This window comes from Miscanthus floridulus, chromosome 18 (assembly GCF_019320115.1).
Source record: "Miscanthus floridulus cultivar M001 chromosome 18, ASM1932011v1, whole genome shotgun sequence".
NCBI lineage: Eukaryota > Viridiplantae > Streptophyta > Magnoliopsida > Poales > Poaceae > Miscanthus > Miscanthus floridulus.
In genome coordinates this window covers 1,966,494-2,110,672 of record NC_089597.1, presented here as the reverse complement: position 1 = coordinate 2,110,672, position 144,179 = coordinate 1,966,494, and the positions used below count along the sequence as shown (strand labels likewise).

At 42.3% G+C, this 144,179-nt stretch overlaps 4 protein-coding genes, 1 long non-coding RNA gene and 4 pseudogenes across 5 annotated transcripts; 3 read left to right on the top strand and 6 right to left on the bottom strand.

Moving 5' to 3' along the window:
* The first annotated feature begins 58,458 nt into the window (after nt 1–58,458).
* On the top strand, nt 58,459–59,783 carry LOC136521272 (protein FAR-RED IMPAIRED RESPONSE 1-like; annotated as a pseudogene).
* A 437-nt stretch (nt 59,784–60,220) lies between these two features.
* LOC136521270 (uncharacterized) lies at nt 60,221–71,086 on the bottom strand (annotated as a pseudogene).
* A 300-nt stretch (nt 71,087–71,386) lies between these two features.
* Nucleotides 71,387–93,222, bottom strand: LOC136520130 (cytochrome P450 709B2-like; annotated as a pseudogene).
* LOC136522860 (uncharacterized) lies at nt 75,370–75,778 on the top strand. Its single transcript, XR_010775993.1, has 3 exons — nt 75,370–75,438; nt 75,547–75,610; nt 75,687–75,778. It is a non-coding gene; the product is annotated as an uncharacterized lncRNA (long non-coding RNA).
* A 1,731-nt stretch (nt 93,223–94,953) lies between the features above and the next one.
* Nucleotides 94,954–95,379, bottom strand: LOC136521267 (cytochrome P450 709B3-like). Its single transcript, XM_066514970.1, has 2 exons — nt 95,201–95,379; nt 94,954–95,113 (listed from the first exon to the last, which is right to left on the bottom strand). Exons 1-2 carry the CDS (start codon nt 95,377–95,379, stop codon nt 94,954–94,956), a joined length of 339 nt encoding a protein of 112 aa, XP_066371067.1.
* Nucleotides 95,380–121,260: 25,881 nt separating this feature from the next.
* On the bottom strand, nt 121,261–124,210 carry LOC136521520 (U-box domain-containing protein 35-like). The gene is made up of 4 exons (XM_066515268.1): nt 123,755–124,210; nt 123,008–123,688; nt 121,562–122,884; nt 121,261–121,425 (listed from the first exon to the last, which is right to left on the bottom strand). The coding sequence occupies exons 1-4, from the start codon at nt 124,028–124,030 to the stop codon at nt 121,336–121,338; spliced, it is 2,370 nt and encodes a 789-aa protein (XP_066371365.1). The 5' UTR covers nt 124,031–124,210; the 3' UTR covers nt 121,261–121,335.
* A 6,091-nt stretch (nt 124,211–130,301) lies between these two features.
* Nucleotides 130,302–130,913, top strand: LOC136521257 (uncharacterized). Its single transcript, XM_066514958.1, has one exon. The coding sequence runs from the start codon at nt 130,302–130,304 to the stop codon at nt 130,911–130,913; it is 612 nt and encodes a 203-aa protein (XP_066371055.1).
* Nucleotides 130,914–133,880: 2,967 nt separating this feature from the next.
* Nucleotides 133,881–135,614, bottom strand: LOC136521256 (uncharacterized; annotated as a pseudogene).
* An 86-nt stretch (nt 135,615–135,700) lies between these two features.
* LOC136521580 (uncharacterized) lies at nt 135,701–143,262 on the bottom strand. The gene is made up of 5 exons (XM_066515326.1): nt 142,700–143,262; nt 142,553–142,614; nt 142,359–142,477; nt 139,647–139,760; nt 135,701–139,436 (listed from the first exon to the last, which is right to left on the bottom strand). Exon 5 carries the CDS (start codon nt 138,906–138,908, stop codon nt 137,148–137,150), a length of 1,761 nt encoding a protein of 586 aa, XP_066371423.1. The 5' UTR covers nt 138,909–139,436; nt 139,647–139,760; nt 142,359–142,477; nt 142,553–142,614; nt 142,700–143,262; the 3' UTR covers nt 135,701–137,147.
* Between the last annotated feature and the right edge of the window lie 917 nt (nt 143,263–144,179).

Here is a 144,179-nt window from a genome sequence, read left to right as displayed (position 1 = left end):
ATGTGTTTGGAAAGACTAATATTCAATTTGGTTTCTTGGATTGTGATGCGGACTACACAATGATTGCAGTTCACCTAGAATGGAATTTGATTTTTTTGTTCAGGAGGATAGAACAATCATCGCATATGACATGGACCATAGAAAAGTTCATATCATCACTGCCCTTGTCATTAGGTATGGTAGACGTAGGGTCCTAATAGAGGACATGAGCAGACCATACTATCTTCCTTATGTTCCCTTGTTCTCGAATTTATTAGGAGAGCCAATGTATCTCTCTATCACGACATGTTTAAATGGACCAATGCTGTTTGATTATCTATGGACATGTTAATTTCCTCTAGGATGGATGTTGTCATTATTGCAGCTAAACTAGTGTGCCATCTTTGTTGTGTTTGCAAATTGGATTATTTCTCTAGTGCGAGGAGTACGGTGGTGTGACAGCTCCCATCGCCATTTCATACGATGATTCACCGTTAGTTTTAGATAACCTAGAGGCTATTTCATACGCAGATAGGAGGAAGAAGTTAAGGACCATGAGACAATGAAGAAGGAAGAAGCGCTGTAGTAGAATACTTATATTAAATTAGTTTCCTATTCACTTTCACAATAGAAAAATCAAAAGCTAACTAATTCACTCTCACATGTAAAGAGTGAATTAGTTTCCTATTCCAATTGCCTTTTTGAACAAAATAATTTCATAGCAAATCCTACAGTCCTCGCAGCAAAACAGATTCCTTTCTTCCCATCCTTTTGGAATGCCTCAGTCATCGCCTACGCATGGATGATCGCCGTGCACCTGTGCCAGCGGCAGCAACCACTTGTTGTGCCATGATGTCATTTTGTGGATCATGTTCATGGCCGCCTCGCGGCATAGTCGACACCCCTTGTTGCTTAGCTGCCTAATCATTGGTCTACCGCCGCCACCCGCTGCCGCCACCCATGATTCTTCCTCACTCTCAACCCGTCTTATGTACCACCTAGTAGTGTCATCATCGCCAGCATCACCATTGTGCCTATAGAGGAATATGATGACCAGATAGGCCACCATATTGTGTCCACCATCGGTGGCACGGGCGAGATCATTGAGTAATGGCCGGGGGCTATGGTTTCCCATGAATATGGTTTGTATCCCGGTGAGGAAGTAAGCCCTCTAGGTTGCCTACTTGGGTTAGGCTAGCAAGGAGGACAAAGTAGTTGACGTGGTCATTCGACTACCTCCCACATCTCAGCCGATCCAGTGCCATGCATTGGCCGATGCTGGGGTCATCGTAGATGCGGTACATGGATGAATAGGTCGCCTGTAGGCTATGGAGGTTGTCCATGGGCCGCTCTGAGGTCACAGCGAGGTGACCAGCGATCTCAATTTGCACCTTGATAGGGAGCGCTATTAGCTTTGCCATGATTGCCAGCGTGGATGGAGCTAGGCGTGTGGACGGCGGTGAGCCAGAGGGCTAGAGAGGTAGAGCGGCGTGACGTACATTGATTGCGAAGGAGTTGAGGTGATGAACTTGTTTTTCAGTTATTTAAAGAGTATCGTCAGGCCACGCAGTGCACTGTGCCACCTGATCTTGGACATCAAACGCGATCTCGATGGCGTAGCCCACAACATCGCTATTTGGTATGACTTGTTCTTTGTCGCAGAACCGACCAATTTATAAGAGTACAAGTATAATGGCAGCCCGCAAGCGGTCGCACTGTCATACTTGAACCCATATAAACCCGGTAGTCCGTTGAGTACCACGACGGGTCTCGATAAACGATTTACAACAACCAAGATCGTACAGGATTCAACATACATGCCACATATTACATAAAGTTCACAGATACATTTCATCATCAGAGTATGAATAAAAGTTATTACAAACCGAGTTTGATAGATAAAGCGGAAGCAAATCAGTTCAAAAATAAAATTTCCAACATAGTTTAATACAGTGCCAGGTAGGATCACGGTCCACAAAAGCAAGGATAGGAATTAATAAAGAAGCCTGCCCAAGGCTTACTCCTCATCCATGGCAGGATAGAAGCAACTCGTGCAATAACCGTGATACACAGTGCCATCTACAACAATGGGAAATAAAACCCTAAGTACGAGAAGGTACTCAGCTAGACTTACCCATCATGAACCAGAAATAAAATGACTCCAAGGATTATGTAAGGCTGTATAAGTGGACGTAACTTGACAACATTTTGCATAAAAGCAATTAATGTAGTTGGACCATTATGATGCCTTTATCAAGTTAATTATAACTATCCATTTCTAGATTAGCAACTATCCCGTGCCAAACATGTGGTATATCATTTAGAAGCATACAATAGTAACCATAGCAGGTATTGTAATTCCATATTCATTCGAACCATCATGTTTCATAACACAGTTACTATGATGTTGGGACTAGCCAAGTTTCTCACTATCCGGGAGAGATGGTGATTCGAATCGATTTCAACCAGCTGGGAATTTATTCCTAACACAAACCTAGGTCTACCAGCCATGATAGCCTTAGGTCACCTTTGGTACAACTCAGGTACACATTTTGTGGGTCTGTACCGCGCCGCACAATCTAGAACACTAGATGCCAAGATGCTCAGGCCAAGCCTGCCCTTGGGCTCAGTCTGATCGTTCCCCGGAAGGAGCGCACAACAAAACGGGTCTCGGCCTGAGTTGAATTACTCGGCTTCACGGTCGGAACGAGTTATCCGGCCAGCTAAGTGAGAGGCATGCGTTTAATATTGTCAGAAGCACCAACAACGGTACGGTCCTTAATCGACACAGATGGGGATAGATCCACACCCAAGACCTCCATGTCTTGTTGCTTCTCTATCGACTTCCCGTCCGGTCTCGATTTTCTTTTACCCCATGGTTCTGTTCCACGATAGCAAATATAGCCAACCGTGCTCCGGTATCCACCTATATCTCATAGGTGACAGGACATCACCCGACTTCTACCGGTCTAAGCATGGCTAAGCACATATTCGATCCTGGACCTATACCGGTTAAAGGTGTAATATCTGGACAAGGAATGTACATGCACCAAGTGGTTCCATTCAACTCTTATAACCTAATGCATCAATCATAAGTACTTAAGTAAACATTTGTAAAATACTGGGAGACTTAGAATGCTCTGGGGCTTGCCTCATAGAAAGGAAGTAGGGCGGTGGTCAGGACACTCCGGAAGCTCTTCAGGATTCTGCTCCACGCCTTCGGGAGCTACGGTTTGCGGATTCTCCTGCTGGTCCCCTTCCTCTGCTTCTTCGAATTCCAGCAACGTTATCTCCTCCTCTGATCCTAGATGCATAAATATGGCATAAGTGTTACGAATGCATATATGTTAACAAGTGCATCATGTTTATTGAGTAGGTGCATATCTCTTCTCGATTATTTAATTATCTACTTCCACAATGCATCGATTATACCACAAAACAATAGCTACTTGTTTCACTCATAACTGGAGTTCTACTAATCCAAATCTAGTGATCCGAGACTTTCTGGAAAGCTTATCAAATTCTCTACAACTTTGTTATTAACCATTTTTATAGTACACATCATTTTCAACATGCAACTCATCAAACTCCTGAATCTGTCCGGAAACTATTCAATATGCAAAACAAAGTAACAATACTTCTACTTCATGTAATCAGTCAAAATTTGACAACATAACATCTACCAACAGTTTAAGCATACCAAAAACATTTAAGATAATATAATGGTGAAGCCCAAACTATTTATTTAAATGCCTTTATTATTTTACTGAGATATTTAGGTTAAATAATAAACATATAACAGATTTACTTCATAATTTCTCAAAAATTTACAGTGCCTTCCTAATGCTATCAAAGGACTACTATAAAAATTTCATGTCATTTTGCCAAGTAGAACAGCCTATACAAAAATGACAAGGCAGCAATGCTTGAAATAGCATAATTAGAAAACCCTATTGAAAAGTGTCAAGCAACAGATTTCCTATTTTTCTTAGCATCCATATACTACTAGGATACCCTCCAACAAATTTCATGAGTATTGGATTCCTAAATAATTTATAAAAATTTACACAAGGATCTCCTAATCATAAAAGAAAAATCTATAACTACAAATCTACACATGCACTCATCTTCAAATTTTTACTAGAGCTCATATATGCTAAGACTAGCTTACCACAAAAATTTCATAATTTTTGGAGCAGAGGAACTCTAGATATAAAATAAACAAATTTGAATGCATTCAAAAGCATATTTCAAATCTCTATTTGAATCTCCAAAAATTTCTACTGTAAATGTCAAGAACATATTTTTCCTAAATACTACACTTCCTAAGGAACACTAACAAATTTATTTTACAATTTTTGAAGCTACCAAACTGAAGATACAAAAATTACAAAACATATGAAATCTGCATTCAAAATGAACTAGCTTTACTACATGGAGTCGCTGACCGGTGGGACCCGTTGGTCAGCAGGGCCCGCCTGTTAGTGAAACCAAAATAGAGCCGGTGGCGCTGAGCAAGCTCGCACGGCCATGGCTCGTCGACGGCGAGTTCACCGGTAGTGACATCATCACCCAGTAACCTACTCGACCTAGCGCATCTATCGCACCACTTGGCCGGCCCTATAGTCGATGCCAGTGACGACGGCGGCGGCCATGGCGGATCGGCGAGGTGGGACAACGGCGGTATGCCGGTGGAGGCCACGATGAAGCACCAAAAGGTGCAGATGAGCTTCCATGGGCTCAGGCGAACCTAACGCACATGGTTGCACGGCCGACGGTGGAGGGAGGTGCCCCAGCCACTATGACGGGCGTGACGGGGATGCTCCGGCGAGCTAGCGCACGGCGCTATTGCTTACCAAGTGCGGTCAGCGAGCATGGGTGGAGGCAGTGGGTTGCTGGGGAGCTGGTGGTGCTGCTGCAGTGATGAATGGACGGCTCATCGCGAGCCTGCGCAGGCTATGGCAATGGCGGTGCTGCGGGAGCTCGGTGGCGTTGCCTGGTTCCGCAGCGAGAGCAAGGGAGGGCGCTAGAGAGGGAGAGAGCTGGCGTGAGTGAGTGGAAATGGAGCGGGCACACGCGGGGTGATAATGGCCGGCTCAGGCCTGGCGCTGCCCGGCAGATTAGAGCAGCAGCGACGCGTGGCCTTCATCGTGTCCACGCAGCATTCACGTTCTGGCACCGGTCGGCCACCGAGCGCTGGTTCAGTTTGTCAGTCATCCACGAAGTCGAGCCTGACAGCGGGTTTTGCAATCGAAATAACTCCCTACATAAAGCGATTCAGTGAATTCTTTCAGAACAAAAGTTGTAGTCCTAAGTACCATCTCCAAATGTTGTTCAATGATCTTGTGCTAATTCGCAACATAAACTGAGTTATATCGTACCAAAGGTCGGGCTGACAGCACTGTCAGGGCATGACTTAGAACAAAAACGGCTAAGTGTTGCAAATGTTGAATTTTCTGATTTTTGTGATCCAATTTCACACATGCTAGGAGCTGAATCAGTTAGTGACCCAAAAATAAAAGTTGTTCCTTATGTTAAATACTACAACTTTGCTTTAGTGATCTCCTCCATGCAAGGTTTCTAACACCTAGTTCAAACTTGATCAAACAAGCTACATTCAAAGGATGGTACATACTTGAACTATGACATAATGACCTAATTAGCCCTAGTCATAAATACCAAAGTTGTTCATGATGATATACTAAACATGTTTAAGCTATTTGCAAGGTCACACAATCATCTACATGTTTACACTCATGATCATATGCACATACACATGGAAACATGAAATAATAAGAATGTTGCATATGTTTCAATCAAATGTTTCAAGTGTCAAAGCTTATATATGAATGCTTTATGATCATGCTCATGCTATGCAAGTCAAGTTATGCAAGGCTAACACCCGAGGTGTTACAGCCCCTCCCCCTTATAAAAATCTCGTCCTGAGATTTGCAAGACCTACCATTCTTGGAAAAAGGTGGGATAAACTTCTCATAGATAATCTTCTCTTTCCCACGTAGCATCTTGTTCACTGTGATTGTTCCACACCACCTTATAGAACTTAATAATCTTACTCCGTGTTACCCTCTCCATCTCCTCTAATACTCGAATTGGCTTTTCTTCATAGGTCAAATCCGATTGAAGCTGCATGTTGGTGGGTGCAATAGCTTCTTTAGGTACTCGAAGACATTTCTTCAACTAAGAAACATGGAACACATCAAAGATTGCACTCATTTCTGGTGGAAGCTGTAACTTATACGCAACATTTCCTTTTCGTTCCAAAATTTTGTATGGCCCTACATATCTTGGTGAAAGCTTCTTTTTCATCCCAAATCTCTTCACACCTTTCATGGGTGATATTCTCAAGTATACATAGTCACCCACTTCAAAAGTTAGTGGTCTTCTTCTGTTGGCATAACTCTTTTGTCTTGATTGAACTGCCTTCATATGTTGTTGGATGATACGTACTTGCTCTTCGGCTTCATTGACAAAATCAATACCAAAGTATCTCCTTTCACTGGGCTTAATCCAATTCAATGGAGTTTTACATTTTCTGCCATACAAGGCTTCAAATGGAGCCATTTTGATACTCGCTTGATAACTGTTGTTATAGGAGAATTCAGCTAAAGATAACCATTTCTCCCATGAACCCTTTGAAGATATAACACAAGCTCTAAGTAAATCTTCTAGGATTTGGTTCACTCGCTCTATCTGTCCTGAAGTTTGTGGATGGTATGCTGAACTTCTGATTAGCTTGGTTCCCAAAGCCTGGTGTAAGTGCTCCCAGAAACGAGCTATGAACTATGGTCCTCGATCTGAGATTATAGTCCTGGGTACTCCATGCAGTCTCACGATTTGGGAAACATATATCTCAGTGTATTTTCCAACTATATACCATGTGTTTACGGGTATAAAGTGTGCTGACTTGGTGAGATGATCAACAATAACCCATATTGAATCGTGACCTTGTGGCATCATTGGAAGGCCTGTGATAAAGTCCATGCTGATTTCCTCCCATTTCCATCCTAGAATAGGCAATGGCTGAAGTAATCCAGCAGTTTTCATATGGACAGCTTTTACTCTACTACAGTTATCACACCTAGCAACATAGGCTGCGATCTCTTTCTTCATCTTAGTCCACCAAAAATGGGTTTTCAAATCTTGGTACATCTTACTACTACCCGGATGGATAGACAATTTGGATGAGTGAGCTTCATCTAAAATTTGATTCCTTAGCTCACGGTCTTTTGGTACCACAAGTCGGTCCTCAAACCATAATACACCTCTTTCGTCCAATCTAAAATGTTTGGTTTCTTGCTCTTGCATTTTTCTCTTGATGTGACTTATTCCTACATCGGTCTGCTGTAGCTCTATGATTTTGCTCTCAAGTGAACAACTGACCGTGATATTGTGTAGTACAGCAGGATGTAACAAGTTGAATCCATCTTCCAATAATGCTTCCACAGTGTTGCAATGAGACTTCTGACTAAGTGCATCGGCTACTACATTAGCTTTACCCGGATGGTAATGCACTTCTAAATTGTAGTCCTTAATCAATTCCAACTATCTTCGTTGTCTCATGTTCAGCTCTGGTTGGGTAAAGATATACTTGAGACTTTTGTGGTCAGTATATATATGACATACATTGCCTAACAAGTAATGTCTCCATATCTTTAATGCATGAACAATAGCTACAAGTTCCAAATCGTGTGTAGGGTAGTTGACTTCATGTTTTCTCAATTGCCAAGAAGCATACGCAATAACCCTTCCTTCTTGCATAAGCACACATCCCAAACCTATTCCCGATGCATCACAAAATACATCAAAAGGCTTTTCAATGTCTAGTTGTGCTAACACAGGTGCTGTAGTCAACAAAGTTCTAAGGGTGTGAAAAGCTACTTCACATTTTGGTGTCCAATTGTACTTCTCATCCTTCTAAAGTAGTCTGGTCATAGGCTTAGCTATCTTTGAGAAATCTGGAATAAAACGACGATAATATCCTGCTAACCCTAGAAAACTCCGAACTTCATGAACCAAAGTTGGGGCTTTCCAATCCATGACCTCTTGTACTTTTGATGGGTCTATAGAGATTCCATCTCTTGATAAAATGTGACCTAAGAAAGGTACTTTGCTCAACCAAAATTCACATTTGCTAAACTTGGCATATAGCTTATGCTCCCTCAATCTAGATAGGATAATCCTCAGATGCTCTTCATGATCTGACTCATTTTCTGAATAAATCAATATATCATCAATAAACACGACCACAAACTTATCGAGTTCGGGCATGAATACCGAGTTCATCAGGTACATGAAGTAGGCTGGAGCATTTGTTAGTCCAAAAGACATAACCAAAGACTCGTATAAGCCGTACCTAGTAGAGAAAGCAGTTTTAGGTATATCCTTCGGTCTGATCTTTATCTGATGGTAACCTGATCTTAAGTCAATTTTGGAGAATACCTTTGCCTTCGCTAGCTGATCGAACAAGATGTCGATGCGGGGCAATGGATATTTGTTCTTGATGGTCACAACATTGAGTGGTCTATAATCTACACACATTCTCAATGACTTGTCCTTCTTTTTCACAAATAAGGCTGGACACCCCCATGGAGATGAGCTAGGTTGGATAAGACCCTTGTCCAATAGATCTTGCAATTGAACCTTAAGTTCTGCTAACTCATTGGGTGGCATTCTGTAGGGCCTTCTTGATATGGGTGCCGTACCCGGCACTAACTCGATCTTAAATTCCACGTCCCTATCTGGTGGTAGACCTGGTAATTCTTCTAGAAATACATCCAGAAACTCACAAACCACTAGGATATCACAAAGTGTGGTGGTTTGGATAGCACAAGCTAAATGTTGGGGTTTGAAATCGTGGGAGAGTGGTACTAGAAAAGCATTCCCTCCCATGGGTTCTCTTAACATAATAGTGCAGGTGCTAGTGTCAATAAGAACACCATGATCCTTCATCCAATTCATGCCTAAGATTACACTTATCGATAACTCGGGCAATATTATCAAATTTGTTGTGTACTCCCTTGTATGGAGATGAGTACATTTTTGACTATCTTTTTGGTAGTAACAGTTCCCCCTGCTAAACTTATATTATAATCCCCTTTTCTTACTTCAGTTATTTCTTGATCATGTCTAGATGCAAATGCTTAACTCATAAATGAATGAGAAGCTCCTGAATCAAATAAAACAACAGCGGGATGCTTGTTGACGAGAAACATACCAGTCGTGACAACTTCTCCGGTGGGCACTTCTTCAACAGCTGTATAATGCACGTGTCCCTGACGTGCCCTGGCATTCGCCTGCCTCTGATTGTTCTAATTTGGGTTGCCATTCTTCTTGGGGTGGGGGCATTCCTTGGACCAATGACCCAGTTGGTTGCAGTTGAAACATGGTTGATTACTTCTAAATCCGGTGGAGCTGTCCTGACTACCATTTCCTTTTGGTAAGGCAATAGTGAATGCCTTACGGAATGGTTTCTGTGGCCTATTATTCTGAGCTTTAGGTGGTGGAGGCCTAAACTTGGGTGTAGGTGGACGGAATTGTGGCCTAGTTGTGATAGGCGCTTTTGACTGGAAAGATCCGGATGCACCGGCCTCATATGCCCTCTTGCGACCCTTAGCAACTACATGCATGTTGTTGTGGTTTTCTTGGGTCAAGGCATCACTAATAAACTCATTGTATGTGGCACACCTAGAATTGGCCATGGTCTTCATAAGTTTGGTACCCAGACCTCGCTTGAAACTCTCTATCTTTTTCTCTTCAGTATCCACGAAACTTGGAGCATATCTAGACAAGTTGTTGAATGCGTGCATATATTCAGTGAGTTACTTTGTTCCTTGAGTGAGCCTCATAAATTTGGCCGCTTTCATGCACATTAGGCCCGGGGGAATATGATGTCCCCTAAAAGCCAGCTTGAACTGTTCCCAGGTAACTCGCGCATTAGTAGGCAAAGACGACAGGAAATGTGTCCACCAGATCCCTGATGGTCCTTGCAACTGATAAGAAGCATACTCAGCTTTCAGATGCTCTGTGACCCTCAACAGACGAAATTTCTACTCAATGGTATTTAGCCACTCGTCAGCCTGCAGTGGTTCCTTAGCCACCTTGAAGATTGGAGGCTTCGTGTCCAGAAACTCCTTGAATGTACTGTGCTAATTTGGCTTAGCCCCTGGTTGATGTGGGTGGCCCCGAGCAGTGTTTTGCGTGATGAGGCGCAAAGCTTCCTCCGTTGTCCTTTGGCTCCCCAGGAACTAGGTAAAGAACTCCTGAGTAGACGGTGGCAGTGGAGGTGGCAAGTCATCATGGTTGCCATCCTGGCTGCCACCAGCTCCAGCACGGATGCGCATCATCTGCGAAGTTGCAACAATAAGCGATTATTGGTTGATGTCAAGAGATTGCAGATGAATTATGTACTCATGCCAAACTAAAATTACTAGAGAAAATTCTCAAAATCACAATAAAAACAGAGGCATAATAATTCATTCTCGCAACATGACATCCCCAATTTGACCACTTATCATGCTCATAACGCATGCAAATTTAAATCATGATTACCGACAAAGGACTGGAATTGCATTGATGTTCAACCAAACGTGCGATTAATCAACATTACATGATAGTCGGTTTACTAATGCCAAATTCAAACTATAGGTCCATTACATGAATAAAGGTGATACATTAGACCTTCCACTAAGTACTAAGCGATCTAATCCTCATCATGATCACTATCGAGGTCAGACGTAGAATCATCCCCTTCTTTGGGCTCCACTTCTTCTTCAGGCTCCACTTCTTCTTCTTCCTCGTCCTCTTCTAGATCCATCTCAGCGGCTCTAGGTGGAACATAAGGGTGGAGCTGATTGTTCAGCAGATGAACCTCCTCATGTAGGTTATCGTTGTATTCTTCCGCATTGGCCAGCTGCTGCCCCAGCTCAAACTATCGAGCTCTCAGAACATCTTCCCTGGACCAGGCTACATTCCTCTAGTGAGTTAACCGAGCCATCTCTACATTGAGCCTCTCAATCTCGGCGTCATGCTCCCTCTAAAGCTGACGTTAGTCTTCACGAGCATGACCAAGAGCACCAGATACATGTCTGAGACTACCTTCTACTCCATCTAACATTCTCATCACTGCGAACATGGCGCTCATGGAAGGGTTATCATTGTTCTGCCCTTCTGCTGCACCAATCTCCAAAGATCTTCCTCTTGCCTGCTACCATGAGTCAGTGGAGGGGTTGCCCCTCGGAAAGACTCCAACCAAAGCGGCTGCCAGCTCCTGAGGAAAACGATCCATGATATCCCTTAGGATCCCAAAGGCTGCCCTGCCAGCTGCTTCTTTAGCAAACCTGCCAGTTGACTCATAACACCAACCTGTCCACTCAGAATTGTCACCTTAGGGACGAACAACGGCCTCCACAGTAACTAAGAGACCTTCTCCCAACTGCTCATTCGCCCAGAAGTAGCGGGGTTCCATTCCATCAGGATAGCCTACATAGCTGAGCACTCTCCACAAGAGTGTAGGCATCCCAAACTCTCCAAGAAACGTGTGACGTTGATGGGTACGTGGAGCAAGCTGATGGCTGGGAGCTCTGCCCCTAGTGGACTTGCGAGCGGTCTGCTTTATGCGTGCCATATGCACCATCAACATGTACCACTTGGTGAGACAATGCCATAATGGATAAGAGTTATATAACTGAGTAAGAATTTTATGAGGGGAGGAACAATGTAGTTATGTGAATGGTAATTATCATGATGGATGCTCGTTCCGTACGTCCTCACAAACTTAGAATTTTTTTTTCTACGGTAGACACGGTGGCATACATTCGTTCTCTCATATATAGCATAACTAGTCGAGCTACATGTTTCGTTGTTAGTGTACCTGCATAAAATTCCATTTTAGCCCTAAACCCATAATGAATTATGCAGAATGTAATTGTAAATACTTCCATATATGTATACCCACACATATACTTCTGTATCAATCTACCCGACAATAATTTAAACCCACAATTAAATACGTACCATATACACATGCAAGCATGCATACATAGCCATACCAAAGCTAACTCTTCCCTGACCGCACGCTCACCTCTTGCGGTCATACACTCATCATCTTACCTTGGCGTAGAGGCATTTGATCCATACATTACCACTCAAGTGAATGGCATCCATACAATAGCACGTCGTATGGACGACGAAGTAAAAACCCCCATGTTAGTACTTAAATAGCCACCTAATAGTCCTTAAATTGGGCATAAGAAAGGTGATCATTGGCACACTTTAGATTTCAAATACCTATTATATAACTATTAGTTGCTAGAGAAGGGTTTTTGGAAAACAAAAACTTTTGTTTTAAATACACTTGTGACAATTAACATTGAATCTTGCTCTGATGCCAGCTATCGCAGAACCGACCAATTTATCCATTTCTAGATTAGCAACTATCCTATGCCAAACATAAGGTATATCATTTAGAAGCATACAATAGTAACCATAGCAGGTATTGTAATTCTATATTCATTCGAACCATCATGTTTCATAACATAGTTACTACGATGTTGGGACTAGCCAAGTTTCTCACTATCCAGGAGAGACGACGATTTGAATCAATTTCAACCAGCTAGGAATTTATTCCTAACACAAACCCAGGTCTACTAGCCACGATAGCCTTAGGTCACCTTTGGTACAACTCAGGTACACATTTCATGGGTCCGTACCGCGCTGCACAATCTAGAACACCAGATGCCAGGATGCTCAGGCCAAGCCTGCCCTTGGGCTCAGTCTAATCGTTCCTCGGAAGGAGTGCACAACAGAACGGGTCCTGGCCTGAGTTGAATTACTCGGCTTCGCAGTCGGAACGAGTTATCCGGCCGGCTAAGTGAGAGGCATGCTTTCAATCTTGTCAGAAGCGCCAACAATGGTACGATCCTTAATCGACACAGACGGGGATAGATCCACACCCAAGACCTCCATGTCTTGTTGCTTCTCTATCAACTTCCCATCTGGTCTCGATTTTCTTTTACCCCATGGTTCTGTTCCACAATAGCAAATATAGCCAACCGTGCTTCGGTATCCACCTATATCTCGCAGGTGATAGGACATCACCCGACTTCTACCGGTCTAAGCATGGCTAAGCACATATTCGATCCTGGACCTATACCGGTTAAAGGTGTAATATCTAGACAAGGAATGTACATGCGCCAAGTGGTTCCATTCAACTCTTATAAACTAATGCATCAATCATAAGTACTTAAGTAAACATTTGTAAAATACTGGGAGACTTAGAATGCTTTGGGGCTTGCCTCATAGAAAGGAAGTAGGGCGGTGGTCAGGACACTCCGGAAGCTCTTCAGGATTCTGCTCCACGCCTTCGGGAGCTGCGGTTTGCGGATTCTCCTGCTGGTCCCCTTCCTCTGAATTCCAGCAACATTATCTCCTCCTCCAATCCTAGATGCATGAATATGGCATAAGTATTACGAATGCATATATGTTAACAAGTGCATCATGTTTATTGAGTAGGTGCATATCTCTTCTCGATTATTTAATTATCTACTTCCACAATGCATCGATTATACCACAAAATAGTAGCTACTTGTTTCACTCATAACTGGAGTTCTATTAATCCAAATCTAGTGATCCTAGACTTTCTGGAAAGCTTATCAAATTCTCTACAACTTTGTTATTAACCATTTTTACAGTACACATCATTTTCAACATGCAACTCATCAAACTCCCAAATCTGTCCGGAAACTATTCAATATGCAAAACAAAGTAACAATACTTCTACTTCATGTAATCAGTCAAAATTTGACAACATAACATCTACCAACAGTTTAAGCATACCAAAAGCATTTAAGATAATATAATGGTGAAGCCCAAACTATTTATTTAAATGCTTTTATTATTTTACTAAGATATTTAGGTTAAATAATAAACATATACCATATGTACTTCATAATTTCTTAAAAATTTACAGTGCCTTCCTAATTCTATCAAAGGACTACTATAAAAATTTCATGTCATTTTGCCAAGTAGAACATCCTATACAAAAATGACAAGGCAACAATGCTTGAAATAGCATAATTAGAAAACCCTATTGAAAAGTGTCAAGCAGTAGATTTCATATTTTTCTTAGCATCCATATACTACTAGGATACCCTCCAACAAATTTCATGAGTATTGGATTCCTAAATAATTTATAAAAATTTACACAAGGATCTCCTAATCATAAAAGAAAAATCTATAACTACAAATCTAAACATGCACTCATCTTCAAATTTTTACCAGAGCTCATATATGCTAAGACTAGCTTACCACAAAAATTTCATAATTTTTGGAGCACAGGAACTCTAGATATAAAATAAACAAATTTTAATGCATTCAAAAGCACATTTCAAATCTCTATTTAAATCTCCAAAAATTTCTACTGTAAATGTCAAGAACATATTTTTCCTAAATACTACACTTCCTAAGAAACACTAACAAATTTATTTCACAATTTTTGAAGCTACCAAACTGAAGATACAAAAATTACAAAACATATGAAATCTGCATTCAAAATGAACTAGCTTTACTACATGGAGTCGCTGACCGGTGGGACCCGCTGGTCAGTAGGGCCCGCCTGTCAGTGAAACCAAAACAGAGCCGGCGACGCTGAGCAAGCTCGCGCGGCCATGGCTCATCGACGGCGAGTCCGCCGGTGGTGACGTCATCACCCAGTAACCTACTCGACCTAGCACATCTATCGCACCACTTGGCCGGCCCTATAGTCGACACCAGTGACGACGGCGGCGGCCATGGCGGATCGGCAAGGTGGGACAATGGTGGTACACCCGTGGAGGCCATGGCGAAGCACCAAAAGGCATGGACGAGCTTCCATGGGCTCAGGCGAACCTAACGCACACGGTTGCACGGCCGACGGTGGAGGGAGGTGCCCCAGCCACTATGACGGGCGCGGCGGGGATGCTCCGGTGAGCTAGCGCACGGCGCTGTTGCTTACCAAGTGTGGTCAGTGAGCGTGGGTGGAGGCAGTGGGTTGCTAGGGAGCTGGTGGTGCTGCTGCGGTGATGAATGGACGGCTTGTCGCGAGCCTGCGCAGGCTATGGTGACGGCGGTGCTACAGGAGCTCGGCGGCGTTGTCTGGTTCTGTGGTGAGAGCAAGGGAGGGCGCTATAGAGGGAGAGAGCTAGCGTGAGTGAGTGGAAATGGAGCGGGTGCACGCGGGGTGATAATGGCCGGCTCAGGCCTGGCGCTGCTCGGCGGATCAGAGCAGCGGCGACATGCGGCCTTCATCGCATCCACGCGGCGTTCGTGTTCTGGCACTAGTCGGCCATCGAGCGCTGGTTCAGTTCATCAGTCATCCACAAAGCCGAGCCTAACAGCGGGTTTTGCAATCGAAATAACTCCCTACACAAAGCGATTCAGTGAATTCTTTTAGAACAAAAGTTGTAGTCCTAAGTACCATCTCCCAATGTTGTTCAATGATCTCGTGCTAATTCGCAACATAAACTGAGTTATATCGTACCAAAGGTCAGGCTGACAGCACTGTCAGGGCATGACTTAGAACAAAAATGGCTGTGTTGCAAATGTTGAATTTTCTGATTTTTGTGATCCAATTTCACACATGCTAGGAGCTGAATCAGTTAGTGACCCAAAAATAAAACTTGTTCCTTATGTCAAATACTACAACTTTGCTTTAGTGATCTCCTCCATGCAAGGTTTCTAACACCTAGTTCAAACTTGGTCAAACAAGCTACATTCAAAGGATGGTACATACTTGAACTATGACATAATGACCTAATTAGCCCTAGTCATAAATACCAAAGTTGTTCATGATGATATACTAAACATGTTTAAGCTATTTGCAAGGTCACACAATCATCTACATGTTTACACTCATGATCATATGCACATACACATGGAAACATGAAATAATAAGAATGTTGCATATGTTTCAATCAAATGTTTCAAGTGTCAAAGCTTATATATGAATGCTTTATGATCATGCTCATGCTATGCAAGTAAAGTTATGCAAGGCTAACACCCGAGGTGTTACATTCTTAGTGTGAATCGCACTCCTAATTTATGACCATTGTGGTGGTTGCTTTTCCAATGTTTTTGAACACATTGGGTACGCTGGCAGGCCAAGCGACGTGAAATACACGCCTCCTGGCAGGCCAACCTTCTTTCAAATTTTTAAGTTACGTAGTTCCTATGACCAATTGAAACTAACTATATTTTTAATTAACACAGCAGACCGAGCGCCTCCTAGGAAAGGGCCCCTACAATAGGACTGCAGAAGGCCCAACGGAGGTCATCCGCATCCCGCTGAAACTAGTCTTGTTGGATTTTATTTTATGTACTAATTTTTTAGTGTAGAATATGTATGTTTTATTTACATGAAATATGAAATGTTCTTAACTTATGTATATTTTAGGATCTTCCTTATCTTTGTTGCGATGTTTATTTTGTGTGATGGGGAAGCGGGATTCTACGACCGGTAGTGTGATGGTAGCCCCCGAGCATCATGCAATATTCAATCATGCAATAAGAGTGAAGAAGTACCAGAAGTGTGTGCACTGTCAACCAAGATGGACATACTGTTGAATTGGCTCAAACAATGAGACAATTACAAGAAAGATCATGAGGCCATTCAAGATGCATTCAATGCTCAAAACTTATGTGGGGAATATTTAGGGGTTGAATTCCCTTAATATCAAGAAGATGTAAACATCATCATCAACAACTCTGCTCTACAACAATAGAGATAAGGATGGAATCAACAACAATGGTCAACTTACCAAGGTAAGTATCTAGATAATTATTCTTCTAATCCTAAGCAACCATCCTTGAGAGAGTGGATCTTAGAACAAGCTAGGATTAACGAGAATATTTCTAAAAAGCTTACTTCTAATGACAAGGTCCTAGAAAACATAAACACTAAAATAGATAATGTTTCTTCTGCCATACAAGACCAACTTAGCTATAATAAAAAGATAGAATCTCAATTAGCCTAGTTGGCTATTGCTCTACCTTTTGCCACTAACCTTGAGAAGGTTAATGCCATAACCACAAGAGGTGGCAAGTCTACCCGTGATCCGCCATATCATACAAGGACAGGTAAGACACCAGTGGTAGTGCAGGAAGAGGAGAAGAAGGACGATGAAGAAAATGGGCCACAAGAGCAAGAGTTACAACAAGATTTTCATGACACGACCCTCCTACCATTTCCATCCAGAAATTGAAAAGCCAAAATGGATGAGCAGTTTGGTGCCTACCTACGCGAAGTATCAACATTTCGTTGCTAGATGCCATACAGGTGCCTACCTATGCGAAGTATCTCTGAGATATCCTCAACAATAAGAGACCACTGCCCTCCACTGAGGTGATCAAGTTAATGGAGGAGTGTAGTGCGGCCATCCTAAACAACACACCTGTCAAGAAGGATCCAGGATGTCCCACTATCGATTGTTCGATCGAGAGCTAGAACTTTGAGAATGTGTTATGTGATCTTGGAGCAACCATCAGTGTCATGCCCAAGAAGGTCTTTGACAAGCTCAATTATTCAACACTCATACCAACATCAATGTGTTTGCAACTAGCTGACCAATTGGTCCGCTACCCTGCAGGAATTGCTGAGAATATTTCAATAAAAATACAAAATTTCTTTGTTCCTATAGATTTTGTGGTACTTAACATGCAGGAGGATATCAAGACACCACTCATTCTTGGGAGACCCTTCCTGAGCACTACAAATGCGCACATTGATGTCGGAGCCGGAGAGATCAAATTCCATATTAACGAAAAGGAAGAGCGGTTTGCTTTCAAGCCAAGACCGGAACAATGCTCCAATTTGGAGTGTCTTGAGAAGCAAGTATCAAGGTCTTCATCTCCGGGACCGAAGAATACACTTGAAGAATAAACCCGAGTGGAGAAGTCCGGTTCGGTGGACTTAAAATTTTGAATCCTCACCGGGAGGTAACTCGGTAGTTATCCATATTTACTTTTCGCATTATATTTTTACTTCAGCATATTTACTTCTTACAACTTGCATTGGAAAAATGAAATAAACAATTCTCATCATGGCATACTAAAAATTCAAGCCCCATGTAAATAATTTTTATGAAGCGTAAAAACCCTGTAAGAAATAATTTACTATGGAGGCGTAAAAATAAAAAATACCATCATTCATCTTCTCATATTTCATAGTTTCACAAAAGTAACTTTACATTGCATTTTTATACATGTATACGGTAGAAATATAGGCACTGGGACCCATAGACACCTAGGGCCCACCACCATCACCTCCATAACCACCATACATCACTTCCATCACCTCCTTTCCTACTTATTTTCACTCTACACCTTCTAGAGCACATTCCCACCGAAAGGAGCACTTCACTTACTTAACCACAAAGCAAATGATCCATCAGGAAATGGAGAGGCCATTTGCCCACCTTGTGGGGCTGGCCAGCCCCACCACTAGGTCGGGTGGCCTCCCCCTCTCCCCTCTATAAACCCCACTCCTTCCTTGTTGCTCTCAGCCTCCAACACAACACAAAATCATCTCCTAAGCTCAAAATTTCAGTTCAAAATTTCGTAGTTGAATTTCCTTTGGTAGTAGTGTTGGAGAAAGAAAGAGTGAGAAAATTTGAGTGAGAAAGTAGTGCTAAAATATTGAGAAAGAGAGGAAGAGGTGCTGCTGAAATTTAAGCAAGAAAAATAGAGTTTAACAGTGTTAGTGCTGTCCAAATCAAGAGAGGCAATTAAAAAGAATTAGAGTGGAAGACATGTCAAAATCTTGATTAGAATATTCACTAGGCAATCTTGGATGACTAACCTCTAGATGACTGACTTTTGGAACTATTAACCACTAACATTTTTATTTTTCTAATCTCGTTCCACGAGTTGTGTTATTTTTATCTATTTTGTAGGAAAATGAGCAAGATCGCCGGCAAGCTCAAGCGGGCGATATCATTCCGTTCAACAAGAAGTTCTTCATCCTGAGCAAGCACCAACATGGAGGTTGATCCTCCGTCTCCCGCTGTTGGAGCACTGTACTAATTAGCCCCCATGGAGAGGAACGTTCTTCTACAAGAAAAGAAGCTCTAGCTCCAGGATGATAGGGAGAAGAACATCTACAAGAAGCTGAAGGACCAGGATTTCATCCTTACCCCTGCCTTTGATCCAGCCCTACTTTAGTCCATAGGTATGGACTTCGAATTCGAACTTTATTTTCAAGGCCATAGGATGAGAGGATGCATGGGAAATAGATGAGTCAGGGTGCAAGCTTTTGACTATTGAATTTTTATGCACTTTACAAACCACTGACTCGAAAGTCTCATTTAGGTTCTTTGGGAAATAATTTTCTTTTCCCTAGAAGAACTTTTGTGAGCTTCTAGGATTCCCTGCTCAGTGCACAATTGATATAGACTCAGCTATACAAGACTTTGATAGGAATAAGTTTTGGAGGGAGATATCGAAAGAAATTGTTTGCTACCGCCCTCGCACCAATGACATTCACCACCCTACTTTGCGGTTCATGCACAAATGGCTAGGATTTTCTCTTTTTCCTAGAAATGATTTCTGCACAGTAAGAAATGATGAACTTAAACTACTCTATGCTATAGTTAAAAGAAAGAAGGTCTCACCTATAAAAATCATGATGGCACAATGGGCAGAAATTCCTAGACTTAAGGGAGATGTTGGGTGCACTTCTTTGGTCACCCGCATAGCTAGAAATTTGGGTTTACTAGCAAACGCTTCTATTACATACATTGATAGTCCCTGATGGATTATTGATTATGGCTATTTTAATCATACAGACATGTTAAAAATGGGCAAGGATGGAAAATAGTCATGATGTATATGGACTACATAAATGAATTTCATTTACTAGACCAGAACCTTGGTCTATATGTGGTAGATTTGTTTGTCTTTGATTTGCAAAAAATAGAGCAAGCACCTCATAGGAGTGCCTCTGCAAGGATCACTCACAACCCACAACCTCGGTACCATGGAGATGACCCCATTCTAGAAGGCCCTGCCTTCACCGGCTACTACATAGGATTTGATCAAGCAGAACCTTCTTAGGTGCACCATCCTCAGCATGCAGGTGGGGACTAGTCAGGATCTTCGCATATGCACCAACCTGAGCATGCTGGGTGGGAGCAGCCTTCTCCGCATCATTTAGAGAGTTCCTAGCAATAGGGCCCAAGTGGGCAATGGTAGGATGACAATTTTGACTACTACCAGTAGCAGTCTTACGAGGAGGTCTCCAGTGGCCACTAGGGAGGACACATGTCCTTCTCTGCCCATGGCTACCATGACCATCCCACAGGTTATCATGAGCAGCAAATGGAGTACTCTCATTTTGACACCAGGCTCACCAACATCTAGGAGAACCAGCAAGGGATCTGGAACACTCTTCACCAACATTCCCAGTGGCAAGAAGAAGCAGGACAATGCCTCATCACCATCCAGCAACAACAGCAACAGGAGAATGAGAACTAGAACTACTTGTTTGGCCATCTCCACATTGAACACCCGCCTCGATGAAGGACCATAGCAACACCTAGCTTGGGGGAGGAGCCCCCATTTACCTAAGGTAAGTTTTCTTTCTAATATTTTATTTAGTTTATTTAATTTTTGAATTTGTATTAGTTCAAAAAAGAGAAAATGCAAAACTAAGAAAACAAAATAAAAATTTGCTTGTCTTTTTTATATATATTACTATGGTATGATCTAAAAAAATGATGGAAACCAAATAAAAAGACTGTGTATATAGTTTGCTTAAGGTGTGCTTTAGTTTGTTTTTAAGAGTCAATAAATAAATAGAACTTGAAGATGATCTCACATGAGTTTTGGATATGACTATTTTGACATAAGAATTTGCTCTAAACTTGAAACTCGTGGGTAGCATATGCTTGATCTAAGTCTAGGTAATTGACAGATATGATATGAGAAGGTCTGAGCTACTATTTATCTTATTCCAAGTGATACTAAATTCTGGAGATTTCTTTTGAAAAACATAAAAAATCACAAGATGAGATCCTATATGACAAAGCTTGAATTCCTACCAAAGCCAAACATGTTTATCTTGGCTAGGAAAACTTCCACTTATATGCTACCTGTTTTGCATTGAGTTTAGTCAAGCTTTGTTGATGCCTTATGAGAGGTTTGTCATACTCTTAAAATCAAGATCACGTACACACCACCCATATATGCACTACTACACTGGGGGTTGGCGCAAAAACATGCCATCCATCTAGATCCACCCAAAAATGTTTTACTCCTACATTAGGAGAAAACACCAAAAATGCTTCGTAGGTTTCCACCAAATAAATGCCCCAAGTTCTTGTTACTATCTCTCAAAAGTTTGCTATAGAAAAGAGGCATGGGCTATGCAAAAGATATTTATAAAAAAAAGAGAAGAAGAAAGAAGAATTGAAAAAAAATGGACAAGTGTCCAAAGTATTAAAACAATGGGTACTTAGATGTCCGCCTAAAAAAAGGATGAATAAGATACCCATGTTTTCTTGCAATTGTTTCCTAGTTTAAAATGAGAGATACATTTTCAAGGAGCATAGTAGAATTAGGCTAACCATCATATATATCCACCATATTCCACACACATGCACATCTTGATTTGATTGTATGACTTAACTCTCTTTGGATCCGAGGTTTGACTTTACAATATATGTATTGCAAGTATGCTCTTTCATGCATTTACCCTTCCTATGAGCTCCACATAAGCATTAGTTATAGGAGAAGAAAAGGCATAACATCATTCATTGCCTTGGTGAGGATCCACAAATACTACATATATGAGAGACTTGAGAGTGTCATACAAAGGAATCTCTGAGTTTTATTTTGAAAACTTATAAAAATTCTAGAACAATGGTTGAATAGAGGAACTTGAGACATAGTGCTTAACTTTATCGTTCTATCTTTCAATTGCTCAAGATCCAAGTAAGAGCTACAAAGCCCCATGGTTGAAAGTAATATGGGTAAGTTTGAAAGTTAGAACAATGAATTTTAATCCAGAGGAGAATTCTTGTTTGAACGTATGTGTACTTTTGAGGAGTTGTTTCAATGTTTTCAAAAATCCAAACTTTCTGATCCATTCCTAAGTTTGGCATTGCTCTGGGACGAGCAAAGGTTAAGCTTGGGGGAGTTTGATAACTGTAGTAACCATCCATCATAAACCATAAACTTAACTAGAATAAATGCATAAAAGGATCACCAATATAGACTTAGGGGTTTAAACTAACAATTTCCACAAGTTTTAGTGAATCTGTATTTTTGGCAGGGTTATTTCAGAAAACCATCAAGGAGGATCAAATCGTCGAATAAAATCATGCTTATCCACATGAAAATCAACTCTAGAAGGTTCCAGAAGACTCAAGAGGACTCCACACCGAAGCGGGGGCCAAGTCACTGCTAGGTGGGGCCGGCCGGCACCACCTAGAGGCCACCGGACCCTTGGGGGACCCACCTATTAGCCTCCTTCATATGTCCATTTCCCACCGCCTCCTAGGATGCATCTACGCCATCCTTTAAGTCGGTTTGATCCAAGGGCTCACGTTGGACGCTTCGGCCTATACAACCAGCCCATGCCCCCCTCCAAGGCACAATGCCATAAGTCAAGAGTAGACCAGAAATTAGGGTTTCTAGAGAGAAGAGAATAGAGCTCTAATTCTTCAAGTTTCTAGTATAGGCTAGCTAGCATGGTTCAAGTAGAGTTTGGGCTATCACTCAGGATTCTGGATCTGCCGTCTAGAGACTGGTATAGCCATTATATCTCTTTATTTATGACTTTGTGCTACTTCAATACTATGTTGTTATTTATTATGTTCTTAGTTTGCTCTAGTAATATGCTTAATATAGTTATGATTGATGATGAATATATGCATATGTTCGCAAAGCTCTTAGCTCAGTACTCGAGTGAGTTAAGTGGTTGACATTATGTGTCGATGCGAAAAGTGACCAACAAGTAAATATTTGTCGTTTTGCCATACGTTGTGATCGGATGTGGCCTAGCACTCAATGACATAGGGTTTATACTAGTTTAGGCAATGTGCCCTACGTCCAGTTTGAGTTGGTTGGTGACTTTATTCCTGAGCCTAGGTGCTCAAAGTTTGTAGTGGGGTTACAAACGAATGGGAATAAGATGGGGGGTGTTAGAGGTCTGGTCAGACTCTAGACTGAAGGGCCAAGAGTGATGGGAGCTCCTATATGCGCTAAGTATTGGAATGTATGCTCTATGTACCTTTAGAGTTCTAGAGTCATGGAGCTATTCAAGTGCTTAGAATGTCTAAAGCTAGCAGAGAGAGAGCCAAAATGATCATCCCCTATTGGGAGTGAGCGCATCCCCTTTTATAGGTGAAGGAGATGGTCTTACAAGTTGAGAGAGAGAGAGAGAAAGAGGGTGTTCCCTAGTCTTGTTGCCCACGCCATTGGGTACAAGACAGTTTGTCAGCGCCCACAATACTATTGATGCCCAAATGCATGTGACAGGCTCCATCGTGTTCTTCTGGTATGGCAAATGCTGGCGCCTACCACATTGTAGGACAAATGTCGGTGTCTACAACACTGTTTGTGTTTTGACATGTCTGGAAGGCTACAAAGCACCCTTCTAGCATGGCATGATAGTACTATTCTACAGGTGTGCAGGGTACAGTCCTCAGTATTACAGTTGACTTGAGTGCCTTACCTTATCTGCTCCACCTAATTTCTTGGGTCCTCACCGAGCAGGTGTCCCCAACTGGTTGTTCCTAGTTGGCTCTGACCACGCTGGTTGGAGAAGAGCCGTAAGCGAGGTTCGGTGTATTCCTAGTTAGAGAAGTGGGTCAGAGTCAGAAGCGAGCGTTGTCCCCTCCTTGGCTAGGCCTTTTGGTTAGAGAAGCGGGTCAAAGTCGGAAGCGAGCATCATCCCCTCCTTGACCAGGCCTTCTAGTCGGAGAAGCAGGTCAGAGTCGAAAGCGAGCGTCGTCCCCTCCTTGGCTAGGCCTTTTGGTCAGAGAAGTGGGTCGGAGTCAAAAGCGAGCATCATCCCCTCCTTGGCTAGGCCTTCTGGCTAGAGAAGCGGGTCGGAGTCAGAAGCGAGCGTCGTCCCCTCCTTGGCTAGGCCTTCCGGTCAGAGAAGCGGGTCAGAGTCGGAAGCGAGCATCGTCCCCTCCTTAGCTAGGCCTTTCAGTTGGAGACTAGATCGCTCTTCCGACCTGTTGTTAGGTATCTAGGCTGGCCTAGGAGTTACGCATCATTCATTATGCCATTTACTGGGCTAAGCTTTTGCTAGGAAGCGGGCCCATTAGGGACCCTAGGTTTATGAACCCGACATTATGTAAGCATGGTGCTTAGATACTGTTTGCCTACAGATGCATTCTGCACTTTGGGTCATGTGGTAGATCATGGATGTGACACTCCCGTTGAGTCCTTTATAGTCCACTCGCTGTTTGTAGAGCACGTAGAACATGATTGCAAAGGAAGACAAGCTCTGTTCTTAATCTTCCTTAGTAATGTTCCTTATGCATAGATCCAAAGTTAGTTATACTATAGATGAAAGTATATATATATACTTGGGTGTACAAAAGACTTAGTAGATAAGTAATGACTTAGGAATCTTTTGCTCTTAACGAATCTCCTGCTTAGCCTTACTACATTTTATGAGTATCTATTTCTATCTCTGGAATACCAATATTACCTTACACTTATCATTTATTTATCACTTGACTTACCCCTACCATAGCATGAGAGTGGTTTTATCTTAAGTATACATATTTGTCAATATCTCTATGCCAACACAACCCCATAGCTCCTCCCTATAGATAAAATATAAATAATGATACTCGGTATACTCCCGGGTGAAATGCTATAATGGTATATTATCTGTGCGCTTGCGGATACCATATATATATAGTTTACAAGTGTTCTCATAATTACCAACAACGCAATTCTGGCATCTTGTTAGGGATGACAACTTAGTTAAGAGTGATGCTAAGAAATGTCTACAGGTCCCCAACAAGAGGAACAGAGTGGGCATCCTCACAGACCATGTCTTGGTCCTCATACTCTTCACCTGACCACCCGCTCCTTGTGTAGCTACAAGTGTGTCTGCCACTCCTAGAACCACCTTATCTCGGATGCAGAGTACCATAAGGAGCTGCCCCAGATTATTGTTGGATTCTTCTATCGCGCCTGGAAAGGCAAACACCACTTCACCAGTGTCACCGGTGAACACCCCTCCTTGTCCTTCTTGCCCTTCCCCATTCAGGATATCATCATCTCATATTGCTGCAATGGCCTCATCCTCTTCTAGTGCGTTGGGTGTCGCTATGTTGCCTACAATCCTATGACTAATAAATGGTTGCTACTACCGGATAACCTCTATTCTTGTGGTGAGGCTCGCTTGGGGTTCGATCTGACAGTCTCCTCACACTTCCATGTGTTTGAATATGGAAAGATGAGGGAGGGAGAGTCTGTAGGTGTGAGCATATACTCATCTAAGAGTGCAGCTTGGATCTTTAAAGAACCTGAATGGGGCGATGGTATTATAGTATCCATCTATGCAAGAAGTGTGTTTCTTAATGGTTTTATGCACTAGCTCGAGTTCTCCTAGATCGTTGTTGTTGATATGGGTAGAAAGACATGGACAAAAATATAGTAGCCACATAGTGATGCAATCTCCATCCACGAAGCCTAGGGTCAGTTGTGTTTATGTACTGCTAATATTTACACTATGAACAATTTTTAATCTGGATCCTTGAAGACTATGGTAGTAATAAATGTACATTGAAGCATACAGTGACCATGCTAGAGATATTTGGACAGAACAATATTGAATTTGGTTGTGAGGTTTGTGATGTGGAGTACAGAGTGATTGCAGTTCACCTTGAATGGAATTTGATTTTCCTTGTTGGGGAGGATAGAACACTGCTTGCATATGACATGAACCACAGAAAAGTTCATGTCCTCCCTACATGGGTCATCCCTTGTCTTAGACCTACTTGGAGTCTATGTATCAATGGACCTCACTATCTTTTTTATATTCTCTTGTTCATGGAGTCATTAGTAGAGCAGTAAAGATGCATTTGCTATATTTTATTTGCTTAGGTAGGTAGTTGTTTTGATTCTATATATAGACCAATTTGGTCTTGGTAACTAAAGGAATGGTGTGTTGAATATCATTAATTTTGCTGCTTTGTGCAGGTGGTGGAGTCTGAGTGCTTTTAAATAATTTTCCAGCATTGGCTAAGGGAGAAGGAAGAGGGGTTCCATGGTGCATTGGCTACCAATCCGAAGGATGCACTAATTATATTCATTTTGCCTAGCAAGGAGTGCCACATAGGTGGAGCACAGCTACATCATTTCATTATGTAAGTCTCTGTAGAGATCAGTACCTTTAGTATGCAATCTGTGTACCGCTTGTGTTAGGATATCTATTGAGAAAGATGTTATGGTAAGCGCCCATTGTTATTGTAAGAACATGGTTTATGGATGTAATGATTATATCTATATGCTTTGTGTTCAGTAAGATATTAAGTGTTGTTATTGTTTTGTTATCACCACTGCCGTTGGTGGTGCAAACATCCAACACCATCGCTATACATATGATGTAGCAGGGATCAAAAGTGTATCACCATCGAATCGTTTAGTAACTCAACACTGACTAAACGATCATCAAAGGTGAATCATGGTGCAAGATGATGGTGACCATGACCTTTGTACTGATGGTTCATATGTTGAAGCATCGATGATGTTTACCTCTACACAGACGTCTCGGCCATCGAAGCGATAGTGAACCCACACCCTAGACAGTCAGGTCAAAGTACAAGGCGACAACTACACAGGCGCTTGATGTACCCATATGACGGTGATGATAGCCTCAACATAGGTGGATCATTTGCTAATGTGGCAGTGTTGAGATCCGACACTATCGGCTCCTAGCCGTCTGTGATGGCTTCGATAATCAATGTCTAGTGCATACTGCCAAGGCCAAAATTTGGCTATGATGGGGGGTTACAAACCGACCATGGTAGGTCTGAATGTAGTAGTGTAAAGTCACCAACTAGACCCATAGCTGTTGGGCCAGAGCCCCTGCATCCGAAGTCAGCACCTAAGTCTAGAGCACAGCCGGCCACGCCCGAGAGTAAAGGGAAGGCTCCAGACCCTCAGACCATGGACCGAAGCCCTAGGGTCCGAAGCTCACCAGAACCCTGCCTGGCTAGGGTTAGGTACTGGACCCTCACACTATGGTTTGGCCCCTACCAAGGCTGGGTATAGAGCTCCCTAGAGCCACCTCCTCACTTCCAACTTCTTCTCCTTTGTAAATGTGTCAACACCACCAAGTGTACATCACCATGTGCAAGTGTGTTAGCATTTTTCACAAACATTTTTCAAAAGGTTATCACTCTTTTCACCACACCACTCGATCCTTGCAAAGTTAGATCACTCAAGTGGCACTAGCTGACCGATATGCAAATAAGTTTGCCCCTCTTGATAGCATGGCCATCTATCCTATATCCACTCATGCACTTCTCTACACAACCTTTGACTGGTGAAATAAAATGCCCTCTAGGTTATACCTTTGCCTTGCGCATTCCATTGAATCTCCTCCAATGTTGTTGCTACACAAGCACCAACAACTATCACAAATGATATGATCCACTTCATATCATCATGTGACCTTATTGGATCATCGATCTTGACCACCGTTGCTCTTCACCGTTGCTTCGGTCCATCGGTGCCAAGTATTTCTCAAGCTTCCCCGCCATGTGGTTTATTGCTTCAAAGCCTCTACTTTCCCTTCACACTTGCAACTGGTCCATCAAGCCAAGACTCATCTTGATCTTCTCCACCTAGTCATATGACTCTATGTCATGTCTCATATGCAATGAGCTCCTTCATCACATGTGTGATCATCTAAAAAGCCAAGCCATTTCCATCTCCAAGGCATGTGTTGCTCAGACTAGTGTACCTATGGACTAATCACCTATGTATCTCACATAATCACATATTAGTCCACCTAGGTTGTCACTCAATTACTAAAACCAAACAAGGACCTTTTAGTCGGTGGTGAGGAACTAAGCTACTCCTACCGCTACTTCTGCTCTACATTTGATTTGAGTTTACCAAAATAGCATGGATGATCATTAACATAATAAAGAGCCTTAACCTATTAAATATCTGACAAAATTGATAATGTGCATTTAGGCACCAAAAGGCAAAGACCACTAAATCATGTGCCATCAGATTGTTGATGTGTGGCTAAGCCTGATTCCACAGGCTAAACTAACAAACTGAAGCAGAATGACATTGCAACACATTTAGCTAACAATACCTCCCATCTGAAGATCCTTGCCCTTAAGGATGAATGATGAAAAAATCTTCCTAATAAAAATTGCATCCCCATGTAACTTTAGAAGCAGGTAGGTTGAGCCACTCAACTAACCATTGGACTAATGATTCATTGTTACAAGGGACAAGACATCGTTCAAGAATCATAACTAGGGCCACTTTGAGGTTATCATGCTGGTTGATCATCAATCAGATAAAGGTCAGGGCATGGGACAAGACAAAGGTGTTGTTTTAGCTAGCTGACCAGGAATATAAGACATGGTGAAGTTGATATAGCCCTTTAGCAGTAGTATTTTGTAATTTGTATGCCACTTTGCTAATCTAGTCCAAATGCAGAAGGCATTGTAGTACTTGGAGTGGAGGTTTCAGTGTTTGTGAATGCTAAGTGAAGTGTGGCGATATGGTTGGAGCTTTAGGTAGACCATGTCGCAAGTGTTGAATTTTTTAGCTTGAAGCTTGATTCTGGATTATTGAGCTTTGTGGAGATTCTATTTGGTGAGTTGTTGATCCGGCTGCTTTTTATGTAGAATTTGATGAGCATGTCATATGGGCAGTCCGACATGACAACTTCAACCACCATAGAAGGAGGATAACTATAGAGTGTTTGAAATGGAGTCATGTTGAGTGATGTATGAAAGCATGTGTTGTACCACCAATCTGTCAAAGAGAACTAATAGAACAATTTGGTGGGTTGACAAAAACCCATGCATAGGCATTGATTGACTCTCTTAGCTTGACCATTTGATTGATGGGTGATAGCCACTGCTGAAATTTAGTTGGATCCTCATTGTTTTCAATATTGCTTGCCATAAATTACTAGTAAAGATCCTATATCGACCAGTGGTAATGGCAAGAGGAGATCCATGGAGCATGAAACATTAAAACATGAATGGCATAATCTACATTCAATGGATGTTATCGATGATTAAAGATTTGGACAGATGAGATGACCTTTTAGGCAATGTTTCTGGAGAAAATATTGGCACAAATTTAAATATGGAACATTGCATAAAGATTTGGAAAAAGTGGAGAAAGAAGGGGGATTAACATCGAGCTAAACCGACATGACTAGTCCTCAATCGGGCCAGGCTGGTGTTGACGGCGAAAAGTGACGTGCGCGCCAGCCTTGCCTCAGCACAGCAAGCAAGCCGGGAGAAGCCGTGTGGAGCAGATCCTAAGATCTCCCAAGACTTTGGAAACATAGGACCGGATGGTCGTGACCTGAGGCGTGCTAGTCAATTTGACCCTGTAATTGAGGAAAGATTGATTAGTAATTTATGGTGGAACATGCCGGTGTTGCTCCAAACAGTTCTAAATATGCAGCTAAATAGCCAATGAGATAAGGCTATCGACTAAAGAGTCGATATCCAATATGTTCATGATGCGGAATAAATAAAATAAGCAAGTTGGCTATTATCAGGTATTTAATTGTATAGATCTTTAACAGCCAATGATCATGAGAGCATGTAAAGATGTAACGAATAGGTATGGAAGCATTTGTATTAATTGAGGATCATACTAGCTTTTAACCAAGACAAAAAGAAGTACAAGCATATAAATAGCCACCGTATCCTCAATAAGCAAGGCATCGACTAAAATAGCTGATTCCATTGATTATGTTGTACAATATGCGAACATTCATCCATTGGATATAAATAAATCTATAAACTAACTAAACTCAATCTATTGTACCGCCAACAAATCAAATCAGCTGATGCAGTATTGACGGTAGGACCCTAGACCAGAGGCTAGCAATCTTTAGATCTGCTTATATTTCAATGGAGTCATGAAGGCACATTATACACGTGAAGGCTTAGGCGATCAGCTAAATAGCCGATGCAAACATAGTATGTAGTCAGAGGCTATGTTTGACCATAAGTGAACTAGTCAGTTGATAATTTCCGATCTATAGTGCTAACAGTGGGGGTCGACCAAATCGATGGCAGCCGTAATAGCAGTTCTAGACTAGATTTCATCAACTAACAAGCTTACTTAAGATCAAACATGCCTTAACCACATGCTATCTTTGATCAAGATTGAAATAAAATGACTAATCTAGCCAAAACCATCGTCAAACTGAGATCTAGGCGAGATAAAGCAACAAGACAACAGTTTGATAAGATATAAAGCCGATCCGTTTCAATCTTAATCGAGTAAAGGGTGATATTGTTACAAATAGTAAAAATATCAATTATAACAAGGTCCATAACTAGCAAATCTACTTAAACAGTAAGGAAACCCTACTAATCTTAATAGGTTTAACTGATAACTAATCCATTTCAAAATTTGTACGAGGTCGGTCGGACCGATGTAGCCTTACAAATTTTGATAAGAATCAATAAGTAACTTGTATCAGGAATTGTAAGAGGTTGGCCGGACCGACGCAGCCTTACGATTACTGATAAAAGTCGATAACTAACTTATACCAAAGCTTACAAGAGATCGGTCGGACCGATGCAGCCTTATAAACAAAAGTATAAGTCGTGACGGTACTCACAAACAAACTGGAGGTCAGACAAATCAATGCAGCCCTGCTTGCCCCAAGAACTCATCGAGATCTACTCTACTCCTACTCCTAGGGTTGGCGTAAGCCGAAAAAGTAAAGGTACGGGTTTGTGATTGATCGTAGAGATGTCTATTACAATAGTCAGGGTTCAATATTTATATCCGAGGCTTAACTACGAGTCCTAGTCGAACAACATCGGTTACAAATCTAAAAAAGAAGAGAAAACATCCTAAATTAAGATAACTTGGACTTCAATCTTTCCCTTCTATGAAGTCTGCTATGCCTTCCTACTTCTGATCACCGCCATCTTCCACCGGCAAAGCCCATTCTCGAGATGACAACATCATGAAATCCAGCCGATCCTAACAGTATTTTAGCTTAGCTAATTCTGCAGACATTTCGGCTTTCTTCAACAAATCTTGAAATCCAAGGGTCCCACATACTGATCCAAATTTTGGTGTTAATAGCCGGCCTCTCTCTTCCATGCATGCGCTTGGCTAGGCTGCACCCCCATGCTAAGCAGCCTGGCCGGCCAACCAAGCAGCTAGGCCAGCTGACCACATGCTAGTCACAAAGGCCAGCCAGGCCGGCTGGAAGCCGCGTGCTGCCCTATGGCCTGCTCTTGCCGCTGGATTGCCTTGGCCGATCGGCTGGCCATCCAAGCTAGCCTGCCTTGCTACACCCTGCTACGCCTCTTGTGATGGCCGCTGCCGAGCCGGCTTGGTCGGATGAGCAACTATGATGCCTTGGCGTTGCCTTCACTACTACAGAATGTTACTGTAGGGGCGGCTCTAGAGCCTCTGTAGGGGCGGCTGCGCCAGTCACCTAGGTATGGTCATTCATGTATTAGTGTATTAGCGAGCCCACTGGTGTCACATTTTATCTAACTACAAATTGGCTAGCCCATAGCCATTTAGTTTGACTATCACAACAACTAAGTTTGAACTTAAAGATTTCATCTCTAGGGAGTCTAAAATAACTAAACATTTGTATCCATGAGCACTTCAATTGGCTTCCAATCCATAAGATGTGCTACCTGGAAATCAAAATGAATATAAGATAAGTTAGTTTTTAGCAAAAACTCTAAAAAGAAATGTCATCTAAGTAGCAGTTAGCATTTGGTGTCAAATGAAGCTAAGTTCATATTCATCATAGCAAGAGTAGATTTGATGTTACTAGGAAGCAATAATTCAGTTTCACACCAACTCTCAAATTCTCATTAAACTTCACATAGTGAAGCACAAGCAGTAATAATTCAGTAATGCTCACATGACTGAATGTTCACAAAAATACATGTAAGAATGTTCACGGTTCTAAGAAAATGGAGATATGTACCTGTAGCTTGCCAGCTAAGATTGCAATCAGCGTTAGTAGCTTGTCATGATCTGCACATTTAAACCAAATTCAGAAATTAGGGTTTTGTGGGATTTTGATATGCATATTTAATTTAGTGACTATGCAAAAGGATGAACTAGATGAAACATCACAAGTCAATACTACATCAGACTCATTATGAGTAAGCTTAAAAAATTTGTCAAAGATTCAAAAAAGAAATGTCATCTATTTATCAGTAAGCTTTGAAACTAATTAAATAGTTCAAACAGACTGTGCAATGAAGCAAATAGAAAGATGTCAATGAAAATATGTAAAGAGCTTACTATCCTCAATAGAAAGATGACTACATATCTCCATTCAGCTATCACAAAAATAGGAGTATGTATAGTATCTCACCTTCTTCTAAGATTTTTGCTGCCTTTAGGAACCTTCTCATGTGACAATAGAGTCAGCACTGACATTGAAATTGAGTGTTTGCATCAAAGTCAAGACCAGCATGTTCAGGCTGGGTCAGAGCACTATCCTTCTCTCTTTCAGAAATTTAAATAGGCGTGAAATTTCAATGTTGCAATGACATTACAAATGCTAACAAATATCTAGACGAGTGTTCTTATAGGCATTTAATCAAACAATTCAAGTATAAATTTCAAAACAATAGTATTCCTGCATTGATTACAATACGTGGCTCAAGCAAGCAAGCGAAAAACTTTAGCATAGTTATGTTCCATGATTAGTAGCATGCACTGACCTCAATCGATAGGTGCAGAGGTTCAGCATCTGGCCATCCTTGCTTGACACCAGCATCTGCAGGAGCCTAAGGATCTCGACTCACCCTGTAGGAGAGATGAGATGATGTGGGGAGCCGAGGACTTACACAGCATGAGTGGACAGAGAAGGTGTACCTGATTATGCTCGTCGTCCTCGTTGCCCTCGCATCTGGCCGTCCTTTCTCAACACCGCCTAGCACGAGGGCTACGCGCTGCCGCCGGATCTACCGTGGGAGGCACCTCCTCCATGGTCGGATCCCCCACAACCTTTATGCCACCTGTTACCACCTCCTCCACGGCCAGGCATGCCGGATCTGCCACGCGCGAGGAGCCAACGAGGTGCTAGCCACCGGTCGCCGCCGCCCAGTAGATCCGGTAGACATAAGGAGCCCCAGGCCAGCAGCAGGCCCTGGGCACCCCGTGTTGCCACCGACCGCGTCCCCGGCACCCGCCCCAGCTGCTGCTCGTCGGGAGTGGAGCGCCGTCCCCTATCGCCGTCAGCACAGCACAGCCGAGGTCGGGGTCGGGGTCGGCCGTCGGGTGGGGCGGGGCATAGCCGCACGTTGAGCTTGCCTGGCGGATGAGGAGGAGGGCCATTGCATGTCGAGCCTAGCGGTCACACGGGTGGCGGCGCGGCTAGGGTTTCGGCTCCGCTCTAGGAGACTGGGACGGGGTCGACGCGAGAATGTGAGATGTGGATGCCTGGACGGGGTCACGGGCTCCTCATGGTCACAGGGGTCCTCACTTGGTTGTGCTGGGCTATGTAGAGTGGCTAGTGGGCTTTACGAGATTGAGATTAGTTAACAGTGGATCCGTGATGTCCAACCACGATGATATTTTAACTAGTCGTCGTACATTTAGCACTTATAAATAAATGGTCACAAATTACAGCATTCTACGATGATTTGTTAGAAGGTCACCTATGAACCGTCATGTATAAGGGTATTTCTCATAGTGGACTTTGGTGCGAGACTTCCCTTCGGCGCGCGTCCAAACCAGAACCACTCGCACACGGGATCTGCGCGGCTTCGAGTGAGGAAGGCGATTCTATACAACGCTGCTAGAGCCGACGTCTCTGCCTCGGGCCACGAGCCTTCCCCATCGTTTCACGAGACGATGAGGCTTCCATCTCAAGGCATCGGCAGGGGGTTTCTTGCAAAAAAATACATCACACATATGGAGGGAAGAGACACATTGTACATGCCCTTATGTATGGACCCAATGACAACGGGACTCGCATTTCCTTTTCCCACTAGCTCCATAAATGTACAAATCAGGTGGCGTTTGAGTATAACCACTAGGAAACAGAGAGCCATCTCCCATGGAGTGAAATGGAGATCGAGAGTCACAAATGAACATGGCGCACACATTGGCAGACATCCTTTGAAAATAGAATATCCAAATCTTTTCAATATTGTTAGCCAAAAGCATGCTACAGTTGCACATACCCTAAGTATGTGGTTCTTCTTCCTGTTTTGTGTTCAGAGAATAAGCTACTAGAGTGGAATAGCCTTGTAGCAAGGGTTGTGAACGTTACATTATATGATGAAAGGGATACATTCTTTTGGCTTTTGAAACCTAATGGTCCACTCATAGAAAATTCCATGTATCTGACACCTTGTCAACAAAGGGATTAATGTTGCTATGTATATTTGGCTTTGGAGTGTGAAGCTACCTCTGAAAATAAAGATTTTTCTATTGTTCCTTAAATGTGAGGGGAGTGGGCTTGTTTACCTTAACCAAATATAATTTACCAAGGAAAAAATTGGAACAGAAATAAATCTGGAGCCTTGTGTTGTAAGAATAAAACTTTGTAACTAGTTGTTCTCCCTCATACTAACTCTAAATGTGATGGTTTTTTTTTTCCTAAAATTTTTTAAAATCATGCTTCAGCATTTGACAAAATTTGAACCTTTCAAATTTGAAATTTTAAAAAATGACAAGTTCAAACCAAAATTTGAGACCCAAAATGATTTCAACATAAAAAGTGATGAATACCAAAGTTGTTCAACTCATTAATATATACAACTTTTGTTTTAGTCATCTTATCATTTAATAAAATTTGAACGTTTCAAATTTGAAATTTTGAAAAACGACAAGTTCGAACCAAAATTTGAGACCCAAATTGATTTCAACATAAAAAGTGATGAATACCAAAGTTGTTCAACTCATGATATCAGCAACTTTTATTTTGGTCATTTCTTCATTTGAAAAATTCTTATCACACACTATTCACTAATCTTACACATGTCTCATATAGTTTATAAAACCTTATGAGAGATGCGTCATATTTGTGAACAATGTCATTACCACTTTGTCATATGAAGAAATGACCAATACAAAAGTTGTAGATGTTGATAAGTTATTCAATTTTGGTATTTATCACTTTTTTAGCTGAAATCATTTGGGGTACCAAAATATTGTCTGAAGTTGCATTTTTTTGAAATTAAAAATTTAAATTGCTCAAACTTTTCATATGTATATATTGACAAAACCAACAAAATAAATTGATAGAGAATGATTTTAGAAAATTTTAGGAAAAAAATCATCAGATTTGGAGTTAGTACGACGAAGAAAAACTAGTTACAAAGTTGACCCATAGATTAAAAAAAGAAATCACACTGTTCACTATGATCATATAAGGATCATCTAGAACAGTGTGATTTCTCTTTTTAATCTGTAGGTAAACTTTGTAACTAGTTGTTCTCCCTCATACTAACTCTAAATGTGATGATTTTTTTTCTAAAAATTTCTAAAATCATGCTTCAGCATTTAAGTTTGATCAAACTTGGATGTGACAACGTTTTACACATTTTAAAATTTGAAATTTTACAAGTTCACACCAAATTTTGAAACCCTAAATAATTTCAAATGTAAAAGTGATGAATACAAAAGTTGTTCAACTCATCAAGATCTACAACTTTTATTTTGGTCATCTTGTCATTTGACAAAATTTGAACCTTTTAAATTTGAAATTTAAAAAAATGACAAGTTTGAACAAAAATTTGAGACCCAAAATGATTTCAACATAACAAGTGATGAATACCAAAGTTGTTCAACTCATTAATATCTACAACTTTTATTTTAGTCATCTTATCATTTGACAAAATTTGAACATTTCAAATTTGAAATTTTGAAAAACGACAAGTTCAAACCAAAATTTAAGACCCAAATTGATTTTAACATAAAAAGTGATGAATACCAAAGTTGTTCAACTCATGAATATCTGTAACTTTTATTTTGGCCATTTCTTCATTTGACAAATTCTTATCATACATTATTCACTAATCTTACACATGTCTCATATAGTTTATAAAACCTTATGAGAGATGTGTCACATTTGTGAACAATATCATTACCACTTTGTCATATGAAGAAATGACCAATACAAAAGTTGTAGATCTTGATAAGTTATTCAACTTTGGTATTTATCACTTTTTCAGCTGAAATGATTTGGGGTACCAAAATCTTGTCTGAAGTTGCATTTTTTTGACATTCAAAATTTAAATTGCTCAAACTTTTCATATGTATATATTGACAAAACCAACAAAATAAATTGATAGAGAATGATTTTAGAAAAATTTAGAAAAAAAATCATCAGATTTGGAGTTAGTATGAGAAAGAAAAACTAGTTACAAAGTTGACCCACAGATTAAAAAAAGAAAATCACACTGTTCACTATGATCATGTAAGGATCATCTAGAACAATGTAATTTCTCTTTTTAATCTGTAGGTAAACTTTGTAACTAGTTGTTCTTCCTCATACTAACTCCAAATGTGATGGTTTGTTTTTCTAAAAATTTCGAAAATCATGCTTCAGCATTTAAGTTTGATCAAACTTAGACGTGACAACGTTTTATACATTTTAAAATTTGAAATTTAAAATTTTACAAGTTCAAACCAAATTTTGAAACCCTAAATGATTTTAGATGTAAAAGTGATGAATATAAAAGTTGTTCAACTCATCAAGATCTACAACTTTTATTTTGGTCATCTTGTCATTTGATAAAATTTGAACCTTTCAAATTTGAAATTTAAAAAATTGACAAGTTCGAACCAAAATTTAAGACCCAAAATGATTTCAACATAACAAGTGATGAATACCAAAGTTGTTCAACTCATTAATATCTACAACTTTTATTTTAATCATCTTATCATTTGACAAAATTTGAAAGTTTCAAATTTAAAATTTTGAAAAATAACAAGTTCGAACCAAAATTTGAGACCCAAATTGATTTCAACATAAAAAGTGATGAACTCCAAAGTTGTTCAACTCATGAATATCTGTAACTTTTATTTTGGCCATTTCTTCATTTGACAAATTCTTATCATACATTATTCACTAATCTTACACATGTCTCATATAGTTTATAAAACCTTATGAGAGATGTGTCACATTTGTGAACAATATCATTACCACTTTGTCATATGAAGAAATGACCAATACAAAAGTTGTAGATCTTGATAAGTTATTCAACTTTGGTATTTATCACTTTTTCAGCTGAAATCATTTGGGGTACCAAAATCTTGTCTGAAGTTGTATTTTTTTGAAATTCAAATTTTAAATTGCTCAAACTTTTCATATGTATATATTGACAAAACCAACAAAATAAATTGATAGAGAATGATTTTAGAAAATTTTAGAAAAAAAATCATCAGATTTGGAGTTAGTATAAGAAAGAAAAACTAGTTACAAAGTTGACCCATAGATTAAAAAAAGAAATCACACTGTTCACTATGATCATGTAAGGATCATCTAGAACAGTGTGATTTCTCTTTTTAATCTGTAGGTAAACTTTGTAACTAGTTGTTCTCCCTCATACTAACTCCAAATGTGATGGTTTGTTTTTCTAAAAATTTCGAAAATCATGCTTCAGCATTTAAGTTTGATCAAACTTGGACGTGACAACGTTTTATACATTTTAAAATTTGAAATTTAAAATTTTACAAGTTCAAACCAAATTTTGAAACCCTAAATGATTTTAGATGTAAAAGTGATGAATATAAAAGTTGTTCAACTCATCAAGATCTACAACTTTTATTTTGGTCATCTTGTCATTTGATAAAATTTGAACCTTTCAAATTTGAAATTTAAAAAATTGACAAGTTCGAACCAAAATTTGAGACCCAAAATGATTTCAACATAACAAGTGATTAATACCAAAGTTGTTCAACTCATTAATATCTACAACTTTTATTTTAATCATCTTATCATTTGACAAAATTTGAACGTTTCAAATTTGAAATTTTGAAAAATGACAAGTTCAAACCAAAATTTGAGACCCAAAATGATTTCAACATAAAAAGTGATGAATACCAAAGTTGTTCAACTCATTAATATATACAACTTTTGTTTTAGTCATCTTATCATTTAACAAAATTTGAACGTTTCAAATTTGAAATTTTGAAAAACGACAAGTTCGAACCAAAATTTGAGACCCAAATTGATTTCAACATAAAAAGTGATGAACTCCAAAGTTGTTCAACTCATGAATATCTGTAACTTTTATTTTGGCCATTTCTTCATTTGACAAATTCTTATCATACATTATTCACTAATCTTACACATGTCTCATATAGTTTATAAAACCTTATGAGAGATGTGTCACATTTGTGAACAATATCATTACCACTTTGTCATATGAAGAAATGACCAATACAAAAGTTGTAGATCTTGATAAGTTATTCAACTTTGGTATTTATCACTTTTTCAGCTGAAATCATTTAGGGTACCAAAATCTTGTCTGAAGTTGCATTTTTTTGAAATTCAAAATTTAAATTGCTAAAACTTTTCATATGTATATATTGACATAACAAACTGATAGATCATGATTTTTAAAAGTTTTAAGAAAAAAATCATTAAATTTGAAGTTAGCATTAGGAAAAAAGACTAGTTACAAGTTTTAACTAGATATTAAAAAGAGAAATCAGTGTTCTTCAGCAATTTCAAAATTGAATTTCAAGCAATATTTTAAAGAATTAAATGATTTCAAATGAAAAAGTTGTAAATAGCAAAGTTTCATAACTTTTCGAGATCTACAACTTTTATTTTGGTTATTTCTCCATCCAAGGTCGTTTGAAAAAATTCAAATTGTAGTGCTTCATTTTTACTATTCGGCGTCTATTCCCATTTGTAGGGGCGGCTGATATAGAGCCACCCCTACAAATCAAATTATTTGTAGGGGCGACTGATAGCACCAGTAACCCCTACAAATAGATTTATAGATGTGGCTCGTTTGTGCACCATTTGTATGGGTGGCTCAATATAGAGCCGCCCCTAAAAAAAGGACGTGTTGCTACAAATCCTTTTTTTAGTAATGGGACACTGCACAACAAATTGTATATCTTGTTGTAACATACGGGTTCATCCAGACTTCCATCCTTCACACTATCTTTCGGTATATCGGTTACTCCACTACCCCGAGAATAAGAGTTATGGTCAATTTTACTAAGAGTAAGAGACAATGAATTTCATAAGAGTCTTAATTGGTTTATTATCAAATCGTGACCCGAACTCATGACCTTGTGCTTAACAACCTAGAATAGCGTGTGCCTAATCGACCGAACAACTTGCATCCTTTTGCTAGTATATTCATATAACTTATGAAAATAGGGCATAATTTGTGAACATAAAATTGTAGACACAAAACTTTCGGGTACAATTTGTTGAAACAAAGAGTTATGCCCAAAGTTTCTTAAAAAATTTGTTTGCACAAAATCAGCCACAAACAATTTTTGAATAAAAGTTATGGAAACATTTTTTAAAAATCAAGCATACTAAAATTTGATTGGATTTGAGACAAGGTAATAAATAGTGGCGGTAGCGGCCCATTGCCGCTACCGCTAAGAGGTAGCACTCTGAACTTTACAGCCTGCAACTCTACGGCTGCAATTCCAAATAGTGGGACGATATTGCGGGCCGCAATTGCACGTAGCAGGCCACAATAGCATGGAAACAAATAACCCTTGTGCATGTGGAGATGGTTCGAGTGACCATGAGGCCGATGATGTTGTTTTTTCTGACAATGACAATGAGTGACAGTATTGTGAACTATTTTATGGCTCATAAGTCATAGTATGTTTTTTGCAAACTCTTAATGCATGGGACACCATGTTTGTTTTCTTAATTTAAGTACGTGAGATATAAGTTCTTTAGGTGCAAATTTTTTTGGCCTCTCTTTAGGTGCAATTAAATGTCTATTTATACTCATTATTTTTTATATATGTACTTAAAATTATGTGAGATTATCATGAGTCGCTATAACTTGTCGTCCGCAATATAGCCCGCTTCCCGCAATCCGCTACCTCGAAGCTAATTCGCTACCAGCCCGCTACACGCTATTTATTACCTTGATTTGAGATGAGAAAGAGGAGATTTTTTTAGATCTACCACTAGGGGCTCAAGTCGTCGCTTGCTCGCTGGGGGACCAAACTCCCCCCACTAGGTCGACGTTGACCTAGACGGCCCATGGGCCGCCGAGGTCATGAAGCTACCGTCCTTTAAACTTGTCACCAAGCCCCCTACTCTCTGCTAAAAAAAAAGAAAAAAAGGATCTATCTACTTAGAAACCGGTTGTTTCGTGCCCAACAACTGGTTGTTGGGAAGCACCAAAACAACCGGATCTCCAAACAAATACAATCCGGTTGTTTTGGGTACATCAAACAACTGGATTTCTGAACCTCAGATCAAAATCTAATGGTCCAAATAAAATAACATAAAAATACTACCAAATAACAAAACTAATGGCAAAAATACTATACAGAAAACCCTAAAATATCACAATAATTAATATCAGTCACAATACAAAAAAATCAGCACGCGTGATACTTAAAATCTCTACTGCCAAACTAGAAACAAATTATACAAAAAAATTATATCAACAAAGATATAAAGTTACACCACTCTAACAACAAATTTATAGTGATCAAATGAATGTAAATATAGTTATATGACAATGCAACAATAATAAACAATATAAAGTTAGCACTACCTATGCTGCCAAATTGACTTATACTATCATATTGAATAGATCAAGAGAACTGCATGAAAAAACAAAAATAGTAATGAGGACAATAAAACATAGAGAACAAACCCAATCATATATCACTCATTGACTAGATGAACAAACCACACAACCACACCACTGCACGGGCACTTACTTGTGATGCTTGATCAAATTGAGGAACCACAGCTCATGAATCCTTTGGCCACAAACAGTGAAACAATGTATCCATCACCGAATCAAAAATTGAGTTGCTTGCAAAAACAGAAAAGAGAAATGTCAAATTCTTAAAAAAATCCAAATATTTCCTACGGTAGACAAATACAAAAACGAAATGAGCCAGATAATACACAGATGCAAAATAAATTCTAACAAAATAACAAAATCTGCAGAAACATATATTTCAAATAATTTCTATAGTAGCCAAATAACAAAAAAGAAATAGAACATATACTTCACAAATGCAAAATATATTCTACAAAAAAAGAGATAATCTACACAAACAAATATTTCAAATATTTTCTATGGTAGCCACATAACAAAACAGAAATAGGACATATACTACACAAATGAAAAAAAAAATTACAGCAACAAAATACTAAAACTACACTACGATTCTAAATAAATTACATTGAGTACTATTATGTAAAAATAGTAATGTTAACATATAACTGAACCTACACAGGAACACAAGCTTCCATCTAAGCGACTACACAATACACAAGACAGATAAAAGTAGCAGGGCTACACATTACAGTAGCTTACAAAGGCAAGCGATGATTACCTACGAAGAGGATTATGATGAGGACAGTGATTAGCCAATACGGGAAGATGACGCTGAGCACTATGCTGATGGTTATGCCGAGCATAAGCATGTGCTGGAAGAGCAGCGCGAGCTTGTAGTCAATGACGGGCGCCTCCTTGGTCGGGTGTGACACCTGGAGGAAATCTGCGGAAACATATATTTCAAATAATTTCTATAGTATCCAAATAACAAAAAAAGAAATAGGACAGATACTTCACAAATGCAAAATATATTCTACAAAAAAAGATAATCTACACAAACAAATATTTCAAAAATTTTCTATGGTAGCCAAAAAAAACAAAAGAGAAATAGGACATATACTTCACTAATGAAAAAAAATACAACAACAAAATACTAAAATTACGTTATGATTCTGAAAAAAAAATTACATTGAGTACTATTATGTAAAAATAGTAATGTTAACATATAACTGAACCTACAAATGACTGAAACTGTTAACGGATGGCAGCACAAACTAATTTCCTCTATTGCCTTGTTGAGTATGCATACAATTATAAATACCAAGTAAGAAACCACACTACTGCAACAATAACATCAACCCAATATACTCCAGAAACACCTGCAGTAAGATACTAACACATTGGGCAAAACTAAGAAACCAAACGCTTGACCATTCAGTTGCTAAGACCAAAAGACAGTTTCAATACAAATGGAACCAAAACAAAAGCAATTAAAATATTGACTAGATGAATATAATAGATTCAAACTAAAGAAAAATAATAATTTGGACAGTGAAACTTACATAAATTCACACTCCATATTAGGGAGCATGTAAGACAAACTGAATACAAGAAGACCTCTGATTCCTAATTTACATCAACCTATAAATATATTATTATGACATTATAAAACAGTAAACATCCATTATAACTCCAATCATAATTCACTGATTTGGTCTATAGACTAGAAATACAGATCACACAAGCACAACACTACACGCGCACTTACTTGTCAGGCTTCAACATCTCGAGGAAGCACAACAGGTACAGGCTGTGGCCACACTGGAACACCGATGTCTCTCTCAGCAAATCAAACATTGAGTCCCTGCCAACAATAGCAAAGGTGCCAAATGAAAAAGCCAAGAAAGGTGTACAGATGGCAGCAACAGGCAGAACCAAAGAAAAAACTAAGAATTCAAAAAAATGATACCTCAAAGATACTAATTGGATACTTGCACAGACACTTAATAAAAGAACTATTGCCATACTACTACTAGTAAATGACAAAATGATCATAAAAATTAAAAATAGTTTCTATGGAAGGAAAAAAAAGAATAGGACAGATACTAAAAAATGGAAAACAAGTTAAATCAAACAAAATATAAACCTACACATGGCTGAAAGCCAAATACTTATAGCAACAAAATACTATAATTACAATTCCATTTGAAAAAAATTACATTGAGTCCTAGGATGTAAAAATAGTAATATTAGCATATAAGTTAACCTACACATAGCTCAAACTGTTAAAGGATGCAACCCTAAACTCGTTTGCTCCATATCCTTGCCTAGTATACATACAAGTCTAACAACCAATATATGGAACACTACTACAAGGGTAGCATCAACCCAATCTAGTCCAAAAATGTCTGCAGTAAGACAACACAAGTGGGCAAAACTATGATGCCAAAAACTTGACCAATCAGTTGCTAAAAACACAATGGCAGATTCTGAACAAAGAGCTGACTGACCAAAAGGTCACATCAACCATATCAAACATCTTGTATAACAAAACCTCACAAAAGTTCACAGCTAACTGATTAACCTGATAACTGCCTGCAGGTCATCAACTACTACCTAAAATAACAAATTTAAATCAACATTTAAAAATAAAAGAAAAAAATGACAAGAGAGAGTAACTTATCTATATCATTATCAAAACTTCCAATCATCATCATTAGAATGACCATGGCCACCATCATTACAATCCACATGGGAAACATAAGCACAATCAGACTCAGAAAAAAATTACAACAAACTAATTAAAGATAGAATATTACCTAATAACCTGACCATGTTGATAAGACAGTAGATCACACAGACAAATATAAACATCACAACCTCATAAATAAGCAAACACAGAAAAAGATACAAAAAGAAAAAAACACTAATTTATATTACAAACACTCATTTATATTACAAACACTTAGATAATAAAGTTCCATACAAATTGTAGTTCCACAAACATAAATTGTTCAGTTATTACAAAAACAACTTGACACTTAAACAAAAGTTCCAGAAACATAATGCTGCTACTGATGACAACCAACTACTCCCCAATATCAGGAACCAACTGACGGCATTTCACAGTCTGATAGATATCTTCTTCTTCTGAACGAACCCTTATACTGAAAATACGATAGAACGACATTGTCTCACCAGCAACCTCAAAAGATCGTCCAGCCATCATATTTGCATCTGATTCTTTAACCACCTTTACATACACAGTACCATTCATTGGATCATATGTAAACTTGCAAGTAGGCAGAAAATCGCCACCACGATTCTGCTTAACAACCCGAGCCACTAATTTAGCTGGATTCTCACTGGTCAAACCCTTAGCAGCAATTAGCTGAGATTGCTCTCCAACAACTAGATCTAGATTATCAACAACAAACAAAGAAACAACTTCATCTTCTAGAGTAAATGGAACTGCAGCTTCAGGAGCAATTGAATTTTATTGAGAAACAACCTAGAAAAAAAAGATTAACATGATAAAGTCCAAAAAAGATTAACTTATCAATCAATCAGTGACAAATCAAAAAAAATAAATTAACAAAGATCAACAACCAAACAACTACATTTCTAGAATTTTTTTTAAAAAAGTACAAAGATAAAAAGAAAAGTACCTTGATCCTTACTGGAATATCCATGAAAGCTTTGCAAGAGTCATTCCTCTAGACAGTACTTTTCACTTGATACACATGAAGAGCACTACCACCAACTTGAATAATACGCTTGCTAAGTACTCGAGGAAGACGATCCCATTTAGCCAAAATATATACAACACCGTTATGATCATCAACACAGAATTTGCTCTCATTCACCATCATTCTCATAGTTACTGGCTTGTGCTCAATATGTTTCAAACCACGAGCAACACTAGACTCTGCATCACCACTAGGCATCGACCACCTAACTACAATCAAACTAGATTGCTCACCAACAGTCAATGACATACGCAGAAATAGCTCTGTTTTCCATGATACCTGACATCTAAAAAACAAAAGCATAAACTAATTAAGATCTATAACTATAATACAATAAAACAATAAAATTACCAATTATTACTATAAAACAACTTACTAAAATTAACACTAGAAAATATTAAAAGAGAAGAATATATAACTAAACTAGACTAACAGTCATAATAGACACAAAAATTAACACTATAAAATAATAAACCGCTGAAGGAGTAATACCGGTCAAAATCAACACAATGAGAGTAAATACACAACCACCAACCAGTTACAAACAAAGAAAGTGGACCAAACAGGCCATATAGGACTAACAAAGCCCAGGAAAAAAGCCCATAAAAGAAAAGAATAAGTCCCTCTACAACACCCAATCATTATCACATGCAACCAGACAGTTAGGACCTAACAACAATCAGACTACTAAAAAAGCCCAGAAAAAGAACCCATAAAAATAAACTAACCCATCCTATAAGGCCCAATAACTAACATTTACAATGAACATTTATCAGATAATAAAAAAACAAAAAAATTACACTACCACTGTTGATAGTAGTTAACAACCATTATAAACTATCAATATAACATGCATAAGGACATAAATATGATCACCAACCAAGGTCTAGGTGTCTAAACTAATAAATTCCATGAGTTTTGGTGAATCTATGATTTTTGCAAGGTTTATCCAGAAAACCATCAAGGTAGACCTAGATGTCAGAATTAATTACACTTATCCACTACAAAATGGACACTAGAAGGTTCTAGAAGACCCGAGAGGACTCCACACCATTGGCCCCACCTAGAGGCCACCTGGCCCCCTAGGGTCCCACCTGTCAGCCTCATCGTAATGTCGGTTATCCACGGCCTCCTAGGTTGCATCTACGTCATCCTTTAAGTCGGTTTGATACAAGGGCTCGCGTTGGACACTCTGGCCTATATATATCAGCCCCTACCACCCCCTTGAGGCATCAAGTCATTTGAGAAGACAAAAACCCTGATCATCCTTAGAGCTCCATCATATTCTAGGGCATAGCTAGTTAGGCTAGGTCTATTGGGAGGCAAGCAGGCTTTGCTTGGATTCTTGATCGTGTCAAGAGCGTGGTTTGGTATAATCTTTGTACCCCCTCTCTTTTGTATCTCCATTACTTTTATATGCTAGCTACAATTGTTATGACAATATCAGTATGCATCTCATTTATGTTCTTCATTATAATGTTCATCGTCTACTTTGATTATATGCTTAGTATAGTTGGATTATCATCATGTTCATGCATAAGTTCGTATAGCGCTCACTCTAAGATACCATGGGTGGGGTGGTCGACATTATGTAAGTGTGGTGCTTATACATTGTTTACCTACGAATACACCATATATTCTAGGTCATGTGGTAGATCACGGACATGACACTCCCGTTGAGTCCTTTGTAGTCCACTCCCCAATGTAGGTAGCACGTAGGATCTGATTACGAAGGAAGATAAGCTCTGTTCTTACTCTTCCCTAGTAATATCCCTTATGTGTAGTTATGAAGATGATCTTAGCCATGATTACTATGTGTAATTGCACTAATCAATGTATGCTTTGACTTGTAATTAAGAATGACATAGGAATTATTCCTCTAATATTCTACCTAACCATGCTAATGTCATAGAAAGGAGTACTCTGAGTGATTTATCATTATCATGGATCAATTAGAATACTCTCGGGTGAAGTGTTACAATGGTATATTATCTGTGCGCTTACAAATCCCTTTTTATTCATATCTATATATTCTTTCTAGTCACATAAGATGATAAAGAACTACTTAGTATCATTCTAGTAGTGATGCTAGGCAGCACCAACAAGCATCTCTGGCATCATCACTAGGGATGACAACCTCGTAAAGTAATGTTAGGAGATGTAGGTAATTAATAGGTGTCTATTAAAACAAGTGACAAGTTAATAAACACCAACAACCACTATATTGAAATTACATCATCAACCACATGACGAAGGAAAAAACTGTGAAATACTATACATCCAAATCATTATACTATCAACTAGATTATCATACTATCAACTAAAACATGACAAATAAAAATAAAAAATATTATAACATACCTTCCAGAAACTGTAGATGATATCCAACTGCAGAGTTTGAGTTCAAGGAAGAAAACTGTATGAAAGAAACAAAAATGTTAGAGCATTACTAAACCAATCTTAAGAAACAAAAAAGAAATACTTCAAGCATAAGTCTATAAAACACACTGGAAACCTAACACTCCTTACCCAAGAAAAAATAAAGAGAAAAACAAAAATACCCTATAGATCTCAGAATTATCTAAGAGCCTAGTTCAACACAGATGAAACAACAAAACAATAAAGGGCTATTTCTTTATAGCTTCAAATTTTAGGCACAACAACAGGCTGCTTTCTAGAAGAATATATGCCAACTTCAAGTCTTTGTGGCTTATCACAGAAATAAAGCAACATACAGGTTTATGACAATAGAATTACTCTTGAGGAAGCATCTAAACAAGCCTATTGAAAGGGTAGTTGGCATCAACATGGTAAATGATAACAAAGATACCACTAACTGGAAAACTAACACTCCTTATTTAACCAAAAAATTAAAAAGAATAACAAAAACAAAAAATAGGATCTAAAAACCATAGTGATCAAAGAAATACCTAAGAGTCCACTTCAAGAAAGATCAAAAAGCAAAACAAATGAGACTGACATAAACCAAGGAAAAATCAAATAGTGAATAAAAGAGATAGAAATGAACACAATATATAGTTAACTGGACTAACAGATTCTTAAACAGATAGTTTTGAGATCCATACAAACACAGGCATCTAAAGATATAGAGACTAAAAGAAAAGAAAACTTACATGAAGGATACAGAAATGGGTCGTAGACGCACAAAGAAGAGAATGGCAGGAAAATAGAAGAACATGACCCTAAGAGGAAGCCTAGTGCTTTATAAAGAAACAAAGAGCACTATAGAAGGAATATCTAAATTGGTCGGCCAAATAAATGGGAAACAAGGATAGAATTCCAAATGCTATGAGTAAATGGAGGACCACGAATTGAGAGAAAACCAGTGAGGGAGTACGACCAGTCGTAAACCACACGGTGAGAGTAAATGCACAACCACCAAGCAGTCACTGATAAGTAAATGGACCATACAGGCAAACATGACTCAAAAAGCCCAAAAAAGCCTAAGAAAACAAGACTCAAAAAGCCCAAAACAAAGCCCACAAAGATGAGAACTCCTTCTGCAAGGCCCAATCAATGTCATAAAGCACAAAAAATTTAGTAAATGCCCAACTCAAGATATGCATATCTAGAAAGCCCAGAAGAGAGAGCACTTTCATCGAGAAAAAACAAAAAGAAGGGGTGAAAGGTCCTAATGGCTAGAGGGGGGTGAAAAGCCTATTAAAAATTTCTACAACAACACTTAGCAAACTGGTTACACAATTATGAGGTGAAGCAAGTGTTGCGCTAGCCTGCTAAAAATGCAAGCCACCTACCCCAATTCTAGTTTATATAGTTTTTATCCACACAATGGCTATGTCACTATACTAAGTTAGTGCACTCTCAAAAGCTAACTAAAGAGACACACTAACCAAACTAACAAGCTCTCACAACTAGCTACACTAAAGAGCTTGACAACTAGTTTGCGGTAATGTAAAGAGAGTGAATAAGAGGGCTATACCACCGTGTTGAGGAAGGAGCCAATCAATCACAAGAATAAATACCAATGAAGACCAATCATCTCAGAATCAAATGATGACACAATGATTTTTTACCGAGGTTCACTTGCTTGTCGACAATCTAGTCCTCATTGTGGCGATTCACTCACTCGGAGGTTCATGCGCTAATTGGCATCACACGCCAAACCCTCAATAGGGTGCCGCACAACCAACACAAGATGAGGATCACACAAGCCACAAACAATTCACTAGAGTACCTTTTGGCTCTCCGCCTGGGAAAGGTCAAGAATCCCTCACAATCACCATAACAGGAGCCGAAGACAATCACCAACCTCTGCTCGATGATCCTCGCTGCTCATCTAGGTGGTAGCAACCACCAAGAGTAACAAGTGAATCCCACAGTGAAACACGAACACCAAGTGTCTCTAGAAGCAAACACTCAAGCAATGCACTTGGATTCTCTCCTAATCTCACAAAGATATTGAATCTATGATGGAGATGAGTGGAAGGACTTTGGCTAAGCTCACAAGGTTGCTATGTCAATGCAAAATGTCCAAGACATGAGCTAGAGCCGGTCATGGGGCTTAATAGAAGCCTCCATGAAATAGAGCCATTGTACCCCTTCACTAGGCACAACACGGGGTGACCGGACGCTCTGGTCAGATCGACCAGACGCAGGACCCCAGCGTCTGGTCGCCTAATGCTTGCCATGTGTCATCGACTTCAAATGCTGATTGCCCAATCGCAACGGTCATCAGTACATTTAAGTAGTGACCGGACACACCAACACCAGCATCCGATCATTTCCAGTAAGGTTCTAGAGGCAAAAATTCACGACCGGACGCGTCCAGTCATGCCCGACTGGACTCAACCAGTGTCTGGTCACTCAACGTCTCCTCTGTGCGCCGCCACGTCATTAGGACTAGACGCACCCACTCAGCATCTGGTCATGAAGTGACCCAGTGTCTGGTCGAGGACCGACGCCAGCGTCTTCACTGCTTCTACTGACCGGACGCGTTGGTCTAGTTGGGGCCAGCGTCTGGTCCACTCGGCGAGACCCAGTCTTTTCTATATAGGGCGCCGATGGCACCGTCAGACTGTCCGCACTCTATGGACGGACACCCCGCTGGTGAAGTTTAGAACCCTTGCTCAAATGTGCCAACCACCAAGTGTATCACCTTGTGCACATGTGTTAGCATATTTTCACAAACATTTTCAAGGGTGTTAGCACTCCACTAGATCCTAAATGCATATGCAATAAGTTAGAGCATCTAGTGGCACTTTGATAACCACATTTCGATATGAGTTTCACCCCTCTTAATAGTATGGCTATCAATCCTAAATGTGATCATACTCACTAAGTGTCTTGATCACCGAAACAAAATGTCTCCTACCATTTATACCTCTGCCTTGAGCCTTTTGTTTCTCTTTCTTCTTTTCCAAGTCCAAGCAATTGATCATCACCATGGCAACACCATCATCATGTCATGATCTTTGTTTGCTTCACCACTTGGAATGTGCTACCTATCTCATGATCACTTGATAAACTAGGTTAGCACTTAGGGTTTCATCAATTCACCAAAACCAAACTAGAGCTTTCAATCTCCCCCTTTTTGGTAATTGATGACAACCCTTTCACAAAGATATGAATTGAAATTCAATTGAATCTATGTTGCTTGTCCAAGCATATTTACTATGTGTAAAAGGATATGGACAAGTTTCATCAACTCCATATGGTAGCAATTGCTCTCCCTACATATGTGCTAAGAGTTTGGATTGTAGCTTGCACATATGCTTAGATAGGAAATATAGGAGACAACATCTACCAAATAATGCTAAGGTATAAAAGATGGACCTTTGAAGCGTGATACTAATCAGAGTGCACCAATATACCATCCTTAGCACCATGGTTAGCTTGATACCACTTGGAAATGAAATCACTAGATAACATATGCATGCTAGTTTTTCATTTCATCATTCAAACCTACAACTATCATACACCACACAAGCATGGATATTGAAATTTAAAACTTGTGTCATGCAAGCAAACATATGAAATGCACATTCAAATGCACCATACAAGTTCATGAGATTGCTCCCCCTACTTGTGTGCTCAAAATTTTAATAGATCCCCTTCCTTTGTCATATCTCTTCCCCTATGTCAAATTCTCCCCCTTTGTTGTCTTTTCACTATCTTCACTATCTTAGTACACTAATATCTTTGTTTTTCTCCCCCATAGTACTAATATCACTAATATCTTTGTTTTTCTTCCCCTTTGTCATCAATGACCACAAAGGTTCAAAATATAGATAAGTTGAGAGTATCAATGTCAATCAATGGGGTGATGATCATTTTCCCAAATTTGGTTCAATCTAGAATACTTGCCAAAGACATTTAACTCGGTTTCATCCAAGGACAAGCTTCTTCACACCTCCAAATAAGGGTTATCTTGTACCATGTTGAGTTAACACTTAGAGCTCATTTTCTAAATCAAACACTAGGTTTACAAGCCCACAAACATGTCATATGCTACAACTAGATCAAAATAAGCATAGAAGCAATAGTGGTACCATATAATTTTCATGAATGAACCTATTAAATGTGAAAGATATCGAGATGCACTAAACATGTCCTTAGCAAGGATGTATGCCATGCCAATCAACTTTTACCTTGGATTGCTCAAAGGAGAGGCATGTCATATAAGTGGGGGTGCATCAACACATATTTGAGAAATTCAATATGTTCAACTCATTCCTTAGCTTGCAAAACATTTTCTCATCCAATGGCTTGGTGAATATATCAGCAAGTTGATCTTCGGTGCCTACACTCTCAATGCAAATGTCCCTTTTTTGTTGGCGATCTCTTATGAAATGGTGGCGGACATCAGTGTGCTTTGTTCTTGTATGTTGAACTAGATTATTGGTTAACTTGATTGCACTCTCATTGTCACATAGCAATGCCACTTTCTTGAACTTGATTCCAAAGTCACTCAAAGTGGCCTTCATCCAAAGTATTTGTGCACAACAACAACCAGCGGATATGTATTCGGCTTCGGCGGTTGATAATGCAACACTATTTTGCTTCTTTGATGACCATGAAACAAGTGATCTTCCCAACAATTGACATGTGCTCGAGGTGCTCTTCCTTTCAACCTTGCATCCCGCATAATCCGAGTCGGAGTAACCAACTAGCTCAAACTTTGCTTCTTTGGGATACCACAAACCAACATTTTGTGTATGCCTCAAGTACCTTAATATTCTCTTTGTAGCCTTCAAATGACTTTCTCTTGGCGAGGATTGAAATCTTGCACACATGCACACACTAAACATGACATCTGACCTTGATGCGGTCACATAGAGTAGGCTTCCAATCATAGACCGATATAATTTTTGATCCACCATATTTGCACTTGCATCACTATCCAAGCTGCTATTAGTTCCCATTGGTGTACTAACAGCTTTGCTATCACTCATTTCAAACTTCTTGATCATGTCCTTGATATACTTGCCTTGACTCACAAATGTACCATTCTTCAATTGTTTGATTTGAAGACCAAGGAAGTAACTTAACTCTCCAATCATGGACATCTCAAACTCATTAGCCATCATCTTTCCAAATTCTTCACAAAAATCTTGATTGGTTGATCCAAATATGATGTCATCAACATAGATTTGCAACATAAATAAATCTTTTCCAATCTTCTTGATGAAAAGAGTGGTGTCAACCTTGCCCATCATGAACCCTTTTAAGAGTAGGAAGTCTCTCAATCTCTCATACCATGCTCTAGGTGCTTGCTTCAAGCCATACAATACCTTCTTCAACTTATACACATGGTCAAGCTTTTTGTCATCTTCAAAACCAGGAGGTTGCTCAACATATACTTCTTCATTGATGTAACCATTGAGAAATGCACTTTTAACATCCATTTGATAGAGTTTGATGTTGTGGGCACAAGCATAGGCTAGCAAAATTCTAATTGCTTCCAATCTAGCAACCGGGGTATATGTTTCTCCAAAGTCAAGGCCTTCAACTTGTGTATAGCCTTGTGCTACCAATCTTGCTTTGTTCCTTACTACTATCCCATCTTGATCTTGCTTGTTTCTAAAGACCCATTTGGTTTCAATCACATTGTGTCCCTTTAGTCTCTCTACTAATTCCCATACTTGATTTGTTGTGAAGTTATTCAATTCTTCATGCATAATATTCACCCAATCAACATCCTTCAATGCTTCATCTATCTTCTTTGATTCAATGGATGACACAAATGAGAAATGCTCACAAAATAAAGCCAATCTTGATCTTATTTATACAGCTCTAGAAATATCACCAATTATAGTGTCCAATGGATGATCCCTTGCAATATTGGTTGGTTGATGGATTTGAACTTGATTGCTTGCACTTGCTTGATCATTGGGTTGAGATGATGTACTAGCTACTTGATCTTGTTCATTATCATGAGAGCCACTTGTACTAGCTTGATTTGTATCATCTTGCACATTTGAATTAGAGAGCACTTGCACTTGATCATCTTCATCATCATTCTCTTGCCTAGGCCTCAATTCACCAACATCATGTTCTTCATGGCATTTGAAAGTTGAATGCATGTAACATCTTCTGAGTTCTCATTCTCTTCTAGTGAACCTTTGGTTTCATCAAATTCAACATCATGAACTTCCTCAAGAGTACCACTATCCAAATTCCAAACTCTATATACTTTGCTAGTAGTTGAGTATCCAAGTAGGAATCCCTTATCACATTTCTTATCAAACTTGCCCAATCTAGTGCCTTTCTTCAAGATATAGCATTTGCAACCAAAGACCCAAAAATATGCAATGTTGGGCTTTCTACCATTCAAGAGTTAATATAGTGTCTTCTCTTTCAATGGGTGACAATAGAGGTGGTTGCTACAATAGCAAGTCGTGTTGATAGCTTCGGCCCAAAAAGATTGACTCACATTATACTCACTAAGCATAGACCTTGCCATATCAATGAGTGTTGTATTCTTCCTCTCAACAAGGCCATTTGATTGTGGAGTGTACTTGGCCAAGAATTGATGTCTAATTCCAAATTCATCACACAACTCATCAATTCTAGTGTTCTTGAACTCACAACCATTGCCACTTCTAACTCTCTTCATGGTTGTTTCAAACTCATTGTGAATGCCTTTGACAAATGATTTGAATGTTGCAAACACATCACTTTTGTCCACTAGAAAGAATACCCATGTGTATCTAGTATAATCATCCACTATCACAAAGCCATATTTGTTACTACCGATGCTAGTGTATTGTGTTGGCCCAAACAAGTCCATATGCAATAACTCAAATGTTTTACTAGTGTTCATCATGTTTTTCTTGGGATGGGTGTTTCCAACTTGTTTTCCGGCTTGACAAGAGCTACAAAGCTTATCCTTTTCAAACACAACATCTTTCAAGCCTCTAACCAAGTCATGCTTAACCAATCTATTCAATAGTTTCATTCCAACATGACCAAGCCTTCTATGCCATAACCAACCCATGCTAGACTTAGTGAACAAGCATTTAGATAATTTAGCTTCACTATCATTGAAATCAACCAAGTATAGATTCTCATATCTAAAGCCTTTAAAGATCAAGTTAGAGCCATCTACACTTATGATCCCGTAGCAAAACATGAACACCAAGTGCCTCTAGATGCAAACACTCAAGCAATGCACTTGGATTCTCTCCAAATCTCACAAAGATGTTGAATCTAAAATGGAGATGAGTGGAGAGAGCTTTGGCTAAGCTCACAAGGTTGCTATGTCAATGCAAAATGACCAAGACATGAGCTAGAGCCGATCATGGGGCTTAAATATAAGCCCCCATGAAATAAAAGCCGTTGTACCCCTTCACTGGGCACAACATGGGGTGACTAGACGCTCTGGTCAGATGGACCGGATGTAGGACCCCAGTGTCCAATCGCCCGATGCTTGCCATGTGTCATCAGCTTCAAACGCTGATCGCCTGATCTCAATGGTCATCAGTACATTTAAGTAGTAACCAGACGCGCTGCTCAAAGTGATCGGACGCACCAACACCAGCGTGCGGTCATTTCCAGTAAGGTTCTAGAGGTGAAAATTTACGACCAGACGCATCTGGTCATGCACGACCAGACTCACCCAGCGTCCGATCACTCAACGTCTCCTCTGTGCGCTGCCACGTTAGTGGGACCAGATGCACCCACTCAGTGTCTGGTCATGAAGTGGCCTAGCATCTGATTGTGGACCGATGCCAGCGTCTGGTCCACTCTTTGAGACCTAGTCTTTTCTATATAGGGCGCCGGTGGCACCGTTGGACTACCTGCACTCTACGAACGGACTATCCGCACTCTACGAATGGACACTCTATCGATGAAGTTTAGAATCCATGCTCAAATGTGCCAACCACCAAGTGTATCACCTTGTGCACATGTGTTAGCATATTTTCACAAACATTTTCAAGGGTGTTAGCACTCCACTAGATCCTAAATGCATATGCAATAAGTTAGAGCATCTAGTGGCACTTTGACAACCGCATTTCGATATGAGTTTCACCCCTCTTAATAGTACGGCTATCAATCCTAAATTTGATCACACTCGCCAAGTGTCTTGATCACCGAAACAAAATGTCTCCTACCATTTATACCTTTGCCTTGAGCCATTTGTTTCTCGTTCTTCTTTTCCAAGTTCAAGCACTTGATCATCACTATGGCAACAACATCATCTGGTCATGATCTTCATTTGCTTCACCACTTGGAATGTGCTACCTATCTCATGATCCGTGATAAACTAGGTTAGCACTTAGGGTTTCATCAATTCACCAAAACCAAACTAGAGCTTTGAAGGGGCAAAACACAAAAAACACAAACTTGGCAACCAAGAAGGTCAAAATGAATCTCATAACCAAAAGAAGGGCATACAAGCAAAACAAGGAGACTTACTTGAACCGCAAGACCAACCAGTCGACAAAGGGGGACACAATAACAATCGAATGTAGATTTGCGTACATGATTCAAAGAAAGCAAGAGCAATGGAACCTCCAGATCGATCCCAGGAGCAACCTTGGCATAAACAAGGAGATAAAACATAGGTAAGCACCAAACTACATCAACAACTACTAGAACTAATGGATCTATAGATAACTTATAAGCACATAGCAAACAACTGCTGCTCCAATTCTAAAATAAGAAGCCAAAATCACAAAGATTGGAATAATCTTACTGCATAGTACAAAAATTTTGTGTTCTTGGATCTTAAATTCATCCTAAACAAACTATGTAACTAATAATGATGACACAATCTTAATGTTAACATAGATTCAAAATTCCTTATCTAAATTACTCTACACACTAACAATTTATTAATATTTGTTCAATGTAGGACGTTACAGACAAGGACAAATATACACCAACATCATTACAAGGAAATCAAATGCAGGTATCTTCTGAAACCTAAGGAAAAACTCACTAATTTATATCACAATTCAAATACTGCAAAGATTTCATACATTCATATAAAAAATGAAAAATTGCACAGGCACAATTCGGCTACCTTGCAAATCCATTTGGAGCAACAAGTTTGATGCCTCCAATGAACCAATGGTAGGGCTGCTTGGGGCTCATGTACAACTTCTAGGAATGAAATTCAAAATAAGAAATACAGAAGTTACCAGCAGGATGTATAACACATCAGCTATTGAAAAACAGAGAGATGATGGAACATCAAGACAAAGAACAACTACAGAAGAAGCTACTCCTATTTCTGGGTCAAACTCAAACATGAATGCATTAAGAATCACTCAAACCAGTGCACACATTTCTCAATTACACTGCACAAGCAAGGTAAGCAACAAAAAACTTCTCATACATTAACCATTTAGTACCATTAAAAACCAACTAAAAATATGATACAATTATCATAGGAGAACTTAACAGGACTACTCCTAGAACAAATCAAGAACTCCTAAGAAGAAACATACTCGATAAGCAAATTTATAATTCAAAATTCATTAACTTACACCACCTATGCAACTGTAAATTCACTGTATTGATAATGTATTAATTTTCATGCATGTTACAGATTTCCCAAGAAATGCAGGGATCATACACAAGTATGTTACTGGGTCTAGATATTTTCCAAGTACAAATAGAAACAAATTATAGATATGCAAAATTCAAATACAGCTACTGACAAACACCTTATTATTGTTTATTTATCACATAAACTATCTAATTTATTAATCAAAATAAATGCAGGGAACTCTACAATTGTAGGAACAAATATCAAACTATTACACAGGAGATGAATATGCCATATCTAATGCTCAAAAAGGAAAAGAGGTAAACATGAAAAAAAATTACATCAGTAACTTGCCTGATTACTAACAATCTTTTTCTTTGGCAGATCGCTATTGAAAACATGAACAACATTCCTGAAACAAATACCAATTTCAATTCCTCAACTTCAGATTTAGAGGTAACACCCTGAAAACATGATCCCAAACTACATATACATTTACTACAACAACATTTAGTATGATAAATAAAATAATTAATTAGAACTATTATTCACAATTTTAGGACTACCAACTCAGGAACTGGGATGAAGAATACTTATTAGAGCAAGAAGAAGAACAATGGTAGAATGGCATCTTCTAAAACATGCAACTTCAAGTAATACAAGAAGCTACAAGTGTTGTAGAAGAAGATGTGTCAAGGAAAACATCAAACCTGACAAGGACAAATTCAGAAACAACAAATAATGAAATAGTACTAGCAGAAGAGATAGACACTGCAGAAGGAAAAGGAAGCCAAGAACTCACTGAACAGGAAATAGATGAATTCATCAGTAGAGAGCATATATCAGCTTTTGAAGGCAATAATGCAGATATCAATAGCAAGTACACCCCATAGTTAGGTATGGAATTCAAAGAAAAAAATATAACTCAACACTTTTTCAACTTCTATGCATACCTTGCTGGGTTTGAAGCCGTCATAGTCCATGTCTTTAGGACTAGAAGCAAGAAAAGGAACGGTGAGATAACCAAACTCACAATGAAGTGTCACAAACATGGAAAAGAAGAGCAGCCAAAAATAACAGATCAGCTAGAGGCAGCAGTTGACAAGGATATTGGCAAAAAAGGTACAAAGAGGCAAACAAATGTGATAGCAAAAAGAAACTACCCATGTGTGATGGTTGTGAAAGAAGTAGGTGATATTTGGAGGATTATAAGGCTAGACTTAGAGCACAACCATGAACTACAACTAGGGCAGAGAAACCAACAGTTGAGTGGACACAAATATATGACCAAAATGGAGAAGTCACTGATCAGAACCTTGAATGATAACAATATTCCTATAAGAAAAATGATTTCTATACTGTCATCTCATAGGAGGACCTATAGCACTACCAGTGAAGAAAAAAGAGATGAGCAACTTCAGAACAAAGTTAAATAGAGAAATAAAGGGAATAGATATGACCAAGGTATTAGACAGCTTCAGAATCAAGAAGAGTGAAGATCCTACCTGCTTCTACAAATTTGAGTTAGATGATGAAAACAAAGTGAAAAATATCTTTTGGAGAGATGGATCTTCCCTGAAATACTATGTAGATTTCAGAGACTGTGTCAACTTTGACACAACATATATGACAAACAGATACAGATTACCTTTTGCACCTTTTTGTAGGAATCACTGGCCATGGATAGACATGCATCTTTGGATGCGCTTTCCTACATGATGAGACAACAGCAACATTCAGATGGGTTTTCGAATCATTCCTGGAGTTGATGGGAGGCAAGCAGCCTCAAACTATAATAACTGACCAGGACAAAGCTATGAAAATAGCAATTGAAGAGGTGATGTCAAATACAAGAAATAGAAATTGTCTTTTCCACATCAATACTAAATGCTACTCAAAGAACATCAAAGTATTTGCAGCTAAAGATGGCCTATATGAGGAATTTGAAGACATAGTGAACAACTGTGTCATAGAATATGAATTTGAGTACTTGTGGCAGAATATGATCAAGGAAAGAGCACTAGAGAACAACAACTACTTCACAAAAATGTAGGAGACAAGGAAAAGATTCATACCAGTCTACTACAAAAATGATTTCTTTCCTTTCATCCAAACCACATCAAGAAGCGAGGCTACAAATGTAAGATTCAAAGAAAATGTGGGTTCAACCTATAGTATTATCAGCTTTCTGCGGGAGTATGAACGCATAATTGAAACAATAGACAGAGCAGAGAACCTAGAGGACCACTATAGCAACCAAAAAAGACCAAAGGAACTACTCTTCGGATATACATTTGAGAAGCAAGCACATGAGTTATACAATAGAAACATATACAAGAAATTCTAGGTTCAACTAAAAGATACTTCAACACTCACTTACAAGGAAATCGAACAAGGCAAGGCTTTTGAAGTATGGCAAAGAAGCAACGAGGTTTATAAGGTACAAAGGATAAGGAATTATATAGTGTTGACTGACCTCACAGAAGGGAAAGAAGAATTTAGTTGCATCTGTGCCAAAATCAGCAAAGATGGCATACTCTACTCCCATATCCTCAAAGTGATAATAGAAAAGGAAATTAGCAGCATACTAGATAAGTACATCCTGGACAGGTGGAGGAAAAAAGATATGAGATTGATCAAACAAAGATTAGAAGACAAAACAGATACTACAAGTTCTCTGCTAAGATTCAATATACTATCAAACAAGTCCACTATACTGAATTCAAAACCATCTAAACAGGAAGAAGCAACAGATTACCTTATAGCAGAAATGGATAGGATTGACTTGCACCTAGAAAAGTTGCTAGCACCTCAAGGCATTGAGGATGGTTAGAATGAACCAAACTCACATACAGAAGTACAAACAGGTGGAACAACATATATTGAGGTCAATAGTTTAGAAAATAGTATTCAAGATCTAGATACAACGCTAAAAAAAGCAGGCCACCAAAACCAAAGAGAATGAAGACTACAATAGAAGAAGTAAAGGAGAAAATGCAGGAGAAAGAGACAAAGAAGAAGAAGAAATCAACAACAAATGAAAATTCAAGTAAATATCACACAAAAAAGCAAGTGATATTAGTTACTAACTAATATCAGTTATCATGTATAGTGATACAATTAGAAAAATAACACCATTGACAACACATTTTTTGCTGATAGGATCACCAAGCAAGCCCAAGACAAAGAGAATGAAGAAAGCATAAAAACACTAATGTAGAGGAGAACAACTCAACAGCTCCAAGGAAGAAGTAGAAGAAGAGGATGGAAGACAACAGCAAGTCAGCAAGACATTTTTCAGAAAAACATCAACATATGTAATACTATATTAGACTTAAGAACTATAATATAAGGTTTGCTTGTATGATGTGCAACAGAGCACAAACATATTGTAAGGCACTTCATTAAGTACTAATCTATTACATGACAGGGAGACCAAAAGCTTTTGACACAACATTAATACCTTTATAGACCAGCAAAAATACTACAGCCAACAAAAACTAAAGTAGAAAGGAAAGCAAGAAAAACAGCTACTGAGAGCCACCTTCTTGAAAAACACATACAGTCAACTAAAAAAAACAAATCAAAAACAAAAAAGAAACAAGCATCGATAATACCTGATTGTGATCATAGGTAATGACTGGATTCTTGTTACCAGTGTTCTTAGGGTTGAACAACATCTCATTGCATAACTTGATCCTAATATTTGCAATATCTTTGTTGCTGAACAAAGAAAACAGAGAAGATCTTGGCGATGACCAATGCTCAAGAAACATCATAGCATAAACTCCTAAATAAACACTACATTAATTAAAAAAAGATTAATATGATAAAACAAATAGTTAACAAAGGTAACCACAACAAAAAAGAAAAATATACAAGACTAAAGAGAAATAAAAATACTTAACATGAATCAAAAATACTAAAAAGCACATACACATACTTATTATCTAGAGACTGCTTGGGCACACTTGGATATATAATACCATATTCACTAAACTTCATATTAGTCTTGACAAATCTGTCCCACCAAAATTAGAATTCTAGAATCTAGAACAGAAAATATAAAAAAATCATCAAATAATTAATCACTAACACAAAACAAAAAAATAAAGCTGATGAAACAAAACATACCATCTTTTCCCTAACATATTGCTGGTAAGCATGAAGTTCAGAATAGAATGAATCCAAGAACACAAATTTTCTATCCTTGATATCAACAACAAAGACAAACCAATGATCTTCATAGAAACTTGGAAAATACAGCTGCACAAGCAATAAAATAAAATAAATATTCAAATAAGAGAGCAAAAAAATAATGGTTCATCAACCTTGGAAACCTTTACTTTAAAACCAACCAAGTCAGAACGATCAAGTGGCCTGGCCTTTGCAGAATGCTGAAAAGCTCTCATCATCACATCACCATCAACTTCAGCATGATCTTTGAGAAGATTATCCTTCAAACTCAAAAAAATTAGGACTAAAAAATATAATGATCACATTATCTAACACATAACATCAAACACTTACTGAAATGTTAGAAAAGAAGTAATGCCGCTTTGAAACATGTGGATGTCCATCAGGCCGGCAAAAGAGATGATAGCAAAATGCAGCCACCACAAAATTATTTACTTTACCACCTGGCTTCATAGATTCTCCAAGGGACAAGTATGTACAACGAACACCTTCAAAATACAAAGCATCCTCACTACAAAGAACAAAATAGGTAAAAAAGGATCAGTTACATAAAAACAAAGAAATATACATGAGCATAATCAATAACAAAAAAAGGACAAGCAATTACTTGCTGGGACTAGACTTCGACAAAGCATAGATAGCCTTGTAGTTTGCAATTTTAGATTTTGAAACTTTAAATTTGTCTTGAAGATTATCAAAATCATCACCATAATATCGACTTGGACAAACCATCCTTCTAGGACCATGAACAGGAACTTTCCCACCAGTTGATGAATCCCTTGATTTGAAATTAGAATGACCAGCCACACCTGCTGGATCAATAGAAGAATCTAATGGAAAACCATGAGTTTTGTTCAGACCCAAATTAGGAGTTTCTAAGCTCATCCTCGCTTTTTCCAACTTGGAATTATAGATAACATCAGATTTTTTTAGTTTCAACTCTGTCACACCCCAAAATTTCTGATTTTGGGTTATGCATAGAAAACAATAAATAAAATGAATTATTTTAATATTTGGATAAAATTTACCAAGTTTAGTTTGAGCTAGCGCAAATTTAGTTATAGGAAAAATGTACATTTTCAAAGTTTTCTAATTTTGATGGGCGTTTGGATGATGTGATGTTTCTTGTTGCTTCTTTGTGTATTGAGAGTGAGCAAAGTCTTTAAAATGCATTAGTAGGTCGATTTTCCTTCTCTGGCACACCTTTATCTTTTTCTAAAATCAAATTCTTTGTTCTTGGCTCAAGTTTTCGTTGGGAGCTTCCTAACATCTTTTTTTGTAACACAAATCACTCCTTTCAGTTCTTCGTCCATCAATCAATCTCTACAAACTTCTTGGGAATTTTTCTAGTTTTTTCTAGAACTTGTTCCTACTTGTCTGTGAGCATAATTTAATTTTTAGATACTCCAAATTATCTTATCATGGGCTCTAAATACTTTATTTGGGTTCCTCATGTTCCATATGTCTCTAGGAATTTTTCCTGAATTTTTAGAGCTTTCGGAGTATTTTTTACAGCTTAAATAATAATTAGACTTTTCTAGAATTATTTTATCCACAAAATTAATTAATTCCAAAAATAATAAATCTCTCATTTTTCCCAACGCTCGAAGCCCATGTGCAACAATCCTAATAAATCCTAAAGGCCCATGCATTTATTTACTAATAGGCTTTAATGATTATTTAGACCCATTAGTAAATGTGGAGAGCGCAACAATAATTAGTACCATATTACTAGTTGATGTAGATGTGGGAGTTTTTCTCTATATAAATATGTATCAACCTCTTGGATAAAGCACACTAAAACTACTATAAGGAGAGCCCCTCGTTTGGGAAATCCCTCGTGTAGTAAATTAGATTTTTCTCCACCTTCTCTCGCTGTCGCCGTCGCTGCCGCGCTGCCTAGCCCGACCATCCTCTCCTTTGTGCAACAAGTTGAGCCCACCCCTATGCAGCTGTTGTTGCCATAGTCGTGTGGTGGCTATATGGGAGGCTAAAGGATGAAGATGAGGTAATTACAAAATTACCACCAGGTCGTAATATCGTCGTCGTATATTCGTTTTAAGTCCGTTTCGAGTCGTTCCAATTGCGTTAGATTCATATCGATGTGATCTACATGCTAGTGTCATCGTTTTTCATATCAAGTGACTTTTATATATATGCTTAAATATTAATTTGATTAATATGTATGCAACTAGTTTTTATAAATAAAAGCAAAATATTTATATACAATGCTATTTTGCAAATAAGTTTTACAAATGACTAGTTGCTAACATAAATATGTTTATTCTAAAAACACATATCAAATTTGATTAGATGTTCTCACATGACAGTTTGTATTTGCAAGTTAAAGTTGAATTGGCATAAATGATATCAAAATATTTATAAATAAAATATGATTAGCTTTAACTCAGTTTTTATGTATAAATATGATTCGTTTAATCTAAATTAATGCTACTCACATAGTTTTCCTAATTAACATAAATCAAGCTTAGTCTTCTCTTTTCTTTTTATAATATAAAACCATGTAGTCGTTTCTTTACAACCGTAGTTTCGATTAGCGTGCTTTTCGTGTCTATGTGTTTGTAGCGATGTGTAGAACATCTTTAAAACCTTTTTACTTGTTATTTATTATGTTTGGTATACTGTTCTAATTTAGTTCTATTGTTTGCTTTGTGAATGCTTGCATGGATGCTTGTGTGGTACTTTATGATCATATCTAGTTAGTGAGAAGTATGTTGGTGAAATAGAAGAAGTTGGTGATCTAGAAGAAGTCTTTTGGAGGTTACAATTCAATAGAAGAAGGATCTGAGTTTAAGATAAGTATAGCATGGGATCTTCCTTGTTGTCCTATACACCTTTAATCATTTAATTCATACTGCATGTGTCTACCTTGACTGCCACTAAGGATGTCCTAGTGCTTTGTTACCTTCTGCCTTGTTACCTATGGGGTATTGCATTGGGTAGTATGATGCTAGTTCTCAATTAAAGACCATGATCTTGTAACTTGACTAATGGTATATGGAATAAACATTAAAAGATGCTTTTTAGCCACATGAAATCAAGGGCTAGAGCATTGGGCTATTTTTATGGTGCTCTAGATTTCTCTCCCTAGGACTTATCTGTAAGCGAACATGCAGGACTTACAATACTGCTGTGAGGGCTACATGGCTCTGGCTTTAGCTCAGTACAAGGACCTTTTCTAGCTTGTTGGAGGTTACCTTTATGGCACAAGAGGGGTGTATTTTAGGTTGGATGTAGTGCGGCCTCTATCCATTAGTGTATAGGTTGCGTGTCATCGTGCCTGTCGGAAGGGAGCCCTACATTCATAGGGCAAAGAAACCTATGGGCCCTAACTTGTTAGACAAACCTTTGAAAGGCTTTATAGTGAACCCTGCCGACCTTCCTTGGAAGTGGGTCAAGAGATTAGCTACCTTGGGTGAAAGGGTAAATCACGATTCATAGTGAAAGTGTACAGCCTCTGTAGAGTGTAAAATCAGTATATCAGCCGTGCTCACGGTCACGAGCGGCCTTGGACCCTTACGGAATAGATGATGAACACTAATGATACAGATGACGAAGATGCTCATTAATGATTACTGTTTATGCTATTCACTATTCATGTTTACCTGATCATGTGTTTATATGGGCTTATGATAAACTTGTTGTCATCCAATTGCTAAAAGATGACTCATTAAAAGCTAATCGCAGTTAAACCAGTGTCAGCCTTTTGAGCTTCATGAACCCCAAATCATATTTGTTGAGTACGACATGTACTTATGCTTGCTTTACTTTTTAAATCAGTGGAAAATCCCGGATGCATACCAGATTGCTAGAGTTTGGAGGAATTAAACTTGTGATCAACCAGTCAGTTGTCCCTACGGAAGTGGAGTCTTCACCTAAAGATCGGAGTTGTCTTTCCGCTGTCTATACTCTAAGGTTGTATTCTTTATACTAATACGCTATGTAATAAGCATTGTCTTATAATATTACCCTTATTTGTAGCTATATGTGATATTTCACTTCCTGGGCTCACATATAGTATGTATCTGATTTTGTTCTAAAAATCAGGTGCTACAAACTCTGACTTTATAAAAAAAGGACCTTGAACCAGTACAAACAACAGGAGAAGTATCCTAAAAAAGGGAGAAAGGCAAACAATTATAAATTATATATATATATAATGACAAAAACAAAAAGAAAGAAGGAAAACTAACATTTCTATTGACAGTAGATTTTTTAGAATTCTTCACAGAACTATGACTCAGAGGCAGCATTGGAGGCTTCTTAGAAAGTTTAGGTGTAATACAGGGAGTTTCTTCATTAGAAAATGGAAGAGTTTGCATAATTACACGATACTAAAAAAGAAAATGAAATATCAGCAATACAACAACAATAATAGAATACAAAAAATTTAAAACAAATACAACAAACAACAAATAATTATGACCTAACCTCATCTCTACTGCTGAGGGAGCCATTCTAAGAATCTTGAGACAGCAACAAATTAAAATGAGCAACAATAAGCGTACAACAAAAAGAAAAAAAGGAAAACAAAAGAGAGAATGCTTTGCACACTATACCTTAGATGGAAAAAATCTAGATCGATGCCGAAAAGGAGATGGAGAGACATAATTAGGGATAACAGCATTCTCTTTATCAATAAGAATGACATTCCTATCCAAATCATAAGAAATATGACAACCACCAGAATGAGAAGCAGCATTAGTTCGATCAGCCAAAGGATTACGAATAGAACCATGAACAAGCCTGACTTCACCACCCATATCAGGGGAAGACATAGGTTTCAATCTCTAGCTTAAAACAACAGAACTTCCTATAAAAGAGATCAACATTAAAATAAGAAAACATATAATTATAGAAAAATGCTGACAACAAACAATGGAAAAATAAAATACGAAACAAAAGGTATAAAATAATAAACAAGAAGGTCCTTACCACTACTTATATAACAAAGTGGTCTACCTATTACAGCATATTATAACAACTAAAGTGAATGGTAAGCATATTCATAATACAAGGATTACAAGCCTTAAAATTGATGACAGGAAACACTAAAAACAAGATACATAACACTAGGCTTAACAGTCAAACTATAAAAAACAAGAATCAAGGATACTATATAAAGTGAAATCATCAAATACAAAAAACTTGAAAAATAGAAACTACCATTAATACAAAACAGGAAACTTACTCTTTTTCACCTTCTCCTCCAAATCAACATCAATAGACTGATTATTACCAACACGTATACTCTGAGAGACTTTAGGAACAGAATCTACATAGAATTAAGAATCAAAATTGAAAAAGAACCCAAAAAAAGAAAAATTATATAAACAAAGTAAAAAGTAAGAGCAACAACAATCACCTTTCATACAAGAACAATAACATGATCAGTTTTACCTTCATTTAGACTTGTAGCAACAGATAAAGGATCACCATCTTCAATAGATGGATCAGTCTGAGTAATAGCTTCCATAACATCCACAATTAACTCCTTCGACCTCAAATCAATAGTACACATATATCACATCAGCTTTGTAGACATATCTTGGAAGTCTTTGGACACATTCCTAAGAGAAATGATATCCAAATTGAAAGGCGAACCACAATTAAAGGAATGCTTGTCAACCAACTGAGATATCTTCAACTTCAAAGTTAAAGGGAGCTTACAACAAGAAACAGATTCCATTTTATCACAAAAAACAGAATCAAGGTCTTCAGCAGAAACCACAGTCTTAAGACGACCACACTGTCCAAAAAAATTAAGAAAATAAATAAATAATCAAATAATGCATGAGTTAGAATTAATCACAATAAAATGAATGCAAATAATAGATCTAACCTTGTAATAGCATGTTTTCTCAAAGTCAAGCAGAGGTCTGTAACCATAAACACCAGGAGATTTGATGTCAAGATTAGCATAAAACTGAATCAAATCACCCTTCCACATAGATATTCGAGGAATAGAGCCTACAAGTTGCCTCTACCGAAAATCGATATGATCCAGATAAACAACCTTAAAAAGAACCAATAAAAAACAAAATACATTACAACCAGGACCTATTACATAAAGCAAATACATAATAGGAAAAAATTAAATCATAGTACTAAGATGAAAACATAGTAGTGTTAACATATAAGCTAACCTACACAAGGCTAAAACTTTTAAAAGATGCCACCACAAACTCACATGTTCTATTGTCTTGTTAACTACCAACTATAAGGCACACTAACACAACAAAAACATCAATCCAATGTACTCTAGCAACACCTACAATAAGATACTAAAACAGTGGGCAAAACTAACAAACCATAAGGCTTCACCATTCACTTCATAAGACCACAATAGTAGTTTCAATACAAATGGCTCATAGGAAACACCAGTTACTAGATCAACCATATCAAAATGTACTACAAACTGGACTTACAACTAAAGAGATAAAATAACAAATATCTTGAAGAAAACAAACCACAAAAAACCCACTAACAACCTAGAAATAAATGACCAGGCAACTCACAAAACCCAAATACTACCTCCACAACATCAAGTAATGCCTATAGTAGAAATAGACAAAATAAATACTAAAAACAAAGTGTTATAGGAATCATATCTACAATTAAAAAAGAAACTTACCGCAAGATAATACAAACAACCACCAAGACCTAAACAACGTTTCGCTTTATCATCTTTGCCTCCATTGAACGCCTTGACATGCTCAAGTAACCAATGTAGCACATAAGCACACCACTTGAAATCTTTAATGTGCTCAACATCTTCAAATATGCCAAAGTACTTTGGGCTCGGAATAGTATTCGTATTGGGGCAAAAGAAACTGCTCAAAGCAACTATCATGAAACAAATAAACATGTCCTCATCTGACAAATCTTCCTTCTTGATCAATTTATCAGTAAAAAAGAAACCGATGGAATCTTAGACTTTCCAAACTTCGATAATACAAAATCCTTGCCAACACTTGGATCAGAAGGGAAGGGTCTTGTACCAACAAGAAGATCCAAAACAAGATTCACTGATTCCTCAGTAAGTGAGATTACCTTTCCATTATGAACAATATCACCAGACTTGGAATCAACTAAATGTGCAACCCACTTAGCAAAATTATTCAGCACAAAGCATTTATCAAACAACAACAGAGAACCAAACCCATAGCTAGCAATAACTGACTTCTTCTTAGGGGACAAAGAGGAAATCACATTCATAAAAGTTGTGGCAGAAAATCTTGTGAATCCCTCCTTAGACTTCTTCATAGATTTCACCTTCTTAGACTAAATTATATTCAAAAAATTAGAAAACATACAATCCATAAACCTATAAAACAATAATAGCACATAAATTGTATCTGGAAATAACAAGTACTACTAACCTTATGCCTCAGTGCCATTTTCAGCCATCTCTTCATATTCCTTATCTTCTCATACTGAACAAACAATAAACTATTTTAGTAAAAAAAGTAGTAAAAAAGAAACCTAAAGAGAAAAGGACAAGAAGGGAAAAAGAACAAATCCATACATCTTTCAAACACTTCTCATACAAATGTCGGTCAAAACTTGAATTGTCACTAGAAGAATCACCATGCAATCAACAACAAAAAATAACTACAACATAAAATACATAAAATACAAAAATAAAATAAAACTGAGTTACAAACAGAACACTCACATCTGAAACAACCTGAGTTTCTGAAACAGATTGATATGAATCATAATCCATATAAGGAAGTTGAGAACACTGGACATCTTCCAAATCATCATTTTTAGAATCGTCAGAAGTAAATAAATCAACAACACCAGCAGGTCTTTTTCTGAACCATCTAACAAAAAATTAAATAAATTTAAAAACTAATTGAACTAAAGCTGATGCAACAAACAATAATATTGAATCACACAACATACCAAAACAGATATAATATTCACTAACAGAAATAAACAACCTAAAAGAAAACTAAAAAAAGTAGGATTTTACATAGGAAATCAACTAAGCACAAATTCAAAAGAACACAACTCAGCTATCTTTCATTGGATAAGGTTGATCACCTAAGAGCAATTCATAAAACTCAAACTCAAATACTTACAGCAAAAATATATTAAAATTACACTTTGATTAAGAAAAAAATACATTCAGTCCTAGGATGTAAAAATAGTAATATTTGCATATAAGTAAAAGTACACATGGCTCAAACTCTAAAAGGGTGGCACCCTAAACTCATTTGCTCTATTGCCTTGCCTAGTATACATACAAATCTAAGTATCAATAACACAACACACTACTATACAAGGGTAACATCACCCCAATGTACTCCAAAACAGCTATAGTAAGACATTGCAACATTTCTAAGACCATTCCAAAAAATAAGAAAACAGCCATTTCCAGACCACAAATAAGCAAACAATTGCAGTCTACAAAAGTAAAATATAAGCTACAAAATAGATAATCTAGTCCTAAAACCAAATTTATCTTTGATCTTCAAATCACTGCATGAAACACAACACACTATCAACTAAACAACCTTTGATGATGCATCTTCTAAAAGGAGATAATAGCCAATCATGATGACAACTCACAGAAACATGCTCATGTAATTTTTCTAAAGCTAACACTTGTCACAACTTCCACTACCCTAAACTCCACACTGTTCCCATTTTCCACAACATGCCCATGACTAACAAAAATAGCATGCAAATCATTTCATAACCATAACCTATTAACATCATTTCCACAACTGCAAAATGCTCAGACTACAAAACAAAACCATGGTCAATAATCAAAGTAGCCCACAAATGATAATGCAACTTTCTAAAGAATAGGCGACAGAGAGAATCAACATATCTGGTAACGAACGACTAGAAAACAGCAAATCACGAATAGGCAGAAAGAAAATTGATAGATCTAGTGGAGCAAAAAATCACGGTTCCACAACAATAGATCATGCGGAACATAAGCTCACAGTTCAATCATATACATCTACATGCTCTAATCTCATTGGGCATACCCAAATAACCAGAACAATACGACAAAGAGGATGCATCCACGGTCAACCAAAACAACAGCAAACAAAGAGAAACCAACTAAAAGAAGTTGTACTCAAATTAACCTGAATATGAACTTACCTAAACAAAATTGCAATCCATCAACCTTTAATGAACTTGAACAAAAACTATTCTACTCAACATGAAGACAAATTCTATTCTATTGAACTTGAACATAACTAAAACTAGAAATATGATCTACTAAACTAAACCTAAAATTAGAACAAAAAAATAAATTCCTCTAGCAAACATCAACATAAAAAAATCAAATCTAACATCAATAATCTACAAATCATTACAAAATAGAAATGGCCATCATCAATCAACTCAAAAATAACCCTACCAAGCAGATCTACACACACCATACATCATTAAGCAAAAAAACCAAGCAGCACACACTAGGCAGTAGAGCTAGATCAAAAACATGACTAACTTGAGAACAAAACATACCTCAACACTCCCTATGAGTCGTCAGTAGCTGAGCCAGCCGCCACCACCGGAAAACACCAAATCGACTGGAGGAATAGAAGAAATGAGAACGCTGAAAACCCAAAATGATGATAACGAACCCTAATAAACATAATCAATTGTAGCGGATCAAACATACCTTCGTAAACCCAAGGAATCGACCATCATCATGCCACACGCAGCAACCAGAGTAGGAAGACAAGAAGAAATGCAAACATCACAACAACATCAGAAAACAAAAATGACCCCTATCAAACAACAACCAATGGAGCAGAAATCAAACATAACTTACCAAACCCTAACAAACACCAGACGCCGCACCAATCGCCGTCATCGGGGAACATAGATTCACATGCATGAAGACGAGAACAAATTAGAACGGGGAGCAGAAGAAACGACTAGAAACAAACCCTACAAAAAACACATGGAGCAACGACGAACAATGCAGAACGCTGACTAGCCGAGGAAGAACTTAATCTACTAGAGCACATGGAACGTACCTCGCCAAACCTGAGCAATTGCCAATGGCGGAGAGAGCCAAGTCACCAGGAAGAAAATAAAGCAAAAGGAGAACTAAATGGGGAAAGGTGGAAACGGCAGCGAAATCGGCACGACTCCCAAAAAATCAAATAGTGCAGCGCCGACAACTTGACCCCACATGTCATCGTCACATAAAACCATAGCAACGGGGAAAGCAAATGCCAAAACAAAACAACCAGATTGGATGGTCCACAACACAAACGAGGTAGATCCCACGGTCAAAAAATGGATGCCGGAGGGAGCCAAAACATCCGATTGTTGGATAGCAATTCCGAAAAAAACAAGCAATTGTCCTTTTAACTCGTTTAGCTCCTGCTGGAGATAAGAGAGAAGAAGACAGAAAAGAAGGTGACAATGGCTCAAGGAATCACAGCAAACTACTATCGTCAAACTAGAGATGGACGCTAATAGGACTACAACATGTTTCAACTGGCCAAAGTGTGCGGACCCAAGAGCCTAAGAACGACAAGGAGCCCTTTTGACGGTTGCAGAGTCACGAAGGCGACCGATGCATGCATATACTGTCGATGTTTTACCACCAATAGCCTGCCACGAGGGTACCCGGGGCAGTATGTTCAGGCTTTGGCGTATGCCGAACTCGATGGTTTACGCAAGAGACAGCCGATTTATCCTGGTTCAGGCCCTCGATCGTAGATCGAGTAATAACCTTACGTCCAGTCGGCCTTAGGCTTTGCGTTGGATTGATTATGATCTGCTCTGTTCTCTCTTTTGACAGGAGCATTGCCCTCCTTTATATAGTCAGGAGGCCAGAGTCCTAGTCGGTTTACAATGAGATTTCCTAGTAGGATTACTTGATAGTTCTACTACTAAAATTTACATGGGAAGAATCCTAGTTGAACTAGATCTTCTCTCTCCCTTGCAGGGTATCCTATGGGTTCCGTATTGACAAGCCCCCGAGCACTTCATGGTTGAGCTCTGAAAGTCTCGCTCTGCCCCTTCAAGTCTTGTTGAGTAGGAATAAGATGTCATCCGAGTGCTTTCTGGAGTGAAACCTTGTAGCGCTTCTTAGGATCTTTGAGTGGTGAGTGCTTTTCTGAAGAAAAAATACATCCATCTGGTTGTAGCCCCCGAGCCTCTTGCTATTTGGAACAAGAAGCTGGAGGATCTTGTCTTGAAGTTGTTCCGATTGTTCGTTGAAGTTTTATCAAAAAGAACTCGAATATGGCTCGTTCCGGGTTCTTTTGTCGTAATGTCTTGAAATGGTCTGTGTTGAGGAAGTCTTTTGGTGACATGCGCTTTTTCAAAGAAAAAGTGCACTCACTGAGTGTAGCCCCCGAGCCTCTTGCTATTTGGAACAAAAAGTTGGAGGGTCTTTATCCTTTATGTTGTTTGAAAATTTGTGTTCTGAAGTAGTCCCCAAGACTTGGATTAAACCATCGTCCGAGTAGTCTCGCGGCATCCTTCTGAAGCGGCCTTTTATTCTTGGATTAAACCATCATCCGAGTAGTTTTGCGGCATGTAGCCTCCGAGCTTATGTCCGGGTTCCTTTTTGGTGAAATTGCACTCACTGAGTGTACGAGCCTCGTGCTTTTGGGTTTATCCCGCAGCTCCGCGCTTTCTCTGAGTTCTTCTCTTTAGAAAAGAAGTCGGATGAAGAGTCTTGATGTATCATCGTCATTGTAGTCTTGAGTTTCTTGTATTCTTGGTCCTTTGTCTTTGGTTCCGAGCCTCCGGAAGTAGTTGAAATGAAAACCGGGTTCCCTAGCTTAGTGTTGATTAGGCTATGGTGCTGGTCGAGCCTCCGAGCGTATATCCGTGTTGTTTTGTTCAGGAAGAAATCGGATGCGAGGTCATGGCGTATTCTTTGATGGTCTGCTGTTGCCAGATGTAGTTGTATGGTGGTGGTTGAGTGTAAATGCCTTTTGTTCACGGGTTGTACTGTGCTGGTATATTCTTCCGAATATGCCCGTCTTCGAGTACTGCTTCCTCTCGCCTGAGTCATATATTATTGAGTCCTGTCTTTTCACTGTGTCCTTTGTTAGGCTTATTTCGTTGGTACTCCTAGTCCATGTGCGCCGATCCTTTGGTCTATAAATACTGTCCTGGAGTGCTTGTTTTCATTCATTGGATATTCTGTTGAAACCTTGGTAGTCATGAACATGGTAGTTTGTGAAGTAGAGCAGCCCCCGGGCATGTTTTGTAGTTCTTGTGTGTCTTGTCATAGCTGGAGGAAGTCTTGTGATAGGGATTAGAGGTAGGCTAATCCCACGACAGCATTGTGCCAGGATATACGTGGTGGTAGTTGGAGGAAGTCTTGTGATGTGGGCTTCGTTCCCTATCTGGCAGTTCTGGGTTGATCCTCGTCGCCTGTCTTGAGACCATCTGGTGCAGATCAACACCATATCTAGCATCACATCGGTCTTGGGTAGATAGATGCCTGCCGGCCTTCTATGCTCCAGGTTGCCCTGCCGTGCTGTCGATTTCCGCCTTGGATGCACTGCGTCCGTCCTTTGAAGAAAACAGTGTAACTGATGGCAGTTTGTCCTTCCGAGTAGCAATTTGGGACACGTAGTCATTCCAGAACCTAGTCGTGTCCGTGTTCCTCTTTGCTACTTTGCTTTTCGTGGTGCCGAGTTCGTTGGGTCTTGTAAGATTTGTAATCTTCTATTTTTGAAGTCGCTTATAATGTAATGAATCTTGTCTTCCGAGTTGTCTTTGACTTTTCTGTTGTGATCCCTGTCGTTCATGAGACTACCGAGTTCTTTCTTACATAACCGGGTTCTTTTGTTCCTCGTGAGGTAGCCCTTTCTTTCTTCTTTCTTTCTTCTTGGTTTGACGGGCTGTTCTTGTATCAATCTGATAACCCTGCCGTGGCATTGGATGGATAAGTCTGAAATCTGCCCGTTGGTTTGTACCGTTGTGAGGATTCGTGCCCTCCGTCGTTTTAGCTATGTCGGTAAATGGACCATTGCGTTCCCACATTGTGTTTTAATGGGCTTTGTGGGCCGTTTGTATCACTGAAAAATCTATTTAAAGACCTTTTATCTTCCTTTCCCTTGTCGCCCAGCTCTTGCCTTTAAACCCTAGCTCTCAAAAATCCGCCGCCGTCATTGTCGCCATCACCCGAGCACCATCATTCTAGCTTCATCTTCCTTAGTGCCTTTTTTGCTTCCGCCAGTTCATGGGAAAGAAGAAAACTGCAAGCAAGTCTTAGGTGACCTTCGTGGACGAGGAGTCATCCCTGTCTTTGAGTGAAAACCAGGAGTTCATGGCCATGAGGGCAGCTCAAAAGGTTTGGCCGGCTCCAACAACAAGCGAAGACCAGCTGCGCAAGCTCGTTAGCGACGGCTTGATCCAAAGCAAAGTCATTGCTGAATGGAGAGTTCCGGGCGAGCATCGGGTTCCGGCTCTGGGTCCTGGTGAGATTATCTTTTTTGTTTCCTTTGTCCACGCTGGACTTTGTCTTCCTGCTTCTGCCTTCCTTCATTAGTTTCTTGGTTATTTCAGGGTTAGTCTGAACCATCTAACCCCCAATGCCGTTCTCCATCTTTCTGTTTTTGTTCACCTTTGTGAAGCCTTCCTTGGGATCCCTCCTTCTCTATCTCTTTTTCGCTTTTTCTTTCGTCTGAAACCTCAACCCCGCCGTGAAGAAACCAGCGCCCTCGGCGGTTGCGGGATTCAGTTTCGCCAGGGTCTCAAAATTAAGTTTTGTGATTATGACCTGGTCGATTCTGTCAAAGATTGGCATGCTGAGTGGTTCTACGCTGCCAATTTGATCCCTTCTCTTGTCGTTCACTCTGGATCTGGTCCTGTGGTGAATGACCGATGGGACAAGAAGCTTGAGTCACCTGCTGAGATTCAAGCAATCTAGCCACTCCTTGATAGGATTAGCATGCTGAAACAGCAGGGTTTGACCGGCTTTGGTATTGTTTCAAGCTTCCTTCGTCGCTGGGTTCAGCCTTTGAAAGAGCGGGAGCATCTCGGCTTTGAGTATTCTGGGGCCGAGGATCCTTCACGCATGGTCCTAGCTCTTGAGCTGACCGGTGAGGAGGTACTTGAGCGCCTCCAGAAGATGCTAAAAGGAGTGAGCGTCATTCCTCCTGCCGTCTCTGAGTTCTCGACCATCAACCCACCCCAGCTGTGAGTTGTCTATCTTTTTGTTTGAGTTCTTTATGTACTCTTGCTGCATCCATTCTTGCTTAGCTTTTCCTTGTCTCGGTGTTTTATCTTTTTTCATAGGAGCTTGGGCGGAACTTTGTCGATCCGATCCCCCTTGATGTTCTCCCTGCCGTGGCGGAGACTGGGGATCGTCTAGCTGGTACTTCTGTAATTAGTAAGTCTCAAACCTTTACAGCCCTTCCTGGGGTTTCTTTTAGATTTGTTGATGTATATGAAGAATATGTTCCTTGTCTAGTCCCTCGCGGTCCTCGCAGTGTCCCAAAGAGGGGGCGAATGGATGGGTCTTCATCTGGCTTGCCTGTCTCCAAGAAGCCTCGCAAACCAAGTACTCCCTCAGGTACTCCAGTTGTTGCTAGCATGCTCTTAGGTGAGCACATTTAATACTCTTTGTTCTTTTATTTTCATGTTTCTCTCTAGAACCGAGTACTTTTCATCTCCTTTTCAGCAGGTGCTCTGGTTTCGTTGGCTGAGGAAGAAGAGGATGATGAAGTCCCCCTCATCATGCGGCGGTGAGTTATTTTTCATATTCTTGTTGCATTGAATTTCTCCTCTTTGTTTTGAATTTTAGTCTTGAACTTTTTGAAGTAATCGGAGGTCGGGTGTGAGTTCTTCCGAGGCTCCCGCGCCGACTTCTTCTGAAGCTCCGGTGTCGAGTTCTTTGGTTGCCTCTGTCCCGAGCTGTACCGCTCCTCCGGTGTGGAGTTCTTCCACGGCTCCAGCCCCGGCTTCTTCCGTGGCTCCGTTGTTGGCTGTCCCGCTCCCATCGCCGGGTGGCGGGGACGTCTTCGCCATCGTGGTTCCCCCTGCGAGGCTTTCTCTTGGCTTCGCGAAGAAAAAAGTAGTCGGGTGAGTAGATTCTAGCTTTATCTTTTTGGCTTTTATCTTCCTTCCTCTGGTTTTTATTGGTGCTTCTTTTTATCACTTTTCAGTGTTTTATCTTCTCTAATTTCTTCATCGACTTCTTCTCTGCCTCCTGCCGTGCCAACGAGTTCCGAGCCTCAAGACTCACAACATTCTGTTGATGAAGTCACCGCGGGGGCTTCAGAGCTACCTGGCGGAGTTGCGGACTTGGTCGCTCCAGAGGTAACTGTGGTCGTCGCACTGGGTCCTTCTGAGGGTTTAGCTTCGGCTTCCCTGGAGTTTGCTTTGGTCGCTCCTTCTTCGCCCCAGCCGACCTCTCCTTCCCCTTCTCTTGCTTCCGGCGGCCCCTCCTTTTCCGGTGACGTGGTGCAATAGTTCGATGCCACTCATCGGTTATCGGAGCTGACCGTAGCCTAGGGGAGCTTGTCGACCCTCGTGACTTCTTTTGGTGAAAAGCTCTAGGTAGGTTTTACTGCCACTCCTCTTTTGCATGCTTATTTTTCTTCTATCCTTATGCCTTGTTTCTCTTTGCCTCTTTTTGCTCAGTCTTTCTCTCATGATCATTCTGGCTTCTTTTTCTCATCTGAAAATGAGAGGAAGTTGTCTTCGGAGGTGGACGCTCTAAAAGCCGATCTTGACCTCCTCCGGGCTGAGTTGGAGACGGAGCATCAAATGCACCAAAAGGAGGAGAAAGCCCTTCGCGCCCGGGTAGTGGAGACGGAGAAACAGAGAGATGCTGTGGTGGAGTCTGCAAAGAATGAATGCAAAGGTGCCGCGGGTTCTGCCTGTTTCTTCTTGTATTTTGACTTCTTTTTCCGCTGACTTGTTCTTGGGTGTCCTGTCTAGCTCTCCGAGTTGAGAAGCAGAAGCTCTCAGAGAGTATTGATGAAATGAGGGCCCTTGTCCATTCTAGTCATAATAGAGCTGAGGAGGTAATTACTCATGCTGAGGAAGAACTCGCCCTTGCTAAGCTGATTAGGCGTGGAGCTGACAGAGATCTTGTGCAGGCCCAAAAAACTATTGAAGGCTTGTCCAGGAAGCTGGCGACGGCTACTGAGAATTGGAATGTTTTGTGGAAATCTTTTCGTTCAGTAGCTGATGTCCTCCGGACTCCAGCGGATGACGGGCAATCTTGGGCGCAGTTCATTCCCCGGATTCCGACTCATTTCCAAGAGTTCACGAAGAGGTGTGCCCAAGTATGTACCAAGAATGTGTTGGCCCAGGTCCGGGTCCTTGCTCCAGAGGCGCCTCTCTCCAAGATAGCAGAAGAAGCTAAAAGCCAAGAATATCTTGATGCCATTGAGAGGATGGAGTCTGAGGTCGAAGGTCTAGCCAGTAGGGTTGTAGACAGTCTAAATATTGACATTTCCCTTTCTGATGACAACGCCTGACTCAATTGAGCATCCCCTTGTGATATTACACTCCTTTTTAAATGAAGATTCTTTATTTTTGTTGATGTATTCTTTGCCTGGGTGCGGTTGAAGTTACTTGACTTGCTGAGTACTTTGTCCTGTTCCCGTCTCTGCTCCGCAAAACAACTCTGTGCGTTATTCTGACGAGACCCCTCGATTTGTCGAGTACTTTTCTTTTCTTCCTCCTTTGTGATCCGTCGAGTGCTTTGTCCATGCTATGACTTGTTAGATGTAGATCTTTGTGTTAACAACCTTTCGCCTGCGCTATGTAAAATGACTCGGTATAGAATGTTGCCTTGACAAACTTCGGCATCTGAGTGCTTTCTTGAATGGCGCTTGTGCTTTTCTGAGGAAAAAGTATTCCTATCTGGATGTAGCCCCCGAGCCTCTTGCTTTTTGGAACGAAGTGCTGGAGGGTCTTTTGAAGTTAAATTTCGGTCGACTCAGCCATTTTGCTTTTTGTTTCGGGTGTTAGCTTTTAGCTACCCTCATCGGCGAGCTCAAGCGTTTTTTTAGCTATTTTGCTCTCGGCCGGGATGCTCAGGCATGTTTTCAGCCATTTTGCTTTTTTGTTTCGGGTGTTAGCTTTTAGCTACCCTCATCGGTGGGCTCAAGCATTTTTTCAGCTATTTTGCTCTCGGCCGGGATGCTCAGGCATGTTTTCAGCCATTTTGCTTTTTTGTTTCGGGTGTTAGCTTTTAGCTACCCTCATCGGCGGGCTCAAGCATTTTTTTAGCTATTTTGCTCTCGGCCGGGATGCTCAGGCATGTTTTCAGCCATTTTGCTTTTTTGTTTCGGGTGTTAGCTTTTAGCTACCCTCATTGGCGGGCTCAAGCGTTTTTTCAGCTATTTTGCTCTCGGCCAGGATGCTCAGGCATGTTTTTAGCCATTTTGGTTTTTTGTTTCGGGTGTTAGCTTTTAGCTACCCTCATCGGCGGGCTCAAGCGTTTTTTCAGCTATTTTGCTCTCGGCCGGGATGCTCAGGCATGTTTCTAGCCATTTTGGTTTTTTGTTTCGGGTGTTAGCTTTTAGCTACCCTCATCGGCGGGCTCAAGCATTTTTTCAGGTCATGACAAGACATGCTGTGGATGAATGCCATCTTTATTGATCATGAGTATAAACTACTACATATGTTGTTGAAGAGTATTGCTTTTCGTCGATTGTGAACGTTGGTCCCTTGTGGCTTGCATATCTATTTTTTCTTGAGTTGTTTCTACGCGTAGAATCTTCTTAGCTGGCTGATGTGCCATGTATTGCTGACTTCTTTTCCATCTTCGGTTATTAACTTGTATGTGCCTGGTCCGGTGACTTTTGTGACAATGAAGGGACCTTCCCATGGACTGAGTAGCTTATGTCGTCTGTCAGTCTTCTGTATCCTTCTTAGTACTAAGTCTCCGACTTGTAGTGATCAAGGTTGGGTACTCTTGTTGTAATGCCGTCTTAAACCTTATAGGTATCTGGCTGATTGGAGGGTAGCGTTTACTCTGATTTCTTCTGAGCTATCGAGTTCTAATCTTCTTGTGTGTTCCGCTTCTCCTTCATCGTATTGCTCTATCTTTGGGGATGTCCAGATCAAGTCGGCGGGCAGTATGGCCTCTGACCCGTAAACTAGGAAGAAAGGTGAGTAGCCTGTTGCTCTGCTTATTTGAGTTCGTAGTCCCCATACTACTTTCGGTAATTCTTCAATCCATTTGGACCCATAGTCCACTAGTTCTTCGTATAATCTTGGCTTTAATCCGGCTAGTATGAGTCCATTGGCCCTTTCTACTTGTTCGTTGGCCTCTGGATGTGCAACAGACGCATAGTCTATACTGAAACCACAGTCTTGTGCCTAGCCCTTGAATTCTATAGCTGTGAAAGGGGAGCCTAGATCTGTGATGATTCGATTGGGCATGGCGAAGCAGTGCATAATGTCTTGGATGAACTCGACTGCTTTGGTTGCGTTGTACTTCATGAGTGGTTTGTATTCAATCCACTTGGTGAATTTGTCGATTGCTACGAAGATGTACTCGAAGCCGCCTTTTGCTTTTTTCAGGGGTCCTACTTGATCTAGCCCCCAGCAGGAAAAAGGCCAAGCGGGTGGGATGCATATAAGATTGTGAGCTGGTATGTGGGCTTGTCTTGCAAACATTTGGCAACCTTTGCATTTTTTGACAAGCTCTTCTGCGTCTTTCAAAGCGGTTGGCCAGTAGAATCCGGTGCGAAATGCTTTGCCAACCAGTGTCCTTGAAGCGGCATGATTTCCACAGCAGCCTGAGTGTATTTCATCTAGGATTTCTTTGCCTTCTTCAAATGAGACACATTTTAGTAGTACTCCTGATGATGCTGCTCTTCTGTAGAGTTTATCCCCTACTAGAACGTAGTTTTTGCTTCTATGAACAACTTGTGTGGCCTCTGCTTTATCTGCTGGCAGTTTATTTTCTTTGATATAGGCAATGAAAACTTGGGTCCACGAAGTGTTGATTATCAAGATCTAAATGCCTTTAGCCTGAATTTCATGTGTTGTTTCACTGGGTTGTTTGATAGAGGGAACTGATAGCTCTTTTATGAATACGCCGGGTGGAACTTTTACTCTGTCTGATCCGAGCTTGGCAAGGACATCTGCTGCAATGTTGGAATCACGTAGGACGTGTAAAATTTCTAATCCTTGGAAATGTTTTTCAAGTTTCCGTATTTCAGCACAATAAGCACCCATGTTTTCTTTGGTGCAATCCCAATCTTTGTTGACTTGGTTGATGACCACTGCTGAATCGCTGTATACAAGCAATCTTTTTATTCCGAGGGTAATCGCCACTCGTAGCCCGTGGATGAGGGCTTCATATTCTGCTTCGTTATTTGTAGCTTGCCATAATATCTGAAGGACGTACTTGAGTTGTTTTCCTTCTAGAGAAATGAGGAGAACGCCTGCACCGGCCCCGCCTAGTTTGAGTGATCCATCAAAGTACATCTTCCAGTGGTCAAGGATTGTATCTGATAAAGGCTGTTGAATCTCTGTCCATTCGGCCACGAAATCGGCGAGGGCTTGAGATTTGATTGCTTTCCGTGGGGTGAAATTGATGTCAAAAGCTCCAATTTCAACTGCCCACTTGGATATGCGCCCCATGGCATCTTTATTGTGTAGGATGTCTCCGAGTGGAAAATCTGTCACCACGGTAATCTTGTGGCTTTTGAAATAGTGGCGAAGCTTCCGTGAGGTAATGAGTAGAGCGTAGAGTAGTTTTTGTACATGCGGGTACCGGATTTTGGATTCTGACAGTACTTCGCTGATGTAGTATACGGGATGTTGCACTTTATACATGCGCCCTTGTTCTTCTCTTTCTATGACTATTGCTGTGCTGATTACGGTTGGAGTTGCCGCAATATATAGCATCATATCTTCATCTTTCTTTGGAGGTGTCAGGATAGGTGATGAAGTGAGGTATTCTTTAAGTTTTTTGAAAGCTTCGTCGGCCTCTATTGTCCACTCGAACTTGTCTGTCTTCTTTAGTAGTTTAAAGAAAGGTAACCTCTTTTCGCCAAGTCTTGATATGAAACGGTTGAGGGCCGCCATGCATCCTATTAGTTTCTGCACATCTTTGACACTTCTAGGTGGGCCCATTTCTATTATAGCTCGAATTTGCTTGGTGCTGGCTTCGATCCCGCGCTGACTGACCAAAAATCCGAGTAGTTGTCCTGAGGGAACTCCAAATACACATTTATTTGGGTTCAATTTCCATCTCCACTTCTTCAAGTTTTTGAAGGTTTGCTTTAAATCTTCAATTAGAGTGTCTGGGTTCTTTGTTTTCACCACCACATCGTCCACGTATGCCTCCACATTTTCACCGATTTGATTCCCAAGGCAAGTCTGGATAGCTCTTTGGTACGTGGCGCCAGCGTTCTTTAGTCTAAATGACATGGTCTTGTAGCAGTAGGCACCAAACGGGGTGATGAAAGATGTCTTGCTCTGGTCTTCTTCTTTTAGTGCGATCTGGTGATATCCTAAATAGCAATCGAGAAAAGATAATAGCGCAGATCCTACTGTCGAGTCAACTATCTGGTCAATGCGTGGTAGCCCGAACGGATCTTTTGGGCAATGTTTGTTGAGATCTGTGTAATCGACGCACATACGCCACTCGTCCGTGTTTTTCTTCTGTACAAGGACCGGGTTTGCTAGCTAATCTGGATGAAGGATCTCCTTGATGAATCTGGCTGCCATCAGTTTTGTTATTTCCTTTTTAATTGCTGCCTTCTTGTCGGGTGAGAATCGTCGTAGCCATTGTTTTACAGGTTTGGAGCTTTTGTTAACATCAATTCTGTGCTCAGCCAACTCCCTTGGGACTCCTGGCATGTCGGCTGGCTTCCAAGCAAAGATATCTTTGTTGTCCCGAAGAAAGTTGGTGAGCGCGAGTTCCTATTTTGCCGAGAGGTGAGCACTGATAGTTGCTGTCTTGGAGGTATCGCCTATGCCTAAGTCGATTTGCTTGACGTCGGCTTCTTTTGGTGGTGCGATGATGCTGGGCTTTTTAGCCGGTATTTCTAATTCTTCTTGGCTTGTTTCTGCAGCGATTGCGGCTATTTCTTTTCGTCCATTGTCGGTTTGCACTTTAGCTGCAATTTGGATCGCCTGAACGTCACAGTCAAAAGCGCACTTTAAATCGCTTCGAAGAGAAAGGATACTGTTGGGTCCTGGCATCTTAAGCAGTAAGTACGGATAATGTGGTATTGCCATGAATTTGGCCAGTGCTGGACGTCCAAGGATTGCATGATATGATGAATCGAAGTTGGTGATTTCAAATTTGATAAACTCTGTTCGGTAGTTTGAAGGAGTTCCAAAGGTAACAGGTAAAGTAATTTGTCCGAGTGGCATGGCTGTTTTGCCGGGTACTATTCCGTAAAAATGTGTGCTTGTTGGTGTAATCATCCCGGCAAGTTGTAGTCCCATTTTCCTTAGAGTTTCTGAAAAGATGATGTTAAGTCTAGCTCCTCCATCGATTAGTACTTTGGTGACGGTCATACCAGCAATAGTCGGATCTAGAACCAGTGGATAATGGCATGCGTTTCCCACGCTAGTCCATTGGTCTTCTCTAGTAAATTGGATAGGATACTGTGACCAATTGAGGTATCTTGGTGTAGCCGATTCTGCTGTCATAATGGTCCGCAGTGCTAGTTTTTCTTGATGTTTGCTTCTGTAATCCGGAGCCCCTGAGAAAATCACTGCTACCGTTCCCCTGGGTTTTTGGAATCCTTTGTCCTCGTGGTTGTCTTCTTCTCTTTTTTGATTGTCCTCTTTGGTGTTTTCCTTACTATCTTTTCTTGTGTATCGATCATTGAAAGTGTAGCAATTTCCGATGGTGTGCCTCCCACTAGGGTGCAATGGGCAACGTATGTTTTCAATGTCATCATATCTTCTGGGTTTGGGAAACTTCTTTGATTTGTCGGCCATTGCCACAGTATTGTCTGGTCTACATTTTCTTTCTTGATGTCTGCTATTTCGGTGATTTTGCTTGTCTGGGTTGTCTTGGTTGCTTCTGTCCGGGAACCTCTCTCGTGTTTTTTCTTCTGCAGTAATCATCTTTTCTACTGTACGTCTGAATTCTTCATTGTTTCTCGGATTTTCTTTGCAGAAGTCTTGAAATTACCATCTAGCCATGATTCCGTGAGAGAAAGCTTCAATTACTTCTCGTTCGGTTATGTCATGCACTTGAGCTCGTAGTTCGCCGAATCGTCGATAGTAGTTTCTAAGACTTTCACCTCCCTTTTGCTTGAGTCCTTTTAGTTCTGCATGAGTGATTGGGTGTGTAATGATTCCTGCGAAATTCTCACAAAAAGCTCTTTGCAAATCCTCCCAATTTCTGATAGATCCTGGATTTAGTTTATCGAACCATTGGAGGGGCATGGCCTCCAGTGCCATGGGGAAGAAAAGGGTTTTGATATCGTCGTCTCCTCCGGCTAGTTCAATTGATTGTGAATATATTCTGAGCCATTGCTTTGGTTCAGTTTTGCCATCATACTTGGAGTGATTAGACGGTTTGAATTTGTGAGGTAATCGCACCAATGCGAGCCTGTTCGTGAAGCAGGGGAACCTGTCATGTGCCTTGGTTTCTTTGAATTCAGATTCGGCGCCTTCCTCTAGCCAACTGTTGTTCTGATGGGAACAATCTTGCGAGGTTGTCTAGGTAGGTACCCTGCTCCTAGTCTTCCTTAGTTGTTCAAATCGGTGTCCTTGATTATGTTCCTTCCTACTTCCTCCGTCATGGCTTCCACCTGGCCCAAGTCTTTCGAAAGCGGATTTCCTTTGATTTTGATCTTCTTGCCGGTGGGTTGTTGATCTGGCGGATAGTCTTGATCGAGCTTTCTCTTCATGCGTTCTCGGGATTGTCGATCGGAGCAAGTCCTGGAGCTGTTCATACTTCTCACCAGGATGCGAAGTTGCTCCGAGTTCTTCTAATGCTTCTCGAATCTTATCGTAAGGCGTATTCGCCGTGCGTCTTCCTTCGACTTCTCGTTGCGATTTTCTTTTGTCGTACTCAGCCAATTCTGACTCATATCTGATCCAAGCTTCCCTGCGCTGCCTAGCACGGTGTTGGCGCCCTTGCTTCAACTTGTTTTTTCTTTCTCTAGCTTGTTTCTGACTATCTGTTTCTCCGTCGTAGCCCTAGGCAAAGGGTGATATGTTGGATTCTGATTCATCTGATGATCTGACATCGGGTGCTTCCGGGGGATTTAATGGTGACCGCGGTCATCGAACCATGAGCACTTCTCATGCATGAGTCGTTCTGTTATTAGCATTAGTTTTCATGCTGTCGGAGTCGCTGATAACTTTAGTGGATGCCTCGGTGTCATAGATCGAGTCTCCTTCTTGGTAAGGTAAAATAGCTGTTGTTGTTGTGCCGACTAGTTGGGTTCCGCTACCCTCAGGAACGGAATCCGGCCAGTGGATGATACAGTCCTGCGATGTTATCGTTAGCACGAGACCCTCCTGAGCTCCTGTCAGTGGTATCCCGAATCTTGGATTGAAAAATCTTTCGACCTGTCCCTGATAGGATTTTGTCATGTTGTCGAGCCCAAATGGAAAAGAACTCGACTTCTTGAGAGAATTCTAGGGGTAATCCGAGTTGTTTTGGGTTGTGCTCTGGAATCTTGCCAAAAAAGAACTCGGTTTCTTGAAAGCACTTGGATAAAACTTCGCCTTGGAGCTTGAATTCGAATCGGATACGAGTGGTCGTGAAATCCGATTTGACTCGGATACTATGAGCTGCGCGAATCTTCTGGTGAGCTGATCCGTTGTAGTTGTTGAAATAGGAACTTCTTTTAGATGATCTGGATCTTCGAGGAGATGGCTTTGAAGCTTGCCATTGTTGTTTGCCTCGCAGATCCATGAGCCAAAGATGAAAGTTGATCCCATCGGGAAAATTATGTTGTCGAGGTCCATCGAGCTCTCAGAAGCAAAGTCGCCGAAAGCCCCTACCTGGCGCGCCAGCTGTCGATGTTTTACCACCGATAACCTGCCACGGGGGTACCCAGGGCAGTATGTTCGGGCTTCGGCGTATGCCGAACTCAATGGTTTATGCAAGAGACAGCCGTTTTATCCTGGTTCAGGCCCTCGATCATAGATCGAGTAATAACCTTACGTCCAGTTGGCCTTAGCCTTTGCGTTGGATTGATTATGATCTGCTCTGTTCTCTCTTTTGACAGGAGCATTGCCCTCCTTTATATAGTCAGGAGGCCAGAGTCCTAGTCGGTTTACAATGAGATTTCCTAGTAGGATTACTTGATAGTTCTACTACTAAAATTTACATGGGAAGAATCCTAGTTGAACTAGATCTTCTCTCTCCCTTGCGGGGTATCCTATGGGTCCCGTATCGACACATACTCTGGTGCCACCTCGAAAGCGAACCGCCGCAAGATAAGCGCCAGCGTCACCTTGGCCTCCAGCATCACAAAGTCCTGCCCGATGCATGACTATGGGCCCAGGGAGAAGGCCAGTAGCATGTTTGGGTGCATCACCACCCTACCCATGCCATCTTGAAACCGGAGCGGGTCGAACTCACCAGCGTCCGCTTCCCACACCTCCTCATCACGGTGGCGCATCGGGACCGGGATCACCAAGTGCGTGTCCTTTGGCACCTTTACATAGTAGAGGTCCACGTCTATCGTCGCCTACCTATCGATAATGTTGGTCGTGTCGTACAGCCGGAGCGTCTCATATAGCACCATCATCACCTACAAATTGATTAACCATGATCATGGGCACCGTCGGTTTAATCATAGTAGTCTTGTACTTCTTGTTCATGGCCAGCCGATCAGGGCTTTAATTTAATTACTTACAAGGTTGAGCTTGTTGAGGGCATCGGCATTGAGGGGCACCTCAGCGCCGCCATACTCGTGGAGCACCTCCTCCCTGAGCCACTGCTGCCACTCAAAGGAACATGATCTAGGTCAGGAGGTGTGCAGTCATGTCATGGCCGGCGAAGAAGAATGTTTTGCACTCATCAATGATCTCCTCCATCCTCATGACCTACCGCATCTTGCTGTTGTTGTCGCTGGCATTGGCCTCCAACATGAGGCCAAGCAGGTCATTGCTAGCCCTTGGATTCCTTAGCTGAGGCCAGGCGCTCATCGATGATGGCCATGAGCGTGCCCCGCACAATGTGCTTGAGCTATCACTGGCACATGTTAGCCTTGGTCAGCATGTGATCCATGCCTGGGACGTGCATGATGACATTGTTGACGGAGGCAAAGACCATGAGCTAGAGCACCTGCTACACCAGGAACACCTCTTTCCCCTACCGATAGCTACTACCGAACGCGGTGTGTGAGATGACGTCGGCGGTGAGCTCCATGAAATGTTACCCACCTACACCATCACCTCCTTGCTCGCCAATGCTGCGGCACTCACCTCCTAGTCCCAAACTACCTCCACCACGCATGCCACCATCGCCCCTATCATCGACTTGAGCTTGTCCAAGGCAAACGCCGAGTGCACGATGCAGCGGTGGCATGCCCAGTCGTCGCCCTTAGTGAAGACTAGGCCTTAGCCTAGGAGCGCCATGAGGGCCAGGCCCGGGTACAGGTTCATGTATAGCCCAACCTTGTCAGAGAGGATCCACTTCGCCATGTCGAGGTCGCCCGCCCACAGCCTCGGCGTCGAGATGGTCCACGACACGAACACCTTGCCATAGAGCGACGCCCACGTGCATGCGTGCAGCATCACGCGGCGTACGATGTCGTTGGAGCTCCACTCTAGCGCCTCATCGCTCATCACCGCCAGCATCGTGTTAGATGATCTCCACCAATTGGCCCAACAGCCAATTGGGCCTTTGGATCCGTGCCCTGATTGGGGCGCCCAACCGTTCCATGGTTGGTGGGCCCCTATCGCACAGCGCTATAAAAAAAAGAGGTGAGGGCCGGGGCACAAGGCATGAGGTTCACCTAAGCCACTAGATGCCCCACCTACAGTCCCAAAGCCCTAGCCAATCTAGAGAGGGGGCGTTGCCAGCGACGGGAAGCTCTGCCACTGGCCACCGCCGCCTCTACACCATCACCACATCGACAGCGCCTTCGCCGCCGGACTTCCCCGCGTCACCGTCGACAACCCTATGGCCAGCTTGTCTTCTACGGAGGTGGTTGATGGTTTGCACCTCCTCAACCCCTCTATATATATATATATATCTGTTAATCTCGTACTAGTATACCTTCTAGGACTTGCTGTTTATTCTAAATATAAGTATACAAGCTAGATCCATGTCTAGTGATCCTATTTTATTCTATCAATGGTATCAGAGCGTAACTAGACGTAGATCTAGCTTCTCGAGGTAAGAAACCGAGTAGAAGAAATTAGAAGGAGATGACTCAAATCAGATCAAACTCCAACCCAAAACCCTAACCCTAGAAATGGATCGGACGAAGGAGGGGAGGACCTACCCAGACTCTTCCCCGCGTGTCACCACCGCCGTCACGTGGGTTGAATCATGCCATTACACGAGAAGGAGCTCTGTTGCCGCCTCGCCGACGCACGGGGAGAAGCCGATCCACGCTCGTCGCCTCGCGTGAGCCCGACCGAGGGCACCATCATAGGACCACTCGACCGTGGTGTGCTCACCCACTTGGCGAGCGAGCACGCCTGTGAGGAGACCTGTGGTAGTGCTGGACAGATCTAGGGTTGCGGGTGAGCCCACCGTAGCACGTGTGGGGGTTTAGGGCACCGTCACCCAATCTGCTCGACGATGGCGTGCTTAGCCTAGGGCAAGCGTGCGTGCCGGCGAGGGTACCAGCGATGATGCCACTCTGCTGCTCCATTTCTCTATCGGCTGTTGCGCTGAGGAGAAGAGAGGGGAGCGGCGAAGAAAGAGAAAGGGAAAATGTGAATGAGCTAGGGTTTCTCGGTTGAGGCTGCGATTCGCTAGACCTAGATTCGGCCCATGCGGGCACGCGCGGCGGGCGACTTTGCCGGCCTAGGCCCAGGTTGTGGCCTGGGAACGCACAGCGTGCGCGAGAATAGTGCAGGCCAGGCCAGATTTCGCTATTTCAATGGGCTGGGCTATATGAACAATAAACACTAAGTTATTGTTTTATTCATTTTCAGAAGCAAATTTTGATGATTTTTTTGTCCGGTTTTAATCTCTATCAAAATTTGAACCAATGGGATAATTTTTTTAGAGAATAGATTAGCACTGTAAAATGCTTCTAAAAAGTAGATACATAATTTTTTTATGTTTCCACTGCAAGTTATAGTTTATTATCTTCTAATTAAATTCAAACCAATAGGAGAATTTAATTTGAAGAGTAGCCATTTTTAGTCAGTAAATTATAATATTGTTATTTTTCTTACCAACGTTGATAATAGCAATATTATAATGTTTATTCATAAGTTTTTCATGCATTAATTCTATTTCTGCCCAACGGTGATGTAGAATTAGTGTATAAGAATGTTGTATATTTTAATTTTGACCAACGTTAAATTAAAGCATGCAATTATGATGTCATATTTTTCTCACTATCTCTGATGGTGTTTTTCATGACTCAACCCAATGGCTTTTATCTCGCATATACCACCTCTTGAAGGGGCAACTACAAGGTATGGCGAGAGAAGTATGAACTAGCACTTGCGCTGTCTGAAAATGACCTAGCGCTTACCTCCCCATGTCCGACTGAGCCAGTGGACCCGATGAGGGAAGATAATGAGACTGATGCTAATTTCACTGCTCGGTAGTGAGATCATGCAAAAGTGCAGATGAAGTATGATCTCAAATGCAAGAAATGGGACATTTTAAACCGCAAGTGCTTGATGGTGGCTAAGTCCATAATTTCAGATGCAATAAGAGGGTCTATTCTAGATTGTGATATCGCCACAGAGTATCTTAAGAAGGTGGAGAGTTAGTTCACTGGCTCATCAACGGCTTATGCTAGTACTTTGATTAAGAAATTGCTCAATGAGAAGTATACTGGTGGCGGTATCAGAGAGGACATACTGAAGATGAGCAACACGACTTCAAAGCTGAAGCCAATGGATTTGGGGCTCAAGGATGAGTTCCTGGTTCATTTGGTTTTTTGCTTCCTTGCCAAAGGAATATGAAACTTTTATTGTTAATTACAACATGCAGCCCGATAAGTGAGATATAGAGAAGTTCATTGCAATGTGTGTTCAAGAAGAGGAGAGGCTAAAATCCTTATAGGGTGACTCTACTAACCTTGTGAAGGACAACAAAAAGAAGAATTTTAATAAGAATGCCAAACCTCAAGGGAAACCCCCTCAAAATGACCACCATCAGAAGAACAACAACGCTCAAGTTGAAAAGGATCAGTGTAAATGGTGCAAGAAGCGTGGACATTACCAGAGAGACTATCCAGACTTCCTAAAGATCCTTCTAAAGAGAGGGATTCCATACGAGGAGAACCCTGCAAAGTGGAGAAAGAAGGATTAAACTAGCAAATGGGGTTGAAGCTAAAGTTGAAACCATTGGAGATCTCTCTCTAGAATTAGATGATGGATTTAGACTTCAGCTTTCATATATTCTTTATGTACCCTCTTTACATAGAAACTTAATAAGTGTCTCACGACTTGACGATGGTGGTTATGATTGCCATTTTAGTAATGGCAAATGTCGGATTGTATGTAATAATAAGTGTGTTGGTCTTACCTTCTGACAAGAAAAACTTTATTTATTTTCACTTTCTGAGAATGTGAATGCTGTGAGCACTGAGAATGAGAATGTTTCCTCGTCTATGAATGCAATAAATAAACGGAAGAGAGTGCATGATGTATCTTCGAAGTTATGACACTGTCGTTTAGGTCATATTTCGAGGGGCGAATAGAGCGATTGATTAAGAAATCAATTCTCCCACCTATATAATTTTTAGATTTAGAACAATGCATAGATTGCATAAAAGAAAAGTATGTTAAGAAAATAAAGAAAGATGCCAAATGAAGCGTAGGAATTTTAGAAATAGTTCACATAGACATCTGTGGTCCTTTTCTTATGAAGAGTGTGGATGGTTATGATTAATTTATAACATTCACATATGACTATTCTCATTTTGACTATATTTATCCAATTAAGGAAAAATCAAAAGCATTGGATAAATTTAAGATATTTAAGGCTGAAGTAAAAAAATTAGCATAACTTAAAGATTAAGGTAGTAAGGTCCGACCATGGGGGAGAGTACTACGATCGACACACCCCATATGGCCAAGTTCCTAGACCTTTTGCAAGGTTCTTACAGGAAAATGGCATAGTAGCCCAGTATTCTACACCGGGTGAGTCTTAGCAGAATGGAGTAGCTAAAAGACGCAACCATACCTCAATGGATATGGTGAGAAGCATGATAAGTTACTCTACCTTACCGATAAGTTTATGGATGGAGACATTGAAAACCGCCATTCATATTCTTCAAGACATAGGGAAGCTGTTGGCAAAAGCATGATAAGTCACTCTACCTTACCGATAGTCTAGCTGAGGCAAAAGTATTTAATCCAAACATAGGGAAGCTAGACTCCAAGACAGTCAGTTGCTATTTCATTGGCTATCTAGAAAAGTCAAAAGGTTATCGCTTCTATTGTCCTAACAGACAAATAAAGTTTATAGAAACAAGACATGTTGTCTTCTTGGAGGATGATATGATTAGGGGGAGCATGATAGTACGAGAAATTAGTTTTGAAGAGAAGCAGGTATACGTGCCCACTCCTATGGTTCAGGAGCCATTCTTCACGCTACCTATTGTTGATGTACCAACAGTGCAAGACACTGTAGTAACAACACCTGTTGTTAGTTCTCCTGTGGCAACAATGAATGAACATGAGCCTTCAGAAACCCCTAGAACCCGTTGTCACATATGAGGGAGAGCAACAACAGCTGCATATAGAATAAGCATCATCTAACGAGGCCCCTAGAAGGTCTCAAAAAGTTAGGAGATCAGTCATTCCTGATGACTACGAGGTTTATGAATGTGAGAAATTTTAAATGGGGGTGATCCCATCTCATTTGAAGAAGCCATAAGAAGCGCTCACTCATCCAAGTGGCTTGAAGCCATGGAAGATGAAATGAAATCAATGAAAACCAATGATGTTTGGAACTTAGAAACAATTCCTAAAAGAACCAAGATAGTAGGATGTAAATGGGTCTATAAAACTAAACATAACTCCAAAGGGAATATAGAAAGGTTTAAAGCGTGACTTGTGGCGAAAGATTTCACGCAAAGAGAAGACAGATTACAATAAGATATTTTCTCCAGTCTTATGTAAGGATTCTTTTAAAATCATAATGGCGCTTGTAGCACATTACGATTTAGAATTACATTAGATGGATGTAAAGACGACGTTCCTAAATGGGAATTTGGAGGAAAATGTTTACATGGCACAACCGAAAGGTTTTATTGTGGAAGAAAAAGAACGTATGGGATGCCGCCTAAAAAAATCCATTTACAGATTAAAACAAGCTTCAAGACAGTGGTATTTGAAGTTTGATAGTACAATAAGAAAGTTTGGGTTTTAAGAAAATGTAGAGAACAATTGCATTTATGCAAAGTTCAACAATGGGAAATATATTTTCTTAATTTTGTATGTGGATGACATCTTGCTCGCTAGTAGTGATGTTAATCTACTACTAGAAACAAAGAAGTTCTTATCCTCAAAGTTTGATATGAAGGACCTCGGTGAAGCTTCGTTCGTCCTAGGAATAGAGATTCACCGAGATAGAGAAATGGGGGTTTTAGGATTATCACAAATGACATACTTAGAAAAAAGTTCTAAAGAAATACAGTATGCAAAATTGTAAGTCTTCACCTGCTTCCATAGTCAGGAACGATAGATATGGAGAATTTTAATGTCACAGGAACCAATATGACATTGATCAAATGAAAGCGGTTCCATATAGTTAAGCTGTCGAAAGTTTATAGTATGCTCAAGTGTGTACTTGCCCTGACTTAGTATTTGTTACCGGGTTACTAGGCAGATATCAGAGTAATCCGGGAATAAAACACTGGAAATTAGTAAAGTTTTACGTTATCTGCAAGGTACGAAGGGTCTCATGCTAACGTACAGAAGATCTGATTCCCTGCACATAGATAGGCATACAGATTTTGATTATGTGGAAGATGACAGAAAATCCACATCAGGATACATATTCACTCTCACAGGAGGAGCTATATCGTGGAAAAGCTCAAAACAAACCGTCACTACATCGTCCATAATATATACCGAGTTTGAAGCATGTTATGAGGCCACATGATAGGTGAATTGGCTGAAAAAATTCATGCCCGGGTTGAAAGTGGTAGACGACATACATAAACCACTCAAGTTATACTACGATAATGATCCTGCAGTATGTTATGCTCACAATAATAAGTCAAGTGGTGCTGCCAAACGCATTGACATAGAGTATTATGTTGTGAAAGATAAAATCTGGGATCATATAATTAGTCTTGAGCATATAAGAACAGAAAAGATGCTCGCGAATTCGTTTATAAAAGGCTTACCACCTAGCGTGTTCAAATAACACTTAGCTGTCATGGGTTTAAGGAAAAGCCTATGATTCTTTGACAATAAGGGCCTAATTGAGAATCTGTTTCAAAACAGAGAAGTGCATTGTAGCGGTTTAATCTAATGACAACTGACCGTGACGATGAGGCACGCTCTATGCACTGATCTGTGATGAAATGGGAATAAGATAAAGTAAGTAAGTTGAGTTTAAGTCATAAGGTGAGATCAATGAGGAGAATGTTAGATGATCTCCACCAATTGGCCCACGCGCCCTGATCGGAGGTGCCCAACCGTTCCATAGTTGGTGGGCCCCCGTCGCACAGCACCATAAAAAGGGAGGTGGGGGCCAAAGCACAAGGCATGAGGTTCACCTGAGCCGCCAGATGCCCCACCTACAGTCCCAAAATCCTAGCCAATCTAGAGAGGGGGCGTTGCCAGCGTCGGAAGCTCCGCCACCGGCCACCGCCGTCTCTGCACCGTCACCACCGCGACAACGCCTTCACTGTCGGGCTTCCCCGCGCCACCGTCAGCAACCCCATGGCCAGCTCATCTTCTACGAAGATGGCCGATGGTTTGCACCTCCTTAACTCCCTCTCTTTCTCTATCTATTAATCCCGTACTAGTATATCTTTTAGGACTCACTGTTTATTCTAAATATAAGTATACATATTAGATCTATGGCTAGTGATTCTATTTTGTTCTGTCAAATCGCCCTCGCTTCACGGTTGTTGCCCACGTAGAAGCGGTACAGCGGCCCTCGGACGCCCTGCCGCGCGAACGCCCGCGCCACGGCGTACGGCCGCCACACCTGGCGCACCAGCGCCGCCCACAGCAACGGGACCAGCGCCGCAGCGAGCGCAGCGAGGACCACTCCCATGCCACTGCCGCTCATCTCGACCACTCCAATGCCACTGCCACTAGTTGCTGCACTGTACCGTACAACCCCGCTCAGATTTCGCCTGTGTCAGTGCGGAAATATATGCAGCGGCAGCGGCAGCGGCTGCTCTGCTCTCCCACAGTCGCTGGTGTGGTGGGTCCGTGTGGGTCCGTCGATGTCGCCGTTTCCGACTCCGAGCGGGCAATTGTCAACTGTGGTTGGCAGCGGCGTCCTCGGCTACCGACTGTGACCGTGCAGACGACGATTTCTTCCCCACGGCGCACGCCCTCGGCGTGGCCAGCGACATGCTGGTGCTGTCGTGCGCGCTGACGGAGGATACGCGGCACGTGGTGGACCGGGGGCGCTGGGCAGGGGCGGCGTGCTCGTCAACGTCGGGCGCGGCGGCCTGGTCGACGAGCCGGAGCTGGTGCGGTGCCTGCGGGAGGGCGTCATTAGCAGCGCCGGGCCGGAAGTGCTGGCGGAGCTCCTCGCCATGGACAACATCGTGCTGTCAGGCCACAGGGTCGTGCTCACGTCGGAGTCCATGTGCTCCAACCCTCGCGCCAAAAGACCGAGCGGTCGGGCCAAAAAAAGAGCGAGGTGGCAGGGTAGAACGCCTGGGACACGTCACACGATGGTAAGAAATGGCAGAGTTAACCGGTTCCCTCTACGGGCACGTGCAGACACGATGGTCTATTGGATGGCAGCCAACGGCACGAAAGAAATGGCAGAAGTTTATACGGCCTAGCTGTAGAACAGACCTGCATATGTGTAGCATTTTTCTTACATTTTTGTTCTCTCTTCGTATAACAGGGTTAATCTGGAGGTGCTACGTTTAGAACGACAAGGCTTATAAGCTGGTCCTCACCCTCCTAAACTTTCAAGGTACTAAACCCACCCATCTCAACCACAAGTGTGCCACTTGAACCACATAGATCAACTTCACAACTACTGCATGCTACTAATAGACTGAGGGTGTTACATTCCTGTGAGTCAAGCACACTACCACATTACGCTCTGTAGTAACTAAGGAGTAGACTCGCAATCCTAGTAGTAGAATAGAAGAAGCCAATGATGTGATCTGAGACTCGCGACAGAACTGCACAGCACGCAAATAAAATAATGGAATTACTATACCTTAGTTGTCTGATTTTTTGGTAAGTTTCAGGTAACAATTTGCAAGAGATAATTAGTACAATTAAAAGGACAACCACAGTGAACAACTTTTTTTTTAGGCAATAGCCAAATAATAATAAATTGCATGTTATCTGATTAAAAAAAAGACACCAGAGGAAGTGATAAAAAAAGACACCAGGGGAAGTGATAAAAAGACAAGATGAGAAAATCAATACACATGATTGTGACATCCTTGATCCAAATGAGCTCGTCTATAGCAACATACAAAGAAAACATACATGTTGAAAACTTCAGAAAAATCCAGTACGAAAGTAAGGGATTATGTTGTAGATTAGACTAGCCAATCCAGACACGCCGCCTGAACTCACTAGACTTTGGACAAGCAAAGCCAAACCACTTCCTCTTCATTCTTAAAAAAGATGATTGGACCTGGCCCATCGATTCACAAAATCACAATATTATAGTTCCATTGTGAAATATGATAACGAAACTGAGGAATCACATCGCAGAGGACAGACTGGCAGGTGACACACGAACGTTGTAGGAAATTTGTACCCCTACTTTAGTTCAAATGGAACTTTTGGCAAGTATGGCTTCCAATCCCCTCTACTACACATCCAAGAAGTTGAGCATGACCGGGAGCCCTTTCGACGGCTGCAGCGTCATGAAGTCCACCGGCGCGTGCACGTACTCCGGCGCCACCTCAAACGCGAACCGCCGCAGGATGAGCGCCAACGTGGCCTTGGCCTCCAGCATCGTGAAGTCCTGCCTGATGCACGACCGCTGGCCCAAGGAGAAGGACAACAGCGCGTTCGGGTGCGCCACCGCCCTGCCAATGCTGTCCCGGAACTAGAACGGGTTGAACGCACCGGTGTCCACGCCCCACACCTCCTCGTTGCGGTGAAGCATCGCGATCAGGATCTGCAGGCGGGTGCCCTTGGGCACCTTCATGCCGCAGAGGTCCGCGTCCGCCGTCGCCTGCCTCGAGATCATCGGCACCACGCCATACAGCCAAAGCGTCTCGTACATCACCATCGTCACATGCAAAAGAACATAAGACACTACAGGATTCAGCTTCTTTGCCGAGTGCCTCAGGCACTCGGCAAAGGCCGATATACACTCGGCAAAGCCTTTACCGAGTGTTACACTCGGCAAAGGGCTCTCGGTAAACAGTTTATCGGCAAAGACCTCTTTGTCGAGTGCACTTTATCGGGCACTCGGCAAAGCCTTTGTCGAGTGCTAATCTGACACTCGGCAAAGAAAAGTCACCGTGACGGCGAGCGCCACCGTGACGGCGGCTTTGCCGAGTGTCAAGGTCAAGCACTCGGCAAAGGTTGCCGCTTTGCCGAGCGCCATTGACTCAGACACTCGACAAAGGTGGCCACTGTGCCGAGTGCCACCGGCAAGACACTCAGCAAAGGTAGCCGATTTTGTCGAGTGTCCTGTCAAGACACTCGGCAAACAGGCGACCTTTGCCTAGTGCCTGGCCCGTGGCACTCGGCAAATCTGTGATGTTTGTCGAGTGCAATGGCCTTTGCACTCAGCAAAGCATGTTCCTAGGTAGTCACTTTGCCGAGTGTCATGGCCATTGCACTCGGCAAAGTGACTGAAAATAGCATTTTTTATTTGTTTTTTACATCTCATCCAAACAAACAGAAGATATATATAACAAACATCACCAACATCACATATATATCATCAACAGCACATATATATCACCAACACCACATATATATCACAAACGTCACATATATATCACAAACGTCACATGTCTCACAATATATCACAAATAAGTTCACAAGTAATCCAAGTGCTCCATCATCTACAACCACAATTGCAAATAGAAGTACCATTAACAACCACAAGTATCATCACCAAGATGGCCAATGAGACTGATTTGGTGAAGAATTCGCTGAAGCATGAGGATCGTTCGATGCCGCCGATTGATTTCTGCACAAAGGAGAAGAGATTGCATGTGTGAGACAAGATAAATATATACCATACATGAATAAAACTTTCATACTTCACTAGGTTTGACCATAAGCATGAATATACAGGAGTAGAATAGTGAGGAGGTGGAGGTGGAGGTGGAGATGGAGCGAATAGCGAAGGTGACAGAACTACATCCGTAGCAGCGCTAAGACTTTGCATGTACTGAAGAATCTCTGCCATCCTCCGTTGCTCGGCCTCCCACTTGGCCTCCACCCTCTCCATCTTTGCCTGCATCTGCTCCCGTATCCTCCTCTCTTGTTCCAGCTGGGCCTACAATATATTCACCCCAATGTTACAATAATGCAAAGGAAAGGTATGAAAAAACCAATGAACGATGAATAAACCAGGAATAACCTTGAGTGCCTCCACCCGGTGGTGTGAAGTGTCCTGCCGAGGTCGTATGGCTGGTCTCGTGCTTGTGATGCTTGCTCGAATCTGGGAGAGACTGGGAGTAGCGGGCTGTCCAAAAAACGTGGACAATTCGAAACTATACGGTTTTAGATATGAAAATATCTGCATATTTCTAACCGTATCTCTTTCGAACGGGAAACGCCTAACTGGGTTACGTGATCTACGACCATGATATGAAAAGAGGGGTTATACCTACCTAGGGTGGCGATGGAGTCAGGCTAGCGGGGCCATGGCGGGTTGGTGTAGCGGCAAGGCGACGCGGTGCAAGCAGACCCACAGCAGCGAGGAAGGCGATCGGGGTCGCTGAGGTACTCCGGCTCCGCTCCGATGGGCTCTTCTCTACAAAAAAAGAAACATAAAACTATCAATACAAAATTTTGGTAGCACCTCCCTTGCACGGTGAGGTTTCCAAAACCTGCAAGAAAATCAACGGCACGGTGGCCGACATGCACATATATATGAACGACACAATGGCCGACATGTACAAGATTATATCCAACCACATATATATAACAATGCCACAACGACTCCTACGACTACCACCACTGCTACTCTACCACTACTACTACCGCAACTACTAGTAATACTACGACGACGACGGTAGGGCATACCTAGTGGACATCATAGGGCAGCGGTGGTGAAGGGGTCAGGGCGCCGGGGGACAAGGCGACGGCTGGGGAAGCGTCGAGGACGTGGCAACGGTGGCCGAGGCGCCTCCTCCTCCTCCTGCTGTTGCTTCTTCCTCCTTCCTCCTTCCTCCTTCCTCCTCCTTCTCTTGCTCCTTCTTCCTCCTTCTTCCTCCTCTCCTCCTCCTCTTCTCTTTCCCCTCTTCCTCCGGCGGCGCGGCGAGGGGGGCGGTGCGGGGGCGGGCGGGGGCGGCAGTGGCGCTGGCGTGGGCGTAGGCGGCGGCGGCGGCGCTGGAGCGGTCAGTTGCCTGCGTGCGTGCGTGCGTGTGTGCGGTGTGTGTGGGCCGGTGGGGTTAAATCCTCCCTTTGCCGAGTGCCACCGATCTGGCACTCGACAAAGTATTTTTTTTTAATTCTCTACCGAGTGCCACCTGGTCTGGCACTCGGCAAAGAGGGTTTTTTTTAAAAAAATCTTTGCCAAGTGCCCCTGATCTGGCACTCGATAAAGTATTTTTTTTAATTTTTTAAAATTCTTTGCCGAGTGCCACCCGGCCTGACACTCATCAAAGAGGGGTTTTTTTAAAAAAAATCTTTGCCGAGTGCCAGCCATCCTAGCACTCGGTAAAGAGGCTCCTTTGTCGAGCGCCAAACACAGACACTCAACAAACCATTTTTATTTTTTTTCTTTCTGCCCCCAAACTTTTTCTATAATCCTCATACAATACCCGGTACTCCATGTTCCAATGTGGCATATTTCTCGGACTTTTTCTATATTTCTTTAATTTATTTCATTTAATTTAATTTTCTTGGATAATTCAAATCATAATTGCTAGTCATTCGAATAATGAAAAAAATGAATGGGAAAATGATATTCATGTTATTTAGTATAATGTGAGGCCGTATTCAAGAACAGACCACCAATTTCGAACATCTTGTTCACGAAACATTAGCACAAACTTGCGGTCGAGTTGTTTTTAAATTCTATAGAAAACAAACGAAGACCAAAAATCTTGAAACTAGTCGAGATATCATGATATCATATGTGGAGGATATAATAAAAAATTAAGGAGGTTTCGCGTAAGTTTGCCATGTACGATGCTTACCACCTCGTCAACCTCTTCACGAAATCATGAAACTTCTTCGGAGATTCTTCGGTTTGCAAGCATCGTACGTGACAACTTGCGTGAAACCTTCTCAAATTTTTATCACAGCCTCCACATATGATATCATGAAATCTTGACAAGTTTCATGATTTTCGGACTTCGTTTGCTTTTTATAGAATTTAAAAACAACTCGACCATAAGTTCATGGTCATGTTTCGTGAACAAGATGTTCGAAATTGGTGGTATGTTCTTGGATACGGCCTCACATTATACTAAATAACATGAATATCATTTTTCCATTTATTTTTTCATTATTTGAATGACTAGCCGTTATAATTTGAATTATCCAAGAAAATTCAATTAAATGAAATAAATTAAAGAAATATAGAAAAAGTTCAAGAAATGTGCCACATTGGAACATGGAGTACCAGGTATTGTATGAGGACTGCAGAAAAATCTTGTAGGTCAAAAGTGAAAAAATATGGTTTGCCGAGTGTCAAAAAATGACACTCGACAAATCACCTCTTTGTCGAGTGTTAGGAGAAGACACTCGGCAAAGGGTTAACGGCGACTGCCGGCCGTTAACGGTGGCGGCCCTTTCCCGAGTGTTCTGGTTTGCCGAGTGCCCGACACTCGATAAACCTGGTCTTTGCCGAGTGTTATTGTTTGTCGAGTACTCGGCACTTGACAAACCACCTCTTTGCCGAGTGCCAGTTGTTTGTCGAGTGCTTTCTCTCTAGCACTCGGCAAATAGCCTCTTTACCGAGCACCCGATAAAAAGCACTTGACAAAGTCTAGGACACTCGGCAAAGAAGCCGTCTCTGGTAGTGAGACCATGGCCATGACACACGCTCACCGGCAGTCACCGTGTGCATATATACACCTGCTAGCTAGCTTAAAATTACCTCTGTCCCCAAAAGAATGCAATTCTAGCATAATATCATGTTTTATTATCTTAAGTTTGACCAATTATATATAAAAAAAGTATCCATGTTTATGATACTAAATAAGTATCATCAGATTAATTAAGAAATGTAGTCTTATAATAAATTAATTTAAAGCCATAAATATAAATATTATTTACTAAAAATATAGTCAAATGTGAACCACTTTTTGTGGCACGCCACCCATAGTTGCATTCTTTTCAGGACAGAGGTAGTAAGCTTAAGGTGGAGGAGGCTCACGACTTGAGCTTGTTGAGGGCGTCGCCGTGGAGGGGCACCTTGGCGCCGCTGCACTCCCGGATCACCTCCTCCCTGAGCCGTTGCTACCACTCGAGGTGCGTGTCAAGGAGGAACATGGACCAGGTGAGGAGGTGCGAGGTTGTGTCGTGGCCGGCGAAGAAGAAGGTTATGCACTCATCGATGATCTTGTCCATGGTCATGGCCTGCTGCCTCTTGCCGACACTACTAGAAACAGTAGGTACGTCGAGTGCCTAAGGATTTGTCGAGTGCATTCTATCGGGCACTCAGTAAGTTAGCTGTGTGCTGAGTGCCGCCGTGGAAATATTCGACAAACATATTGCACTCGGCAAAAAACCCTATTTGCCGAGTGCCTTAAAGTAAACACTCGGCAAATCACAACGAAACACTCAGCAAACATCAGGCACTCGACAAAATAGCAGCACGTGCACCGGCCGTGCAATGGTCGCTAGCTTGAGCGCCCTACCATTAGCACTTTGTTGAGTGTCCGTTAGTGACACTCGGCAAAGATATTATTTTTTGAGTATTTCTTTATGGCACTCGGCAAATTAATCATTTTGCTGAGTGTTTTGTGTTGGCTCTCGGCAAAGCCTAAACTTTTTCTCTCTCTTCTGCCCTTGAAACTTTTTCTACTCTCTACATACAACATGTAGTACTCCATGTTAAGATTTGGTATATTTCTAGAACCGTTTACTATATTTAATTAATTTATTGCATTTCAAGGAATTTTTTGGTATAAGTCAAATTCAAACTGCAACTGATTCAAATAATAGAATAAAATGAGTAGAAAAATGATATTCATGTTATTGAGTCTGGTGTGAGGCCTTACCAGGGAAATGAAAAGAAATTTTGAACATCTTGTTCAGGAAACACTACCATGAACGTAGTCTTATAAAAAATTCATTTAAAGCCATAAATATGAATATTATTTACTAAAAACTTGGTCAAATGTGAACCACTTTTTGTGGCACGCCACCAGTAGTTGCATTCTTTTTAGGACAGAGGTAGTAAGCTTAAGGCGGAGGAGGCTCACGAGCTTGAGCTTGTTGAGGGTGTCGCCGTGGAGGGGCACCTCAGCGCTGCTGCACTCTCGGATCACCTCCTCCCTAAGCAGCTGCTGCCACTCAGGGTGCATGCTAAGGAGGAACATGGACCAGGTGAGGAGGTGTGAGGTTGTGTCGTGGCCGGCGAAGAAGAGGGTTTTGCACTCGTCGATGATCTCGTTCATGGTCATGGCCTGCTGCCTCTTGCCGACACTACTGGAAATAGTAGGTATGCCGAGTGCCTGAGGGTTTGTCAAGTGCATTCTATCAGGAACTCGGCAAACCTACTATGTGTTGAGTGCAGCCGAGGAAACATTTAGCAAACATATTGCACTCGGCAAAAAACCCTATTTGTCAAGTGCCTTAAAGTAAATACTCGGCAAATCATAACGAAACACTCGACAAACATCAAGCACTCGGCAAAATAGCAGCACGTGCGTCAGCAGTGCAACGGTCGCCAGCTTGAGCATCGTGCCGTTAGCACTTTGCCGAGTGTCCGTTAGTAACACTTGGCAAAGACATTATTTGTCGAGTGTTTCTTTATGGCACTCGGCAAATTAATCATTTTGCCCAGTGTTTTGTGTTGGCTCTCGAGAAAGCCTAAACTTTTTTCCCTCTTCTGCCCTTTAAACTTTTTCTACTCTCTATATACAATATGTGGTACTCTATGTTAAGATTTGATATATTTCTGGATCCGTTTGCTATATTTAATTAATTTATTGCATTTAAAGGAATTTTTTGGTATAAGTCAAATTTGAACTACAAGTGATTCAAATAATAGAATAAAATGAGTAGAAAAATGATATTCATGTTATTGAGTTCGGTGTGAGGCCTTACCAAGGAAATGAAAAGAAATTTTGAACATCATGTTCAGGAAACACGACCACGAACGTGTGGCCGAATGGTTTTTAAATTCTAAAAAAAGCAAATGAAGTCTAAAAATCATGAGATTTGTCAAGATCGTGTGATATCATACGTAGAGGCTATGGTAAAAAATTGAGAAGGTTTTGGATAATTTGTCACATACGATGTTTACAAACCGAGGTATCTCAGAAGAATAATCGTAGCGTTGATAAGGATTTGATAAGATTTGGAGTCAAAGTGACGGTCGAATTGGGGTTTGACTTCAAAACTTTTTGTATAGGCAATAGAGAACATAGATTGATTCATGTGTAATTTTGGTAATTTTTTGGATCTGTTTGATAATTTTAATTTATTAAGTGCAATTATAGAATTTTAATTGATATACATTGCATTTGGGTGACAAACTGCAAGAAATAATAAGTTTTTTTTACTTCTACCCTTAAAAGTTTTTTTACTCTCTACATACAACATGTGGTACTTCATGTTAAGATTTGATATATTTCTAGATATGTTTGCTATATTTAATTAATTTATTGTATTTCAAGGAATTTTTTGGTATAAGTCAAATTCAAACTGCAAGTGATTCAAATAATAGAATAAAATGAGTAGAAAAATAATATTCATGTTATTGAGTTTGGTGTGAGGCCTTTCTAGGGAAATGAAAAGAAATTTCGAACATCTTGTTCATGAAACACGACCACGAATGTGTGGCCAAATAGTTTTTAAATTCTAAAAAAAGCAAACGAAGTCTGAAAATCATGAGATTTGTCAAGATCTCGTGATATCATATGTGGAGGCCATGATAAAAATTTGAGAAGGTTTCGGATAATCTATCATGTATGATGTTTACAAACTAAGGTATCTCAGAAGAAGAATCGTAGCGTTGAGAATGATTCGATAAGATTTAGAGTCAAAGTGACGGTTGAATTTGGGTTTGACTTTAGAACTTTTAGTATACGCAATAGAGAACATAGATTGATTCATGTGTAATTTTGGTAATTTTTTGGATCTGTTCGATAATTTTAATTTGTTAAGTGCAATTATAGAATTTTAATTGATATACATTGAATTTGAGCGACAAACTACATGAAATAATAACTTTTTTCACTTATGGCCTTGAAACTTTTTCTACTGTCTACATACAACTTGTGGTACTCCATGTTAAGATTTGGTACATTATAATGGAATAATATTGGTAGAAAAATTAAATAAAAAAAGAAGGAAACGAAGGAAAATGAAAAAAAAGTGGGTATGTCGAGTGCCCCTAATCTGGCACTCGGCAAAGATAGGTTTGCCAAGTGTCAAATCTTGGACACTCGATAAACATCTTTAAGGGCCCCACACTTACGCAGTTTAGGTATTGAAAATTTAAAAACCTCCCTTGTCACCACCCCAATCCTACACCAGGCCGCACACACACGCACACACTCAAACCTTGACACACAGCCACGTGCCCACGCCCACCCACACCGCTGCCTGGCCCCGCCGCCCTCCCACACCAGCCCTTGCCGCCGCCCGCCCACACCCGCCAATGCCGGTGGTCTCGCGCACCGCCACCCACCCACACCCACCGACGCTGTTGGTCCCATGCCCGCCCACACCATCGATCGGCCCCGCCGCCCGCCCACACCACGCCGCCATGGAAGCCCGACGTCACCACCACCCCAGAAGCCCGACGCCGCGCCCCGCGATCACTGTCGTCCCCTCTAGCCCTACGCGCGCCCGACGGTCGATAACCCTCGTTGGCCGACGCCAAGCAATCTCTCAGCCTCATGCATCCACATCGGCCTCCCGCATGTTGTCCCCATGACCCTGCTGGCCTCTCACAACCCCGCTGGGCTCCCATGCCGCCAGGAGATGAAGCTCTCCCACAGTAAGCACTTCTCTAAGCATTTTTTTTCTTGCCCTCTTTTTTCAGACTTAGTTCCAAACTTCCAATCAATCAAGTGCTCGAAGAAATTCCATTGTTAATATTTTCATGGATGTCTCATGTCTATACCTGAGTTCAAGAAGATGTTGGTCATAGTAAACATACTAGCTCATGGAAAATTAATGAATTTTAGTTGCACTCATTGTCTTTCTCAAGTGAGTACTACAAAATTGATGATTTGCTTTTGGGGTTCTTGGTATATATTGACATCGATAAAAGTTATGAGATTCAGTGCTTAGGCATTAATCTATTGATGTGATGTTTTAGTGTCAAGCCCTACTTGTACTGTGCATCCTGATTGTACACATTTCTAGGATTGCTTTATCTACTTACTAGCATCTCGTTGTGTTCTTAGTCCCTGATATCTTGCAATATACTGTTCATATGGTTCATTTTAGTTCAGTGTAATTGATCAGCTCCATCATGAAGATGCATTTTCTTGTCGCAACATCTTGAAGTTAAGAACAAGCTCCTATTGTGATCACGCATGCCATGTGAACGGCATCCTTAGTCTTTTGATCAAGTAAAAGTTCCCTTACCTAGTCTGGTTCGGCGAAACTATCGAGTCGGCCTACACGTGGGCACACTATGCCACCGTCCCCGACACCCCTGATCGGGATGGCAAGGTATTCACCGACAAGGCACAGCATGTCAAGGTCGAGATTTTTGTAAGACTTTCTCGCACTACATTGCTCAATACATCGCATTAATTGGACATTCTTAAAATAATGACTGGATACATCACGTCTATATATATGCAGGATTTCTTTAGATACGAGGAGAGATATGAGGCCAAGGCTGATGTTGTGGCTGACAAAGCCGCCAAGAAACTCATCAAGGACATGCACTACGAGGCACGCATCCTGGCTGTGATCCAATACCACGTGGAATTTCTTATAAAGAGGATCCCTAAAAGGGCGACAAGAACCATGAGCCTGACCTCGGAACAATACCTGAAGGTAAATATAGAACATTAACACTTATTTTTTCTGAGATTAATTATGCTTAATTTCATCTTCTTATATGTCATATACTTGATGATATAGGTGCCTCCGTGGTGGTGCGCCTATGATCTGCAGTGCTAGGCCCGAATGGTGGACAAGTGGTGCGACCCCGCATGGGAGGAGAATCACAATGCTTGCCGGGAGCAGCGTTTGCTGATGTCGGGTGCACCACACCATCAAGGCAACCTCAACCTCTCAGAATACGCTGCTAGATGGGTACGCAAATTCATTCCTTTATTCTAACGCTCAACTCTGCATAATTTCTAATCATATTGCTTTTTGCAATTAGCGGCACATGGTGGTGAACCTTGCTCCCAGTTCATGGCATATGCTTTGGCCCACAAGGAGAAGGCGATGTTCGACGTCGCCTCCAACCCGGAGGACTCACCGTCGGCGTATAGCAACAAGTACATCCATAGCCACCTCGATGGATACACATCGATGGCAAGGGTGGTCCATGGCCTAGAGTACGATCTGAGCGCCCATGACCTTGATGGAGAAGTGGTCATGAGGGTGGGAGGAGGCAAGAAGCATGGTCGGTTCTAGATTGGCGATGGCACAATCAACACGGCTAGTACTCCCACTCTCTCCCAGATTCGAGCACGGAGCACGGGTTCTTGTCCGGCGATACGCCCACGGCTGGACTCTAACGGTTCCAGATGAACGCACTCCAGGCTATTTCTGTTTTATTCATCATTCATTCATTTTTACATACTTTTGCATTGCATTATAATATTGGGATGAAATATTGTAGGCTTAGCTGGAACAAGAAATGAGACACTAGGAGGAGCTAGAGGCGAAGATGGAGGAAGAGCGGTAGAGGATGGAGGCAGAGCCATAGAGGATGGAGCAGTAGATGTTTGAATATATGAGGGGTGTTTATGCTGCAATCAGTCAACCTTTGTCACCGATGCCAGTCCCTCCTCCTCAACCTACTCCAAACACTAGAAACTTAGTGACTAATGTTATATGTTTGTTACCAACTAGTTGTACATCAATCTCTTCTCCTTTGTGCAATCTTGACTCACACATGCAATCTCTTCTCCTTTGTGCAGCATCAATCGGCGACATCAAATGAGCCTTATGACCCAACGTGGTCACAGTAGAACTCGTGGCTTAAGTAGACTTGTGATTTTATTTGCATTTGCATTTGTAGATTACCTGTCATTATTTCTGGTTGTGAATGAACCTACTAGTGATTCTAAAGTTTATTTGCATTAATATGTTGTCGATATATCTATATGAACTGCATGTGATGCCTATTGTGAACTATCTATGATGGATATGATGTTTATTTGAATGTGGTACGTGGTTGTGGCCGAACCTAATAAATTGATTATATTTGATAGCTCTGCCAAGTGTTACACTCGACAAAGAAGCCTTTTGCCGAGTGCCAGAGTTAAAACACTCAGCAAAGTGGACACGTGGCAAAATTCTGTGCATTCTGAAACTAAAATGGCTTCTTTGTTGAGTGTCTGTGCTATGACACTTGGCAAAGAAGCCAAAATTATATGCATTCTAGGACGTGTTTGCCGAGTGCCTGGTATTTGACACTCGGCAAAGGACAAAGGTTTGCCGAGTGTCTGGAACTTGACACACGACAAAGGAGGAAGCTTTGTCGAGTGCCTAAACTTTGACACACGACAAAGGCAAAAGCTTTGTCAAGTATAGTAAGCATCCAGTGAGGGTTTAATACGACCGGACGCGTCTAGTCAGTGGTGATCAGACCCTGCCAACGTCCGGTCAACACTTAAACACTAGAATGCGGGTTGAACTGATCGGAGCGTCTGATCAACATGACCAGAGCGTCCGGTCACCCCACAGAAGCTCATAACGATTCGTTTTTCAGGCTGCCTTATAAATAGAAGCTCCACTCATGTGTGGAGTTACTTTTGCTCATTCCAATAGCTAAGAAACACATTTGTGAGTGCCAAGAAAAGCAAGGTCCTAGTGAGGTGATTGAGATTCATGAATCCAAGAGAGTAGCCTCATTAGTGAATCATGAGTAGCAAAGTGTGCATCCACCGTTCTCATTAGGCTTCATGTGGTCAAGTGAGAGTTCGTGCTTGTTACTCTTGGTGATCGCCATCACCTAGATGGCTTGATGGTGATTGGGAGCTTGGTGATCACCCGGCGGAGCTTGTGGGTGACCCATCTCAAGTTGTGAGTGGTTTTGGGTGATTCGCCGTGACGGAGTGTCGAAGAATCAACCCGTAGAGAGCACTTGATCCTTGCGCAGATCAAGGGGGAGCTACACCCTTGCGCGGGTGCTCCAATGAGGACTAGTGGGGAGTGGCGACTCTCCGATACCTCGGCAATACATTGCCGTGTTCCTCTCTCTCTCTATTTACTTTGAGCATTTACTTTGAGCAATTCAATACTTGTCTTTACATTCATAGAATTGTCATGCTAGAGTAAGTTTGGAACATAGGTTGCAAGTTCATTATGCGTTAGATTAATAGAAACACTTTCTAGGCACAAGGGGTTAATTGGGCTAACCGTAGGATTTAATTATTGCAAGAAAATTTAGAATTAGCCCAATTCACCCCCCCTTGGGCATCTTGATCCTTTCAATTAGTATCGGAGCCTCGTGCTCATGTTTTTAAGCTTAACCGCTTAGAGCAAGATGTCTCACGGGGATAGACCTCCTCCTATCTTTGAGGGAGATGACTTTCCATATTAGGAAATCTGCATGGAGGCGTACTTAGAAGCTCTAGACATTGGTATTCTTAGAGCCGCCTCACAAGGCTTCCCAAAACCTCGGGATGCTACTAACTTACAAGGCGATGAGGTTAATTATGAAAAATGGAATGCAAAGGCTCAAAACACCATCTTTAGAGGCCTTTGCAAAGATGTGTTCAACCGCGTAAGGAACCACAAAGACGCCCATGCACTATGGTCGGACATTTGTGCACTCCATGAGGGAACCAAGAATGAGCATGAGGAACGCTATCATCTTGTGATTAAAAAGCTAAATTCATTTGAGATGCTTTCCAAAGAATGTGCTAATGAGATGTATTCATGTTTGAATGTTCTTGTAGAAGAAGTCAATGGGCTTGGACTTACTCAAATGTCACCATCCAACGTTGTGAGAAAGATCTTGAGTGTCCTCCCCATTGACAAATATGGGCATATTGTGACCGTGTTATACCAAGGTGATCTTTCCACCGCTACACCGACACAAATCTTGGGAAAGATAAATGCTCATGAGATGTACATGCACATCACACCACAAGATGGCTCATCCTCTACCAAGAAGAAAGAGGACTTAGCATTCAAAGCTAGCCAAGACAAGGGCAAAGCAAGACTTGAGTATGAGAGCTCAAGTGATGAAGAAGATGAAGATGAAAATCTTGCTCTCATGGTGAAGAAAGCCGCCAAGATGCTAAAGAAGCTAAACAAGAGTGGTATCAAGTTCGACGGCAAGAAGAAGTTCTTCACAAGCTCTAGAAGAAAGCCAATCTCCGAAATGGATTGCTTCAATTGTGGTGAACTTGGTCATCTAACACATCAATGCCCCAAGCCCAAGAAAGACAAGTTCAAGAACAAGAACAAGGGCAAGAAAGATGACTCAAGTAATAAAGATGAAGATGAGAAGAAGAAGAACAAGCCATACAAGAAGAGAGATGGCAAAAGGAGGGACTTCCACAAGAAGAAGAAGAGTGGAAAGGCCTACATCATCGGTGATTGGCTTATGGACATTTATTCATCTAGTGGATCATCCGATGATCATAGTGACAATGAGAAGGTGGCCGCCATTGCTATTGATCTTCCATCTTCACCGCCACCATTGCCATCATCCTCTACACACCTATGCCTTATGGCCAAGGGTGAACGCAAGGTAACTAAGAATGATGATAGTAGTGATGATAAGCAAGCTAGTGATGATGATAGCGATAGCGATGATGATGATTCACCTTCATATGATGATCTTGTCAAAATACTAAGAAAATACACTAAGACCATTAGAAAGAGTAGAGCTAAAAATGAAAAGCTTGATGCTAAAAATGATTCACTCTTAGCAAAGTGCGATACATTGGAAAAGGCTAATGATGAGCTTAGAGAAACTAATGATGCTATATCATCCAAACTCAAGGAGCTCAAATCTTCTAAGAAAGAGTTCAAAGATAAACATGATAAACTTGAGTGGGTACACAATGAGCTTATCACTAGCCACAATAAGCTAAAAGATGAGTATACAACTCTTAAGATTAATCATGATACCCTTGTTATTGCTCAAGAATTTTTACCAAATGAACCACATGATGCTACTAACCATGTTGTTAAGATTGATATAGCTACATCATGTGATGATTTGATTGATGAGAGCATTGAGCAAGGATCTAGTGGCAAAGGCAAGCAAGTGGTTGAGTGCAATGACTATGATGAATATGTCAAGCTCAAGAACACAAATGAAAAGCTCATGAAAGATCTTAAAGAAATGAAAAGCCACAACACAATTATGCTAGAAACTCTTAATCATGACAAAGAGTTGATCCTTGAGAATGAGAAGCTCAAAGAAGAAAACAAGAAGCTCAAGGAAAAGAAGAAAGATGATGCTCTAAAGGAAGAAAATAAGAAGCTCAAGTTGGAGAAAGAACATCTCAAGATTGGGTTGAGCAAGTTTGCTAGAGGCAAGCACCTCCAAAGTGAGCTACTCATGAACACTGTCATGAAGATGGATAGAAGTGGCATTGGATATGTGGCAAGTGTAGAGAATAAGAAGGCTCAAGTTCAACAATAACAATCAAAGCCAAAGCCAAAGCCAAAGAGATGTTTTGAGTGTGGACAAGAAGGCCATTTTGCTCATGAGTGCCAAACTCCACCGCCACAACCCTTGCCTAAGCATGCTAGACCCTTTGCCTTCAATGCTCACTACATGCTTAGAAAGGATTCTAGTGGAAAGATGAAAGTCATGTTCTTAGGTCCCCCTAACAAGAATAGGCCTAAGAAGATTTGGGTGGCTAAGTCACTTGTTGAGAAGGTGAAGGGCCCTCAACAAGTTTGGATTCCTAAAGCTTGAATCTCTTGTGTGTATGTGAACTACAAGACTGGTGGAAGTCATTGGGTTATTGATAGTGGTTGCACTCAATATATGACCGGTGATTCTCGTATGTTCACCTCACTAGATGAAGAGGTAGATGGACAAGAGAAAATAACATTTGGAGATAACTCAAAGGGCAAGGTTAAAGGATTGGGTAAAGTGGCAATATCAAATGATCATTCCATCTCTAATGTGCTCTATGTTGCTTTATTGAGCTTCAACTTGCTATCCGTTGGACAATTGTATGATCTTGGCTTCCAATGCTTGTTCACTGAGAAGGAGGTTGTTGTATCCAAGGTAGATGATAATCAAGTGATATTCAATGGATTTAGATACAACAACTTATATCTAGTGGACTTCACCTCCGAAGATGCAAATTTGAAGACTTGCCTATTCACCAAAATAACACTTGGGTGGCTATGGCATAGAAGACTTGCTCATGTTGGTATGAGTTCACTCAAGAAGCTTATGAAGAATGATTTGGTGAGAGGGTTGAAGGATGTGAAGTTTGAAAAGGATAAGCTTTGTAGTGCATGTCAAGCCGGCAAGCAAGTTGCAAATACTCATCCAACCAAAGCTTTTATGTCAACCATAAGGGTGCTAGAACTCCTACACATGGATTTATTTGGACCTACAACATACAAGAGTTTGGGGGGAATCTCTATTGTCTTGTGATTGTTGATGACTATTCAAGGTATACATGGGTATTCTTCCTTCATGACAAATCCAAAGTTGCATCTTGCTTCAAGAAGTTTGCCAAGAGAGCTCAAAATGAATTTGAAGTGAATCTCAATAAGATAAGAAGTGACAATGGAAAAGAATTTGACAACACAAACATTAAAGCTTATTGTGATGAAGTTGGGATCAAGCATGAAGTCTCCGCAACTTATACTCCTCAACAAAATGGTGTAGTTGAGAGGAAGAACTGGACTTTGATCGCTCTTGCAAGGACAATGCTAGATGGGTACAACACCCCCGAAGCTCTATGGGCAGAAGCAATCAACACCGCATGATATGCATCAAACCGCCTATTCCTTCAAAAGTTCCTTGGCAAGACACCTTATGAGTTGCTCAATGGGAAGAAGCCAGGCGTCTCCTTCTTTAGGGTGTTTGGTTGCAAATGCTACATCTACAAGAAGCGGCAACACCTAGGGAAGTTTCAAAGACGTTGTGATATTGGTTTTCTTGTTGGTTACTCATCAAAGTCCAAAGCATATAGAGTATTTAATCATGCCACTGGCTTGGTTGAAGAAACATATGATGTGGAATTTGATGAATCTAACAGCTCCCAAGGAGCACATGAGAATCTTGATGATGTAGGTGATGAACCATTGAGGGAGGCTATGAAGAATATTCTAGTGGGAGACATCAAGCCAAAAGATGATAAAGATGATGTACAAATCATTGATCAACCTTCTTCATCAAGTGTGCCACAAGATGGTGAAAAAGATGAGAGAGTAGAAAATGAAGATACTCATATCTCCCATGAGCAAATGGTGGTACAAGCACAAGATGTTGATGCTCTACAACCTCCTCCTCAAGTGGTCAATAGAAGAAATATACCTCTCCTACAAGATCATCCACAAGATCTCATCATAGGGAGTCCATCAAAGGGTGTAATGACTCAATCTCAAAAACTTACTTCATTTATTGCTCATCACTCTTTTGTCTCTTGCTATGAGCCTACCAAGGTAGAAGAAGCTCTCAAAGATCCGGATTAGATCAATGCCATGCATGAAGAGTTGAACAACTTCACTCGCAATGAAGTTTGGACTCTTGAAGAGCGACCAAAAGGCGCAAGAGTCATTGAAACAAAGTGGGTGTTCCACAACAAGCAAGATGATCAAGGTGTTGTTGTGAGGAACAAGGCAAGACTAGATGCAAAGGGTTTCTCCCAAGTTGAAGGTTTGGATTTTGGAGAGACCTTTGCACTGGTTGCAAGATTAGAAGCCATTCGTATCCTACTTGCATATGCATCACATCATGAAATGAAACTATATCAAATGGATGTGAAAAGTGCATTTTTAAATGGCTTTATTAATGAACTAGTCTATGTCGATCAACCTCCCGGGTTTGAAGACCCTAGATATCCTAATCATGTTTATAGGTTATCCAAGGCACTATATGGGCTTAAGCAAGCCCCAAGAGCTTGGTATGAGCGCCTTCGGGACTTCCTCATTGAGAAGGGCTTCACCATTGGGAAGGTCGATACCACACTATTCACCAAGAAGCTTGATGGGCATATCTTCATTTGTCAAGTATATGTTGATGATATCATCTTTGGATCATCAAATGAAGACTCATGCAAAGAATTTGATGAATTGATGTCGAAGGAGTTTGAGATGTCCATGATTGGTGAGCTTACATTCTTTCTTGGTTTTCAAGTCAAGCAAATGAAAGAAGGCATCTTTATCTCTCAAGAGAAATACACAAAAGATCTTCTCAAGAGATTCAAGATGGATGAATGTAAGCCAATCAAGACACCAATGCCTACCAATGGACATCTCGACCAAGATGAGGGAGGTAACCTGGTTGATCAAACTCTCTACCATTCTATGATTGGTAGCTTGTTATATTTAACCGCATCTAGGCCCGACATCATGCATGTTTAGTGTGTGTATGTGTGCTAGATTTTAAGCTAATCCTAAGGAAACACATTTAATTGCCGTAAAAAGAATCCTTAGGTATCTTAAGCACACACCAAGCATTGGCCTTTGGTATCCCAAAGGAGCTATTTTTGAATTAGTTGGCTATTCTAATTCGGATTACGCCGGATGCAAAGTTGATAGAAAGAGCACATCCAGAGGGTGCCATTTGCTTGGTAGATCACTTATGTCTTGGTCCTCCAAGAAACAAAATAGTGTGTCTTTGTCCACCACCGAAGTGGAATACATTGCTGCGGGTGTTTGTTGTGCACAAATTTTATACATGAAACAAACTTTGCTAGACTATGGTGTAGTTCTAGAAAAGGTGTCTCTTTTGTGCAACAATGAAAGTGCAGTAAAACTTGTAAATAATCTGGTTCAACACTCTCGCACCAAGCACATAGATATCCGCCATCACTTTCTAAGAGATCATGTTGCTAAAAATGATATATCACTAGAAGGTGTAAGAACCGAAGATCAATTAGTGGATATCTTCACTAAACCGCTAGATGAGGCTACATTTTGTAGATTATGGAATGAGCTCAATGTACTTGATTTTAGTAACTTCACTAAAAATTGAGCTTGTGTTGTCCCTTGCATTCATTGTAATATACAACATGTTTGATTTTTGGTAATGCATATAGGGCTTGTCTAACATGGTTAAGATAACCACCAAAAAGCGTGTGAAGAAGCTTAACCTTGGATCAAACTTGACAAGCAACTAGATTTACTTACAAAGTATTGCATATGCATGGATTTTGTTTTGTCGTTTTGTTCCATTTGCCCTCTTATTGCCTATTTTCTTAAAATGAATTATAGCCTAAGGCAAAATATTTTGAAAAACTTGAGGGTTTGAGAGAGGTCACTCACATCAGTCCCAATTGGTGTTTATTTGGATCTTATTTATGTTGGGACTTGATTGGGAACAGGCAGCGTGGAGGAACATTGAAGATTTGCTGGAAAAGAGTGACCGGACGCTGCACCGGACTCTGCTGTCCAGTGTCCGGTCAGTTCACAGGAGGTGAACAGAAGCTAAAGGAGTGACTGGACTCTGCGTTTGTGCGTCCAGTCAGGAAGGGTTTCAGCGTCCGATCAATCTACATGGCGTTCAAGGCAACAGACCAGACCCTGCCTGTGTCCGGTCATGGACCACCGGATGCGTCCGGTCGTGATTCTAGAGGAATTGGACCTCTCTAGAATCGACCAGATGCTGGGTGGTAGCGTCCGGTCGCTACCATCGGAGCGTCTGGTCAGTAGATCTCGTGCGGCTTTAGGACTCTTTATCCGTTTCCTTTCTTGTCGCGTCGGGGGATCTATTTAACCACGAGTGCCATACCTGCTGACCTATTCCGTCGCCGCTAGCCCTAATCGCCGATGAGCTCCACCACCCATCGTGTCTGCAAGCCTCCCGCGCGCCTCCCGTGCCAATGCCGCCGTGCCTCCACCACCGCCGTGTCCGCCCAGCTCTTTCCTATGCCAGCTCGTTGCACCAGCGCTAGCCCTCGCTGACACCATAGCCACACCCGTGCATCAACGCCGCATCGCCCATGCAAGCTTCGTGTGCACGCCGTCGCCCACTCTTGCGCCGCCATCGTGCATCCGCCACCGGAGCCTCCACTGCAGCGTTCTTTCTCCTCCCCATCGGTAAGACCATGCCCTAGCACCCACTGTGTTTTGCCCGTGACCTAGATAGATTTCAAAGCATTGATTACAAATCACATCTAGGGCCATCGATTCATTGAAGTGGTTCACAACCCTAACCCTAGCTGGTTCCGAAGGTTCCCCGCGTGACGTCTCTTCTTTTCTCGGATCGTCGGTTCGTCAGGTAGCAAGCCAGTCGCTTCAATTTTGCATCTAAATTGCTTGCTCTCATAGGGTTTCGTATCTTTTAGTTATATCATATTTACTCGTATATCCATCTACTCCATCGTGCAGCGAGTCGGTGTCGTTGAGGTGACAGGTGCAGTTGTCAATTAACTCGAAGCCAAGCTCGCGAGTATGGATTGAGGCCAAGCCTCGAAAGTGTTAGTGGATAGTTGATCTTGATAGCAGCGGTTTTTCTCTTGTTAGATCAGATGGCTCGCACCAAGAATATTGGTGGTGGTCTAGGAGATGACGATCAGAAGCCCTCGCCTCGCTTGCCCACAGGAACCAAAGGCAAAGGCGACGAAGCAGGTTACATCTAAGAAGCGCAAGTACCAAGACACAGAGACAACAAGAGCAGTAGTAGTCGCTGAGGCCGTAGAGCGTGCCGAGAGAGGCGGTGCTCGCAGTGGTGTTGTCATTGTAGATCAGCAGCTTACACCAGCATAGAGGGCAACAGTTGAGGAGGCTAAGCGTCATCATGGTGGTCCACCTAGGACTGTCATGATGGCAAGATGTTGTCTGGCTATTGAGGAGCCTTAGCCTTAGGGGGAGTCCTAGCAAGAGCCACAGCAGCAGCCCCCACCAGTAGAGCTTTAGCCAGCTTAGGAGATTCAGGAGGGCCAGCAGGCCAAGGAGGCCAAGGAGACCGAGCAGGCACCCCAGCTATGCCGCTCTGGTCGTACCCTTATTCCAGTCTCACCAAGGCCGCCGACATAGCGGAGGGGATCACGTCCACCGCCTAGACCACAGGGTCCGCCTCTAGTGGTACATCTTGACTTGAGGGCCGCCACGGCCAGGCAGGTTCGGCAGCTAAGATTTGTAGAGTTTGAGGTATGGTTTTCTCCAAGGAGGGATGAGAGAGCAACAGAGGGTTTCTACACGCCACTGTAGGAGGATTTCTACAATGCTTATCTCAACAGTGGGGCAGTGTTTAGATCTCAGAGAGTCTACAGTATTGAGGCTATTGTGGCAGCAGCCGGAGAGCATATTCGCCCTTACTTATCATATTTCCCGGGGCTGATAGATCTGATTGGTCGGACTGGACTGTATGTACCATCTTGGGTTTGGTAGTTTTATGCTTCGCTCTACGTTGACCCGCAGCATAACTTCATACACTTTGCATTCAGAGGCAGAGACTATAGGGTGATGAGTTTTAGGGCCAAGGAGATACTGAGGCTATAGGAGCAGCCTGTCAGATTACATGAGGTATATTATGGATAGCAGGAGCCTCCCAGACGTCCTCATGGAGGTATGGTGCCCCCTATAGATCTTGTGCGCCATTGCTTCAAGGAGCCCTTTGGTGAGGGGTCGAGAAGAACCCCCAATGACCTTACTCCTACAGCTCATGTGCTAGAGGCTATCATTAGGAGGACACTACTTCCCAGGTTGGGATACAGAGAGGGTCTGACTCGCCTACAGCTCTGGCTCCTCAATGCCCTGATGCAGCAGACCGTGTTCGACATTTGGGACCTCCTTCTATCAGAGATGGAGGATACTATAGCTGAGGGCTTCAAGGGTCACAGGCAGCTTCCATATGCACATTGGATCACTTTCCTGATGCTTAAGGCTCTGTAGGTTAGGACCCCTGAGATGGTTGTAGAGTACAAAGGTGCCACCACTGAGTTTCCAGCTTATAACATGGCACAAAGGATTAGGCATAGCACACCATAGGCTCCCACTCAGCCTCGCCATCATCTAGATGTACCAGAGTCAGCAGCTCAGTAGGACAAGATTATTAGAGGCATAGCCGCTACTAAGGAGGAGCAGCTTGAGGCTCAGGAGGAGAGGACCGAGTCTAGTGACAGTTCGGATGACGACTACCGGCCGATTCCTCAGATGCCTCCACATAGACATGATGCAGAGGCTGGTAGTTCTAGCTCAGCTCCACCTACACCACAGACAGACCCCGCCTTGATTGCTATTCTTGAGCGAATGTAGCAGGATTAGGCACGACAGGCTCAAGAGACAGCTGCCAACTTTGCACAATTTCAGGCTCGTTAGGACGAGTTCCAACGACAGCAGTAGATCCTCCAGCAGCAGCAGCAGCAGATGCATCAGCAGCAGTTACTCATGTAGTAGTAGCTTATGGGATTTATGCAGCATGTAGTAACAGCATTTGGGGCTCCACTGCCATAGCCTTCACCCTAGCTTGCTCAGCCTGCCACCACTTCGATGACACTAGTAGTATAGCCTAGTGGGCTTTAGAGTCAGGGACAGCCTCTAGCTCTGTTTGCTTCTCCCATAGTATAGGTGTCCTAGTGGTTGTCCTCACCAGTGGTAGCCTCGTAGTTCACACCATATCATACGAGCTTCTCACCGGATCAGTTATCCTCGCTATTTGTGCCTGACACGTCAGTCTCCAGGAGTCTTGGAGCATCCTTCAACGAGTTGACAGGCATGCCTACACTACCACATATGCATACCGCCGGTCCTTCTATAGCAGCCCCTATCACTGTGACTACTTAGAGGCTCCCTTCGTCTATCGCTTCTTCAGATCCTACGACAGACATACCAGCAGCATCATAGGCCGCACCTGCTCTAGCTCAGACCTAGGCCGCTTCAGAGACACTTCCAGCCACAGAGGGTCAGTCAGTACAGAGCTCAGGGTCAGATGATGATGGCACCCAGTTTCATCTTGCTCCTTGTACCTCAGCCCCTCCAACCGACCCTTAGGTTTTGGTGTTTGACGCCAAAGGGGGAGAGGGTTCTAGTATGTTGACTCAGGGGGAGCAACATTTAGGGGGAGCTAGTTATCTATTATTAGCTTATTATCTATTACATTTGGAGTTTCTATGTGTGTGATACATTATGCATCCGTGTTTACTATTATAACTATGTGACAGTGATATCTACGTGATTGTGATATATGACATGTGTGCTCTCTACTTTGAATTATTTATATGTCATATCATTTGTGTTATGCTCATTTGCCTTTGCTTCCGCGTTTATACTCCGATGCAAATGAGCTCTATTACTTGTACTCATGCTTATTTCATATCTTTTGAGTACATCGTGTTGGCTTGGGTCATATAAGTTTGCCTAACTCTTTTGTTCTTATTGACAAAAGCTTATATGAACCAAGCATAACAAAAACCTCACTCTTTCACATACTCGAGGTGGTATTGTCATCAATCACCAAAAAGGGGGAGATTGAAAGCATCTAGGCCCCTTGTTGGGTTTCGGTGATTAATGACAATACAAGGTTACTATGACTAATGTGTGTTTTACAGAGGCAATTAAGTTAGGTCATGGTAATGAAGATCAATTGGGCAATCAAGGTTGTCATGCCCCTACGATGGAAATCGTTTTGGTTTTTAAAGGATGGACGACAAGGTTAAGGATGACTAGTTCTAATTGTCGATTGGAGTTGGAGTGACACTTAGAGTAGTTTAGGACTTTGTTTTTTCCTTTGGCCGTACTATTAAGGGGGGTATGGATAGGTAGCTTGACCTAGGTGAGTCTAGTGAGTTAGGTGTGGTGCACACTTGTTAAAACTAGCACTAGGTAGCTCCACAATAGCCCTATGATCCTATGGAGAAAACTTCATTCACATATGTTCGAGAGTTGGAAGTGAATGGAGGGTCAAATGCTGACCGGACGCTGGCTCCGGTGTGACCGAACGCTAGCCGCAGGGTCCGGTCAGTTCATTTGATCAAAAGACTGCGTTCGGTGCAACTGGACACTAGAGTGGTCAAGTGACTGGATGCTGAGAGGCAGCGTCCGGTCGAATCCAGTAAGGTTCTAGAGAAGGAAATCTGCGACCGGACACGTCCGATCAATACTGACCGGACCCTGAGGATCCAGCGTCCGATCGAGTACAGTAAGCATCCAGTGAGGGTTTAATGCGACCGGACACATCTGGTCAGTGGTGATTGGACCCTGCCAGCGTCTGGTCAACACTTAAACACTGGAATGTGGGTTGAACTGACTGGAGCGTCCGGTCAACATGACCGGAGCGTCCGGTCACCCCGCAGAAGCTCATAACGGTTCGTTTTTTAGGCTGCCTTATAAATAGAAGCTCCACTCGTGTGTGGAGTTACTTTTGCTCATTCCAACAGCTAAGAAACATGTTTGTGAGTGCCAAGAAGAGCAAGGTCCTAGTGAGGTGATTGAGATTCGTGAATCCAATAGAGTAGCCTCATTAGTGAATCAAGAGTAGCAAAGTGTGCATCCACCGTTCTCATTAGGCTTCGCGTGGTCAAGTGAGAGTTCATGCTTGTTACTCTTGGTGATCGCCATCACCTAGACGACTTGGTGGTGATTGGGAGCTTGGTGATCACCCGACGGAGCTTGTGGGTGACCCATCTCAAGTTGTGAGCGGTTTTGGGTGATTCGCCACGACGGAGTGTCGAAGAATCAACCCGTAGAGAGCACTTGATCCTTGCGCGGATCAAGGGGGAGCTACACCCTTGCGTAGGTGCTCTAACGAGGACTAGTGGGGAGTGGCGACTCTCCGATACCTCGGCAAAACATCGCCGTGTTCCTCTCTCTCTATTTACTTTGAGCATTTACTTTGAGCAATTCAATACTTGTCTTTACATTCATAGAATTACCATGCTAGAGTAAGTTTGGAACATAGGTTGCAAGTTCGTTGTGCGTTAGATTAATAGAAACACTTTCTAGGCACAAGGGGTTAATTGGGCTAACCGTAGGATTTAATTATTGCAAGAAAATTTAGAATTAGCCCAATTCACCCCCCCCCCTCCTCTTGGGCATCTTGATCCTTTCATGATGAATAAAAAATAACATGACTAAAATTACGATGAGCACAAAACATATTACCATAAACCAAAAAATAATAAGGTGATGAACAAAAGAAGATGAAGGTATCATGAATAATGGTATTGACTCTGTGTGTTTTGGGGGCCAGAACACTTGATTTTTTCTTCGCATCTTCCTCCTCTCAATGCGCCGCCGCTGTCGCCGGCCGCTTCGCTGCGGTGCAGTAGGGTGGTGATCTCCTTCTTCCCCTCCCCCGTAGCCGTCATGGCCCTGGTCACCCTTGCCCCAACCGCCCCGACCGTCTCCTTCGCCGCTCGCTCCGGCAGCGTCACCACTACCTCTGCCTCACTGCCGTCTCTCCTGTCCCCACCGCCGGGCCTGCCTGCCTCCCCACATTTTCTTCTAAGCCCGCCGGAGATGGAGAAGAAGAGAAAATCGAATGTTAGAACACTCGAGTGTCATTTAGCTTTTCTGTAAACAAAAGCCAATGAACAAAAACAAATTGCCACAGTGAAATATATTTGCCTTGTATGTAAGAAATTGAAAATTCTAAGACAAAAAAGAAAGGACCCCCCTAACACAAAGAAAACTATTTGACATCAGCAAAACCATATGTTGACATCATCAGATCATTGTGCACATAAGTGGGTCGACTAATCTCAAATTTTTCGTTCAACAAAAGAGGAATAAGATTTTGTGCAACGAGATCTCGCAGATGGTCCACGTCGGGACTCCAAGTCTGATTTGATATTTTTATTTTTAAATTAGCTTTTCACATGAATAATCTTATAAATAATAAAATGCAAAATACTCCTCTCACCAATTGAGATGAGATTTAAATTTCACTATTTCTATTGATAGAATTTCCAGTTGGTGAATTTTCTTTTCCATGTATGTTTAAATAGTCGTCGCTTTTCTATTTGAGCTCGGTGGACTTATATGAAAATCGTTGAGCTCAACAAGATCTACAACTTTGTAGCTTACAACTTTTGTGTCTCAAGCCATATTAGTGCTGAAATAATTGGTGCAATGTTTAGGCATACAACTTATACCGATGCAATGTTCACATCTATAGCTTCTCTTAACACGGGTATGAACATTGTAAGGATCAATTTGACACCAAGACGACATCAAACGAAAGTGTTGTGAACTACAAAGTTGTAGATCTTAATGGTACTACCATAATCATATAAAACTTATCTTCAAACAACATCATATAAAATGTCATAATTATTTAATTTATCAGAGATTTGCTACATAGGGGAGTGAATAAATTGTCATCAATTTATCCAATTGTAGCATAAAATATCTTACAAATTATAACATTTCCATATGATGCGGATGAATTTAGTGCTCAATGAATCAATAACTTTGTAGCTCACATCGTTTTTGTTTGAAGCCATCTTAGTGTTGAAATAACCAATACAATGTTTAGGTTTACAAATATGTATGCAAACATTGTACCGATTATCTCTGCAACAAGATGGCTTCAAACAAAAAGTTGTGAGATTAAAAGTTTTAAATCTCATCGAGCTCTACAAGTTTATATAAATTTTATCTCCACCCAAACTAATATGGAAAATGTATGATTTTTTAAGAAATATTACAAAGGACAATAATATAAATTCAACCAATTCAATTGGTGCAAAGGGAAATTCTACCAATAAATCTCACCAATTTAATGGACGTGATGAGTATTTTTTTACAAAAATTATCCAACCATTTATTTTTATAAAAAGTTCATTAATAGAAAAGCAGAAAAATAAATCCAATATGGTCTGAAGAGTGAATTTTTGGGCTTGGCTTTGCCATGGTCACGGATGTCCTTGTTCTGTCTTGGTCTAGGAGATGGGCAGAAGCTTTGTTGCAGGCAGTTGTAATTGGTAGCAGAGATGCTTCGGGCATTGAAGTGTATGTTGCTTTGGTTTTTTCATTACCTTTCGGTGGCATTATGAGATTCTTTGTATTCCTTAAAACTACTACAAATAGGTTTAAGTATCTAAATGGTTTGACTTTCCATGACCATGTATAGACATTAAAACATACAATGGAGGAGATTAGATGTGGATAGGATAGATTAGGGCGAGCTATATTTTTCAATGTAATACCCCGTTCGGCTTACTAAGAAGCCGGCTTGTTCGGTTTTTTTTTCAACCGGAACAGTGTTTTTCAGCATGAACAGTGCATTTTTCATACAAGCCGATGTATAGACATTAAAAAAACATAAGAACATGCCCCTAATCCAACCAAAAAATCCATTACACAAAAGAGGAAGCTCTCACAAGTTACAAGAACAGGTACACGGCAATGGCAGAGCCATACGGTTCTGTATTACTAGTACATGGCTCGTGCAAGAAAAATTATGCACCAAACTCATGCTAGAAACAACACCTGCTCTAGCTCCCCTCCCCCCCCCCCCCCACCCCCCCCCCCCCCCCCCCCCCCACCCCCTCATGCTAGGCAGCTTATGAACCTGCACAACACAACGCCACCCCCTTCACTCTGCAAGTGCCGATGCTGGAAAGTTCATGCATGGGCGTCAAGCGTTCGATCTTCTCGGCGGCTTGGGCGAATCGCTCGCTCTTGAGCTGAACACTGATCTTGGGTACTGAGAATCGACCATCATCTCCTGTAAATTTCGCATCGAATGCTCGTCTCAGTTATGCTTAGAATTGAAGTTCGTTATTAGTCGTGTTGGAAAATTGTTTTTTTTTAAACGGAAGTGTTGGAAAAATGTTCGGTTGTTATGGACGGAGGATGCTTACGGCGGCGTGCGGCCGTGAGACGTTGCTGTGGAACGGCGAGCTGTGCATGCCCATGCCGCCGCCGCCCCTGATGGCGCCGCAGTACTGCATGTTGTCCTCGCCGAGCGCGCGCAGCCGGTTGAGCTCCGGGAGCACGACGGCGCCGAGGTCCGGCCGGTCCTTGCGGCGCAGCTCGCAGCAGCGGAGCGCCATCTCGGCGAGGCACTGCGCCTCCTCGAGGGGCCAGTCCGGCACGGCGGGGTCGAGCATGTCCAGCAGCGCGCCGCGCTCTATGGCGCGGCCGACGTGGTGCGACAGCCCCATGGGCGGCTTCGCCGTGATGATCTGCAGCAGCATGACGCCGAAAGAGTAGATGTCGGACTTGACGCCGAGCATGCCCGTCTGCTGGTACTCCGGGTCGATGTAGCAGAAGGTCCCCGCGGTGGACGTCATCCGGTACTGCGTCACGGTGTCGGCGACGGACGGCGGCACGAGCCGCGCCAGCCCGACGTCGCTGATCTTGCTCACGTAGTTGCGGTCCAGCAGGATGTTCCCCGGCTTGAGGTCGCGGTGCACCAGCGGCTCCGGCTTGGTCTGGTGCAGGAACAGCAGGCCCGTGGCGATCTCGGCGCAGATGCGGAACCGGTGCTGCCAGGGGATGACAGGCCCGGCGGCGCCGGAGGAGCGGCGGAACAAGCAGTCGTCGAGGCTGCCGCTGGCCATGTACTCGTACACGAGGCAGCCGTACTCCGGGCACGCGCCGAGGAGGAGCACCATGTTGGGGTGGCGGATGCAGCTCAGCACCTCCACCTCCTGCTGGAACTGCGACCGGCCCTGCGCAGCGTCGGGGCGGAGCACCTTGATGGCCACCTGCGTGTGGTCCAGGAAGCCCTTGTACACGGGGCCGTACCCGCCCTCGCCCACCTTGCGCGCGTCGTTGAAGTTGTCGGTGGCGTGCTCGATCTCCTCGATGGCGTAGCGGCGGTACCGGACCTCGTGCGACATGCCGCTGCTGCCGCGGTTCTTGCGCTCCTCGGCCTCCTTGAGCAGCTTCTTCTCCGCGCTGATCCGCTTCTGCACCTCCATCTCCGCGATCCGCTGCGACGCCTCCGCCGCCTCCATGGCCGCCTTTGCCTTGGCCTTCTCCCGCTCGATCATCGCTATCGCCGAATCCTCTGTTATCCGCGAGTCCTGCGTCTTCTGCTCCTCCTCCATCTTCCACCGCTGCAGCTCCATGGCCTTCTGTTTGGCCGTCAGCGCCTCCTTGCAGGCCGTGCTGTACATGTCCATGGTCTGTTTCAGCTCCAGGCGTAGTCTCTTCATCTCCGCCTCCACGTCGTCTTGCTGTTATTAGCATAGGAGTGCATGCATCGTTTATCTCATCAAGAATTCAATTCAAGATGGTGGCGATGGAGATCTTAGTCGATCGAGCTAATAAATAAAACAAAAGCAAAGAAATCAAGTCACCATGCCGAGGGAGCAGAAGGAAGAGCTGCTGCTCTGCGAGAAGGTGGTGTGGTCCATGCCGCCGCCGAAGGAGTCGCCGCCCCACTTGCTGGGCGTGCGCGACATCTCGAAGCTGTGGTCGTAGCTATCCACGGAGCCGTTGGACATCCGCGGCGGGATCGCGGAGTGGTGCTCGACGCTCCGGCGGCCGGTGCTGCTGACGAACGAGATGTCCGCCGAGTCCGGCATGGACATGTGGCTGAGGTCGGCGTACGACTTGCGCGTGTTGGCGGGGGCCCCGCGCGCGAACGGCGAGCGGAAGTTGTCCACCCGCGGCGTCTCGCCGTGGTCAGAGTGGCCCCTCGACGACGAGGACCACCGCTGCGACTGCGGCGCCGGCTCGGGCTTGGGCGTCGCGGCGGCGCTCTGCGCCGACTGGATCTGCGACCGGAGCGGCGACACCCGCGGCGCGGCGCGGAAGGAGTTGCGCTGCGACGACACCTTGCCCTTGTTGACGACGTACACCGTGCAGAAGTCCGGCGCGCCCTTGGAGATGGTGGTCGGGATGTCCGCCTTGAACCGGACGAAGCCGCCCCTCGCCGTGGCGCCGAGGACGAGCTTTTCCACGGCCGCGTGCGCCGAGAACTCGATGATGGATTTGGCCACGTCGTGCTCGTCCAGCACCACGTCCTTGCAGTGGATCTGCAGCAAGGCAACACATACATGTCACAACGTCTCCTCCGTCGGTGCACGACGATCGTCACGTACGTCTTTGCGGGTGCAGAAGCATCGGAACGGGAGGAAGAGGTCCTTCATGTGCGGGTCCGTCGGCTGCTTGAACCCGGCGGCGTCCTCCACGCCGCCGGAGGTGCCCTTGGTGTTGACGTGGACGAGGACGATGGTCTCCCCCTTCTGGACCAGGGAGTCGATGGCCCACTTGAGCGCGTTCTGGCTGTTCTTGTCCTTGTCGATGCACACGGCCACCAGCGGGTAGCCAAGGTCCGTCCCGGCGTCCCTGCCACCGTCATAGTACGACCGCCCCATCTGTCGTCGTTGTCGACGGCGGCGTACGGTGTGACCCTCCTAGCTTCCGCCGGATTAATCGTTCGGCTCACGAGCCACAACACGACGACCGACGAGGATCTCAGTGTTGTGCCATGGCCAGATCGATCGATCAACGGACGGGAGGACGACGGGGGCACGCCGAGGGGCCGGGAGGGCACGTCGTCGGTCTTCTTCGCAGCTTCCTGCTCGAAGATTGACCTCCTGTTATTAAGCACGCCATTTTAGGGATGTTGTGGCCGTCTGGGCCGTACGTGCCGGCCGAAAATAGAGGTGTTCAGCGGAGCTTCAACCTCGTTCAACGTGTGGCCACTGGACAACGGATTCCTGCCCTTTTGGAACACGTGTTATATTACTCGAGTTTTTTTTTTTTTTTTGTTGCTCTTTGGAAACAAAGACACACAAAACCACCGTGCTTGCATTGCTGACGAGTGCACACGATTTCAACTTGTACCTCCTCCATTCCAAACTAGTATACAGCCTCATCGCCAAGCCGTAAACGATCGTATACAATCGTGGATTATAAGTTGGAACAATATTTTTCTTTCACACCAAACCAGCTAAACTAGACAGTAGTAAATAATCCACGATCCAGCCCAGCCAGCCGAACAGGCTAATAGTTTATTTTAACTTTTCCAAATTCAAACTTAACTTCTTTAACTTTGCCTAGTTTATAGCTACAAAAACATATCAAAATCTATACCAACAAATTAGTTTCACTAAATTTTTCATAAAATATATCTTGAAAGTGTGTTCATTTAAACTTGTAGATGCTAATATATGTTTTTTATAAAAAAAACTTTGTCAGAGTTAATAAAGTTTCACATAGGATAAAGATAAAGTGAGCTATAATTTTGGAAAAAGAGAGAGGATTAGTATAACATCATGAATCTATAGGGAACACGTTTCATGCCGTCTAGAGCTAAATTTATTTTCCTACAGGTTATGTAAGATGGTGAGATTTATTTCACTTATCAGGCCATTACCTCTCTACTCCATTCCTTCCAAATTATAAGATATTTTAGCTTTTCTAGATACATTATTTTTACTATAAAGCTAATTCAACCGTAATATGCTTAATTCATTACAAAAAATTATTAGGTGACTATTTTCAAATATTACATTTGAAGTTTGCAGATGTGTTTGGTTGGGTGGCTAGCTCCCTATTCAGGCTCCAGAAATACACTCGAGGTCTAGTTTTGTTTGATTGCCTGTTTTGGGCTCGTAACCAGGCCCAACTAGTGCACCGATGTCAGCAAACCTCACCCTGGGGACCCATCGGCGGCACCAAGGCCCAAGAGGAAGAAAGTCAGCAACATCAAATTGGCTGGGCCGGAATGGGCTTGCGTATCTTGCAACGAAAAGCCCGAGTCGGCCTAAAGACCACTCCGCCGGCCCACTGGCTCGAAGCCGAGAAGAGTGAATCGAAGCTTGTATATCTGTTCGGCAGGGAGAGGAAGAGGGCATGAAATGAGTTCTGTATTATCTTTGCTGTAGCGAACAAGTACTTCTTCCAATACACATCGTAGATTCTGTAAACTCATCCCTGAGTCCGGCCGCCTGCTACCGGCGAGTCTGACATTGGTACCAGAGCCATCGACCTCTGACCACCGCGCGTGCTGGAGATCCTCCCACCCGCCCATCCCCACTTCACCCGCCTTCAACGCTCCCGCGGCGCCATGGATCCAGTCGTCCGCCAGATGTTCGACGATTTAATTCACCGCTTCGACGCCTTTCGTTCTGAGTTCGACGGCCTCGGTGCCCGTCTGGATCGATGCTTCACCGAGTCGGAGGTCGTCCGCTCCGAGCATGAATCCGCCGTCGACAGCCGCCTCGCCTCCTTGGAGCAGTTCGCCTCCACCCAGTACATCGCCGCCATCGTCGCTGACAACTGGGGCGGCCACTTCTCCGAACGCGTCAGCGAGCTGGAGGGGCGCGTCCATGATCTGGAGATGGTGCGCTACGTCGAGATCCAGGATGAGCGCGACGATCGGGTTTCCGCCCTGGAATCCGCCTCGGAGGCGTTCGCCGCCTAGCGACCCCGGATCGAGAGCTCCCTCTTCACCATTCGCTCGGAGGTGGATCGGCTGTCCCAGCTCTAGGATTGATCCAACGTTGCTATTAATGGTGGATCTCCCGGCCCCAACGGTATTCTGTAGTTGGTTGCCGGGCGTGCACCTGCCGGAGCAACGACTGACTGGCCCAGTGGGCACGGCGTCGCCTCACCACCACGGGATGCAGGTATGGCTCAATCACGACCATAGCCCCGTTCCTGGCCAATGGTACGTTACCCGCACCTAATCCTCCGCCGCCGCCGTTACAGTTCTCTTCTCCTCCTCCACCACCATATCCTCCCCCTCCGCCTCTGCTTCCGTACCCTCCCCAGCCTCCTCCACCACCGCCGAACCCATACCCATCACCATACTACCAGCCGTCTCTGTTTCCACCTCTGCAATATTCTCCCCATTCCAATCCCCAACTCATAGCTCCTCACCCCAATTCCCAGCAGCCTAATTACTTTCCCCATCAAGCCAATCCCAATTTAGGCCACCTCCCTAAGATGTTGTTTCCTCAATTCGATGGGGATAATCCTAAGTTGTGGCTATCCCGTGCTCGTTCCCACTTCGAAATATACTCGGTTCGTCCAGCGATCTGGGTTCGCGTGGCCACTCACCATTTCACCCATGCCACAGCTCGTTGGCTTCAGTCTATCAAGTCTGAAGTTCAGAACATATCCTGGGAATCATTCTCTAACCTCATCCATGAGCGCTTTAGCCGTGATCAGCACGAGCTGCTCTTACGCCAGCTTTTCCACATTAAACACACTTCCACCGTGTCTGATTATATCGAAAATTTCACTGATCTTTTTGAACAGCTCAAAGCCTACAATCCTCACCCTGATAAACTATACTTTACAACTCGCTTCGTTGATGGTTTACGTGAAGATATTCGCTCTGTTGTTATGGTTGCTCGACCCCAAAACCTTGATATTGCTTGTACTCTCGCCTTGTTACAAGAAGAGGTGTTGGACCAAGGTATCCGCAAGGAATTCAAATGCTCAGAAGCGTCCCCATTCGCTCGCACAACAACAATCAAGGGTGCTCTTCCCTTGCCTCTTCCACCCCGGCGTCCCCAAGCTGTGCAAGATCCGGTTCCTGAGAAGCGAGTTCCAACCAAGTCTACTTCCATCAACGACAAGCTATCCACCCTATGGAATTACCGGTGAGCACGTGGACTCTGTGTTCGCTGCTGCGACAAGTGGGCTATAGGCCATCGGTGTGCCCTAGTTCCACAAGTTCATGCTCTTCAAGAAGTCTGGGACCTGTGCTTCGAGGCATTCCAGGAAGCTGCCGATAGTCCAATCCAAGATGCTGATCAGCCTACTGATGTTCAGGCTTTCCTAATGCTATCCTCTGTTGCGGCCTCTGGTTCCACTGCTCCCAGAACAATGCAATTCAAGGGATCATTGCTTGGTCGTGACGTCGTCATTTTGGTGGATTCCGGAAGCAGCCATTCCTTCTTGAGTTCCTGCATTGTATCCAGTCTGCCCAATCTGAGTCCTCTTCCTAAACCAATGACAGTTAGAGTGGTTGATGGGGGCTCTCTTCTCTGCTCTGCCGAAGTCAACTGTGCTGAATGGTCAGTTCAAGGTTACACTTTCCACTCTACCCTGCGCATCCTGTAGTTGGGCTCTTATGACATGATTGTCGGTATGGATTAGTTAGAGGCCTTCTCGCCTATGAGGGTTGATTGGCAACATAAATGGATGGGCATTCCTTATGGCCAGCACCATGTCATCCTTCAGGGCCTGTTGTCATATTCTGATCAGCTTAGTATCATGCAGCTCTGTCACATTGCTGCTCCTGCTACTTCACCGGGCCCTCCTGAGCTTCCTCCAGTCATCCAGCATCTCATTGACGAATTTTCTGAACTATTCCAAGAACCATCTGATCTGCCACCTCGCCGCCAATGCGACCATCATATCCCATTGGTTCCCGGTGCTCCACCAGTGGCTCTCCGTCAGTACTGTTACAAGCCGACGCTCAAGGATGAGATTGAAAAACAAGTTTTTGAGATGCTACGGTCAGGCATGGTGTAACCAAGCTCGAATGCTTTCTCTTCCCCGATGCTCTTGGTCCGCAAGAAGGATGGTTCGTGGTGGTTCTGTGTTGACTACAGGATGCTCAACGCCTTGACCGTCAAGAGCAAATTTCCTATCCCAGTGGTGGATGAGCTGTTGGATGAGTTGGCCCACGCCCGCTGGTTTTCTTGCTTGGATCTCTGGCCTGGCTTTAATCAGATTCATCTGGCACCCGGTGAAGAACATAAAACAGCCTTCCAAACACATTGGGGTCAGTTTGAGTTTACCGTCATGGCCTTCGGATTGACCGGCGCACCAAATACCTTCCAAGGCGCCATGAATACCACTCTCTATCCTTTGTTGTGTAAGTGTGCTCTGGTTTTCTTCGACGACATTCTTGTGTACAGCTGTACTCTCGACGACCATATTCTGCACCTTCGCCAGGTTTTTACCCTGTTAGCAGGAGATCAATGGAAAGTTAAGATCTCCAAATGTCGTTTTGCACAACAGTCCATTTCATGCCTTGGACACATTGTCAGCCATAATGGTGTGTCCACAGACCCCAGCAAGATCGAGTCTGTCCAGCAGTGGCCTCCACCATAGAATATCAAAGAGCTTCACAGCTTCTTGGGGTTAGCCGGCTACTACCGTAAGTTTGTGCAGCACTTCGCTACATTGGCCAGACCTCTGACTAATCTGCTCAAGAAGGGATCTATATTCATTTGGACTCCATCTCACCAAGCTGCTATGGATGCTTTGAAGTCTGCCCTTGTTTGAACTCCGGTGCTCGCCCTGCCGGACTTTAGTAAGCCATTTCAGCTGCAGACTGATGCCAGCGACTTGGGGGTTGGAGCAGTCCTATTACAAGATGGCCACCCTCTTGCTTTTGTTAGCAAAGCACTTGGCCCCCGAACTAGAGCTCTGTCTACTTATGAAAAGGAGTTCCTGGCAATCATAGTGGCAGTTGAGCAGTGGCGTTCATATCTCCAGCACAACGAATTTACCATCTTTACTGACCAACGCAGCCTCATGCACTTCACTGATCAGCGCCTGCAGACCCAGTGGCAGCTCAAGATGCACACCAAACTGGCTGGTCTTCAGTACAGGGTAGTCTACAAGCCCGACAAGTCCAATTCTATAGCCGATGCCCTGTCTCGTCATCCAAACCCGCCATATCAACTACAAGCTCTATCCATTTCCAGTCTGACTTGGCTTGCAGATGTTACCGTAGGTTATGCATCTGACCCTGAGTCTTCCAAGTTGCTCCAGGAGCTGCCTGTCAACTCTCACAGCCATCCACCCTTCACCTTGCATCATGGAGTCATTCGCCACTCAGGCCGCATCTGGGTTGGCAACAACCAACAACTGCAGCAACAAATTATCTCAGCTCTTCATGACAGCGCGTTGGGAGGTCATTTCGGGTTTCCAGTCACTTACAGCCGCATTAAGAAGCTATTTTTCTAGCGCGGTATGAAGCAGTCCATTAAAACTTTTGTTGCTGCTTGCTCAGTTTGCCACCAGGCCAAACCAGATCGTGTCCGCTATCCGGGTCTTCTTTCTCCTCTTCCAGTTCCTGTCGAAGCCTGGCAAATGGTTTCCATGGACTTCATCGATGGCTTACCACCTTCTGGCCACGCTAACTGCATCATGGTGGTTGTGGATAAGCTAAGTAAATTCGCACATTTCATTCCATTACATCATCCTTATATAGCCCAAAGAGTAGCACAAGCCTTCCTCGACAACATCTTCAAAATTCATGGCTTCCCTACTCATATCATCTCCGATCGTGATCCCATCTTTACCAGCCAGTTTTGGCGCGAGCTCTTTCGTCTTGCCCAAGTCACTTTGGCTATGAGTTCAGCCTACCATCCTCAGTCTGACGGCCAGACCGAACATGTCAACCAATGCCTCGAAACTTACCTATGGTGCTTTATTCATTCATGCCCAAGACAGTGGTTGAAGTGGCTGCCACTTGCCGAGTACTGGTACAATACCAGTTCACACTTAGCTTTGGGAAAATCTCCATTTGAGGTACTGTTCGGTCGATCTCCTCGTCATTTTGGTATTACTGAACTTGCTGCTTCCCCTGTGCCGAACGTCACCTCCATGCTGGCGGAGCGCACCACCATGCTGGCCTCTATCCGTCAGCATCTACTTTGAGCCCAGCAGCGCATGAAGCACCAGGCGGATAAGAAGCGCTCCGAGCGTTCGTTCCAGGCTAGCGACTTCGTCTACCTCCGTCTGCAGCCTTACATGCAGTCGTCATTGGCGCCGCGCTCCCACCACAAGTTGTGCTTCAAGTACTTTGGTCCCTTCAAGGTACTGTCCAAGATCGGCGCAGTGGCGTACAAGCTAGAGCTACCACCGACGTCTTCAATACACTCGGTGTTCCACGTCTCGCTGTTGGAGCCGGCGTCGTCCGCTGTTCCGGGTGTCTCCTCCAGGCTCCCCGATATCGACAACAACATGCAAGTCCCGGAGCGCGTGCTGCAGTCCAAACTTCATCAACGTGGAACCCACTCCGTCAAGCAGTTGCTGATCAAGTGGTCTGGCCTCGACGATGACCTTGCTACATGGGAGGCCACCGACGCTGTCATGCAGCGCTTCCCTGGTGCTCCGGCATGGGGACATGCCGGCACTCAAGGGGGGAGGGATGTCAACAAACCTCACTCTAGGGACCCATCGGCGGCACCAAGGCCCAAGAGGAAGAAAGTCAGCAACGTCAAATTGGCTAGGCCGGAATGGGCTTGCGTATCTTGCAATGAGAAGCCTGAGTCGACCTAAAGACCACTCCGTCGGCCCACTGGCTTGAAGCCGAGAAGAGTGAATCGAAGCTTGTATATCTGTTCGGCAGGGAGAGGAAGAGGGCATGAAATGAGTTCTGTATTATCTTTGCTGTAGCGAACAAGTACTTCTTCCAATACACATCGTAGATTCTGTAAACTCATCCCTGAGTCCAGCCGCCTCCAATCGGCGAGTCTGACAACCGACCATCCCTTGGTCTCGGTACCTCGAAAAGCTTGACCCTTCGTTTTCGCGGAGCCTGGCTTGTACAAACGACATGACCAATCCGCTCACCACCACGCTGTTTGACCGCGGGTTGCCTGCCTCTTCGTCGCCTTTGTTGCCGACATGCCGTAGCCCTGGGGTTCACGCTCTGCCTCCCATCAACCGCTGCCTCGAGGTTCGCGCTCCACCTTTACGTCGCTTGTTGCCATCTATGGATCTGCGCTCGGCCTCCACCCTAGGGGCGGATCCAACGGTGGGGCGGGGGGCTCAAGCCCCCCTACCCATACTAGAATAGTGGAACTTCCTGTGAAGCCTCCATGAATTTTTAGGCAAAGTTCTATAGCGTAGGGGGGCTGAGACTTAAGATTGAGCAGCAGTGTTGTTCAGCCCCCTAAAATATTTCCTAGATCCGCCGCTGCTCCACCCTATAGGCCAACATCCCTGGATTCGTTCTGTGCCTCTACCCCGTCGGCCGCCGCCCAAGAGCTGTTCTCTACTTCCGCCCCGCCCGTCACCGCAGGATCCACGGTCCGCTTCCACCTCGCTGGGTGTCGGCCGCTTGTGGATCCGCGCTCCATCCCCACACCGTGCGGCCGTCGCCGGAGGCTGTGCTAGTGGTGAGTATCCACCTCATGCATGTCCGCCCCAAGAGCTCCGCTGCTGGGCTCGCACCTCCACCCGTCTATAGAGTCACCGACGCAGACGAGATCCACATTAATTATAGAGCTGATGGAAGAAGAAGAACACGAGCTGGAGAACAAAGGTAGGTCGTAAGGGAGAGGTGATTTTGGCTAAGATTCACCTTCACTAGGAAGAGGTGATCCTATCTAAGCTAGCTAGACTACCAAACACGATCTAGATAAGCCAGGCTTTAGGGTCTGTTCGTCTAGTAGCTACTAAATTTAGTAGCTTTTAGTCACTTTAGTAACTTTTTAACCAAACGCTATGACTAAAAGCTACTAAAAAAGCTTTAATCCTCTCTAATAACTCTAGAGTTACTAAAAGTGACTAAACCGTTTAGTAGCTACTAAAATTTAGTAGCTCGAACCAAACACCCCCTTACCAGTACAAGCAAACGAAACACATGCCTCTTGCATTACTCGAACCAGGGTTGGACTGCCGAGGCCTAGTTGGCTAGCTAGTCTAGTCTAGATCTAAAACGTGAACCAAACGGACCCTATATGCTGTGTACATGTCGCTAAACCAAGTTACCTTTGCCGGCTGTAATAAATAGATAAACTTTTTTTTATGACTTGGTTGGTTTAATTTACAGCGACAATGTATTCAGCTTCAAAAATATCATGTGAACGCCTTAGAACGAAGCCTCAGGTTTATGCATGGGAAACAAAGTGTGCCTAAAGTTAAACATGTATATCCTTTACAGATATAGTGTACCACATTTCTGTGTCCATACTGTCTCAATATTTTTTACATATATATATTAGGCTCCTATCCTAGGGTATATCTGACCTTTGCTCAATTGTATAATTAGATTTATTCAAGTAACAGATTACAATATTGCAGCAGTATATTTTCTTTTCTCAAATCTCCTTCATGGTATTAACCTTTTTGTTGATTTAATTCGGTTGGTTTGTTGGCCAAGGGCCTTTCACATGTTGCTTCCCTTTTTTTTACCAGAAAGTGTGCATCACTCATGATCTTCATCGTATTCTTCCAGGAAAAACTCAGGTGCTGATGAATTCATGTTATCTATTTTAGGAGATGGCAGAGGAGGCTGAGTCCTAATTTTTTATCATTTCTTTCAATGTTTGTAAGCACCCCAATTTTAGATATTAATAACTTCTACTATATGTTTACTGCCGTTTAACCTATTGTGTTATATACCCCTAAAATAGAACTTATGTCTTTCAATTGAGGAGTGAAACAGTTTGATGTTTTTCCTCCAAAGATCAGTTTCCTTTCTCTGTCATGTACACATGTTTGCTCGGTTACTCCTTAATGGTTCTTTCGACATTTTTTCTGACATTTTATTTGGTTCTAAACTCTCATGTTCCTAATTTTCCTCCACACCTTATTTTTGTCTTTATGCAAAGAACAATTCAACTGAAATCTATTTTATCTATACTACTATTTCAAAATATATCTATTTAGACTCAAAACTTCATCTACACTATGCCGTTGTTTCCTCAAAACAACACAATTTCTATTATTGCAACACAACAACACAATTTCTATTGTTGCAATTTCTTTTTTGTGTATTTGTGTTCTCAACGTTGGGACTACTCAATAGTAATAATAATACTCTAATCCATCCATGGATTGGGTAAATCCACCACTCAGCCACCGATGACCATCCATGGAATGCCGGAAAGCATTTGGATACTCGTGTGTTGTGAAGAATTGCATGCACGCTCGTGATATAAACAAATTGAGCTACAAATTTGAATTTAGTAGTCAGACCGTCAATAAAAAAAATCAAAGCCTATCGTCCATCTATAAAAAATCAAATAAATGTGCTAGAAAAAAAAATCAGTAGTAGGATTTAATAAACCTGCTATAAAATTTTAAAAAACACAAAAGCAGAATTTCACCTAGAAAATATAGAGATTTAATAAACCTGCTATTGAATTACAAAAAACACAAAAGCAGAATTTCACCTAAGAAAATAGTGATTTAATAAACCTGCTATAAAATTACAAAAAACTCAAAAGCAGAATCTCACCGAGAAAATAGAGAAACTAACATGCATGAGCATGGCTGAACATATTACAGGTACATGTAATATTTATAGAATTATAGGTTAACTAGAATCACTGATTCAGCACTGACCATCCAAGCACACACCAGGCGTGCACATATGCATGGTTTTTAAAGTCTGCCACAAAAGTATAATTTGAAGTCTACTAGGTGTTCTAGCTTTGAAGAATTTCTTTAACATGAAACATCCAAGCAAAAGACAGCTATGTATTTGGCAGCAACAGATAACTTTGGAGACAACTCCAACACTAACAACTCTCCCTCCTTCCATCAAAACCTTTTTCCCTGCATCATTTGAAACAAAAGTAAAAGACAAAAGATTATTTGACATTGAACTTCAAAGATATTTGAAAATAAAATGGTCTCTCTACACTTCCTCTTGCTTCTTTGTCTAGCTAGAAATTCACTGCTACATTTTTCAACCAAAGAGACATCTATTATGTTATGCAGATAGATAGATGCAAGAAGATTGTAAGTAATTGCAAAACTACAAACTGCAATCAGTCACGAAGACAAAGGATTGCAATAATTTACACTATCAGAATTTCTGTGCAGACTGTACAAGTTTCTGACTTTCTGTGCAGAATGTACAAGTTTCTAAGAACTGTTACTTGTTCTTAGAAAATTCATTGCCAAGTTCCAACAAATAAGCTTCACTCCAAGAGGATATGCATATTTGGAACTGTTTTAACATGTGTATAGCATTGCAGCAGACTGACTAGTACATCTGCAGATGAACAAAATTCATGCCTGATGCTCCACAAATAATAATTACAGGCTACAGAGTACACAAATGATACTACACAAACAATTCAACCTACGGGCTACCCACAAAAGTGATAATGCATCCATCAATTTCGCAAAACTAACTAATATATTCATCAGTTTTACAGAGGCAATAACAAGATGGAAGAGGAGCAGTACCAGATTACGCTGCTCTAATCTTCTTCCTTAACCACTTGAGTCGTGTAGAGTCTTTCGCGGTCATGAAAATGACCCTGTTTTGTGGATCTTTGAAGACATCAGAAGCCTCGACCTTCTCATCATCTGATAGATCTTCCATGTTGTCCACAACAGCAATGCACGCTTGGATGGGGAACTCATGCGCATTAGTTCTTGCCCTTTCTGCTGCACGGGTTCAGCCTCGGCTTCCTTCTCTTTCAGTTCCAGAAACCATCCCATCATCTCAACAACCTTCCCATCTTGTCGGCGTTTGAACCCTGCCCTTTCCGCTTTATCACTAGACACTGGATTTTTGTTTCTAGAAGTAGCAGGCCTTTTCTCTCTTTTGTTTAATGATGAACTAGTGGTTGGTTGGTCCACAATTCTGACCTCATCATCATCATCCATAGCATGTCCAGAAGGGTCAAAAGGGCCCTTTTCAGTTTCTTCCCCAATATAATTGGCTTGTGTCATGTCAGATTGAGAAGGTTGTGTGGTAGCATCTTGATAAGGATGTGTGACCGGAACTTGGAAAAAAGGATGTGTGATTGCACCTTCATAAGGTGTGTGACAGGAACTTTGGAAGAAGGTTGTGTGTGTGTGAGGTACCTTGAGAAGGCTGTGTGACAGGAATTTGGGAAGAAGGTTGTGTGATACCCCTTGATAAGGCTGTGTGACAGGAACTTGGGAAGGGGCTATGGAGGTAGAGTTTAAGGTTCCCTCAGCAGTTTGTCCTGCACCAAAAAATGAAGTAACTAATGATTAATTCAACTGAATGCGACATGTTTGATTGGAAGGAAGATAAAGCTTTAGCATTGATGACATACCATCATATAGCTCTCCAAAAGACTCAAACAATGGGAAAGATTTATTCCGAAATCTCTTGGCCTTAGGATGAGACAACAACAACAACAACAACAAACAACAACAAAGCCTTTAAGTCCCAAACAAGTTGGGGTAGGCTAGAGTTGAAACCCAACAGAAGCAATCAAGGTTCAGGCACGTGAATAGCTGTCTTCCAAGCACTCCTATCTAAGGCTAAGTCTTTGGGTATATTCCATCCTTTCAAGTCTCCTTTTATTGCCTCTACCCAAGTCAACTTCGGTCTTCCTCTGCCTCTCTTCACGTTACTATCCTGACTTAGTATTCCACTACGCACCGGTGCATCTGGAGGTCTCCGTTGCACATGTCCAAACCATCTCAACCGGTGTTGGACAAGCTTTTCTTCAATTGGCGCTACCCCTAATCTCTCACGTATATCATCGTTCCGAACTCGATCCCTTCTTATATGACCGCAAATCCAACGCAACATACGCATTTCCGCGACACTTAGCTGTTGAATATGTCGTCTTTTCGTAGGCCAACATTCTGCACCATACAACATAGCAGGTCTAATCGCCGTCCTATAAAACTTGCCTTTTAGCTTCTGTGGTACCCTTTTGTCACATAGGACACCAGACGCTTGCCGCCACTTCATCCACCCTGCTTTGATTCTATGGCTAACATCTTCATCAATATCCCCGTCCCTCTGTAGCATTGATCCTAAATATCGAAAAGTATCCTTCCTAGGCACTACTTGACCTTCCAAACTAACATCTTCCTCCTCCCGAGTAGTAGTGCCGAAGTCACATCTCATATACTCAGTTTTAGTTCTACTAAGTCTAAAACCTTTGGACTCCAAAGTCTCCCGCCATAACTCCAGTTTCTGATTCACTCCTGTCCGGCTTTCATCAACTAGCACTACATCGTCCGCGAAAAGCATACACCAAGGGATGTCCCCTTGTATGTCCCTTGTGACCTCATCCATCACTAAAGCAAACAAATAAGGGCTCAAAGCTGACCCTTGATGTAGTCCTATCCTAATCGGGAAGTCATCCGTGTCTCCATCACTTGTTCGAACTCTAGTCACAACATTGCTGTACATGTCCTTAATGAGCCCGACGTACTTCGTTGGGACTTTATGTTTGTCCAACGCCCACCACATAACATTCCTTGGTATTTTATCATAAGCCTTCTCCAAGTCAATAAAAACCATGTGTAGGTCCTTCTTCTTCTCCCTATACCGCTGCATAACTTGTCTTATTAAGAAAATGGCTTCCATGGTTGACCTTCCGGGCATGAAACCAAATTGGTTCATAGAGACCCGCGTTATTGCTCTCAAGCGATGCTTGATAACTCTCTCCCATAGCTTCATAGTATGGCTCATCAACTTAATTCCTCGGTAATTTGTACAACTTTGAATATCCCCTTTATTCTTGTAGATCGGTACCAATATACTTCTCCTCCACTCATCAGGCATCTTGTTCGATCGAAAAATATGGTTGAACAGCTTGGTTAACCATACTACAGCTATGTCCCCGAGGCATCTCCACACCTCGATTGGGATACCATCCGGTCCCATCGCCTTACCTCCTTTTTCATCCTTTTCAACGTCTCTCTGACCTCAGATTCTTGGATTCTCCGCACAAAACGCCTATTGGTGTCATCAAAAGAGTCATCCAACTGAAAGGTTGTGTCCATATTCTCACCATTGAACAATTTGTCAAAATACTCTTGCCATCGATGTCGGATCTCATCCTCCTTTACCAAGAGATGCTCCCTTTCATCCTTAATGCACTTAACTTGATTGAAGTCCCGTGTCTTTCTCTCACGAACCCTAGCCATCCTATAAATGTCCTTCTCTCCTTCCTTCGTACTCAAATGTTGGTAAAGATCCTCGTACGCTCTACCCTTTGCCACACTTACAGCTCGCTTTGCAGTCTTCTTTGCCACCTTATACTTATCTATGTTGTCCACACTCCTGTCATGGTACAAGCGTCTATAGCATTCTTTCTTCTCCTTAATAGCCCTTTGGACTTCCTCGTTCCACCACCAAGTATCTTTAGCCTCACGTCCCCTTCCTTTGGTTACTCCACACACCTCTGATGCTACCTTCCGAATGTTGGTTGCCATCTTGTCCCACATATTGTTTATGTCGTCTTCTTTCTTCCAAGAGCCCCCTTTGATAACCATTTCCCTAAATACCTCTGACGTCTCCCCTTTCAGTTTCCACCACTTTGTTCTTTCAATCTTAGCTTGTTTATCCCTACGGGCACGCATCTGAAAACGAAAATCTGCCACCAAAAGCTTATGTTGAGAAACAACACACTCCCCTGGTATCACCTTGCAATCCAAGCATGCTCGTTTGTCCTTTCTTCTTGCGAGGACAAAGTCAATCTGACTACAGTGTTGTCCGCTACTGAAGGTCACTAGATGAGATTCTCTCTTTCTAAAAAAAGTGTTGGCTATCATCAGGTCAAAAGCTACCGCGAAGTCTAGAGCTTCCTCCCCCTCCTGATTCCTACTACCATACCCAAAACCTCCATGAACTGCCTCGAAACCTGCGCTTGTAGTACCTACATACTCATTAAGATCTCCTCCTATAAAAAGCTTCTCACTACTAGGTATAGCTCTAACCAGGCCATCTAAGTCTTCCCAGAACTGTCTCTTAGCACTCTCGTCGAGGCCTACTTGGGGGGCATACGCACTAATTACGTTCAAGACCATATCACCAACGACAAGCTTGACTAAGATAATCCTATCTCCTTGCCTTCTCACTCCCACCACACCATTCTTGAGGCTCTTATCAATCAAAACTCCTACTCCATTTCTATTCGCGACTGTCCCTGTATACCAAAGCTTGAAACCTGTATTGTCCACCTCCTTCGCCTTCTGACCCTTCCATTTAGTCTCTTGAACGCATAATATATTTACATGCCTCCTAGTCGCGGTATCAACTAATTCTCTTAACTTACCTGTAAGTGACCCTACATTCCAACTACCTAAACGGATCCTAGTTGGTTCGACTAGCTTCCTTACCCTTCGCACCCGTCGACTCTGATGCGAAGACCCTTGCTCATTTTTCACTACACCCGGGCGCCGATGTAGCGCGCCACTAAGGAAGCGACGACCCGATCCTTGGTTACTTGACACCATGCCCAGATCACGACACGGCGCGTCACGGGGGTGACGACCCGGCCCTTGCCCATTTAACACCATACCAGGGTTCCGATATGGCGCGTCGCTAAGAGGGTTACGCCCCAACGATTTTCTTTCGGGTTTCATCTCCATTTAAGTGGCTAAGTTTTTACATTGGCTCGCCACGCCTAACACAGCCATCCTCCTTTACCAGGGCTTGGGACCTGCTATGCTGGGACACCAAAAGCGCCCCACCTTAGGATGAGACTATTGAATACAATAATGAAAAGTAGTTAGCAATAGAGGTTAAACCAACAATACATTTAAGAATTTAACAAGAATTAATAGTTGTAATTGACAAGAAATCTCACAGTAATAATGTTGTTCAAACAGCTTCATCTCCCTCAATCCTGCACAGCTTTTCATTCCAATGTGCACCACTTTGTTTTCTTGCTTCTTTTAGAACTCTGTATTCCCTCTTTAACTCTCTGTCTTTGTCTTGGATTTGAACCTTTGTAAAATTGACATACGGGAACTTCTCATGGAATAATTTGACAATTTTGTTCCATGCTTCTATGGACCATCCATTCTGTCCCCTATAACATTCATTGTTGTGCTCATAAAGAAGGTCAATCAAAGCCTTTTCAAGTCCCACATTCCAACACGCTCTAGAATGATTAACTGTCACAAAAAATGTAGCAATTAGAATGGAATTTTTGCTGCAACAAGCCTACTTGCATCTACTATTCAATTAGAAGCAAGAAAGCAACAACGGCCTGTACAGCCGTTGAAAAATGGAAGTTCAGCAGGCCCTAAAGCAGCAACAGCCAGTATAGCAGCAACAGCAGCCAGTACAACCTACTGAACTGAACAAGTAATAACAGGACATACCTTTAGGTGATGGTTTTCTCTTTTGTGTGCTTGAAATCTTTGGAGAAGGCTTTCTTTGGACTGCTACAGCTTTCATCAAATTGATCCTCGGAGACCCCCTTCCAAACATTATTACTGTAAATGCAAGAATCTGATATTTAGCGCATTATTACTGTAATAAAAAAACAGGTTGTTGCAAATAGAAGAACCTGACAGGGAATAAAAGTAAAAAAACACAAAAGCAAATTAATTCAAAACTAGTTAAGACTCACATTAGGACGTGTTATGATTGTAGTCATTCCATATATTTAGTGCTATCATATCTCTAACTGTGTTCCCATCCTCTATTTGGCTGCTAAGAGACATCACATCATTATTGTAGTGGTTGTCACCTCCAGGGAGATCAACAAAATGTTCTGGACATATATGCTTGTTTGGCGATTCAACCAACCCTCATCCCCATTTTGCATCCGTGTAAGATTGTGGAGCAACACTGCTGCAGCTGGTATCTTCGCTTGGTTTTCAATGGGAAACGCAACGAGACAATTCCTTTCATGTACTCCTAGAAGCTCTCTAACCATTTCTTCACCAGACTGACTTGAAGTATGCCTTGCTCTTTTCTCTCTCCCTCATTACTAGTTAGAAGATATAGGGCAGGCAAAAAGAACAACATAATCTCCTCATCCTCCTCTTCTTTTCTCTTCCTAATTATCAAATCCATTATCTTCTAACTAGAAGGAAAACTGAATCTAAGATGGCTGCAGCTAGCCAAAAAGCAAAAAAAAAAGGTTTCAGAAGATAACTAGCTACAGCCCAGAGGTACAAGGAAAAAACCACATTGTTAACAATGATATTGCATTAACAGAGCATGCAGATTGAGTATACATTATGAAAGCACATGACACTCAATAACAGAGCATAATAACAAAGAAATACGACTATTTATTACGCGATCATCAATCAGACAAAGCCTAGTATCTAAACTTAGTGCTCCAACATGACAGCAACACTACATAAACAATAGACCATCAACTTCAGAAACTGTCCACCACAGTTTAACCCATTAGATGGTAAACCACATATGCAATATGCACATATAAATGGCACTGTCCATGGCAGTTTAACCATCCTTCATCAAAAAGGAAATCCATCAACTATATTAAGGTCGGATGCGCATAGGAAATAAACAAGGTAGATACACAAGTTTAGAAAATTAAAGGAGCATAAGCTTTGAAAATTAAGGATAGCCTCAAGCTAGCCTCTGCAAGCTCTCCCCCTACCCCTGCACGCCACTGCATAGGAGGCAACAAGATGCTCTCCCTGCCATCTGGGTCTCTCATCTCATGATGGTTTTCCTAAAACAACTAGGGGCTGGGGCTGGCTGAGACTGAGACCTCTGTTCCTGAGGCGGAGAGAGGCCAAGAGCAAGCTGCCCCTAAACTGTAGATGCAACAGCTCATGTGAAGCACGAGAGAAGGAAGAAAGTTTCTGCAGCTTCTTCCCCTTGTTTGCCTCTCCCCCCACTTGACCCTCACCCAGCATGCATGCACGCCACAGCACAGCTTCCATCACCAATCACCATGCATGGAGGAATGTAAGGCATGCAGGATAGGATGATAGCAAATTTACAGAGATAAATAATGACTGGCCAGGGCAGAGTCATCCATCCATCTAGCAGCCTCCAGGGAGGTGAAAAAGAAACTACTACACCACACACACTACCATGCCATTGGCCATTCCCATGCATGCTGCTCTCATGAATAGAAGATTCTCCTCTCCCACACCAGTGCAGTGCTGGGAGAAATGGATTGATAAATGTAGTAGATAATAGATGTGTCACAGCTGGATTGATAAATGCTGTTCCTTTCTGGCATACTGGGCAGGATTGCTTAAGGAAGACCTAAAAGAGCAGATGATCCAGGGAGCTGAGGTGATGAAGACAGCGGCCCTCTTCTTTCACTCTCAAGATCTGAAGGCGTGCTCGCAGGAGGAGCGTCAGCTGGTGCCGTTCGCTGGCTAAAGATAGAGATCAGCAGTCTGTTTTTGCTTTTTGGGCATGGTGCCCTGTAATGGAACACACTTGGTTGCGTTGGTCGGGCTGGGTAGACGTTATCTTCAGTGCGTCTGTAGTATTAGCGCGTTCATGCATGTGTTCCCTGTGTGATCATGTGTGTGAAGGTTATCTGATCTTGTTGTCGATGGTAGCTGGTTTCGAACTGCTGAACTTTGTAATTTCATTGCCTTGGTAATGAAATTCGGTTTTACCGTTGTGGAAAACAAAAATATATATGTCACAACTAAATCACAATTAACTATGAATGCAGAAAGAAAACTTGCAAAGAAATTAATGATTGGATCTTGCCTTGTATTCAAAGGTTCTTGTAAAAAAATCAGATAATAACATGCCAAGCAAGAGATTTGGTCTGTAACTACAACCAAATATATTTGCAATTGAGTATACATTATGACAGTTGACAGCACATAATACATCTGCCTTGAGCCCTTGATTATGGATACATATACTTCCGACCCAAGAACTCACTACAAATCAGCCTCACATTGTGCACCGCACATCAAGCAAGAATGACAAAGTCTTCCGCTATTCATTAATTTCACAGAGCAGTAACAAGATGGAAAATGAGCAGTACTCCTACCAAACAACAAACAATTCAGTCCACAGCATCCATCAGTCACTAATAATAATAATAAAAAAGGAATACGCAAGATTTGAACCTGGTACTTAGTCAGGTGGCAGAGGAGGGCACAATTCAGTCTTCTTGGGCGCGAAGGTTGAGGAGGAGGAGCTTCTCCTTATGGTACACCACCCACTGATCTTGGATATCCTAGCAGATCTAGCATAGGAGCGAGGCTTTCAACAAAGGAGAAGATCAAGAGGAGGGGTGGAAGGTGGAGGAGGAGAGATGCACCTGGAGGAACTCGAGGTGACCGAGGCGGGCGTGGGAGCAGCAGCCGCCGCCGGCGTCGAACCCTAGCAACAAAACAATGGATGAGGAGGAGAAAGGGAAGGGAAAGGAGATGAGGTCGAGGAGGAGATGGAGGAGGGGAGCTGCCACCTTGATACACCGAGGAGCTGTCGGGGTGACGCCGGCGAGAAGGTGGCGATGCGAGGGGGACAAAAGGGATTTTTAACTTTTTGCCATCCGCACGCGCCCAGCCTGCACGCGCCGAGGCCGCCCAGGCTGCCGCGCGCCAAGGCTGCACGCGCCTAGGCCGCCCACGGCGCTGCGCGCCATGCCAGGGTCGGCGGTCTCCTTCAACCTCTCCCACCGCCACAACTCGTAGACACGGCCGTGCTGCCGGGCGCCGCCGCCAGAAACCGCAGCTGGTGCCCGGCGCTGGCGGGACTCCGCGCGCTGCACAACGCGTTCGTCGCCAATGCCGTGCTCGACTCCGGCGTCGTCAGGCCCGCGTGCACACTGGCCTCCCACACGCCACCGCACCCTTCATCCACATCTGAGCTAGCTCTGGAGCTTCGCGGGCGTGCCGGTGATGGTGGCCGCCGACGCCGGAGCTTCGCGGCCCCCGCGTCTTCCTCGCCTACAGTCCGCCGTGCCGCCCTCCAGCACCGCCCGACGCGTAGGCCTCCCGCACCACCCGACGCGCAGCCCGTCGTGCTGGGTTGAAGAGAACCTGACTTGTCTTGTGGGGCGCGTGCGGATGGCAATAAGTAACGCGTGCTCGCCTTCTAGGCCTCGTTTAGATCGTGAAAAAAAGTGAACCCGATGAATAGTACCACTTTCGTCTTATTTGATAAATATTGTCCAATCGTGGACCAACTAGGCTCAAAAGATTCATCTCGTGATTTCCAACTAAACTGTGTAATTAGTTATTTTTTTTACCTACATTTAATACTCCATGCAAGCAGCTAAAAATTGATGTGATGGAGAGAGAGTGAAAAAATTTGGAATTTGGAATGCATCTAAACGAGGTCGAAGATGAACCTGACTTGTGAGGTACATGTCAGCGAGCGGACGAATAGAAGCAGCGGTGGTTTTAAAAAGTGCTGTCACGCTGGCTGTGTGGCGTGCCACACCAACACGAAAATAACAAATACATAGAAGTCTTAGGCCTTGTTTAGATTACTTTAAAGTTTCAAGTTTTTTCACTCTCTCTCTATTACATCAATTTTTGGACGCATGCATGGAGCATTAAATGTAGGTAAAAAAAGTAACTAATTACACAGTTTGGTTGTAAATCACGAGACGAATCTTTTGAGCCTAATTAGTCCATGATCAGACAAAGTTTGTCAAATACAAACGAAACGTGCTACAGTGTTCAGATTGTAAAAATTTGCAATCTAAACACGGCCTTACTATTTTATGTGACAAATATACAGTTGGCTGTGAGGAGTGCCATCCAATGGCAAAAACTTAAAAATCCCGCCCGTTCCACGCCACTGGTGGAGATTTTTCTCTCACCCGTCGGTCAGGGTGGATCAGGCCGTGATCCACTTCCACACGTGACGTGCCAAATGCGAAATTGGACCTAGCATGGGTTCGCATCCCTGCCTGGGCTGCATTCCACGTGCAGCGT

Bases quoted from the DNA above. Each gene is read 5' to 3' on its own strand.
- LOC136521257 (XM_066514958.1), top strand. From the start codon at position 130,302: ATGAAGCACCAGGCGGATAAGAAGCGCTCCGAGCGTTCGTTCCAGGCT.
- LOC136521267 (XM_066514970.1), bottom strand. From the start codon at position 95,379: ATGGTGATGTACGAGACGCTTTGGCTGTATGGCGTGGTGCCGATGATC. The intron at 95,114-95,200 runs GTTCTAGTTCCG...GTCGTGCATCAG, and splicing joins GACACCGGTGCGTTCAACCC to GCAGGACTTCACGATGCTGG.
- LOC136521580 (XM_066515326.1), bottom strand. From the start codon at position 138,908: ATGGAGATGAAACCCGAAAGAAAATCGTTGGGGCGTAACCCTCTTAGC.
- LOC136521520 (XM_066515268.1), bottom strand. From the start codon at position 124,030: ATGGGGCGGTCGTACTATGACGGTGGCAGGGACGCCGGGACGGACCTT. The intron at 123,689-123,754 runs GTACGTGACGAT...GCCTTGCTGCAG, and splicing joins GCTTCTGCACCCGCAAAGAC to ATCCACTGCAAGGACGTGGT. The intron at 122,885-123,007 runs GTGACTTGATTT...TGCTAATAACAG, and splicing joins CCTTCTGCTCCCTCGGCATG to CAAGACGACGTGGAGGCGGA.